This window comes from Meleagris gallopavo, chromosome 3 (assembly GCF_905368555.1).
Source record: "Meleagris gallopavo chromosome 3, MGAL_WU_HG_1.1, whole genome shotgun sequence".
Classification (NCBI taxonomy): domain Eukaryota; kingdom Metazoa; phylum Chordata; class Aves; order Galliformes; family Phasianidae; genus Meleagris; species Meleagris gallopavo.
The window spans coordinates 28,934,176-29,065,622 of NC_139406.1; the positions used below are offsets into that span (position 1 = coordinate 28,934,176).

The window sequence follows — 131,447 nt, forward strand, 5'->3', positions numbered from 1 at the left end:
CACTGACAGTCATGATGGATGTGACTGGTTGAGACAGTTGCATCCAGCTCAAAGTGGATTGGGGAAAAAATAACAAAACAGTTATCAAGGGGTAATTAAAGCAAAGCACCTACTTAACCACATTGCTGGTTCAATTCAATCCAAATTTGGAAGAAACCAACATCTGCGTTCAGTATGTAAATATGACTATGAACCAATCATCTAAACCTATAAATAGTGAAGAGCAAAAGAGGCCTTTGAGCTCTGCTGTACAATAGTGGGATACATGAAAGAATCATCAAAAGAAAAAAAAAAAATCATAGTAGAAAACACCAGCCCATAGTCAATAAAAACAGGAGAAGCTGAAAGTCAGAGGAAAAAGGGTGAACCTAGCTCAACATAGAAGAGAATGAAATATAATGGGAATTGGTTGAATTTAAAATAAAACCAAGTTGTCAGATGATACAAAGTTTCAAGTCTTCTAATCTGCTACCAGTATAAATAGTTGCAGTTTGTAGACTACATCAATTTTTTTTGTTGTTGTTTAACTTTTGTCTTCCTTCATACTTTTAGTTAAGTTAAAGGATTAAGTTAAAAATTCAGTTAAAAAAAGTGATTAAACACTCCCTAAGCAGAGGAGGTCTCCTTATTGTCATTATTTGTGGCTTCACAATCTCAGGTTCTCACCTAACTATAAAAGATATTGCTTATCCATTCATTCAGCTGAATATTCTTTCCATTTCATTTTACACCTTTGTATGATTTTTTTTTTTAATGTTATTTGTGGTTTGTTGCAAGGTTTGCTTGGAGATGTCAAACATAAATTATTAATAATAAAAAAAAAAGATATAAAATACGTCTGATTCACTTCTGGAATTGGATATATTGCTGAAATCTTGCGCATGGTAGAATTTTCAGGATCTCAAAGTCTCTAAAGACTCTGGTGTCTTAACTTTCCAGATTCTATACAAGTTCAAGAGACAGACAGGTGCTATTCAGCAAAGTTCAGAATCATAGAGACTTGAAAGAGAAGGTTGCACCTGACCAATCTAGTGGCTTTCTATGATGGAGTGACAGCATCAGTGGACAAAAGATGGGCAAATGATATCAATGTATGAGGAATTCTGCAAGGCCTTTGACATGGTCTCACACTACATCCTCATCTCTAAATTAACGAGATATAGATTTGAAGGGTAGACTATCAAGTTCATAAAGAACTGATTGGAAGTTCACAGCTGGAGGGTTGTGAGCAGTGAGTCTATGTCCAGTAGATGATGGGATCTAGTGCACCCTCAGCAAGTTTGCTGATGACACCAAGCTGAGTGGTGCAGCGGTACAGCAGAAGGAAGATAAGCCATCCAGAGGGACCTTGATAAAATCAAAAAGTGGGCCTGTGTGAACCTAATGAAGTTTAACAAAGCAAGGTGCAAGGTTTTGCACTTGGATTGGGATAATCCTAGTTAAGTTTATAGACGGAGAAGAAATCCTTAAGAGCAGCCCTGTTGGGAATGTCTTAAGGGTCGTGGTAGTTGGAAAACTTAACATGAGCCAGTAGTGTGCTCTTGCAGCCCAGAAGGTCAACGGTATCCTAGGTTCCATCAGAAAAGGGGTGGCCAAAGGGTGAGGGAAGTAACTGTCCCTTTCTACTCCGCCCTTGTGAGACCCCATCTGGAGTACTGCATTGAGATATGGGGCCCCCAGCACAGGAAAGATGTTGAGCTTTTGAAGAGGATCCAGAATAGAGCCATGAAGATGATCAGAGGGCTGGTTGCATCTCTCATGCGAAGACAGGCTGAAGAAGCAGTGCTCATTCAGTGTGAGAAAAAAGTCTCCAGGGAGAACTCATCACAGCCTCCCAGTATTTAAAAGGAGATTGTAAACAGGAGGGAAATCAACTTTTGATATGGTTAGATAGTGACAGGACAACACAGAATGGTTTTAAACTCAAGGAGGGAAGATGTAGATTAGAAGTGTAGGGGAAAGTTTTTCACTGAGTGAGTTGCTGGAAAAGGCTGCCCAGAGAGGTTGTGGATGCCCTATCCCTGGAAGTGTTCAAGGCCTGGTTAGATGGGGCCCTGGACAACCTGAACTAGTACTTGATCTAGTGGTTGGCCACCATGACTGCAGCAAGAAGACTGAACTTGATGAATTTTAAGGTCTCTTCCAACCCAAGACATTCTATGATTCTATGAGAGACAATCTGACAGAAATTTCAGAAATATTATTCTTATTTCACCAGCATATGTTTCTTCTCATTAGAAAACGTCTCATTTTCCACTTAAAACATCTTTGTGGTCAATTTATGCCCATTTGTCTGTCAAATTTCTCCTTTTGCTTAAGGTATTTTCTTCCTCAGTATTCGCTGCAGAAATCAGTTTAGAGAATGTGATATACATCTTCTCCATCTTTTACCTGACAAATGTGGGCCAGGCTTCTCTTTTCTCTTTCTGTGTAGCACAGCCTTTCAGTTTTTCTGCTCAGCTTAGCACCCATGCCAACTTAAACTCAGCATTCTCAAACATGGCTACTCAGATTTTTATACAATATTTTTATGCTTTTCTAGAAATACATCATCTGATATATTCTATGCTTAGACTCAAAAATGAAGTGGTTTTTTAGCAACTTAGAAATCTAACCAGGAAAAGCATTCAAGCAACCAAAGCTAGCTGACTTCAAAAATAAGCCTTGCAGTGAGATTTCTGAGTAAGAAAACATGTAATGTGTCAGTGTGCTACAATCTGACCTCCACAGAATCACTGTGGTGAAAATAGTCAAGTCACAGTCAAGTAAAAACTTAATATTTTTCTTGTGATAAATCATTTGTCACACGAATTCAGATATGAAAATAGGCACTAAACTAAGGAACACTCAAATACGTTTAAATTATTGTTATAAACTATATTAATTTCAAGTATAATACCTACTCATTTTTTCAGTGTCAAACATATTTAAATATTGCTTGTCTATGGCTGAAGAAAAAAATACCCAAAATCAGGTAGAGCTCTTAACTCAAAGGAAACACAAATATTATGCAAACATACTCAATTTGTTAAGGAAGATGGAGACATTTGAGAATAAATTTTTGAAAGAGAAACACACTTTGAAGTTAGGCTGAACGTATCAACATTTCAAATCACAATATATAATTAAAAGTTGATAAACATATCATCTAACATATACATAGGTGCATACTTTTCAAGTGAACTCCTTGACTATACAGAACTAACAGAAGAAGCCTTATACTGAGGAACCTGTATGGAAGACATAGACAAATGCACTCCTCCAACTTGGCTTAGTCCACACACAGTACATTTCATGATAATCTACTTCTGCTAAAAGATTAGATTTGGGGCTGACTGATGAACCACAGCTCATTACAGTAGGCTCATACAACCTGTAAATCACTCTCAGGGCACATTGGCTTGTTTTATTCTACACTACCTCAGCTGGACATTAAGAGCCAAATTGTTCTCTAAACAGTTGGCAGTTGTGTGGGGAAGTGGGAAGGTAGAGAAGGCAAGACAAAAAAGAATCACCTGTGGTTCTTTTGAGAGATTAAAATACAGTGTACAGCCATATGCTGGATTAACTAAAGTTCATTCAAAACTCTCCTATAACAGCCTTCATTAATTTGTATATTTACTCTCTTTGTAACAGCCATATTTACATACAAAATAATAACTTCAGGATAATGATGCAAGTAGCTGATTTGCAGGCAGGTCTATTTTCAACACAAAACCATTCCCTATTGAGCAGTTTGAGGGCAGAGGGAGAGAGGTAAATGTCCCTAATGAATATCATCATGAAAGTAAGTAGCCGTCTCACATATATAACATTGAGCTTGTAGGAACAGAGCTGCATTCTTTTCTGGTGATAGGAATCAACAGTTTTACTGATTTATCCCTTGATACAGAGAAGATAATACAGATCCCACGCATCTAATTTGCATATGCACGGACTCAAGAGCCAAATGTGCAGTTGTGGCCATCTGCACTACCAAGCAGCTGTTTACTTGTGTAAGAGGCAGGAACAGCCATAAATGGATTGCTAACTCTGATCAGATGTTTGCTACCTAACTTGTGTCTAAGCAGACAAATCTTTCACAATCTTGAACTGTCTGCATGTGCACATATCTATCCTCTTCTACTGTCAGTGATTTTCCAATAAGCAACTAAACAAAGCAGATATTGTGATGACGTGAAGTTCTTGTTGAATTTATTAATCTAGATAGACTGGCTGATAAAAAGGGATATTAGCACCATAATGAAAAAATCATACTGTGAACTGAATCCTTACTACATGACAGCAGAAAATTCACCAGAAAAAGATCCTCAATGTGCATGTGTAGATGGCAGATAATCTACCCGGTCAACTGAATATCATAGGAAATTTTGTTTGAATTACTTTGCCACTCACAAAAATACTTCAGATTTGGAGATGGATGAAGATAAAAGTATTAAGTTTTGGTGAGATGGACAGCTGAACTTAAGCTTATCACTGAAGAGTTGTATTATTTGTTCATTTCAGCTATTAACTTCAACATACACAGGATAATTTAGCAGCTGAATAGTACAAAATGTGAAAGACCTCTCAAGAGATCTTTCTTGATATCTGAATGAGAAGGCATAAGATACAGCTATTGAGCTTTTTTTAATAAGAGTATGCAGCTTCCCCATTCATCATACCACCATCTGATTAAAGCAGTTTTCCTGCTTTTTCAATTAATCTACATATTGTACATTCTATTGCAGAAACCTACCTTGTCAAAGCCGTATTAACAAAGAACACTCTTCACAAGTATTTTCCAGTGTGTTGTCCATGCACTGCTAAAAGGACAATAGTAATAGTCACATTCAGTTACAAATGGCAAAATGTAATTTGAAGGCCTTGTATAGAACTAGTCTCCCAATAGACTACATGCCTTACTCCCTCTAAACTTCTCAAAAAAAGAAACATCAACTAATTCAGCCCCTTTCTAAAATTCAACTTAAAAAAAAACCCACCTCTGGGCATACTAGCACTTCTGCCCACCTCCAGCTTTGCACTTTTTTCTGAGACTCACATCAGAGCTACTAATGCAATTGCATTTATACACACATGCAAGAAGCAGTGGAAATTCATTTGCATGTATCAGTGCAAAACTCCTCCAAAATCAAAGTGACTGTACATAAGTCCAGAGGAAAAAAAATAAGCAAAAGGAAATAAAAAATCAAAAACAGACCCATGTATCCTTAACACTGAAGGTACAATTATACAATAATAGAGACAATAGTCCTATAACTGTACACTTCAAAAGCCCACCATAAGAAATAGCATCTTCACCATTCTAATTAGTTAAATTCTATTGACTACACAAACATAGGAGAATATTGGTCAAAATCTCTCACATGAAGAACATCTTAGTGATGGGGATATCAAATTATCTTGGAATATTAGGAGTTCGATATGTTTCAGAATTTGATTTCAGCAAGGGAACAGCTTTGTCTTCCTTGGCAGATCTGTGAGAAAAGTCTCCTTTCTACATTTGATCCAAATTCAGGCAACTGCATGGAGAGATCTGTTGTATCCTATTTTTTTTTTTAACTGGAATTCAAAACCTTTGTGCTATGCTTTGACATTGTCACAGACTGACAGACAAAAAGCAGAACAAGTAGATACAAAGTTAAGTGATTCCCTTAATTCTACAGGCTGAGGACTTAAGAATTATCAGTAGGAGAAGCTTTGGAACCAGTTTCATCCAAATCCATGTGTCAGTTGAGGAACAATTCAATTTAAAAGGAATTAAAATATTTCAAATTCAGGGAACAGTTTCATGAAAATAAACCTTTCATATCACCCTCCCAAAGGAAGTTTAATTGGCTTTGATTACTTTTTCTTTTCCTGAGGTGAAAAAAAAGAATGAAAATAGAGAATTCTCTACTTCAGATATACTGTTCTTTGGTCCTTAAACACGTTTCTGCCACCTACTGAACGTTAGTAGCTGGAAGACATACACTGTGAGTCTGAGTGCTCCCATTATAACAGGATAAACCTATATTTTTGGGCTTTTTAGTACTCATAAGAGGATCATATTAGAAAGGAGCAAATAAATTTAGTACTTGTTTTCATTTTGCTTTCCCACTTTGCCTGTGTCTTTCCACCCCTATGAGTCACCTACTCAGTTGGCCTCCATGGCTCCCTAAAACACTTTACTAGCCAAATACAGTTCATAAAACAAGCCAAAAATGTGCAGTGTATGAACTACACTGCAAATTATGTGACCAGAAATATCAATAAATCATAACTACCTGCCTACAGCTCATTAGAGAAGAATGAAGTAGGCTCCAATGACAGGATGTCTCATGTAGAGATCTCTGATTGGAGACCAAGAAGGTTACAAGTTACCCGAACTGAGAGGGGTAGGAATGCTGAATGATCCATTATCTGCCTGTTCTGGTAAAACAGTAAGAAAGAGAGGGACTTTGACTCATGTTGAGATGCACATGAGGCCCTACTGCAGGAGGAAAAAAAAAGTGGAAATCGGAATGTTCTTACAGTGAGAAAGTTTTGGGACATTTATAACTTGCAAAACTAAGTTCACTCTGCATTTTGAGTCCAGACACTTTGGATATTACTCTTAAAGGACTTTTAAATAGTCTTTAAGACACGCAGTTACTCACAAACCTAAGCCACTGTCAGTGAAGTTTTTTCAGAGATCACATTTAAATGAGTCTTTGGCAAATTTTTCCTCCTTCATTTCTCAATGTTGCAATTTTAACTCAACAAATTGAGCTAATAATGCTATCCTACCCTTATAAAGCAATTTCCTTATCAAATTAAGGTTTCAAAGAACTACAAAATTAAAAAATAAAAAAATAAAAAAATCCTTGTATATGACTTACAGAAAGGCCAGAAGTGTTCCTTCTCAGCCCCAGATCTCCTTTGATCATCACTGTTAACCACTCTTCTACAACCTCAGCATCATTTTTTCCTACTATGAGAAATTATTTTGAGTAAAACTTGTCTGACAGATTGTGAAACTGTTACTCATTTAATTTACCATATTTCAAACTCAAGACTTCAAAGTCGCAAAGTATTTTCGGTTTCATTTTCTGTGGGGTAGCACACTTATTTTTGTGTACAGTATGACATAGTTCTTCAAAGTATTATATATTCAAAGCAGAATTTTAAGAAGCTTAACTTTTCATACCTCTCCCATTCAAAATATAAATTAAAAAATGAAGCCCTGGTAACCATTTCCAATTTAAACACTGCTTTCAGTTAGAACTGTCAAATATTTTTCTGTGACAGAAGTCATAACCATCAAAGATGCGACAAAATCAAAATTTCATGATAGCGTATTACTTAGCCCACACTTTTAGAAGGAACTTACATCTTTTCTATTTAAAGCCATCACTTATATATAATTGAAGGCTGCATACTGTAACGTCAAAATGTTGATGGTACTTTAGATTCATCAAAATTAAATTCCAAGTTGTCAACCCAATCTTATACAGCCACAAAACAAGCTTATGAACTCTTGAAAGTCTTAAGGGAACAGAAATTTCATTTTTTAGTCAGCTTAAACATCTGCAGAATTGGAATTCAAAACTGAAAGTGATAAAATGTTCCAGTTCCTGCTTTTAAAAGCAAATTTTAAATAGACAATAATCAATACTCATCTATGGTGGAAAGATAAGGGAGACCTTCATGTTCTGAGAAATATCAAAGGGAAACTATGAAAACTCTATAGACTAAAAAAAAAAAAAAAAAAAAAAAAAAAAGAGAGGGAGAGAGAGAGAGAGAAAAGCATTCATCATCACCTGCAAGACTGCAAAATTGTGCTTTGGGCATACTGGAATAGAACACCTTCACCAAGGCCTTAGAACACAAAAGTTTATTGGGAATTTGATAGGTAACAAAAACTAGTTTAATTTACAAACCAATTATAAAGAGTTCAAGGGCTGAAAAAGACCCTTATTTTAGATCTCATATAGCTCTAAATATTAGACATTACAATAATTCTTTTGCTAGCAGAAGATTATTGCATAGTGCTCTACAGCAAAGTTACTCTGATCAACTTCCAAGCATCCACTGCACGAAGAAACGATAACTAAAGACTGAAGGACCTGTTCTCTCTACTACTTACACCAGACTGGATGCTCAAAATCCTTAGATACTTTTGCAGGTATCTAAGGATTGCAAGTTTCTGTCTAAGAGAAAAAGGATATGATTTAAAAAGAATTTAGGGACACTCATCTTAGAAAATACAGTAATCCTATTAGGTTTGGAAATGTACTCCTACACTCTTCCGTCTAGGATGGTGTACAGGTATTTTTTCTACTTTTATCCTAAAATAGAGAAAATATATTTCATCAGTTTAACGTATTTAATTTGTATTCAATTTAAAACAATGAATTATCTGAAATTATAAAGTAATATTAAAATAATTTAAACAATTTTTTTTCCTGAACTCTCTCTCATAGAATTTTAGTATGTACGTACTGTGTAACCATTTATACACTTCTGCATGTAATGGTACTTGACTTTTAGACTTTATATATTGCATCATAATTCACATCCACTTATGTCCATAGCAGACTGAGAGAATCTGAATATAAATACATTAGAAGACTGAGAAAAACGAATTGTAAACTCACCAAAGACATAATAGGAAACATAATCTGGACTTTTTCTAAAATGTTCCTAAGACAACAAAGGCTAAATGGAGAGATGAGAAAATAGAAGTAGCTAGGCGAAACATGTAAAGAAATAAACTTCAAACACAGTTCTCAGAAGGATTTATTTATGAGAAGTACAATAACGCAGAAGTACAATAATGCAAACGCAATTCCACCCACTGTAAAACTAGAACACTTATTAAACTAAGATACAAGAGATTAGTATTTCCAGTTTCTGTTCTACACTTCTGTTATATAACCACAATACGTGATATGTTTCCTTCCCAGATACTATGGTCTCCCTACACTACTTTATTGATTGAGCATAGGTGTGTTCCTTTTGGATCCCTTCATCTCTTGGGGAAAAGAAAGAACATTTCTTTCTATAAGCAAAAAGTTGAGCAATAGTCTGAGCAGTGTAACTGACATCTCTAAACTCCCTGTTGATAATCAGTAGTGTTGCTCACAAACCTTATGTACACATATTAATCTATCCCAGTTACATTTGAATACGATGGCTGGCTATTGGCACTTACAAATTCAGTTGGCTGGCTCAACTCATTTGAGAATGCAAAAGAGTGCACGTGCCCATATAAATAAAGTTATAAGTGGAGCCAGCATTAAAAAGCAATATCATCAGAGTTTGAAGCAGAGGGCAAGAATAGAAGATGCTCTATCCACGAAAGCTGGTAATTCATACATCAGCTTCAGGATATCAATTTCTGAAAACTGTAGGATAGGTTAGGGAGGGGAATGTCAATTTTTCTTTGGATCAGTGCTTTCTGAAATGAAAGATACTAACACAGTTTTGAAAAACTAGGTATTTTTATAATCTTGTAATTTTTGAAATATTTGATAAGTATTAATGGACTCATATATGTACTCATTTTATCATACCTGAATTGGATGTCCCAAGGGAAGGGCTGGAGGGGGTAAGGGGAATAGTATCTGAGAAGTTTGAAAACTATTCAAGCTATGAATATATTTACATATTGTCACACAGCAATTTTTTATAGCGCACATATAAAAGATCTCCTCAACTACATTAGACTCTCTCTCTTGCTTTTCAGAAAATGTACAAAACTCATTTATTTATTTATTTATTTATTTATTTTTGTATGCATTTTTATTCGCAGTCATAAAGAATGCATGGTTTTAATTTAACTGCTCATTTTGAAGTCTTGCTCTCCTGGTGTTCTGCAGTGCTAAATATATGTCATCTTACATGCAGTCTTGTCAGATACAAGATACAAGTGTCAGATACAAGCAAGCCAAGATAACAATTCATTATTAATAGCATCAAGAGGCTTTACTTGGTGATGAAAAATAAGGAAACTGAATAGAAAATCTTCTGTAAGAGGTCCTAACATAAAATCCCATACAATACACTGTGCATACCTATCAACCCCTGCAAACACACTTTACTAACATCTTAGAGAGTGAGTCCTACATTGCTTTACATTTTCTTTCACTTTCTCAATGTAAAAATTAAATTGAAGCGCAATCTCCAGCACAAGGAGTTGGAAAAATCAGGAATAGGGATATCAAAAAGAATGCAGCAGTGACTACAAAGCTTTTCATTCAGTGAAAATTGTCATTTGTTTGTAAGCAGTGATTGCCATTCCAAATAGTATAAACAACAACAACAAATAACAACAAAAATAATAATTAAAAACAAATTCACAAACTTCAGTGCAACCTTGTGCCCTCAATTTTTCATACGTCTGAATTTCTTAATAGAAAGAAACTTAGGTTGGTATTGACTTCTAAAGTACAATTTTCTCTTGTTCCTGCATAGGTTTCACCTTTTAGGTCAGATACTCAATTTTCTTTAATTTATATTTTCAAAACCCAAAAGGACTGCACTCATTGATTTCCACTGAGAAGTTTCCCAATCTTTAAAATGTCATCTTTAGTAAACCACAGATTCACAGGCTTGACCCCTTCCACTGTAAAAGGATATCAAAATCTTGGGGAAAAGGGAAGAGTGCAGATGGGGATAAAATCCAGCCTCTACTTTTCTATGGTTTTGCACAAAAAAAAACTAGATATACCTCCATTATGTTTTTAAAGCTGGTCTATCAATTTTGAATTCTGCCTTGGTGGGTTTACTGTTGCTGGTTTTTTTTCTTTGAAAAAAAAAAATAAAATGCAGGCTCTAGTAGTTATCCAATTTTTCTAGTTCATTATAACGTGGAATGTTTTTGGTTTTGTTTTGTTTTCAGTTTGCTTGATCTACCCCCAACCTCATCCCTCCCCATTTTATTTCTCTACCATTTTTCCTCCTGGCCTCAATGCAGACAAGATTTTTCCTCCTACAGGGGATTTTGTTGTTCAGAGATAAGCATGTGTGTCTATAAGACAGGAAAAATAAATGCTTTAGTGGATGAATTCCATTATCTGCCAAATGGCCCTTGAAAGTTAATGAGGAATCTTCAGGCTAGTTCATTCCCCTTAAAAATAGAATTATCTATAGAATTTTTATACCTATTACAAAAAAAATTTGATTTTATGACCTGCATTCTTTTTAGCTCCTTGAATTAAGCTTACAGATAATTTCATTTCTTCTTTTTTGACTGCAGTAAATTGCCACTTTAGCCTTATAAAAATCAGTTTTTTATCTTTATTGAAGAAAGCTACTGTAACATATTTCTTTTACATTCTGATGTATCACAGTAATGAGGGAAAGCGTAAGCGCTCATGAATCTTCCTTTGAATCAAAGGACATGAGGACTGTGAGCACTCCAGATGTGACCTCACCAGTGCTGAGTAAAAAGGAAGAATCACTATCCTTGACTTACTGTCAATCCTTTGCCGAATGCAGCCCAAGATATAATTTGTCGCCTATGTGGCAAGGGCACACTGATGGCTCCTTTTTAGCTCAGTGTCCACCAGAACACCCAGATCCTTTCCCAAAAAACTGCTTTCGAATCAGTCAGTTCAAGCACATATTGGTTTTGGGTTGCTTGCTCCTCCCCAGGTAGACTTATTTACACAGAGCAGTGATCTCGGAGGACGTTACATAGTGATACAGTTTTTAAACAATTACAGTTTTCTATAAATAAAAACAAATTTGTCTACATACCAATATTTTGTATGTGTTTGCATATAGATGCATAATTATTATTAAAAATTATATTTAGCACATATTTATGTATATAAAATAGATATGTATACGTTATATAAGTGATATTAATTTAAAAATATACATGTATTATGTGTACCTATTTACATATTTTTTGCATAATTCAAAACTATGCTAAACTACTACAGGCAGAGAAAACAGAGACACAAGAATGATGAAGAGACATGTGAAAATCTATGGATGAACAGATGCATAAACCCTTAAAAAATTTAGTTTGTTACCTTCAATAATAGTCGATTCACTCTAACAGAAAACAGGATTGAAATCCAAAAACATTTTTAACTAAAGTCAGGAAAAATTCAATTTTACAAAGCTATGATTGCGAGTAAAAATAGAGGCAGCTGAACTCCACTAGACGCAGTGGTACCTTGCTTTCCCCTTGGTGACTGGCAGACCTTAACAATGGACTCTTAGAAGCCTTCCCACTAGCATATCACAATTTCATCAGGAATCTTTTTTTTTTTTTTTTTTTTTTACACAGCATGCAACAAAAACTTTTACCATACCAGTGACATAAGCATGCTGTAAATGCCTTGGATGAGATTGTTCTGTATTTTTCTTTTTCTTTTTGTGTTTATCATTCCTGGAGCTAGATATAATAATTTACCTGAGGCTAGGGGGGAGTTAGACTCTGACATTCCTCTTTCCTTGGCCAGGCTCCTAATCACTTCCTCAAGCAGCAAAAGTGAAAACAAACTATAATGATTCATTCTACTCATAAGGCTGTCTGATTTTTTATGCATTTGGGTTTCAATCTCATCACCACTCTTGCAAAATGTAAGAAGAATACAAGAATGCAATTCTCTGCTCATCACACAGAACTAGCTAGTATCATGCCTTATATTACAGCAATATCTAGGACCAAAAGTTGCAAGACAGTAGCTGAGAGACAAGTACATACCACATATTGTTATCTATTTCTGCAAATGTTATCTTGGATTCTGGCAACATAACTCCCTGAAGCCAGGGATGACATCTTGTGGATAAAGGTTTCTTTTTCTATTTGTTTATCTTTACTATTCTCCTTTTCTTTATTTTTCATACTCCATTACTTTCTCCTTGTTACATTCTTTCCTTCTTTTCTCCCACCATTATCATCTTCTTATCTCCTAGATCACCAAGCACAAAATATCAACAGCAGTTTAATCTCTGATCCATTATTAATTCCCTTTTTGCATGAAGCCCTTCTGCTACTTCACAAAGCCCATTGTGTCCCAGTGTTCTACAGTTAAGAGGAACAAGAGCATAAGTTTTTTGTTTATTTTGCTATTTACTTAAAGAGAATTGAATTTTAAGTAAAGACAGTTAAGACAGCCAATATTGGGATGGGATGAATGATCACTACTATTTTTTGGGAAATGTGAATGTGTGAAAGCTTTAGAAGATTTGTCTCTCTATTTCCTAGAAGTCTTGCTTTAGAAATAATTTCTTAAGTTTTCCTCATGCTCAGATTAAAGATGGTAAAGATAACAAAGAAAACCAAAATTTACCAGCATACAATATTTAAAACCCATTCTTTCATTGAAGAATGGTTGCAGTCTTAGCAAGTGCTATTCTCTTTTCATTATGCCTTTCCTTTATAAGTTAAAAGCTAAATTCTTTGCAGAACACTACCTACCTCATAATTGACCCTAGAGGCCGCAAAGCTTCTTTCATGCTCAAACATCCACAACTACTACTCTAAAATGTATGGCCATACTAACAACAAAGTAAATTTCAATAACAATGTAAAAGTACCAATTTCAAAAAAAGTATTTTATTCTGCCCCATTACACAGATGCATCATGTTATGCATGCAATGTCCAGCTAATTATCATATACTGCAAACAGGAAGAGACTACCATATGGTCACAGTCCATATAAAAGCACAAGACAAAGCCCCAGTATATAAACATATGGGTTTGTCCAATACAATCTATGAGTTTTTCTCTTACCTCATTCAAAGGAACATTAGTGTAGAACATGAGTCATTCTTGCATTAAACGAGATAGTAACAAGCTTGGAAGTGACTATTTTTCAACAGCTATAATTAGTTGCAACTTGTGTATGCATGACTTATTATTTTACCTCTAAATTATGACACCATTTGTATGTAAAGTACAACTATAATCATTAGACTGTAATAGTCTAATGTGGAAAAGCTTTTAGAAACAAGGTATTATTTAGATTGAGCCAGCAGTGTCATTTTTATGTTCAAAAACAAAACACAAAAGCACAAGCTTATTCCAGGACTACATCTTATGTGATGCTGCATGTTCTTTCTGTGCAGTTGAATAAATTATAGGACTTCATTAAGAAAAATATAATTCGTACCTGCCTTGTACCAGAAGACTCCTACTCCCATTATCCAAGTGAAGAACCTACATTTTGTTCCCCTTAAAATGAACACAAAACCAATGTAAATCATAGATTAAAATCTATTGTCTGGCTTAAATGAATCTGTAGACAGACTTAGATCTTAGTTTCTAACCAAGAAAAAAAGGATATAGCACAAACAGACTCAAGAGGAGAATGTGTTATACAGAGAAAGCTTGAAAATAAAATTTACCATCCGTATCTTCAGAGGAATCTCTCAATTCTCACTGACTTCATTGGGTGTTGAAAGTTTGTATTCATTTTGGCAGTGAAGTGGTTTTTGTGGAGAGTTTTGAAGTGTTTTGTATGATTTGTTATCTGACATGTTTAGTCCTCTGACAAATCTAGCCTGCATATTATTAAAAAATTAATATTATTTTTTATTATTATTATTATATTATTAAAAAAAAAAGTCTGAAGCAACCACTGAAAGTTAGAATTCATGTTTTTCTACCCAAACAATCTCAGTTGACATATAATAGATGATAATATACCGCCAAAGTTTTCAAGGAGTCATACAGAAGTCTTTTAAATTTAAGTCTCAAATGAGCTCTGAATCTCTCAAACTCAGCATGAAACACAACTCTAATGTGGGGGAGAAAAAAAAAAGAGGGAAATCCTTCTGAATATGGAATCCCTATCCAAACAGTTGACCTTACATTAATGACCTTGTCATTAAATGGTGGTTTTTCAAAGTTGAAAATACTTTATTCTGGTTTAATTCCCACCATGTCTATTTCCTCATTGATGGAATATCAACAATTTTTTTTTTTTTTCTCCTAATGGAGATGAAAATTTTTAGCTGTCTACTTCAATCATGCAACTTTATTCAATGACCCAGTGTCTTTGTGGAGGCACTGACGCCACTCACTTCAGAAAAGCAGTAATATTCAATCTAGGTGTAAACAAGCGTGAGTAGATTTATTCAACAGTGTCTGCGTTGCTGTTATCAGAGTTTTATCTCTGCTATGTAAAAGAGATGTAATTCACAAATACAAGCAGAAAGTGTCGCTGAATTTGCTCTTGACTATTTAGTCAGAGATTTCACCATGCTATTTTTCTTCTGTGTAGCCAAGCAAAATTATGGACTTCCTCACATTTATTACAAATATGTTCTATATCCAACATAATCTTTTCCCTTATTTCTATACACATGCCTATTAAACACAGACATTAATAATACTCTTAAATTGGACCATAATCTACACTATTGCTATAAAAATGGAAATTCTGTCTTCAAGAAACATCAAGATAAAGTTAAACCAAGATACATTAACGTTTTGGTTCAGACAGAATAACAGTGTAAAATTGAAACAAAACTCCTATTGTCTCCATTTATTGTGCATTGGTTTTTCACACTGGATGGACTGAGTGGGCACAAATTAGATTCCATCAGTAGAAAATCAAACTGAAAGCTCTGCTCCAGGTATAAAACAAACAAACAAACAAAAAAGCACAACCCAATACCAATTTCCCAATACCACTCTAAATATATTGCATAAATAATAGCAAAATTCAGACCAGAAGACAGAACTAAGACTAAAATCTAGTCCAAAGAAAAAGCCCTGAATGGCACATACCGTAGATAAAAGTTCTTCAGCTTCAGTCTGCTGACACTGTCCCACTGTGAAGAATTACATGCAGATGTAGCCAAGTTCAAAGTCTTGTCACCCTCTAGCCAGCATTTGGATGATTCCAAGATGAGCAGATAATGTATGGCTGTCAAAAAAAAAAAAAAAAAATCATACAAAACCCAGCCAAAGATCTTTCTAGCCTTACATTCTTCAGCAATGATCAGAGTTCAGACACAAAGAAATAGACTAGGTATTGCTATTTCCTATGATTAATTTTAAATTTGCAGCTCAGTAAAATCTTGAGCCAGAAATACTATATTAGTAAGAGCAAGAGGAATTCTTTTAGAGTCATGCTTCTAGAAAAATGTCTATTTGTTTTTCATAAATCATAAGTACTCACAACAAGCAAGAGGCTGTAAAAGTCACCTACAAACTACGTGTAAGTTTAAGAATCAACGTTTTTGGTTCTGAGTTATGAGTTAAGTTTTAAGTGTGAGTTATGAGACTTCCCTGAATTATCTGATCTTCTCCATGCTTTCTATGCAAATTGTGAATAAATATTTTTAACCTCTTTTTGACCTTTAGGTCTTCATTGGCCTCTGCTACATAGATTGTCCAATCTTCCTAGCTGGAATTTCTCAAAACACTAAGCAACACCACAATAAAGAAAATGGAATTGTGATACATCTGACCTGACAGATCATTTCAGTTCCCAGAGACTTCCTGGGTGCCAGAATATTTTTTCTGCCATCAGTAAAGGCTGTTATACCACCCTGTTTTTAATTACTAACACAGTTTTTATTTCTCAGCTTCCCAGTCATAAGAGATTACGATTTCCCCCGGCTTCAGGTTGAATCTGCCACGATTCACAGAAAGGTGTTAATCTTCTACATTGAGGTAAAACTTCAACCTCTGCCCGCTTTTTCAAATCTTTTTTTTCTTTCTGTCCTTCTATGACAAAATGTATTGACTTCATTAGGGCACTCAACCAGAAAGTTGTTTAGGATGTGCATTTTGCAATAGACAAAAGGACAAATACAGTAGGTATAAGGAAGTTAACATGATATGTTTGCAGTTCACACATGGATTCAGTTAATACTTCTAAAATCTGACCATTTTCCAACATCCTAGAAAATACTCCATGTTGTCAAGAAATGTTGCCACCTTTATTACCTGATTTACTTCCCAGATCATTAATCATAGGTCATCTGTTCTTACACTCATCTCAAAGGAACCCACATCATAAATTGTTTTTTTTTTTTGTTTCCATTTTGGTGAGAGATGTAAACAGCATCCTCAGTTTAGGGCCTTTTTTAGCCATTCACATAGGCACTATCACTAGCACTGACTGCTAAGCCACTCCTCAACCATTTCCCAAGGTCACACAGAGACTAAAAAGATGTGGGGTACTGTGTAACCTGTAGGCCTAAAATTGTATTTAGGATATCTGGGAGAATTTTTTTCTATGCTCAGTTTGCACAGAATGAAGTTCTCTCATCAATGAAAAGCTGTGTGTATACCGCAATGGAACGTGCCCGGCCATGGTATGTGTCTAAGTGCTCATTCTGTTCCCCTCCCACCCATCCTCCCCAACAGAAAAAAAAAATCTTTTAAAAATGTCTTTGGCTTTCAATTTGATAAAATTCAAGACAGTGAGATAGACAATTCTCCCCAACACATCTCAGGCTGGAAATAGGTATACTGTAAAAAATGAGCACAATCCGCTATGATTAGATCTTTATAAACGTGAAAGTCCTGAAGAGTTCTTAGAGAACTATGAGGTTTTTCTTAAGACCTGTTAATTGTCTTCCTATCAAAGAGAGTTGCCTCCATTGTCCTATGTCTCTACTGAAAGTCAAAATATTAAAGAAAAATTATATTGGTATCTTATAATATCAGGAAGATATTTCTGAAAATAAAAATGAGCAGATACAATATTTCTAAAGAAATAGGTTTCTTCACCAGTCTGAAGACTTAGTCATGTTTTAGTTCTGAAAAAAGGCCATGTTGAGATCTTTTTGATCCACTAACATTCTTCTGCTTTATTAATTTTACTTTAGTCTCTTAGACAGATCTTGTCAGAAAAGTTTTACCTCCTGACAGCTGTCTTCTATTTCTCCCATGAAGGCACTTCCAAGATTCAAATAAGCCATAGGAAGTCTTTATGAAGACATACGATTCATCTAACACTTACCTAGATAGCAGCATGCCTCTAATGCTCTAATACATTTCACTTTTAAAACCTCTAAGGCTAATAGCGAAGTGTTAACTCCACATGAGAGATTAACTGACAAACTACATGCAGTGAAGAAATAGGTGGGAAGATCCTAGATTTATACCTGGACCTACAGTTAAGCTACAAGAAAATACAAAGCAAAACATTTCTAAAAGCAGCTAAAGCAATGAAAAAGAACTGAGAGACAGTTCAATTCGAGTTTTAAAGTTATTTGTACTGATATTTATTCAAGCTATAAAGGAAATACATAACACTCTTATCTTCCTGATTGGTATAAATAAAAATTACAGTCTGATTCTTACTGTCACATATTTGTTTCACTGTTACTATTAATTAAGTAAATATATTGTCATCTTCTTCCTAGTTTTACCAAACATCACTGAAAATGTTAATTTTAATTCCATTTATAGCCAGAGATAGTCTATCTCTGTTGATCCGGGAACATTCAAAAGCTATTTGGCAATTCAATTTCAATCACATTTTGTTCAGAGCTTTAGTTCAGGTAGACAAAAAATAAAAACACTCCACTATACTGTTTGGTGGAGAAGTAATAATGGATTCACAAATGAAAATATAGATTTTCACATTTCAAATCCTAATGGTCTGCACTTTGTTCATTTTGAAATATATTGGTTCTTGAAAGGTACTATTTGAAGATATCTCTTCCTGCCAATATATTTTAAGATAAATAATAATCCTGCAAATAACTGTAAGGTTCTGTTACTACACAGTCTGTTAAGTCTACATTCTAAGATTACATGAAATAAAATTACCAAAACATTGCCTAACTACAACCTCTAACTTTCCATATCAAAGCTGAACAAGGTTAGTGAGATAACGGAATTAAAACTTGCTTCTCAAGAAGAGAACATTCCTTGGATATACACTAATATCAGCCCTTCAAGTAAAAATAAAAGCTTCTTGTCACATCAATTAGCATCATCATAATCATTCCACATTTTTGTAAATCAAGTAAAAATGCAGAGGTGAGCCTATCTAATCGTACATACATCACATTTCACTCAGGATAATTCCAATTCAGCACATGAAATGCTTGCTTTGGAAGACATTAACGATCACCCACCTCCAATCCCTCTGCCATGGGCAGGACTGCCACCTACCAGATCAGGCTGCCTAGGGCTTCATCCAGGCTGCTTAGGTCTTGAATGCCTCGCAAGGATGGGGCACCCACAGCTTCTACGGGCAACCTGTTCCAGTATCTTACTGCACTCTTAGTGGTGAGGCAGTTGTACCTCCTAACATCTAACTTAAATCTCTCTTCTTTTAGGTCAAAAATGTTCCCCTGGCCCTGTCACTTTTAGACTACGTAAAAAAAATAAATAAATACAATTTAAAAAATTGCCTCCATCTTGCTTATAAGCTCCCTTTAAATACTGAAAATATATCTATGAGAAAGATATATTTCTTACAAGTGATAATAGACTGGCTAGTCCATTTGAAAAACTTAGAAAAGCAAAATTCTATCACTTTTCAGCAGTTCTTAATGTGCATAAGGGCAGAACAGTCTGATCCTGATGTGTGCTGAGCACAGCTGTTAAGGTGCTGAAGGCAGTCAATTACAATCAGCCCACCTGCCAAAGCCATTCTTAGTTCTGGTGTAGAAAAGGTTGGCGCAGGTCATGTGAATGCCTTCTTCCAGCCCAGCTGGGGAGTACCTGAACTCATAATTACACCACAAATATGCCAAGATGTTTCAGCATAGTTACAATAACTACATAATGTAAAGCTCTGTGTGGTAGCTGTATTTGCCCAGAAGATTAGTGTTAATTCTTCACATCTTCATTTTACACTCTATTATCGCATCTTATTTGTAGGATTTAGTCTCTGGATTTATATGTTATCATGCTCTAAGCTTTGAAATAACAAGGATTTCATTGCCACCTAAATTGTACCATCAAATTCTTCTCCATACGTTAGTTGCTTTTACTGAGAATTGTGAAGTATGTTGTAACTATGTGATTTACAATAGGCTGGGATTGTTCTTTTTTTTTTTTTCCCCCTTTCTCAAAGTCAGTGTTACTTTGGAAAAGCACAACATAAAATGCAAACAAGCTTACTTACAGTTATAGAAGTACAGATCACAACCTGTTCTAACTGCTCAGATATGTGCATTTGTGTAATGTCTCTTCGGGCAGTACCAGGACTGGCAGATGGTAAGTTTTTCATACAGTGCTGTGAGTAAAATTGAGTTTTGCCAAAAATGGGAAGGAAGAGTCGATGAGGAGTGAACTAAAATTCAACTTGTAAGCTCTGGAAAGCAACTGTTATATTTTACCATCTCATATAATTGCTTCATTACTAGAAATCTCCGACGAATTGATTTAGCACTCTTACTCTAGGGTATCCATTCATATTTACATGGCTTGAAGCATATTATTAAGGTTACCGGTTTTTTTTTAATACCAGTGCTTTATTTTAACATAAACCATGAAAATTAGCTGTATTTGGAACAAAAATACTGTAACCTGACTTGTACAGAAATGTAATAGCCTATTTTTAATCAGATTCATTTCTCTCTGTACTTCAAGTCCACAGCAAAGCTCACAGAGTACACATTTTCAGCTATAGCCAACACAGGAGAACAACATTCCCTTCAAATGATTTCTTCTTCACCATGCCATCAAAACTGCATAATCCACAGCTGCAAAATGTTCTCAGATGTTATTTCACAATGAACCTCAGAGAGACTTTAATGAAGTCGATACTTACCTTCTCAGCAGATTAACTCCTTCAAAGACTTGCCATAATTTAATATATTTAAGTTGCTTGGTATCAAAGATAACAGTAAATTTAGCTTTCTCAAGAAAGAAAAGTAGCTCTTTTTGTGTGATGACACTTATCTCATGGCAGAGAGCGGGAATCAGTGCAAATAACGGCTGTTGTAAAGCCCTAAGAGTTTAAAAACTTTTTATTTATTTATTTATTTATTTAACATACAAATGCTTTATAAACCTGAGCTAATAAAGTCCCCTGAGGGACTTAGAGTAAAGGCAGCAACATTATAATTCTATATAAAAAGTCAAGAAGTATAAGCAAAATAGGTTAAATGATATCCCAGACACTAGGATAGGTCTATGATTCAATATAACTGACTTCCTGACCTTTGCTACACTACTTTTTTCCAGTTAGTGATTTGCAGACTCCAGGGGAGGAGTGGCCTATGAACAAATTCTAACTAACCTATGAAAGAAGACCAAGAAATGCACAATAACACTATTTGATAGAGCAAAATCTCAGCTTCCAAGCCCTATTTTTCAATATTGTCAACACTATTAGCTATACACTTTCACCAGGGATGAAGAAAAGTCTGCATGCCATACTCATAAAAATCTGCACTAGTGGAGGTGATTCGTTGTCAACACCAATGAAATTCTCTGGCCACCACTTCACTGTGCTCACATCCACTGTTTGGTCCCCATAAGCTGTCAGTAAGCATTGATAAGTAAGTAGTGGACATTTTTCTGCATGGAGGGATTTAGTGAAACTCATCCTCATTTACATGTCAGACTGCCCCTCTGCTGCCATCTGCCATACAGCAACAAAATGTAATGGAATACTGAAGGGAACATTCAACCTCTGCCTCTGAAAATGCCAAAATAATAAGACAGGAGGCATTACTTTTGGAGCAGCTCTTACATAACTCTCTGTTTAGCTTAACATACAGGAATCAGTTCCATTAACCACATCAGAACAGTAATTCTACTATTACTCACAACTGTTAAATAGTAATTGCAGTCAATGAGGGATACAGTTATTAAATTTAAGTATGTGATGCTTGCCTGTAGGTGACACTGTCACTTCTGGTGAAGATGCTACTCCAACACCATTACTAAACGTTATTCTTCCAGAAACATGCCTTTCTCAGAGAAAGTCGCCCATCTTTCATCACAGTTTAATTGCTGCCCACTGTATCAAGAACTAACAGCCCAAAGTAACAAGATTAACACCAGTGAGCCAAAGAAGTTATTTGAGACTGTGCTGCAGATTGTGAGAACATACAGGAAATAAGAAACTTGAGTCTTGTGGAGAGGAGGTCCTTCAGAACCAGAAATGATAGGGAAACAGAATGGCTGCTTACGTCACAGAAACAAACATCAAAGATTTCAGAAGGAAGCCTGTGACTGCTTATCGGTCACCAGCATTCAATGGAGAAAGGGGCAAAAGAGCTCCACCTCCTGCGTTACTTATAGGTAATCAAAGGACTGCACCCCTCAGATGAATTAAAGTTTTCAGAAAATCTGCTTTCCCTTTTCATGGTGAGAGCCACTGCATTAACATGATACATGCTCTCTCCGGTTCTGCTTTCTGTTGCAATGCTCTAGTTGGACAAACAAAATAAAAAATAGGAAGCCAGTTATTTGAATTTCTCCTCTTAGCAAACTAACTATAGTTAGTGCTCACAAACTAAAGAATAAAAGTAGAATATAAATTAACACACAATATTTCTACCAGATAGCACATATCATATTTCCTATAATTATCATTCATATGATCCAGCCAAGACCATTCATATTGCATAGATAGACTGTAATCTCTATATTGTAAATCTTCAGAGAAAATCTAACACACACATATAATAACATCCTTTTCTCCTATAGTAAATGACAAGTTTGTATTTTATTTGTAAGCCAGATAACTATTCGTGAGACATCTAATTCTTCTAAAAGTTGGCACAGTTACATGACTTCTCTGCGAACATTAAATATAATCTATTAATTACAACTACATAAAATAATATAGCCTGAAACAATACACATTATCAACTATACAGCATGACAATATGCGTTTATATTTCCTTATTTTTTGGGACTGAGTTTCTTCTCACACAGGTGTCTCCAGTTTAGCTTTTTTTCCAAAGCACAATTACTTTTCAGTTTTTCTTCAAGTGCTGCTGAAAGCAGTTCTATTTATTTAGGTCAGAGACACGGGTCCATTTCTAAGAACTAGACTTCAGGAATCTTCACCTATCTTGGACATTATTTCTCTGTTTCTGTTGAACCTTTTACAGTTTTTTCACTAGCTTATATATTTCAAATATTACTTGGAAAGTAGGGTGATTTCCTTACTAACATGGATCCTCACACACATGAGGAGCTGCATACTCCTCTGGTTTGCAGCGAAGAATGCAGCAAATATAGGTAGTAAGAACAGCATTTCTGACATGCCTAAAAAGCCCCTACTGCGAACAGCTGATTGTACATTATCTTTCATGCATATCCTGCAGATACTGTATCATATTTTGTTTTTGCATATAAGAAAATATTGCACATATATGTCATGTTGGAAATATGCTACGCTGGAATCCAAAATTACTAACTTTCTTTTATCCATTCTTTACCGCCAAAAGTTCAGGATCTCTTACCAAAATCAATCTAACAGAAACATGGAATTCACAAGGTGTCATTTTGACCACCTGTTTTCATTAGAGTTAAGGATTCTATTTTAAATACATGCGGTTGTTTTTTTTTGTTTGTTTGTTTTTTATGCCCCTTCCTCTCATGGTTAATTCCTCAGCATAGAAGAACGATTTAATACTGACCTAGAACAACATTTTTAACTTGAATTGTTTTAACTAACAAGAAATCTTCTCAGGGGTTTAAATAACTACTTGCTTTCTGATCTAATCATATGCTCACACCTATTTTAGATTAAAAAAGACATATTTAATACATCTTAGCCTCCTTATAAACCAATCCTCCAATTCTCCCTAATCATATTAGCCACTGATTACACTTATATCAAATTAATTAATCTTTAACAAATACGCATAATGAATTATGTTCTAAGAAAGAGGTGATAATATTAACTTGAATTGGATGGGTATGCTCACTCCATGTTGTAGATCTGTTTTTCTGTTTTCATTTTTAAGCAAGTTTTATATAAGCTATCTGGAGTCTGACAGCTCCCAGTATTCAATATGGGAAAGATTTATAGAACAACATCAGATTCAAATTCACTTCAGGTACTAAACTACAAATTTACATCTAATGTCAATTACACTGCTGTTTTTTGTATGCTGGCGAAGTTCTGGAAAGAGACTATCATTTAACTGAGCACAGAACTCCGTCATTCATATTAAAAAAAAAAAAAAAAAAAGTGCTAGGAGTGAGTTTTCCAAACTTTCTCTATCAAATATGTACTACTGAATGTTTTCATGTTTCCAAGAAACAAGACCACATAAAGCTAGTTAATTTAAAGCACAACTTTAATGGCTTTTAATGGCTTTATATAGCCATTAAAATGTTAAAATAATGTATATCCAGTGTACATTTTCAAAACTATATTTGATAAAATAGGCTTCCAGCCAGTTCTCCCTTTTTTTTTACTATTTTTTTTTTTCCTACTAAGAATTTTAATCTACAAGAACATTTGACATTCACACAAACCTACAGATATAGGTAGTATTCTGACTAATAACTTCCTGAGGAAGACTGATATTCAATTTTATTCTTTAACTTACGATTGGAAAAAATAATTCCAGATGAAATGCAATTAGACAACAACACACACAGCAGTATTTATGAATTTATGAGTTAAGTATCTGGAACTTTTAATCTGGAACACTTGTCTGGAAAGGGAATAAGTAACAGTTGTAATTCAGGATCATTTTCAGTCAATTTTAAAAAGATGTTTTAAGTCTTTCAAAAGACATAATAATCATTTTCCAGTTAATGAAGGATTAGTTTCTTAACCACAAATAATTCGCTAATTCACAATCAGTTCTACAGAATTTATGCTTCTTGTAAAGTTTCTTTCTCTCTCTGGTAAGATGTGTTACATTTGTGATACTACAGGGGATTCTCAGCATCAACATTTTTACCTCAAAATTTTTTTCCTTTGTTTACCTGTTAAACCGGACATCACCAACAGTAGTCACACTTGATCAAAGCTGAATCTCTAGCTATTTCATTCTATTCTCAATTTAAGGATCAGGGTTTTCCAAGATAATATTTTAGGGAGAAGCCAATAGGTAGGTTAATGGCTTAGCATACATAACACCTTCATAAGTAGGGCAAAATCAAAGTAATGAAAAGACTTCATGTTTCTGTTCTCTCTCCATTTTAAGGATGGCTTGAAGACAAAGAGACTGAAATTTCCACAGAGTGGCCTTTGTTATCCTAGTATAAGTGCCTGTACTGATGAGATGGAGCTGAAAGTGCCCAGACCATAGCAACACTCCAACATACAGTTCTAATAACAGATAAAAGAAAGACAATATAAAGCCACACATGCATGAAAAATAAGGAGCAAACATGGAATATAATCAAGTGATAGCAAGCTCATGGAATTTATGCTGGTCACTCTTCTGCTAGAAGATACTTCTTGCAGCCAAAGACAGACAGGAGCTCAAGATTACAATTACTTCATGATATTTATACATGGCCAAAACAAACAGAAGCAGTTGCTCTGACATCATAGAAGATGTTAACAAACATATTCAAAATACACAAACATGAATTTTGAAAGATGAAAAGCAGCAGAACAATGAACAGGCTGAGGTTTTATAGTGCTTTAGAGAAACTTTCCTGGAGATTAATTCTCAGATTTAACCTAGGTAAATTTAGTATGCAAGCTGAGCACCTGGGATGAACTGAGGCTTTGAACTGGCATCCAAAATTCCAGTGAATCTCGGAGAAGGATTTGGAAAATATTAAATACAAAAGTTATTAAAAAAATACTTTGCTAACTGGGTAATAAAACCAGTAATAGAGTTTCAATGAAACCAGAAAGGGGTATATTTGAAGTTTTCACCATCATAGAAAATTCAACTAATACAGACTAAATACAGTGTATGTTCAATTATGTTACAAGCTCAGGTCTAAAGGCCTGAAGTTTCAATCCTAAAGTTAGGCAGCAAATGATAAAGACAACTTGTAAAACATACTGATTTTAAGAATGTGCCATGAATATACTTCACCTAACTTTTATTATTGAATAAAAAAGCATTTTGACAATCACATCAAACCTATAAAAAGAAACAAAAATAGAAATAAATAAAAAGAATGTTCAAAAGAAAAAGAATCTAGTTCACTACCAAATATTTGATACTTGACAATCACTGCATAAGAAATAGCATTCCAAAAACAACTAATAACAGTTTGAATGTTGGCTAGGTTAGAAGTTATATCCTGAAGTTCTGAGAGGACTAAAGCATTCTCTTCAATTGCAGGAGAATATTTGAACACCAGACAAGCTGAGCAGTAACATATGCAGTTAAACCTGGTGGAATAATGAAGTGTATGAACTATAGCCACATGGAGACCAATAAGAAAAATTTGTTCTATTAAGCACTTAGGATGTTGAGCCACTAAATATGCTAATTACTCCCCAGTGTATGGTAGATTGAAGTGAATGGTTTAGCTAAAATTACCCAGCATCTGTTACGTGCCAATGACAGTTTTTATCATCTTTCTTAACTGAGAACAGCATCATCACATGTGCCAGACTGTATGAAGCAACTCAGAATTATTTCAGTCTTCCTTCTATGCATGGTTATATTTTCAGCTTCACAACATATTATAAAATGGCAATGTTCATGATTCTAACAGTATAGAAGATTTGAACCACGTAGCTCAATCTGCTTAAAGCACTTTATCAACATTAAACAGAAATGGGAAACAGTAGATAGGCAAAAAATGCATAATTATAACCTGCAAAAGAACTTGATAATTTTAAGCTCATCTTTTTGCTGCTTGTTTTTGAAGGAAGTATCAACACATTCTTTCAGAGAGTAGCTGAGCAACTGCTTATTATACAAGAAAGCCCATTTATGTCGGGTCCATACTTAGAGAAACTGGGAAATGGAGGGGTGTGGAGAAGGGAGGGATGATATATTTTATAACTCCAAGCTTCAGTGAGTGAAAAAGGATGGAAGAAGGAATCCATGTACTGTGACATCTTGAATGTTACAGGCTTCTAAAAAAAAGTTTATCTAAGTAAGATAATTCTAAATAACAATGGCCATAACATCAAATGATCATCCTATCTACCCCACTTGCTTCTCTTTTCTTCACAGTGATAAGAAGTTGAGGGAAAGTAAATTTGTGCAACTCTAAGAAATATGTGTTTTTCTCATTTCTTCATAGCTAACGTAGCTACAGGCCACCGAGGAAGGAGACAGAGTGACGTCAGTTTCTAGATACCCACCCTGTACTTCTCTAGCCTTAGAGAAATCCAGAGAAGAGACCAGCAGCCAGCCTTCAATAACCTTCTACAAGGATGGAGGCAAGGGAGAAATTCTGTTTCACATAACTTAGATGAGCTGTGTCAAATCACAAATCAAATCATATTGCCTGTAGGCAATGTATGTCTGATTCAAATCAAGAAATAATCATTCTTAGCTGCTACCTGTTATAAATGGAAAAATAAAAGCAATAGGAATAAAACATTATGTCTCAGTCCAATTAAATCAGATTTCACAGTCCATGTATTCAAAATTTTAAAAAGGTAAATTAGAAAAATTATAAAAATTGAAATTTAGAAATTGAAAAACTAAATATTTAATTCCTTTTTGGTGGATTTAAAAAAAAAAAAAACCATAGAAAAATAGCCTTTTTGTTTTTCTATTTCAACTGATCAGACGGAATATAAAATATGATAATTTTTTTCTAGTTTAACTCAGTATTCAGTAATTCTTTCACATATTTCTTTAGATGGGGAAATATTTATTCAAGTATTCAAATTGAATCGGTCCTTTTACTGTCTGAAAAGATTGTAGCAATAAACAACTGTAATCAACCAAACAAAAAACACCACAAGAATTTGCTAGCACACTATGTAATTTTTTTCCTATATCATCTCAATATTTAAGCATTTTAAAAAATATTTTCATGCATTTTTATCCTTAAATTTTTAGCTTTCTATTCAAAGAAGCTAAGAGAGTAAAGCCTTATGACTGTAGAGAAAAACAAAATCAGCACACTCCTTTTGGAACAGACTTCTACTAATAACCAAAACCATATTAAAAAGCAGCTAAGAATTTTAAAAGAAATTTAAAAAATACAACTGTATGATAAATTTGGAACTATATAACAATGCAACAAAAGTTTGTTGTACCAGCTACATCTTCTATCTATCAAAGTACTAGAAAGTACAGATTAGAAATAAAAATTACTAGAAAGACTGATTAGAATTGAAAAGTTGCATATTTACCATTAATGACAGAAATATAACAGAACAAACAAAGTGGTACAAACTAGAAAGTAGATTCTTCCATTTTGATTATAACCATGTGAGAATTTTCTTCAGGTACTTGTCTGATAAAAGTTCAGTATTTACATTAATGTGTTTCTAGGCAGATTTAATAGTCCTTATATAGCAACAACGGCTGAATCTTTTTGCTCATAAAATGTAAAGAAATGCTGAAGAATCAAACCCCTGATGTATATTAGATACTACAGCTATCATTTGTGGACTGATTTTCAGCTAAATGTTAGGCATCTTCACCACTGATGCAAAAACTACATTACCCCTACAGCCAACTATTATCTGCTTAAATATGCACCAAGATTCCTTCCGAATTTAGTTATTTTATGCATCAGAATCTCTCTTTTCTCTATAAGAGGAACCACATAGCAGAACTTCACGTTAATGGCCACAAATGGGCTGCAGATCAGCTGGCTGTGGAACATGTAATAAATGTCAAAGCTCATAGTATAAGATTTTTCATATTTTGCATTTACTGAAATACCTGTTAAAGTTCTACAAGATATACCTGCAAATAAATAAACGTATCAGAACAACTCTAGACCACTTCAAATTGCAGATAAGAAGGAAAAAAAGGAATATTTTATTTAAATTTATCAAAGTTAGTTCTCCAGCAGAAATATTTTTTACAATAAAGTAAACTGCAATTAAGAAATACATGATAGCTTACCTTGTACTGGTGATAGTTTATTTGAAAATTCTTCAAAAATTTCCAAGAAAGCTAAATACATATCCAAGCTGAACTAGAAGTTCAGATACAGTGGTTTTCTGTCATTTGTATGAGTGAACCTAAAGATCTCGTGGTCTTCAGCAAGTACAAAATATGGTTTCTCTGGATGTATCTTGAAAGGATAACCTTCTGGAATCAGCTTTACTTAATAGTAGTAATTGAATTGCAAACACCAAATTTCAAACCTGCTCAGAACAAACATTCAGAAAAAGTAATATATCCACAAACCTTATAACAATTGAGATCACACTGTAGCCTCGGTTTCATTCTCAACATTTTTCTTCTAACATTTCTGCTTCTGCTCCAGCTGTCCATCTGACAAGTCCATTTCCGTTTCCTGACTGTATGTTATGCAAAACAATGTTTTGGATCTTTCAAGTAAAATCTTAATTGAATCCCAGAGGTAACCCTCAAAGAATTTTAAATATCTAGTTCCCATCTAGAATTTTAATGTCCAGCTATTTCTATGGCATCAAGATTTAAACACTTTTAGGGATCTGGATTGCAGTCTTTCCATGTCCCCACTATTCGCCAGTTTAAAAATGCCTCCCACAATGACAGTGGAGACAAAAGAATAATCTGGCATGCACACAATACTTTCCTTGATGAAGCCATTTTTTATTCCAGACTGTCACAAGTAAGCAAGAAAAATTCCATGAGAAATCTGCCTGTCTACAACAGTCTCTAGGGAAAACAAAAGTCTCTGTTGATAGGTAACATTTGTACTTTTCTGCAGGAAGTACACCTCAGTAAGATTCTAATTACATCTTTGTCAGTATACTTACAGCTGTTGACAAATACATACATAATGAATGTATGGCTCATTGTCTTAGGAAACACACTGGAAACCGAGCCAACAATTTCTGGAACAAAAAATTATGATTAAAGCGTGATGAATTCTCAAGCACAAAATAACTTCTTTTTGCACTACAAGACAGTACAGATTAAGAGGTTTGTTCTGTATGTTTATTGTTGGTAAAAAAAAAAAAAACCATATTTGAAAGTTGCTTTCAAATATACAATATCTTAAACAATCAAAAAAAAAAAGCTAAAAGGAAGTACCAATTTGTCATAGTATTACTCATATCAACTCTAAGAATTAGGCCTATTAGTATTACTCATATCCACTCTAAGAATTAACCAAAGTTAGACACAGGTTAGCTTTTTAGAAAGGCTGAATTTTCATCTTCGCAACATATTCACAGTATTGGACAGAGCAAGCGTGAAATGAGTGTTTGTACAGTTCAGGACAGTAATAGTGAGGATCCCTTGGGATTCAGTTCTGAAGGGCCCAGGGGTCCAGGAAAGCTGAATGCTCCTCATGAAGGAAGTCTTAAAGGTGCAGGAAAAGGCTAACCCCCAGTGCTACAACATGAGCCAGTGGGGAAGAAGACTGGCATGGATGAACAGGGAGCTCTTCCTGAGGCTCCAGGAGAAATGGACCTGGGGGTGCTGATTAACACTCGGCTAAAGATGAATCAGCAGTGTGCCCAGACAACCAAGAAGGCCAATGGCATCCTGGCTTGTGTCAGAAATAGTGTTGCCAGCAAGAGCAGTGAAGTGACTGACTTTCAGATTGACCTTCTGTACTCAGCACTGGTAAGTACCTGGTGAAAGCACCTTAATTGAGTGTTGCATTCAGTTCTGGACCCTCACTACAAGAAAGACACTGAGGCCCTGGATGTGTCCAGAGAAGTACAAGAAAGCTGTGAGGGCTCTGGACCACAAGTCTTAGGAACAGCAGCATTGGGAACTGGGATTATTTAGTCTGGAGAAGATAAGGCTCAGGGGAGACCTTGTAGCTCTCTACAACTACTTGAAAGGAGGTTGTGGTAAAGTAGGGGTCAATCTTATCTCCCATATAATGAGTAATAGGACTAGAGGGAATGGACTCAAGTTGCACCAGGAACGATTCAGGTTGGATATTAGGAAAAATTTCTCCACTGAAAGAGTGGTCAAGTACTTGAATAGGCTGCTCAGGCAGGTGAGATGGCTGACTCACTGGATGTGTTCAAAAAATGCTTACATGTTGTACTGAGGGACACAGTTTAGTGGGAAAATATTGGTGGTAGTTTGACAGTTGGACTCGATGATCCTGGAGGTCTTTTCCTACCTCAGTGATTCTATGATTGAACAATAATTAAAAGTTTTAGAAGGATATTTGAATGTTCATATATGGTAACCAAAATATCACACTACATCATCTCAAAGACTGTTACATGACACATACAATTACAAATTCAGACATCAGTCACTTATTTTTCAGGATTATATCTTGAGTAATTTTCCTTAATCAGTGCTTTCACTAAGTTACGACACCAAAAAGTTTAATATCTTTAATTTTTTATTAAAATTTTTAGAACAGAACTGAATACACTGCAGACAATTCTCTGATCCTGTTGAACGTAGAACATACAGAGCAAATAAAGACAAATTCAAAGTGGGAAAAAAAAAACAGAAATCATAATCAAATACATTATTTTAACCACATGATAATATTTGATGAAATACTCATAATAAATACAGGTGTGATAATAGCACTCGATTAAAATATTACAATCTACTTCAAAGGGTTCCTTTTCCTCCTTTTCATATTTTCTTCTTATTATAAAGAAGTAACTATGCTTTACTATCTTACTTGGAATCAAGTAAACAGTACTTGATTCACAGATTCAAAACTGTTAACACTGGCATTAGAGTAGATTTTAATTATTTTAATTCAGACTAGTTCATTCAATATGAATCTACTTACTAAAGCATAAAGAGCTGATTTTGTTCTATTTGTTTATAAATGTAATATGAATCAAAAAAAAATGCTTGCATATTCAAAATGCACGGCAGACTAATCTGTGAACCATCATTATCACTGATTTTTTTCTGTGAAGCGCCTTTGATAGTTGCTTCTTGGATTTTATTCAGCTATAGAATTTGCATTTAGATTGCAAAGCTGAAGGTATAAAAAACAACCAAACAAAACAACAAAAAAGGATCCAACAGATTGAAATCCTGTGACTTCTTTTAAGCATAATGCAGCAACAATCACAATGATTGCATGTGACTGAAAACATTTTGACATACCAAGTTACATTTCACTATTCCCCATTTAACTAATCCAAAGTTTTTGCTGAGGAGTATCATTTTATCCCCACCTTATACACATTGCAAACAAGATAACAACGGTCAAGATCACATATTCTGCTATGAAAGATTAGAAAACATTTCCTTTTATGTTAAATACAGCTAGTAAAAATAAATAAATGTACAGATTCAAAGACAAAAGCAATATATGACACTTAATCTTGAGAATTTGAAGAATACAATTTAACATAATTACTGAAATGAAAAGAGTTGCTGGAGGAGGAACTACAAATATACCATTGTGGAATTTATAGTGGCAATAAAAAGCAGTTACCACGCTTTAGTTTAATTCTTCAAATTCAGAGATGTTCTCAGCAATAGTAAAAATGTGACTGTATGAGAAATACAAACACAGTACATAGTTTCATCTAGTCTTTGTAAACTCTCTATAACACTTAATCCCATTTTTAGCAATGGAGGAAATCTGATGATCATTAACTCAACACAAAAATTCCATTTATTAACTCTTCCCATTGCTTCTTGAAAAAAACAAACAAACCAAAAAACCAAACAAACAAGCTCCTGCTAAAGTGGTCTTCAGACATTATAAAAGTGACCAGTAGACTGTACCGTACTTTTCTATGAATTCGTGGAATATGAGAAAACTATGTACAAGAAAATATGCAACACCAAGTGGAAAAAAAAAAAGTCAAACAAAAATAAAATAATAAAATTACAGCCCTTAATTTGAAGACAGAAACAACAGTGGGATTGAGTGTATACTCAGCAAGTCTGGTTACAGCACCAAGCTGAGTGGTTTAGTTGACACAATAGAAAGAAGGGATGTCACCCAGAGGGAGCGAAACAGGATCAACAAGTGGGCATGTGAGAATCTAACGAGATTTAACTAGGTCAAGCGCAAAGTGTTGCACTTGAGTCAAGGCAATCCTACATATCAGAATAAAGACAGAGAGAAGTCATTGAGAGTAGCCCTGACAAGAAGGACTTTGGAGTCCTGATGGATGAAAAGTTGGACATGAGGCAGCACTGCGCCCCTGCAGCTCAGAACGCTAACAATATACTGGGCTGCATCAAAAGAGGGGTGGCCACCACGGAGATAGATGAAGCTAATTGTCCCCCTCTCTACTCTGCCCTTCTAAGTCCCCATCTGGAGTACTGCATCCAATGCTGGGGCCCCCAGTACAGGAAGGATGTGAAAGATACTGAAATAGGTTCAGAGAAGGGCCACTAAGATAGAGGGCTGGAGCACCTCTCCTATGAATATAGGTTGAGGGAGTTGAGCTTGTTTAGCTTAGAGAAGAGAAGGCTCCAAGGAGACCTCATTGCAGCCTTCTAGTACTAGAAGGGAGTTAAGCAGAATGGGGGAATGACTTTTTACATAGTCTGACAGTGATAGGACAGAGGGGAATGGCTTTAAAATAAAAGGAAATTTAGGTTAGATGTTAGGAAGAAATTTTATACCCCCAGGGTGTGAGGTGTAGGCTGCCCAGAGAAGCTGTGGATGCCCCCATCCCTGAAGGTGTTCAAGATCAGTTTGGATAGGGCCCTGGGCAGCTTGATTGGGTGGGTAGCAACTCTGTCCACGGCAGGGGAAGGTTGGAACTAGATGATCTTTTAGGTCCCCTCCAACCTAAGTCTTTCTAAGATTACGTGCAATTTCTTGGGGGAAGAGTTCTTCCCGTAAAGAAAGAAAAGGGATGGATAATCTAATAACAGACTGACCTATGATTTTATACAAATGTAAATAAACACAAATAAAATTCTGTGAAGCAATGGAATGAACTGTGAGTAACAAGCGAAAAGCAAAATATGACAATATGCACATCTGTGTAAGGAAAGAGAAAAGGCCTCCTTTATAAATGTTGGCCATTATAAGTAACAAAAAGATGAATGGTAAGAGGGAACAGGTATTCCTTAAAAGAACTAAGTGAGCAAGTACAGCCATGTGTATTGACTTAACAACTAATTCAAAATCCACTGAAGTCAACTCAAAACCTTGCTCTGAATTCCACGTGATCTGGATCATATCCAGAGTCTCCACCTAATCACTAGGGCCTTTAGTGCCTGAGGGCTCCATCTGCCCTGAAAAGTTTGTATTCCCGCTCCTCTGCAAGTACTTCCCCAGCTCCTGTCCTGAGGTTTGGCTGCTGAGTGAAAGGCCAGCTCTGATATGGAGCCATGGCACCCAGTAACACACTGATGAAGGAGATAAGCCAATTTGTCAGCCAATTTGGATAAGACATCAGGTTCCTCGACCACAGTGACACAATACTTACTGTGTAAGAGATGATCTAGTTGAGGACCATCTCTGAGAGCTAGGAGATGACCACTGAACTTTTGATGTGTCAAGTAGATATAAGGATTATAGACTGGTCAGGACACTTCAAGCCTGCTGGTGAACCCAGGGTGCAGATGACTATCAGTTGTCAATACTAAGAACAGCATGGCTTTCAGATATCGCTTGGGGTCACGTACCTCTATTATAAGCCTTTTCATTCAAAACAAAATGCTAAAACAACACATTTAGTAGATATTTAAAATTGTTTAACTTAATTCGCATAAGGTTGCTAACCAAATTAATATTCTGAACAGAATAAAAAAAACATTATTTCTAATTTGGTTAGTTCTAGAACAAAAGGCCAGCAATAACTAAGAACCTACCAGCCACTACATCATTGACTTCTAGTTAAAATATACTATTTGGTCACAGCTGTTCACTCTTCATTACTGTTTTTTCTCAATCACCAAAATCTCCTCGTATATACAAGTCATCACTGTATCCAGGACACCAAAATGAAGAGGAAAGGTCTGTTGTAATTAATGAGCTCATGCTCTTCATACATAATTACTAAAGGAATATTATAACAGAAGCTGGGTTAAATTTGATAAGTAAAACAGCTCTTTTAAGATTGAGATAAAACTGCTTTGAACAGATGCCATGCAATGCATTTGGCACAGAAGCATCCACAACACAACTTGCTAAAAGTACTTCTCACACTCTCAACAGGAGAACATTTATCAAAAGTAGCAGTCACAGATTCTGAAAGTTATAAAGCTGTCAAGAAAATGCTAATTTAATCAAGTGCAGGTTTCTATAGGGTAAAATTTCAACATGATCTCAGTGTGAGTGCTTCAACAGCATTCAGAACTAGATGTATATTATGCTGCACCCAAGATGATGCTTCACCAAAGATTCATCTTTCAAATAAAGTAACGCTTAAGTACAGAATAAACAGAGCTATAGAGATCAATAAAACATATATAATAGCCGATAGTGACAATGACAAGGCTGCCCAATATTCCAAAATCTGATCTGCGTTATATAGATTTAAAAAATGAACTTTAATAGGTGACAAGGGCTTGCCTTCCACAGACATATTCATAAGTAATTCTACACAATTCAAGTTTAATCAGTAGCTTTTAAGTTCCCTAGCTGCAGTTTAGCTATGTTAGATATTATATGTGCTTTGGATACAAAATTACTTCAAATAGTGTAAGATTGACTGATTCCTTACAGGAGTAAGGACTAGTACCAGTAAGGTCACTTTGTCTGCTCACACAGCCCCGATCAAGGAACTAGCACTTAGGACCTAAGGCATTCATTCCTCTAGACATCACTTGCATGTGCACGTGGCTACCTGAAAACATCTTGTTGAGAAATCTGAACAGAGGAAAGGAATCTTTATTACTGATCATATGGAGCCTGCCTTGGGATAAACCACAGTAAACATCACCTGTAGGAAGACTACACATAAGTGACGCACATATTCTAACACTGTACAAACTAATTGTGAAGGTAGAATCTGTCCAGGGACTCTTTTTAATGTAGTAACATGGCATGAAATTACAAGTCCATAACAGAAGATTGAAATGTTTCCTGGGAAATATCTTGAGTGAGATTATATTCCTCAATGAACTAGTAATAGCATTAGGAATTAGGTCAATACATATGAGCTGACAGCCTGCATTTTTAGCATTTCTTAATGCAAAGCACGACCTAGTGTTTAGCTTAATTAACATTCACTTCATTGTCACCAACAGATTTCCAATGAGAGTCAAAGCACTTTCATTTTCATTATTATTATTTAATAACATCAGTGTATGTATGCTTAAGCTCCAAACTAATACTGAAAAGGAAGAGATACTGAGAAATACTGAACTATTTTCCTCATTTAATGTTCTGTTTATCTGCAGTGTTTCACTGTACTATAATGACATTCTACATCCACTGTAAAAGCAAATGCCTTATGTTGCTCTGTATTTCACTGATCACATAGTTGAACGCTGTGCAACCTGATATACACACAGAGTGTTCTTAGCTGAATTGGAGCAGTTTAATGAAACAGCTGTTGGCAACCATTTACACTTCTATGGGTCTTGGATAACTTTATACATAACAGAAATAATACATTATGCTGACAGTAAACACACATTCATAACTTTTACTGGTCTATCTTTTATAACTTGCTTGCTAATTTTCTACTGCTTCTTCAGTTCAGAATATTACTAACAATGAAGAGTGCTGTTGTACAACAGCAAAAACTTGCAACCTCTGACAGAGGTTTCTTTTTATGACTTCTTATCTCTTATTCATTCCATCCCTTAATCAAGTCTATAACTGTCACCACCAATTTCTGATAAAATATTCCAATTAAACAAACTTTAAAAAATGCCCCCAAAGAGCATGTAATACGCCAGCTGCTGTTTTATTACTTTTCTCACTTGTCTCACTCTTAGCTACTAATAAAATTGTTCATCGTTTAATTAAGTGGATTGATGGCTGAAGTCCTTCTTGCTAAATAAGCAGTCAATGTTCTAGATGTGTGGACACTAGATCACTTTTCTAACATAAGTTTCAGCCAGTCCCCATGAAGATTCCCATGAATAAGGGCATTATCACAGTCTGTCTCAACACAGAATCTCAACACCCCAGCCAAAGCACTGCAGAAAGAAAAGACCACAACAAACATGTCTACAAACTCAGTTAGATAAACTAAACAAAGACAGACCTGTGGTGCCTCAAGGCTTTTTGCCAAAAGTACTCAATTTCTAATTATCCTGACAGTGAAATGGACCCAGATTTCCCTTTTGCAACACCTTTTGTACTTACTTTTTAAATAATTCCAAGTACTGCACAATTATTTCCTCTAGAGAGTGTTCTTGAGTCTGTCATTCTTCTACTTAATATTGAGATGAAAAAATATACTTTTAATAAAACCTTTTTCATGAATACAGAAGCATTGATTTGCATCTCTTTCATTTTCCTGATGCTGAAATAATCAGGAGTCTAGGAATACTGTTAAACTCAATGTTCTTCAAAGTCTACCTTCCTAATATATGTAGCAAGATAATGCTAAAAGCACAGATGTGATACAAACAAGAAATTGTACTCACTTCCAAAAACAGAGATTAATATTTTTATAATGGTTCGTGATTTTGCAAAGAACATCAACTCACATTTGATTTGGAAGAATCTTTAAATCAATCTTTTATAAGATTCACCATGGTTCAGCATCTTCTGAATTCTTGATTACTGTACCTCTCTAAACATATTTATGGACCTGTGAAATCCCAAATATTCATGATCTATTTTTAAAATTCTTACACTTGCTGACTCTGCATTAAATAGCAAATATTTAATCTCTGTGACTGTTTTTTTATACAACACTTATTCTGGTAGAATACGAACTGCTAAGTGTTTAATATGAAAATACTTTCAAGATTTTTTTTTTTTATGAACGTTTGCATTTAATTCGTAGTCCCTGTTCCCAAACATAGAATGGCCTCTCCTTTAGCATCTACAAAGTTATCAGTATAAGATTTCCAATCGACTTGAACTAAATTTAATTGTCATTTACTTTCTTATGAGATCATGCATTTTAACACAGAAGTTGCTCATAGGATAAAAATTCCCAGTAATACAGAATGTAGTAGATTTAGACAGGAGTACATAAGGAATCTGAGAACTGGAGGTAAGACTGCTAAGGTCTGAAAGAGACAACATTTTCTAAAAATGCCTCCTTTATAAAATGAAGCATGTCATCCTTGAGGGAAAACAGTAGTACCCTGTCACAGGCTGAGTACTGATTAAAAGGGAAAGGACTGGGACAGACTCTTCAAAAAACGTGAAAGTTCAATATAATAATTAGAACATCATTTTATTATGCATTAATATTTAGTTGTCCCAGTTGACAACTAAAAACGAAGACTCGAAGTTAAGACATCTCTCCCACCATGTTTTTCTTCACAAATGCCCAGGATAAAAAGTAAGAATAGCTCTGTTCTTACCTCTGCACACAAAGGCAGTCAAATATATAAGAAGCACTACAATAGGACATTTCCCTCCAGAATGTCAGCAAGAAAAACTTCCTTCCACCCCCTTTTTTTTTTTTTTTCAGAAGTTTCTCAGGGTGTTTTCTCATTAATACAATCATGCACATGGAACAGAAATTTGCTGCGGCACAGTCTAATTTTCTGTTATTCAGTATGATAACAACATTAAAAAAAAAAAAAAAAACTTAAATTATAGAAGAACAACTGTCATTTGAAGGGGGAAAAAAAAGCCTCTAAGATGAATGCAGTGTTTTAAGCTCCAGGACAGAGAGCTCTAGAGAATTAAGAAGGCCCAGAGGATGAAATTTTCTCTAAAAGACAAGTATAATAAACAACATTAGAGGAAAAGCAGATAGAAGAAAACTTGCTTCATTAACCATATTTGTACTTATCTAAGCTTTAGTTACAGTTCCGTTTTCATAATTCATGGGGAAAAAGTATACTGAATTGCATAAAAACTGAGAATTGTGTGTATTACTTGCAATTTCTATGGTTTCTAGGGATTTGCTTTGAGAGAGCATCTTAGAGTCAGGTGATTTGCATGAAATCAGTAAATAGTCCTTTCCATTGACAAAATCTCTCAGGAACACCAGTGAGATTTTAGCTACTTAAAAATACATAAAGAATAGTTATTGAATTCCAGCTAACTGAAGCAAGGATGTCTAATCCTTCCAGATGCCAATGAACCAGCAGCATACTGCTTCCACTGGTGCTTCTACTGCAGATGGTTCTGTCTTGGGGGTTATAGTTTAAACTTCACATTCTGCCAGAAGAACTGACACTTCTACGTGCAGGAAAATATGCGTTGAATACCGCCAAACTCAGTTTTTCTGCAAAGTCACTAATCTCACGAATAGTCTTATCTCTCCTTTTTTTTTTTTTTTTTTGGTGGGGGGGGGGGGGGAGGAGGGTGGGCACTCCTGTTCTCGTATCTTCTGCAGGATTAGAAATTCCTACTTCCAGCTGCCTACAAACTAAGTAGTTAATTTATGATCACCACTGAGGTTTCCTTCTTTGTGGAGAAAGAGGAACAAAGGACAAACGACTCCATTTTAAAAGAGGTGTTTAAAAAATACAGGATGAATTGCTCCAGAGAGCCACACTGCGTACTGAGGGATGCCAGAAAAACTAAATTAGATGTGCAAATTTTGACAGAAAGCAGTTCAAGATTAATCCCATTCTTACTAACTACTTGTTCTTTGTATGCTGTCTGCTTTAATCTCCTTTTCTTAGGACTCATTCAAAATACTGGTATTAGAAGTCATCTTTTAGGTGTATTCTTCACTGACTTGCTCATGAGAACGTACCATAGATCTTCTGGACTGTGCACTCCAGATTATCTTTCCATCTTCAGTTTCCAGAGGCATGATATATATATAATATATGATGACTCGATCTTTAGTTATCTCCTCTGCAAACTCATTCCTCCTTTAAGGTACTTAATGACTACTCTCTTGTTTTGTTCATGATGGTGCACCTTTCCATGGTAGCCACCAAGCCAAATGCTGTATTTCACTCCAGACACATAAGTGTCTATCACAAATACACCTAGTAAGTAATCTAAGATCAAAACACCTTAGATAAAAATTTGATAGCTTGTACAAGATCTTACTTATCTTTTAAGTTTGGCTAAAACAAGGATATCCCTGCTACAACAAAAACAAGATCTCATGAAAAATACAGTGCTGCTAGGATATTATTTTAGCCTAACTTTCCTTCCACTCACTGGTACAATTTTTATGGAGTTTAGTAAATCAAAATTCAACCATTGTTAACCATGTTCAAAAATCATGAATCTTGTATTATTTTGTAGCTTATATATTTTTTTTTAACTCTTGGCTTTTGTAGAAAGGATTGTCCTTGTTAGCTGTTCAGTGCCAAGTTTGCTCACACAAGTCAATTAACTATGATTTGTGCTTTCAAAACAAAGTTGTGAGGAAAAAATTAAATTAAATCCCAAATCTACTTTCAGCCTTTCTGAGCCTGAAAACATATCTAAATTATTCTGTGCACTTTTGCACAGAGGTGGTGAGGGGATTATGAAGGATTAAAACTGAAGGCAGGAGTCTCTCCTTAGGCAATGAAAAAATTAATCTTCTCCTGTACCAAAAGAATGGACCTACTCTCTTATCAAACGTAGCTGTATAGAAGAAGCTTGGATGACAGACAATGCAAGAAAAAAAAAAAAAAAAAAAGGAGGAGCAGCATGGGAAAACAGTTTTTCCAGTGAATTTCAGAAGTTGTATTGGAATTTTTGGAATTCATATCAACTTGAATTGAAAATATTCTCCATCTACTGTGTTCTTCTCACATTCTACTTTGTTTCATTTTTCAACTTACAGATTTTTAGTTTTTTTAATGAGAAAAACATGACTTGAGTTGTGCTAGAGCACTGAGGAAAATACCTTAGGAAGAAGAAACAAGATGCAAAAAAATAAGGTTTTACAAAAATTACGCTACCTAAGAGGGCTATTCTAAATCTTTTCCAGCAAATCAATTCATATAAGCCACCTGTCTTCTTGTAAGCTGAGTTCTGCATTTCATTCCTCCTTTTTGCTACTTTCTGACATTCCTGCACCTTTCAAACATTATAAGGTTTTGGAAAGAAAGGAAAAGTCCCTTACATATCTCATATCACAGAGAAAAACATAAATGAAGTTATTCAAAAACTTCAAATAAGTCATGTTCTAATCTATTTCTTGTATTGTGTGTAACATCTGTAGATTTGGGTTTTGTTTTAAATCCAGAAACTAGATATTTAAGAGGGAAAACAGAAACAACAAAGAGAACACACTAAGCATGTGGTGAATCTAATTTCAATATCATGCCTTTTTAAAATGATATGAAACAGGAAGAGCTGGACTATTATTCTTATGGGTCCCTTTCAATGTAGGACATTCTATGGTTCTATGATTCTGAGTGTCTAAATTTAAAAGAATGTGAGTATTTAAATGAAGTGAATAGAATTCTAAAAAAGAATATTGCTCAATATTTTGAATATTGATTACTGAATGAATAGGACTGTTCAATATTTATACAAAGAACAATCATCAACTAGTAAATATTAAAGCAGTTAGATGGAACTTGTATTTATTGCTTATACTCCATAGATATAGTTAGGAAACACAGAAGTTACACGCACTAATTTGCCACGTTTTAAAGATGGAGATGGTAGAAAATACTGCTAGTGTGATAAACCATTGTTTCATTAATGTTTCATTAAGCACTGAAGAGCTTTAACTTATTGAAATTCATAAGGGAAATAACTTTGTACATCATATCAAAAGCAAGTATTGAAAAACCTGAAGTTAATTATACGCTGAATTATTTTAATGCTATACTGAATTGATTATACTGCTTTCACAAAGACTGCACAAAATGCTTAAACTGTAACAGAAAACAAATTAATAAAAACTAAGCCAAGAAAATCAGAATAAGATGCATTAAGAAAAATAATTTAAAAAAAAAAAAAGCCAAAACAGCGACGCTGAAAAATAAAGTTAGTTTGAAATTTTTGTAGGCAGCTTGCATTATATCCACAACAAATTATCAAGCATTATTAAAATGATGGATAATTTGAATAAACTCATTATAGAAATATAAGAAACTCAAATCTGTTGTGAAAACAGACTTAAAGCTTACATACTATTTCTTACAGAAAAAATTGTTAGTTGAGGAGGGATGAGGGGAGCTTTTTTGTTTCAAATCCACTTGTGCAATTCCAAAGAACACATAAAGCATTATAAACTGGAGGTTACTCTGGTTTTCTAATATATCCTCTATTACAAGAATACATATATTTCAATCATGAAGCCCAAGAGAGCTAACATGACCCAGCCTATAGCTGAAGAAGCTGTTCTTTCACATCACTTCAACACTGCTGAAACACACCTCCTCACTGTGCTCACACCCACTGCTAGGTCTTCATAAACCTTCAGCAAGTGTTGATGAATGTAAGGGGGAGCCATTTTTTCCACAGAGGAATTCAGTGACTCACCTTTGCTTTATGTACTCTTCCATATCCATTTTGTCAGACCACTCCTCTGCTGCCCAGCCATGAAACATAACAGAACATTGGTGTTAATAACGTCCATTTCTCAGAGACCTTATGCTGCAGTTTTAATGTGGAAGAATACACTTCCCTGTAAGCATCCCTTGTAAGATGCTCTGTTCCCTCAGTCAAATTGACTTTCTGGCGCGACACTGCTCTCTCTTCCAATTTTTTAATATATTAACCACATTCAATTGAGTCTGACATGGGGGATTGCCTTAAATTAAATTCTACAAGTTACATTAATGCTTGGCTGAGTGGCTGAGTAGATCATTAAACAAAAACTTATAACTCAGACTCCTATGTGATCTAGTGGTAACACTCAGCCAATAAGTCAGCATACTATGGTTATTTTCTAACTATACATATGTGCTGCTGTTTTAACTCAGCAAAACATACAGGTAGCAGTGGAGAAAAGAAAGAAAACATACAGGATGGGAGACAAATCCATATGAAACCTGGAGATGTTAGTTCTGCCCCTCCTGAAGCAAGTTGGCTCCAGTCCTACCAGCCAGCTCTCAAGAAAAAAAAAAAAAAGAAAAAAAAAAGAATAGAAAAAAGTTAAACCTATCTTTCGGTGACAAGATGAGATTTTTCATCGTATGAGTTAGGGTTTGGACTCTACTTCCTATCTATGCCCAATGTATTTGTTACCCTGCACATGTGATCAGGTGTTCACAGAAATCCCTACTGATAGTTGCATCCAGTTTCTCAGATTGCATACACATTTGCGTGTACGTTTGTAGTTCTGCTGCAGTCAGAGAATGCTTTCTTGTTTTGTGGTGTACATTTACAATAGTTATTGCATGAGCCTTTGTCCACAATCAGGTCTTCTTGACAAAACAATTATAAAATCCCCTTTACATTGTTTATGGCAGTGAGACACATAATTTTATCATGACTTAATACACGTGGTTGCTCTCTTCTTAATTTTCTCAGCATCCAGATTTTCCAGTTTTAATTCCCACTCTTTGCCTTAGCTATGTGGATTTTTGTTTGTTTTCAGTGACAAGAAGTGCTTAGTATCTTCAATTTGGATGAGACACAGTAGTCAGGTACAGTAATTAATTCCTGTAACTTTGCTTCATTTGAACAAGGAGGAATTATGGGTTTTGTTTCCAAACATGCTGGCTACAAAGATTATCCAGAGCTCACTGAATGACTGTGGAAATACATGTTTATCAAGAGAGATGCTGATAAACTGGATGAAGCAGATACATGCAAGGACAATTATGTTGTTTGAAGGACAAGTGACTGAGAAACACTGATAAAAGCAAACAAAAGGATTATAATTAGCAACCTAACAACTGCAAAAATAAATAAGTAAAAATGCTGCATGTTATAAAAGGAAAAGCTATTACACATCCTAAAACCAACTGAGATGAAACACTGCAGAGTTTGTTCCTAGTTTCTTTTTCATAGGAAAAAGCTTGTGAATTAAAGTTGTGCTGTGCCACTGTAAAGCTAACAGTTTTTAGAACCAGTGACTATAGCAGCAATAAATCCCAGGTCTGTTAAGGTATTTCAGCCCTGCTATTCACAGTGATTTGATCTCTGCTGCTTTCTTCAGTGGTGTGCACACACATATTCCACACAGGTCCACCAGAGAGAATGGTGAAACCCCATCCTTGTAGCATTTCAACACTCACCATGGTTACATAGAAGCACAGCTGACCTGACCTTGAGCTGAAAATAGACTTACATTTATTTGTCAAATCACACAGCAAAGAACAATGCATATGCCATCAGCCCGAGTTCATTCTGGGTTAGCAGCAAAGGGAAAAAAAAACACAAAAGACCATTTCTGATAGACAAGTGAGCCATAACTCTTTAATTCTCAAAGAAATTTTCTCCAGACTAACATACACAAGACTGACACATTTCACTTGAGGCCTCTTTCTCCTTGCACTTTCTTAAAACAAAAACTACCACTCATCGCATTTAATACATAACTCATTACAACAAATACCCATGCACTGTATTTAATCAAATAATGAAACACTAAACTAAGTAGAGATCAAGGTAAGAGAGGGCAAACTTACTGCCAGTAGATCGGAAGATGGTCTACTGGCCCACACAGCAGTGGATGGAAAAAGACTATGTGAAGCAAATGGCTATCTGAAACTCTAGATTTTGAAGTGCCTCAGTCCAGTTCCGAAGCTAGCAGCCACGGAAGCCAGATGAGACAGAAGAAAAAAAAAGCCTTTGCAAAGAGTGAAAACCTTTGCAAAAACAACTAAGTCAGCTGAAGGAAAAGGTCCCTTTCTGCAGTTTATGAAGTAAACTAAAGGGATCTTAATGAAAGAAGAAAGAGTTCCCTTTTTTTATCTTAATTTCTAAGTTTGCATCAAGGATATGAGGAATGAGAGAATAACAGCAATGAGCTATGGAAAGAAAGAATAGGAGAGGACAAGTCTGCATGCAGTGGTAGGCAAGAAATGCAAACTTTAGAAATATACTTTCCAAGGAAAATACGCATATTTTCAGAGTCAAATGAATTTCTGCCACACTTATGCATACATAAAATATATGGACTCTGATCCCTCATTTTTGTCCTGTTTTAGCATTCTTAGGATTACATTATGGAATAGTATTGTATTATTGAATGTAATCCTTTAACAGCAAAATGCTACCCTTATAGGATTAATTAAATAGTTTTAATATTTGATTACTACTTTGTCCAATAGGGAAGGACTTGGAAAAGCTGCTCTGACTTTTGGTCGGAAAAATCAAGCATATGGCTTGTAAAGTTGCTTATAATATGCACTGCTTATTTATAATCATTTGCTCATTTCAAGCCTCCTTAAAAATCACAGAAATGCTGGAGAATTAATGCCTGTAATATTTTGGCTTGCTGAAACCATCTGTTTAATGCAAGTTATTTAATTTATTTCAAATTCTAAATCCACAGAATCCAGAGACACATTAGGGAAACAGCCAAGCCAAGTGCAGTAAGCTAAGCACAGCAATGATATCAAGGAAGAAAATATAATTCCAGCTCTCTGTTATTGGCATTCATGTGTAAGCATCATCAGAAAAAAACAGCCCAGACCTAGCCTTAGGAACAATTGATTACAGCTTCGCTCTAGCAAAACGCCTTTCTTACAAGTGACGGGAACCCTTGAGAGAGTAAAAAGGAGATATGATTCAGTCACCCTTAACTCTTGACATTAGGCTTTCGCTGGTTTAACATACAAGTGTTGATGCACGCAGACTTTCTCAAGCACTTACCACTTGTCCTTTCAAGCATCCTTCTTTGTAGCGCTGGTTTCAGCATAATCACTCTTTCTGATTTCTCTTCATCTCATCCTCCATCTCCACAGGGATCCATTTTGTGCATTCACAAAACACTTCTTGAATACTTTGCTGAAGTACCTCTTTCATTCTTCTGTACAGTCAAGATAACATTCATCCATTAGTCTAAAGGTTTGTTCAGTTATAACTATTGTCTGAAGCACAGCATACATTTACGTATTTATTTTTTTTCAAATATCATTTGTTCATGTGAATACTGATTCAAATAACCAAAGAAAAAGGACTCTTTTGCAGTTCACTGATTATTGTTTATATTTACTACTGTTTCTCTGGAGCTCAGTATCTGCACTGTCAGTGCAAATAAATACCATCTAGTATAATATACAGAGGCTTTCTGAGAGTGAAGTAAAGGATTTTCTCTTCTGGTCTTCCCTGCTGAGAGATTTATTTGTTATTTTGTTTGGGTGAATGTTTGTCCTTATTTCTAAAGGAAAAAAAAAAAAAGATTAAAAAATTAAGATAAAACACTTTTCTGATGTGCTGTTAATAACAATTCCCTATTCATGGTCATGTTGTCATTTGTCCAGTCTAACCACTTGCTTTTTCTACAACTAATTAAACTGCAGAGAAGACCTATAATAAGAGTTAGCTCCATTTTTTAAACACATCCTAAGTCTACTGAAGGTAAATGGAGATTTTGTCCATTTTGTTTGAACCTTTATAAAATGCATCCACCAGCTTCTGATGTTTCATACTGGGAATTGAGAAGTTTTGAAGGTATTGGGAAAAGCTTCCCCCTATCCTTGTTAGGAACTTTTCCTCCTGTTCTAAAAGCTGGCTTTCATGTCTGACCACTGTTTTTATACGGAAATTCAATTTCAAGTTCACAAGTCTGAAATTTCTGTCCTAGAGAGGAAAAACATCATTTACATTGAATAGGCTGAAGCTTGCTCTCTAAACTAGGAACGGGACACACTTATATTCACTCCCACAGAAATAGAATCACACGAGTGCAACAAAACATCACCCACAGTTTGTAGGTAGGATCCTAAACGGTACCTATTCCTGAGGATCAGCTAGTATCTCTAAATATCCTCGGGGTAAACTGGCAAATCAGCATTTGGTTTCCATCCCAAACTGCCGCCTTTTTACAGAAAAAAAACAGTTAGGGAAAACACTCAACAACCATCTCCATAAGAATGTCCAAAGACAATATATGACTATGGCTTTTGTCCCCGCCCCTTCCTGAATTCTTAAAATGGTAAAACAATTCACAGAACTTCAAAGAATATTAAGAACAGATATTTGATGACTGAAAAATATCTTCGTGAGGCAGAAAGTGTTTTGAAGCTGTATTTCAACCTTTGCTTTTAAACCTTCACACTGAATATGGCCATCTCAATCTCCCATGTCTACCTGCCACCTTCTCTTTCCTTTCTTTTCTCGTATTCTTCTAGTGTTTGTATGAAAATCAAGCACGACTCTGAAAGAGCCTGTCCACATGCTCACACTTCACTTCTTACACAATTCAGTTTACATTTCTAGATCTTTTTTCATCATCTGTTTACGTGCAATTACAGGAGCTTCTATTCAAAAGTAAAGCAGTGAAATGTTACTGGCAATACTCTGGCAGGTAACTTAATACAGCATGCAGACAAGGGCAAACCAATTCGTGTGCTGTTCACTTCTCAAGCTAGAGTGCTTTCCACGTCTTGCATGTTCTCCTTTGCTAACAGGCTGAGGTAGTAGATTCCTATCTCAAAACTGATGCCAGAACAAAGTAAACTTTTAAAGAGTAGTTACTAGCCGTAAGTAGTAACTGAAGAGTAAACATTAGGAAATACAGTTCTTTTCATGCCTGACACCAGTTTGGATACTTAAGATCAGTCTTAACTGTTTGAACAGAAGAATGTGGGGCAGTAACACCAAACACAGAAGCACAAAGAGTACTTAACTTCAAAAATAAAGTTTTTCAGGGCGTGATAGCAAACATCAAGTCATCAAGCAAGGCAACGAGCTTCCCAACCATTTTCTCGCTTGCTCAGAAACAGCTCACTTCACTCTGCTCTGCCTCCAAGACAGTTAGCTGTACTCAGGCAGGCAGATATAGAACCAGCACTAAAGCTGCAGATTCTGACAAACATGCTTGCACTTCATTTGATTTTGGTTTGTTTTTTAAAGAATTGGAGTACATTTTCCGTCTACGGAATGTTTTAAAAAGAAGTATCCTAGACACACAGATGTAATCTGAACATGTCTTTAATCTACCTTTCCCTTGTCTGATCTAAAATAAACACTCCATTCTCCAAAAGACTTGCCAAGAAGACCCTCTACTCTTTTTTAAAAACAGCTATAGTTAGAAGACAAGACATGCTTCACACAAACACCTGATGCCCCTCTGTTCATCATTTGCTTCCCATTAAAATAAGCATCGAGAACAAGCTTCTTTGCAGAAGATGAGTTGATTCTGCATGGTACAGAGACGAGGATTCAAGTGAAAGCAACTTCAGTTTGTCTAAATAAAATTTTTATAAGGCAACAAGTATAGATTTTGCATAAAAATAATCAAAATAATCTCAAAGTACTAAAATAATGTTGCCACCAGAGAGAAAACTGTTTGCTCCTTGGGATCTGAAATATTTTTAAAGAACCAATTCTGATCCAACTTCTGACACTGATTTAGACATGCCAGATGCAGATAGCATTAAACACAGTTGATAATGCCTAAGGGGGATGTCATAGAAAAGTCAGCTTCTAAACCAGAGCATTTACAATAGCAGCTTTCCCTGAGAAATAACTATTAAAAGTTCAGAATGTATTAAAAATCATAATAAATAACTTTTTATAATTATAGATATGTGGATTTTCTTCTGTGTTTCTCAGAATCACATACTGAGAATATATTTGTAGAAAATTTCAAAATACACAGCCATCGTCAAAATAATACTGCACTTTTACAAGTCATACTATATAAATAATAAACAAGAGAATAGTTTCTTTTTCTAGTACAAGTTACAGATGTTCTTCAATACTCAGATAGGCCTGTCCAGAATTAACACTTGGGAAAACTATGCCACCCTATCATGAGTACTCTTTCCCAACTCAGAACTAAGTCGAGCAGAGGAGCAGGCTTTGTTCTCCAATTTCTGTGATTATAAAGGGACCAGACAGGGTGCTTGATGCAGGAACTTGCAGTATGAGTTCAAAACTGTGAAAATATAAAATAAGGCAGTATATATATAAAAAGGCAAAGGCCTTTTTGATCAGGGCCAGATTCCTAAACAGACTTTGTTGCTTAGGACACAGATACGCAAGCTGTGTAAAGGCAACGCCAGGAGAAACTAAGTTGTAGCATTAACAAAGATCTGAGAACAAGAAAAAGAAAACTAAAAAGCTTGAAGATTTCATATCATTTCATTGATTCAAACTATGATACCTCAAAGGCATGTCTATTTTGTCTTTATCTAATCCCACTACTTTCTATTTTTCCTTTTTTGTTTTTTAAGCCAAAAGACCAAAACCTTTTTTTAGCTTTATTCCAGATTTCGCTCCTGTTCTGTTAAAGTCCTATCACAGATGGCTACTATACATTTCACTCATAAGAGAGAAGCAAGAATATATTTATTGATAGAATATAGTTATTTAACAAAGATTAACCATAAATAAGGCAGCAATTTAACACTGTTAGAGATGGCAAGGTACACTTAATTATTTACTGCACAGAGGGTAAAATTAACACACTCATCCAGGAGGCCCTCCCTTTGAGTCATGAGTTTCAGAGAGGTTCCCCTTGCTTTCTAAATTCCTTCTCACATGAGCCTAGAAACACAGCTTAGAAACAGAAATATTGAAAAAACTGTACAGAAAAATCTACATGGAAGAAGTCTGATAACAGCCAATCATGTATTATACACCACTGCAGTATCACCCTCATTTTATCTTGTTTGTATTGTCACAAAGGTAAAGCATTCTCCATTGCAGGTGTTGAAAACCTTTTGGTCAAACTCTCCCAGAAATAATTTACAGTAGGACAGATTTTCAAACCAAGAGTACAAAAGAGAAAATACTATAGAGAGAGGTGGAGGTAGGGAGCAGGAGGTAGGGAAAGAGGGACAGTTGAGATTTTAGCATTTCACTAATCATGAAACTATGCATAGATGCATTTTCCTTCCATTGCTGACTGAAAACTTCCGAAATCTTAAAAAAGCTTCTATTTTTCAGCCAGCTCTGACGTACAACTTTGCTGATCTGTACCAAACCGGTGTTAGGTTGACAATAAGATTCTTGTTATTCCTGCTAATATCTGTGCAACACAATGCATCTACAAACATGAAAAGGAGATGACAGAAATTTAATGAAAAAATTTTTTGAAGTGTGATTATTCTTTTTGGTCCATGCATGTTCACAGATGTAATTTCCTCAATATATTTAATGGGAGTTATCAGAAAACTTGAAATCATTAATGAACAAAGGTTGTGAAATAAATAGTATAGAAAACAGTTGATGCTGAATTGTCTACGTGCAAAATTTTCATGATATTTGTTATCACAGATATGTAGAAATGAGTGGGATTGGACACATCCAACTTCAACTGTCATGAAATATTTCAAAGTGAGACCTTCATGCACTTTGGCAAACAAATACGTAAGTGAATAAACAGAAGAACGAGTACAAAAGCTCTTCAATTTTGACTTCAAACATAACTGTTAAACCACAGTAAATCCAGCAGTATTTTCTTCCCCTCACATGTTTTATTATGGGAAAGCAGAATATAAACTCAACAGGTATGTTCAATTATTCATGATTATTAAAAAGTAAATGAACTAGTGTGTTCTCAACATGAACACAATTGTCAAAGTGAAAAAAGCAAGTAAAGCACAAAATGACAAAGTGCAATAAGGCACATGCTTCTGTCAAAAAGTTTATAAGCAGAACACGGACAGACAAGCCAAATGGGAAATAAACTGCTAAATCAGTCAAGGGGTTTAATAGACAGTATAACCTTAGAAAACTGCAAGCCAGTAAAAATACCCATGGAAGTGGGAGAAGGATGCCAGGAATTGTAACAAGATGATTTCTAAATAAAGTTTCACAACAGCACTTTTAAGTATACTTCTATTTCAAACAATATCCATGTGTGAATCTTAAGTACACCTAACTTGGTGTGGTTCATACACTTGAAGATCAGGAGTATGAACTACAGAGCACACAATCTACAGATGTTACATGTAAAAACTACATTATCACGCATTACTGAGACACTTTTCAATTAACAAATCCTTTCTCCGATCCTCAAAACTGGATTAAGATTTTAGTCAGCTGATCTTATTGTTGAAATTGCCAGACAAAAATATTTCGTACATTTTTACAGAATTACTAAATACAAAAAGGACAATGGTGTTTTGCTATTTTTTTGTTGTTGTTGTTCTGTTTTAGTGTTTGCACATTCCATAAAATGGTATGGAGAAACAGTAAAGGTGAAGGTGCTTTTCATTAATGCTTTTCTGTGACTACATTGCCACCAGAGAAAGAGCCCCATTGCACAAGATAAAAAAGAATGTGAATTTAACACACTGTTACATATCAAATATGCTTAACATATCTATGGTAAAGTTATTCTTGTAAAAAGTAGAAAACTGAAAACAGTAATGAACAGTAATGTAAGAAAATGAGTATTGAAATCAAATCGGAATGAATAAGCAACACTTAGCTTTGGGGTGAAATTAATGCTGTCACAGATCCTAACAAACCACATCAGAAAGAAATTCATGAAAATCAAATTAGGAGAATGCTAGTTACAATAGTGTATACCAGAACTATATCGATACACCATACTTGGCAGAATTATATGGAACTGCAGAGTACTATGTAAGTACTGCACTATACACTAATATATAGGAGAGCACTGAACTCCTGGCTGGAAAGCATTTTTATGGCAGAGTTTACATCTGTACAGTTGAATGACTAGGAGTCAGGTGATATAATATCACTGTGGAAAACAAGCACTAGACTGTCATAAACTTCAAATGGCAGTTGCTATTAGAGACTTTGAAATTGACTTGGACAAATTAAAGATTCAGGTAAAGGTGAAGTCCACAGAACTGCACGTAGTTAGACTGCAGAAGAGAAATATAAAAGGTCAAGAAGTAATGTACCTGATAGAAGGGTTTCCTGAAACATCCATGCTTTTGTGTAACACTTGCCTAAATTTAAAGACCATAAGCTATGTTATACATCAAGTAACCAAAATGAAGAAAAATAAAGTTATCTTAACTAATGCTTGCACCACTTTTTATAAACTCTAAGCAATCTTTTTACATACAGGAATTTACAAATATTAACAAGAAATAAAACAAGATTAAACAGATTTAGAGAGGTTATACATTGCTATTTTACATAAATGAAACACCAAATCACAGGCATGAAGGGAAATTGCAATTTCAGACACTATTTCTTTTTCTGACAGAAGATAGATAGGGGATCACTAATGGCAATAAAGAAGTTAATAGCAGATGTTGTCCTGATGGATGTTTTTGGTCAAACTGCTGGTCTTAACACAGAGATAACGGAAGTTGAGCAGCTTGCAATCTACAAGAGATTACAGTAACTGATTTTTCTTCCTCAAAATAAATTGAACACTTTTAATGTCTGCATTGCACTTACACCTTACTGAAGTTTCCTCTGCAAAGGTGTAGAATTTGACTGTGTCCAGACCACAGTATCTTCCAAAAGAAAATAAGTCAGTAACAAACTCCATAGGACTGCCTATGCAGTCCCCTGCCAGAGCAGGAAACATTCCTAAAGTGCAATACAGGAGCTTATTTTTCAAGTTCTTCAAAACATTTAAATATTGATGTCAACAGCAAGAGTCATTCAACAAATTAATTTCCTATTTCAGAATCAGTATGAGTAAATTAAATGGATTATATCATCACAGAAATTAAATTCTGAAACAGAGAAATACTTCTCTAATATTTTTGCAGCTATTTGATCAAAGAATGAGCTGTTTCTACCAGATATTTCTTTTCATGTCCTCAAGATGCATTACAGTAGACATAAACACATAACTAAAGCTTTTTAAATTTACAAGCGAGCACTCATGAAGAACCCAGGAAATTTTGATTTACCCCTTTTCTCTAGGATTTCAGCCCCTCCTCCTCAATGTACTCTAGTTAAAACATCATTTCAAAGGCCAGTAGCTGACATACACTATAGAACTGTACTGAGAACCCTTCTGAAGACTTCAAATAATAACCGACATTCAATAGCCCTTAGTATACTATACTCATCCTTACACATAAGGCTTGACAAACCTATACATTAGCACAAATAGCTGCTGTAAGAGAATCTGCCAGAATTCACTGTGCCAGCTTATGCCATGCACTGGTGGGTGTTAAGAGAGAACATTCCAATCTGTCAGTCAAAAAAATACATATTTCTGTTTGTTACACACAACGAAAGGCACAGCCATATGTGAGGGAGTAAGAACTTCTTAAACAGGGTCTGCTCAGCATGCTGTTGGAAAATTTATCCAGTGTCCATACGATGCTGAAGGGAACTGGGGCTCCCAGCAATTTTTACTGTATTCCTCTCTTTAATCCATCTTATTAAAATATATCATATCATTTGTTTTCAGGTTTTTCCTACTGAGATACAGAAAGAAAGTTGCACCATATCTCATCCTCAACACTACACCACTCAGTGCAAAATAAAGATGCAGGTGCTATTCATGTGTAGAAGTAGACAAAATCAAAGCGACTAAAACAGTAACAAACCTCTTGCATATCTATACACACACATGTTTAAACTGAACTCCACAAAGACACACATGTACATATATCTAACTCCAAGAGCTTAAGATATCGCATTATAACCCTCTGCCAGATACGACTGCTTTGTAACAGCAGTGATAGAAATGTTGACTACCTTAGCTATCATAACTTCTAGAAGAGGACTTAGGTATCATTTATAGTTGCAGTAACATCTCAACCACAGTAATATTTTTGTTTTAGAGAACAGTAGTCACAGCACTGAGAGATGGAGTTATTATGATATCTTTTATTTATTGTAATTGAAATAATGGAAAAGAAATGGAAATATACCGATGAGTTTTTTAAATTAACCATAAAGCTCTCTAAGTAATGCTACTGCTTTAGCTGCACAGAAACATGGAAAACACAAACCAGCAGAAGTAATTGTATCAGAGAGAAATATTATTGCATTTTTTAAACACAATGAATGCTAATCAATACTCCAACTTTCTTTACATTTTAAAGCTATAAGAAAGAAATGAGATCAATGGTCTGTCAGCTTCTGAGTCCTGTATCTGTACATGACTTTAGCATCAACCATACCAAAGTACTTTTTTCGTAACATTACTTGGAAGGAGCCACTGAAACATTTAACAGAACACACTACATATGTAAACAGTTATTGATTACAGTTCCCTATCAATTCTCTTCTTAATTTCAGAACAACAGGAATTCCCTCAAAACTTCTAAATCTGTGACTGTCCTCATAATTTCAGAAAGAATGACAGAGGTAGATTTAACAGATTGTGAGAACATATCATGCCCTAAAAATGATATAGGATATGTTTTCAAAATGTGGAACTCTATTTCTAATTGCTTCCTCTTCTAATAACAGCTGCAGATTGTGCCACCTAAGACACAAGGCAGAATATTTTGTTAAACCACTTTGCTCCCACCCCCCCATCCAAATTAGAGACATTTGCTAATTAGATATCTAAAAAGGAGAAAGATGAGTCTTAGAAATCAAAACTACAAAGCATGAAAGAATACAAATAATGAGTACAGACACACAAACATCATCATCTCAAACAGAAAAAAAATATATATATAGGCACTTCCTTACTATTTAGTGCAAGACATCAAGTGGGTTAGGATTGGGTGAAAGGATCTACCAATTCAGTCCAATTCTGCATGAGGACAAGTAGGAGTTACTTGTATTAATACAACTGGAAGATATTACTTGGTTGTCCTCAGACAGAAGCTGCTCACGAGCTACCACTGAGTAACTGCAATTTCCAGTGTTACACCTCAAAACTAAAACTACAGTTGCGATAGGGGCAGAGCAGAAAGCTATGGATGAATCCCATCTGCCATCCCAAACTAAGCCTTTTCTACATTTTAGCTGGAGCTAAAATTTTCACCTTTTGTCTTAATTCTTTATATTAGTATTCTGAAATTTGTTTAGAGAGGTTTACAGCAGTAAAAAATATAGGTCTATATTTTTAGAAAGTTTTTACAGCCTTCTATTGAGTATTTTTATGGGACTATTCAGAGAACTGTCAGTTTTCTATTTCCCCGCTGACACACTGGCTTGTGTGATTTGTCACAAGGGTTGTCTCTGTCATATTACGTGACATAATACAAAGAAGCTTGGAAAATACAATGTGACAAGCCAACTAATGCACCGAGACAACAGGGAAATTTAAAAGTGCATATCTTAGAACAGAGTTGACTTCTTCCTTCTAGATTTCCTATCTTTTTTTTCCCCAAGTCCACATGGCTTCTCCTGCCATGAATGGTAAGGATTAGCTCTTCATTACCTATAGTTAAGCAGAAATTTTTCCTTCTAGCACTGACTGTGATAAACAAGTATTTTCTAATAACCCAGAGTACAGGCAATTTATTTTTATTTAGGGCTGTCCAGAGTCTGAAAAGACATGCACAAAGCTTCTTCCAAGTGAGTAGAGAAACGAGATACAAAGAAAAAAAACATTGTTCAGAGATGATCTATGAATAAAATTGCAGTGCATAATAATAAACAACAAGGTGAGCTAGAGAAATCTGTAGCATCTGTGGGCAACATAAAAGTAAAGATGCACATTTTGTATAGGGTGTGTATTTCAGTAGCAGTAAATAATTTTATTAGAAGTTCTATTTACAACTGTAGTACTACAAAACAGTATCTGTGAATCTCAACCTTACCACTCAATTTCCTATTGGCTTTAGCACATAAAGGAAAATTCCACACTATACCTTGTGAGCATTCCTGGAACTATATAGAAGCCTATTCTTCTAACAGCTTAACTAAGAGGTTAGTTTGTAGTAACTGTATATTCAGAGAGTAAGTTCCTTTTGGACATAACATCTTTTATACAAAATATGACAATAGATATTCCAGATTTAGAAATATTATTAAATATTATTAAAAATTTTTCAATTAAATTTGAGGATTACACTCGAACATGGGCAAAACTTGAATTTAGGTTAGTATTTAATCAAGATTCATGAAGAAAATCTCAAAACGTTTGGACAATTTAGAGTTATTGTACCTTACAAACCAAGAAACAAGCAATATTCTTTTCAAAAAGGAAACAATATGAATTTTTAAATACTATACAGTATGCAGTAACATTTTTTATTAAATAGGTTTTATACTTATTGCTTCATAATAATGTCACCATTTTCCTATTTTACCAAGTGGTAAAACTATGTATATTTGGGACCATATGCAGAACATAATATTGTAGTTACTTTTACTCTGCAGATTTAATGTGTATAATCAAAAGATCGTAGTTAAACTCAAATCCCAAAGCAATGCCTTGACTGAAGCAATTTTAACCTACAGTGTAATTAAATCATTTTTAATATTTTATGTAAAAATTATTAGCAGTGCAAAATATCATTTGTTCTACAGTATATTTTAGGGCTTATTTAGTCTCATGCATCTCCTCTTTTTCTTACTGAAACCTTTATAAAGTTCTTGTATACTACTCATTAATATTTATATAAACACTTCCAGATTTTCTCACAAAAACTTCTTAAGACGTATAAAAAAACATTATTGTTAAGCTAATGTTAGTTCTTTCCAGATTTCAGTAATACCATAACAAACATATCTGAAATTTGGTACCAGCAAACCTGTTCCCTCAGGGCTGTTTAACCCTATAGTGTTGGACTCCAATATACATGCTATGTTCATTAACAGAGCACCAGTAGCTGAGGCTAAATAAATATGCAGAACCCAGAGACTAAAAAAAAAAAAAATATTAAAAATTAAAAAGAATGCTGGGACCCCTAAGTTGGAATAGGACAGGATTTCAGTTAACAAAGTAGCAAAAGCAATAGATATATATCCATATAGCCATTCACCCAACCTTGCAATAGGAGATAGAGGGAACCACTTCAAGAAAACAGTAAGAGTTAGCCCAAAGGACATAAAAAGTACTACTTTTGATAGTAAGCAGAGAATGTTGCTGCAACAGGAGGGTAGGAAGGGAATGTTAGTAGGTTCACTGAACAAAATTTCAGTCACTATACATAGTGGGTAATAAGGAAGTGGGAAAAGAATGCACTTACTAATATGTCTAATACTGCAGTAGACCCTAAAAGAGTATGAGGACAAAGGACCAGAGAATGTGTATAACCACATAATGCCTGATCAGTATCTGCCATTGTCACTCCTAGAGATGGACTTCCAGGATCAACAGCAACGGGTTGCAGGTAGGAGGGTATCAACTGTCATCAACCGAGATTTCTGTCAAGGAACAAACATTTTTCCTTTTCAATATCACTCCCTTAAATCACTGTACAGAAATGTTATTAATCTTCCTATCACAAAAAAAACAAACAAACAAACAAAAAAACCTAGTAATCGGCATTGTCCACGATGATTTCACTTAAAAACTCTAACACTGAATGTCTGCAATCAGTTGCTTTTTTCCTTACATTGCCTCAGACATCAAAGTTCTTTTTAATTCCAAAACATAGGAGAGGCAGAGAGGTTTGATGTTAAGTATATTGATTAGTACCACTATTTAAAAAAAAAAAAAAAAAAAAGGAAAAAAATCTTAAGCCTTTAGTCATCCTAGTCATCCATAGAGATGTAACATTTTCATCAGTAAGAAGGTAGCCTGTGTGATGGTCTCTTGACCTTGCAGCAATTAATTTTACACACTGCAGAACTGCACAAGCAATATGAAAACATTTTGCTTTCTATCTTATGTCAAGTATATCTAAGCTTGCCAGAAGAATCAAACCTATGTGCTGAAGACATAATTCAAGGTTACTGAAATTTGAATCTCCTCCACAAACTATGCATCACGTAAGTAATCCTGATTTCAGTTATACTTTTAAAACTGCACTGAGAAAGTGACTGAAATTATATCTTACATGAAGAGCAACCACAAACGATACTCAAAATGATACTCAAAAGACATGCCATGTCCATATTTGCAAGTAAAATTACTTCTACTATAGCAAAATAACCATCTTTCTTTCAAACTAATCAATGCAAGAAGCATGTCATGCTGAAATCCCTTCATTTTTATACCTTCACTGCCCTTAAAGCTAAATGTTTGGTATGAAGGGACAAGCACAATCATTTGACAAATTTTAATTTAAAAATTTATGGATTTTGCACCATAAATATAACATAGCTGAATTAAGTTTACCAAACATTTAAAAGTTCACAAGTATTTGCCTACATGTAGGCATACAGAACTAAGATTAAAATGTTTTTGTTTCTTTAAACACACTACTAAATGTTATTGCATGGGTCTCCCAAGTTAAGCAAGCAGTGAATTCTCTGTAAAAAGAAGTGCATTACTGAACCGAAGCTGTCTTCGGGATAAACAGAAGTTCACACTATCAAGCTTAGTACTCAGAGCAAACAAAAACTCATAACACTCTGCAGCATGTCCCTTGGCTAACAAATGCAGGGAAATAACTGGTGCACTGTAGAGATCCATCCACTCTGATTGACTACAATTTGCAAGCAATTGCAGATGATATATGAGCCAGAGAAGCATACATTCATTCAATGGCCCTGAGACATGGAAACAAAAGTGATAAGCAAGGCAGATAATATTTGAAATCTAACAGGTAATCATCACAGTAGAGACATCTTGGAAGGAGTCCTCAATCAGCGATCTCATAGGTAGGCAATCCAGATTAATGGAGGACAGCAGAATTCAAGTGAACAAACAATTGATCAAATGCAAAATCATTGCTGCTGTTGTTTTTGTTTTGTGTTGTTTTGTTTTTTTAAACTTGCCTACCAACAATTGTAAAAATATATATTTTTTTCTTTCAATAATGCACAAAAATTGCAATCTAAAGATCCATAAATTATCCTTTATTATCCAAATAGTTTAAATCCGTAATTTCACTGCGTTCCCATCTCTGAAAAACTGATAGAATGTCAGTGTATTATTAGCACTTATGCACTCATACATTTAACAGTAACATTTTAAAAACAGGAATTTCACCATGAAAAGACCAACTGTTTCATTCTCGACATTTTCTGTATAAAAAAATTCAACAGATATCTCCTCAGGTTCTCCCCCAAAGAATTTTACAAATCAGTCATTAAGGAAAAAGAAGATATAATTCAGTCCATCATCCTGTCTTCAAACCATACTCAGTGAACACTTACAGAGAGACTGGAACATGAGGATTTTCAATCAGAGGGTGGTCACACACTGGAACAGATTGCCCAAGGAGGTTGTGGATGTCCCATCCCTGGAGGCATTCAAGGCCAGGCTGGACGTGGCTCTGGGCAGCCTGGTCTAGTGGCTGATGACCCTGCACATAGCAGGGGGGTTGAAACTAGACGATCATTGTGGTCCTTTTCAACCCAGGCCATCCTATGATTACTCAGGACATAGCTCTCACATTATCACCTAAAATAAATAAAATAAAAATCGATCTATAGCCCTGTGCCTTGTAACGGAAGTTTGTGTCCACTCTTACAGTACCTCCTACATAAGCTATCACTTCTGTGATGTAAATGTTAAGAATCTCAGGAAGGAAGTATAGAAATCTCAAATTACTGGTTTGAGGAAGGAGAAAAAAATATATATTTTTCATATTATTTTGTCAATATACATGACCAAGAACAAAATAATAATTGGATTTTAGTTCATCTTCAAAATCAAAAAAGATTTTGTAAATTTTGCCTTTGTTTCTCAGAGAGCAATTTACATACATTTTGATTTTGAAAAGGGAAAAACAGCACATTGTCACAGTGATAAAAACTTTCATGTTCAAGTACTTTCAATAAAAGTCAAAAAAGTACAGAATACAGATTAAGAACAGCAGAGACAATAGTTCACTTTTTACCCTATAAAGCCTGTTGTTCTGTTCTGCACAATTTAAATACTACCAACAGTAAAATCTTGCCAATGGATATTAAAAGCAACCTATCCTAATACATGTGTTTGTCATATTCTAAAAAACAAAACCAAAAAAACCACCATAACACAAAATCTTCAACATGACTAACATCATACAGTATCAATCTAAAGGCATTGAACATCTGTTAGAAATTAAGCTTTATTAAAGTAGGGAACTATAGTACAGAACTACGCATGCAACGTGTTCTGTACCAACAGGAACACAATCATTTTCAGCCACTAATACTCTTAATGGAAAAATATACAACAAAATACAATTACTAATCACCTGCTAACTGACACGCAAGAAAGTGGATGTTGAGATGTGTGCAAACTGCATGAAAAAACAGCTTATATTACTGTCTTTGAATATGTTCTGCTTGGAACCAGAACACATTACATTCTTACCAAAAAAAGCCACTTGTGATTCAAGTGACAGGATTTAATGTGATGGAAATGAGATAGGCTAGATCTCATACTGAAGCAAAACACACAGGTTAAATGAAGCGAACATGGAAGAGACCATTCACCCACACCACCACATGATGAGGGGCAAAGTGTATAAAATGCAATATGAATAAATGTTCATGTACATGGCTTATTACGCATTTCTACTTACCTTCAGAAAAGCAGAGCAGTTCCAATACAACAGACATACTGATGCTTTTATAAAATCCAATGAAACACTGAGTTCTCTAATTTACAAACAGATACTTGAATAGAACAAAACCTTTAGAATTTAAAGAGCCTGAATGAACTTTCCCCCCAAAAAAGTCAAGAGCTCCTGTCATCAAAGCAATAAAGTCAAAACCTCTGAAGTTTAAGGGTCTGCCTACTACTTGAGTGATATGTGTTAACTGGCATGCCCTAGCTTTCACATTCATGCACTAAATTCTTCTTGATGGGCAGAGACTTTTTAAGACAGACTACAAGCTAAAGAACTTTAAATCTTGAGAATACTAGCTAAGGCATCTTTGGTATGCACACAGCATAGTAGATGGATCAAGGTAGACATTAATAATTCTCACACAGAATTGCATAAGGAGAGAAAATAAACACTGAGAAATGAGCCTAGGAGGATGTCCACTGAAAAGTTATTTCACCATCCACCACTGATGCCCAAAACCCCACTGTAAATAACAATGACACCATCACCAAGTAAACAAGCATAACAAAACAATGACATCGATGGTAGAAATCCTATAGAAGATACAGGAAACCAAACAGAACTATATGAAGGCTTAATTCCTTAGGAGATAGTCATCTCTATAGAAGATGCGTTGCTGATGAAATTGAGCAAAGCATAATCTTTGCAAGTACAATGTCTAAAATTCTTGAAGTCTTCTGATGCTTAAATGAAATCATCTCCAATGATGATTTTTGCCCCTCTACTCTGCTCCCATGAGACCCCATCTGGAGTACTGCATCCAAACTGATTTGTTGCATCACCTGTCAGAATTAACTATACCGAACTTGTCACTTAATACTGTGTACTGCCACACATATAATAATTACTGTATTATCATTTAAGCGATCTGTATTTTACTATTTTGTCTAATGTTCTGTTGATCTTATTTCTTTGGTATAGTTATCCTTCTCTGAGGGCAATTTCTCCACCTGAATTGATCGTGATCAAAAATCTTCTCCAGTCCACATATTATGATTCAAAGTGTTTAAATTCGACATCTGCAAGCAAGGCAAGTATGAAGCAGTAAGAAAATTTAAATAAATAAATAAATAAATAGATAAAAAGAATTTTGAAAATAAAATTCTCAGGAACAATGGGAACTGGTTTCTTTATCAAAATGATGTCTAAATATCTCTTTCTGTCAAAATGCTGTCTAAATATCTCTTGGAGCAAAGCCAGTAGAGAGCAGAGCTATTAGAAAAAAAAAAGTTTTCTTTCAAACTACTGCCATAAGACTTGTTCCACCTTATCAGAACATACAAAAACACAAAGTACAAAGGTTAGTACTTTTTTACACAAAGTAAAAAGGTTAGTTTCCTTCTAGGAGGAGAAGACAGACATTTCAGTTACTACTTTTTAAAAAGGAGGAAGGGGAAGTAATCCAGAAAAAAAGCCTAAGAATTATGGTGGCATTAAACAACTCTTAAGAGTTCTAGATCCCCTGTGAAGAAGAGTTTTCAAGATTCAACAGAAAAAGCATCAGAGCAACCGGAGATATTTGAAGCATACGGAATATCTAAATTATGCAATACTCCCTTAAATTCACTGAAAAGCAGAAATGCTAGAATTATAGGTTTAAATGGGAGTATGCAAATTTTACCCTGTTGTTTTAGAGCAGTAAAGACTTCTCAAGCTCCACAGGACAAATAAGAATTTTCCTTCAATTTCTTCATGAATTTTAATATAAAAAGACCAGTATCCAGTCTTATAAAACAACATGAAATAATATAAGGCAATTCAAAGTGTTCAATGCTTTATTATTTGACAAAGTACTTTAGCTTCTTTCAGCAAAACTAAAAAAGCTGTAACTTTAATAAGATACTTTGTCATAGGAAGAAACAACCATACACTTCACTCCTAAGAGAGAAACAGGAATATATTTACTGACATAACATAAATACAATGTAATGATTTAACAGTGACTTAAAAGATTCAAGAGGGCTAGATACACTTGATTATTTACTGCATGGAGGATAGAGATAAACACACATGTACAGGAGACTCTCAGTTATGAGGTTCAGAGTGACTCCCTTGCTTTCTAAACAATTTGAGCCACAGAGGTATGGAGCCTGGTTGTGGCTGAATACTCTCCTAGTCCCAGACTTACTTGGTCAATGGTTTACATCTAAAAGATCATATGTGCTCCAAGATACCATCTTTGCCAAGCTAGCAAAGTTCACAGTCAGTATAAGTTACAATCATAGCAAAGTTGAACTATTAGTTACTTATCAAGGATCTGTATATCGGTACGGCATCTTAACATCAATCAGTAAGGGATCTATGTGCAGAAATAACCTTCAGAGGCATCTCTACTTGAAAAGAAATCCTGACAAACTGTTTACTACTAAGACAGAAAAAGAACAGAGAAACAATGGCAATGATATGAATACATATATATGTTTACAAAAGGGGGTACAACTGTTTACAAAGGCAGATAGTGATAGGACAAGGGGGAATGGTTTTAAATTGAGACAGGGAAGGTTTAGGTTGGATATTAGGAGGAAGTTTTTCACACAGAGAGTGATGATGCACTGGAACAGGTTGCCCAAGGAGGTTGTGGATGCCCCATCCCTGGAGGCATTCAAGGCCAGGCTGGATGTGGCTCTGGGCAGCCTGGTCTAGTGGCTGGCGATCCTGCCCATGGCTGGGGGATTGAAACGCAAATGATCACTGTGGTCTCTTTCAACCCAGGCCATTCTATGAATCCATGATTCTACAAAAAGAAATGATGGACAAACACAATTGCTTGCCACACATCAGCTAATGCCCAGTACATCACTGAGCAGTGGCTGCCTCCCTGGGCAACTCCCTCAAGCTTTATAGTTTTTTCACATGCTGAAAACTGGTGTGGAATATCCCTTTGGCCTGTTTAGGTCAGTTGTCCTAGTTCTGTGCTGTCACAGCTCCTTGGCTGGCAGGACAGTATAAGAAGCTGAAAAAATGAAACATCCTTAGCTCTGTACTCTGCTACTCAGCAAAAATTAAACACTGCTGTGTTACTAGCATTCTTTTTCTCCTAAAGCCACAACATAGCAACTGAAACACAAAAACATCTGATGTGCCGTGACATAGTCAGCTATTCAATATTTGGCTCAAATGAAACCAATCTTATCTGAACATGCCTCAGTTAAATCCACATACTTCTTTGCAAACATCACTAAACCAATTAATAAGATGTATAATAAACTTCTTTATCTGCCTAGGGAGAGAGATGAAAACCACAGTAAAGCAGTGAAGAGAAAAACTGCAATGGAAAAAGGTCTTGGCTTGCTCAGGTGCTCGTTGGAAAGGAGCTCCAAGCTCAGGGAGCTACAGCTATGAGAGTGCAATTGCTGACTGCCCTCTTCTCTCCCTTGTAGTCTTCTCACATGTAAATGGCAAAGGACTCAGAGCCACTACCTTCCTTGATTGCATTCATCTCCCTTACCCCTTCACAAAAGCATTTCAAATGAAGGAGTAAATGACATGACTGACAACATGAATAGTAGTATTTTAATACCATTTGATCAACGAGGAACAAAAATGTGGCTCCCTCCTCTTTCCAGGAAGATCTCTTCCCTCCAGCAGGACTACTTAATGGTATATACTTCAAGCTCTGTGAATGCACCCATGACCTGTTAGAAAGTGAAGGAAGTAAGATCAGCACAAACATAGCTGATGACTTTCAAGATTTGCGATCTGATCTTTCTATATTTCTGAGACACTTCATATTGTTTTATTTCAGTGAACTAATGAGTTAATGCATGGGTATTTTGAGCCTCAATCCATATTTGCAGAATGCTTTATGCCAACCTGAAGAAGTTATTTTTGGTGTCATTGCATGAAAGGTGTGTCCATCTTTGCCCAAGAACTGTATGAAGCATTTGCACTTTAAAGAAACTACAGAAGTGCTAGCCAGACTTCTCTTTGTGTTGCAGATGATTCTCTACTCGTTCATTGCAACCAGATGGTGGTATGGAAATTAAGGGAGTTTTAGAGCTAAAGTACATCTACTTCAGCATGTAGGCTCTATGATCTAATGTGAATTTTATTAACTGAACATAGGAAAAAGATAAGAAAGTCCACATCTATGCATTCAAACCTCTTAATGTTTTCTCAAATGCTCATTAATTTTCCAGAATAGATGATGATGCAAGACAGGCTTGAACCATGTAATTCCTAGAAAGAACAATGCATGCCTATTTCAGAGGAAATTTTGTGAAGAATTATTATGAACCACAGTCTGCACCACAGCAAGGGGAAGGAGTAGCTGAATCTACTTAGAAATTCAAAATAACACCCAAGTCAGGGCATTAAGAATACATACACTGTTAAGAATTTCCCAGGACATCTGTCTCCAGCTTCTTAATAGATAAATACATAGAATGCGGTAAAGAATTTGCTTTGGACAGCAGATGCTGATATGGCTTGTTTTATACTGAATTGGCAGCTGTTCCTTACGTTCCAAAAATGATGTCAAACAAACAGCTGTTGAACTTATTACAGTTTGTTTTTAATTTACTGTTGTTTTTGTTTTTAAATGAAGTTGTGTTTCTAAGGGGACAGTTACTGCCGCTGAAGTTTTTTTCTTGTTGTTATAGACATTTGTTTTTATATCAGAGGTCACTGCTGTTATTATTACCTCTAGTGACAAGGTATCTTGAATAATAAACCATATAGCATTATATAAAGCAGAACTGTGGGTGAAGAGTACACTAAGAAGAAAAGAGAAGCAAATACTTCCATAACTGTAGCTACATTTTCACTTGTATTAGTTCTGTGAAAGGAAGAGCTGGTGACACCATTTTAGAGAAAAGCAGTGTAGTTTAGCAGAAGTGAAAGCTCTTTGCTGTGTACAGGAGTGCTCTCCCATTACAGTAGCAAGGAAGAACATGTTATGACCTTGCAAGTAAAACTGCTTCCCTTCTATCTGTCTACATCTTCTTAACCAGCTGATTAATTCTGTCTTTCATTTCCAACTTTTCTTCTCCATCTCCATTATAACTAACAAAAACATATTCTATCATGAGTTAGATAATCTAACAGCAGGAGCTTGGGGCCCTTTCACAATAAGTACAATCCAAAGTAATGAAATCCTTCCAAATCTAAAATCGCCACTCTGTCAAACCGCAAGTACTTTATTTACAATTACTTATAATCCTCCACTAAACCAAGTTTCTGGTTGCACCTTTTTTCCCCAAAATAAAGTATTCTGCTATTTTTAAGATAGATAGATTTTTGTTTCTCAAGCATGTTTCTAATGGACAAATTCATGACATTTCAGGAGCTTCCCAAGTGACTTGCTTTCTTATTTGCACAACAAAACACTGTTTTCTATACTGAGTCTAGATAGGACGTAACTAACTTTCTTTATAGCAGCCCATGCAAAGCTGCATTTTATATTTGTGACCGACAAAGGTGTTAATAGTACATTAATGATTTTGCAGCTGCTAAACAGCAGCACCGAGACCTTCTTGACCGTTATCTCTACTCACAGTGATCAGGCTAGTATTGGACAAGAGGCTGGGAGGAGACACAGCCAGGACAGTTGACTCATATCCCAAAGAGATATTTCGTGCCAAGTAACACCATGCTCAGTAAAACTGATGGGGACTATTTTCCAAGGCAGCTGTTACTCATAGACTAGCTGCGCATCAGTCTGCTGGTGGGAGATGGGGCCTTTGATTCATTTGGTTTGTTGTTACTGTTTTGCCTTTACTAATTAAGATGTCTTAATCCTGAACAACTTGCTTTTGCCCTTCTGTTTTTCTTCCCTGAGAAGCAATTGTGTAGGGGACTCATGGTGGTAAAGGACCAAATCCACCACATTTTCAAATTGAGATCACGCATTTTTCCCAGAGATCAAATGTGCAAGACTTCATGGAAACATCACTGATAAAAACTAATAATTCAGAAATCAGTATTTGTTAGTGTACATTTTTCTGTATCACCTTGGCACAGATTGAGGGTAAAAATGCAAATGTTTATTTTAACTAACATCTGATCCTGATCTGCACAGCTGTCTACTGAAAATGACTTGAACTACTGCTGTGAAAAAAAAGTGAGAAAATAGGCATCAAGCCCTGGAACAAGTGGGGCATAGCACTGTCTCTTCAGAAAACTATGGAGCTTCTCCTACATAAGCCTGTACTAAATTTAACCAGCTTCGTGAAAATATTTCCTGCAGTCATCACATGCAATTCTGTCACTGTAAAGACTCAAGTAGCTAAAGAGATCAGTACAAGATGACTTCTCTAAGGCTCTGTGATTAATAAACTACAGAAAATATAGAAAATATTTTAACATGTATTCACTTCAAATGTGAGCATTTGATAAACAATTGCTGTATTATTTTTAAAACCTCAAAAACATGCATGATAGTATTGATATAATCATCTGAATGTTTTCAACTTAGCATACATTATTCATATGGATTGTGTGTTAATAAAACTATGACTACTACATGCAGTGTTTATGTTACTTAAAGTGTTTCAAAAAAAAAAAAGGGGGTGGAAGGGGATCAAAACAGGATAGCAGTATATGTTCAGGAGAAAAAAAGACAAGTCTCATAATTATCAGATAATTCACCATCACCTCTTTCCATCTTTGTATTATCAATGTAAAACTTACCAGTTTTTCTTCAAAATCTGTATTCCTCTTGGCTGGCAAAGAGTTCAGGAGCTTTTCTTGTATTCAAATACACACTAACCTGAACAATCTTTTTTAACAATATTTTTAAAAAGCCTTAAAACAAATAAAAAGATATTCAATACATCATTTTACTTAGATTCTATTTACAACTCAGTGTTTGATGATGGGAAAGATTTCAAGAATAAGCTCACTTAACATCAACAAAACATCAACATTTTAGTCTGCTGAAAAATGAAAGAGTTTGACAGGAATTTATGGCTACTGAACAACATATCTATAGCATAGAGAAAGGAATTATTTGGCAGTTATAGGTATATTTCCCCTCAGAAAGCCAAATATATCTTGCCTATTAATCTATCACTACTTCTTCACTTATCCACAGCAGAAACTGGTCTTTCTATTGCTCCATCTCTACATCAATAAAAACATCCCTTCCTGTAAAATAACTCCAAAAATTCTGACTAGAAGTCAGATTTTAAGTGCTGGAACTTAAACTAGTTTCATCTAACCTTACACATACTCATTAGACAGATTATGCCACAACAAGCAGAGAATCTGAGAACACTAGACACAGAAGCAATACGACTGTAACTATGTGGGCAATTCTTGTTTCCAAAAACATCCATGTTTTTCCAGAGTCATTTACTGTTATTTCTGCATCATGCGGAGGTTTCCAATTAAAGTAATAGCCCCATTTAACACTCTTCCTCTTGGCACAAAGCATTTGTATTACTAGTTCATACAGAAAATTCTGGTTTCCATTTACATGTTTTTTTTTTTTTTGAAACTCACTTGCAAAACACAGACCACGTTCTGAATACCTCTTCTGAAAAGTAGTATCTCATGTTTGAGTGGGCTGAAGATTTCAGTTTGCATCTTCTCTGTTAATTAAGCACTAATGAAAGTGAGTAGCAAAAAGACAGATTTTGAGAGCTATTCAGGAGCAATCACACTTTGAACAGTTGATTAAGGAAGCATTAATAATCTCTTTTAGCATAAAGGAATAAGAAAAAACAGATACTGTTTTCTAAAATCTCAGCAGAGCCAGCAAGTACAACCACATTGTTATAAAAATATATTGAAATTAACAGTTTTGAGGATTTGGAATCCAAGAAAAACCTTGAAAAGACATCTAAAAATATTTAAATGTCATGCTGCAAGTAAAGGTGAATCTCCAGTGACTACCTGTATGGTAGACTAACAAAGGCACTGAAGTGTTAGATGCAGTACAACTGTGAAACGTGAAGTAAATCCAGAGGTTGTACACAGAGAAAGTCATCATGTAGTCTCCTTGTCCTGTTGTCCATTAAAAGATTATCTGCAAGTATTCATCTGCTGCTAAACCAGTTTCTCATCTCAAGATTGTCATGCTTCTCCTGATTTCATACCCTTTAATCTTGATTAATGCTACTAACCTACTTTTTTTCCTGTACATTAGCAGCTTATCTCAGAGGCTCACTGACAAATGTGTCCATCTTAATCATAGGAATTGAGTATGACTCCTTGCCAGAGGCACCATGGCTCAGCCATAAAGACCAAGCAGCAATACAGACCCTGGTAACTGCTATGTACAGCCAGTCCAGCAGTAGAAGTGGTATGTTGTACTCTAAGGACATCTAAGCAATGTTTTGCTGTCTGTAACCAAGTTATTAAAGAAAAGCTTTGTTTTTTCTGTTATCATTTCTCTCCTGTTACTCATGTGCCATATATTAGAAATGGAAGAGCAAGACACATTCTTGTTTGCATTGGATTGACTGAAGGACAGCTCTAAATTGCATTATTTGCTTTTTTTTTTTCTTTTGGGAGAGATCTTGCTATGCAAACACCTAACAGTCTCATAAACCTTTATGAAGAATTCTACTTGCTCAGTCCCTAATGCAAAACAGTACACTATCAGCTATTGCTCAGCCAAACGTGATTTTAGAAATGATTGATAGAAGCTCAATAAAGACATGCAAAATTAACTCTTGCAGAAGGCAAAACTAGTCAGAGAGGGAACAGTTATGCAAATCTACATCAAAGCCAAGAATAAAAGAAATCTAAGGTGAAAAAAAAATTGTCAAAAACACTGCTTTTTGTCAAACACAAAAAGCATACAGAGGGTGGATACAAGGACCAGTAACCTGAGAGGAATACAGAGAGATTGTCAGAGCATTCAGAGATAGAGTTAGAAAAGTTAAAATCCAAATGGAATTGAGTATAGCAAGGGACATCAAAGGTATCACGAAGGGCTTCCATCAGTGACAGAATGAAGACTAGGGAAATGCAGGCCCTCTGCTTAAAGAAATAGTAGACCTGGTTACCCACAACTCTGAAAAGGCTGAGATACTGAATGCCTTATTTAACTCAGTCTTTACTAGTAAGGCTAGCCAGGAATCTCAGTTCCCAGAGACCAGACAAAAAGGCCGGAGCAAGGAAAGTATACTCTTGGTGGAAAAGAATTAGAGCAGAGAATACTTGAGCAAACTGACATTCGCAAGTCCTCTGGGCATAATGCGATGCATACATAAACAAGTTCTGAGTGAACTGGAAGATGTCACTGTGAGGCCACTCTCAATCTTTGCTCAATCATGGAAACTGGGATAAGTGCCCAAAGACTGGAGAAAAGTAAATGTCACTCCTGGTAATCAGGAGATCATCAGGAGTACTCAGTATGCATTCACTAAGAACAAGTCATGCCTGACCAGCCTGAGAAGCTTCTATAATGAAATGATCAGCTTGATAAGCAGAGAGAACAGCCCTGCTGTCCTAAGTACAGAAGTGATATAATTGTTCTTTGTTTTCCAGTCAAACACAATATGCAAGCACAGTAAAAGAAATCTATAAAAACCCATATGGAGATAAGAAAATGATGACAAATCATTTAAAGTTACTGAGTTTTCCCCCAGTTCTGTTTCAAGAGTATTTTAATTGTTTGTTCTTCTATTTTTATTTATTATTTTTTCAGGATGGGAAGCACAATTCATGCCTTCAATACACAGTGAAGATTGCCTCTCTTGTTTTAAACGACAATCATTTTGTGTCAGAGTAGCCTTTTCCTGATGGACTGATACTACCGCATATAACAGTAGGGTTTTTCCCACTGATCCCAATAACAAAAGTACAGTCCATAAGTTATCTAATGATCCTGGAAACTATATTCTAAGGAATCTTGACTGTGGATTAGCCAATAAGACAGTGAAATCTAGTTTATGAGGTTAGAATAACAGAAATGGATGAATGAATCCTCAGCAAACATTTCCATCAGCGAATTTCATGTAAGAGTAAGCCCTCACCCCATCCCTCAGCTTCAGTTATTTCAAGATTCTACATAACTTTAACACTAGGAAAGTGAACAACTCAGAAACAATCTCTTAACTTGTATAGCTTTTGCTGGACAGAAGCATATTTTTTAATGCAGTCAGTCAAGCATGAGAGGTACTTTGCGACAACTGCAGAAGGACGAATCCAACAAAATTCCTGTTGCAGATTGGGTTTCTTCTTTAATTTCTCACTTTTATGGCTATTCTCACTCTATGCACAGCATACTAAGTGAAATCCTTTAAAACTTGTTTTAAGCACTTTAATCCTGAGACACTTTTCATTATTCTTATTCACATAACATTTAGTAGTCATGAACAGGATTGTCAAACTGGAATTTCTATGTTACAGCATGGTTTAATTCATATTTTGTCTTAAAATGAAATACTTTAGTGGATCACACTACTTCCATGGTAGATTAAGTATCATCACAAGTTTTTAGAGTAAGGGAAGTTAACAAATCTGGAAAAACATCTCCAGCCCAGCACAACACATCTGTATATTTCAATGCTTTCTCACAGAATAATTTAAGCTAAAAAAAAAAAAAAAAATCTCATTTTCTGGTGTACTTACTGAGTCATAAAACCTGTAAGCAAAACTCCAAACAAGGAAGTACTGAATAGGGCCGAAGGCTGGAATTATCAGCTATACAAGGTGCAGGAAAGAACATATAGGATTCAATTCCTTCATCGTTAGCTGAGATAACAGATTTGAGGACACATTTCCTATTTCATTAGAGAAGTATTGAGTTGATGATGTTTCTATGAATTATTAAACAATCTAAGTTTGCTTCACTTTTCCAAAAATTGCATGTTCTAGTACAGGCAGTTGTCAAGATCAATAACCATCAGTGCTAAAACACCATTTTACATTTTCAGAACTGTTTATAAATCAACATTTACAAATGTAAAACCTAGAACATTCTGAAAAGTTAAGGATAATTAAAAAAAACCAACAGCAATACATCAGTATTTCTACATATGAATAGTCTCAGATCACACAAGTCTTTTAAAAGCAGCAATAGATTTGCACTACAGACAACAATATGTTGTTTTTAAAGCGACATACTCTTGAGTTAATGTGAGAGAAAAACAGCAGTCTAGAATCCACAGGAGTTAAATGGTAGCATTCACTGTTGTAAGTAAAAGGAGTGTTAGACCATTGGTTTTCCACATTAGCATAAGCCAAGACAGATATTAATACTGGAAAAAATACATAATAAAGCAAATCACATCTGACTCCGTTTCCTAGCAAGCTTCTTCTATTTTTGTTCTTAGCTCCTAGGCCTTCAGTTGGGTTTTCATCAAGTTGGGGAATAAGTGTTCAGGAAGAGATAAAAAGAACTAAATACTTCAATACCTATTTCCTTAGTTATGGCACAGAGAATACAGACTGAACAAAAAAGTATTTGTCTCTTTCATCTTAAACTATTCCTTCAGTGTATCACACCCTCAGCAAAATATTCAGTAAGTATGAGTTTATAAGGAGCTAATAGATACTTTTCACACTACAATCAAAATGGTATTTAAAAATGGAAACTTAAGTATTAGATAAAAGAACTTGACCATAAATAGCAAGTGTTGACTATTTTATTTATAAAGCAAGTTCCTACAGCTAAACAAACAACAACAACAAAAAAAAAACGGACAAATTCAGTAACAAAGTTCCATCTAGTAAGCATCTGCTATGTAGGGAAACAAATAGAAAAATTTTCACTCCAAGCATGTTTAAAGTACAATTACAGACTACAGAAGAGTGGCCAAGAGCTGGAAGTGTGGAAACTGATCTCTGATCTGACAGAGTTTGTAGCATGAACTCAAGGGATTCAAGTCCGGCCTTTAAAGATCTTCACCATCAAGTAGACAGTCTCCCATTTTCTGCTGTTAATGACTTTGGACAGTTGGTACTAAAAAGCATTCCCTCCTCCTTAAGCATTCCTTCTACCTAGTGACAAAGTTATTATAGACATTAGAGCCATGCATTAATGAAGACGTTATTGCCTGATAACACACAACCATTAACATGTTTCAGTGCTAACTGCCTTTGTCATTAGTAAGCAATGGTCTGTGGCCCTGAGTTTTAACAAGAAAGAATCAGCAAAAATGACTATCATCTGTTGTGAAGCATAAAACAAATTGAAATGTTTTTCAGAATTTCATAGACATGGAATAGGAGTCCTATCCCTATAATGGAACTCCAAGAATCTATTTTACAACCTATTTTATAGGACGTAGAGATGAATAAATAGCCTATTTTCCTGTTACAGAATTTTAGAGATATATTTATAGACTTACCTAAAGGAACTGAATATACACCAAGTTTTACAGAATTTTATTCACAATCATTACTTAAGGCCAAGAAATATGGGACATTTTAGCCCGGAGAAGAAAAGGCTCAGAGGTTTCTTATCAGTGTATGCAACTGCCTGAATAAAGGATACAAAGAAAGTGAAGCCATGTTCTGATCTGTGGTGCCCAGTGCCACAACAAAAGACAATGGGAACAAAGTGGAACACAGGAGGTTCTGTGTAAACGTTAGGCTGCAATTTTTGTGTGGGTGACAGAGTACTAGCACAGAGAAGCTATGGAGTCTCCTCCTTGGAGGTCTTCAGAAGCTGCCTGGACATGGACCTGAACATGCTCTGATTGTCCCAGCTCAACAGAGGTTGGGCCAGATGGACTCAGATGGTCCTATCAATCTCAACAGTTCTGTGAATTTATGAACACACTCCTGTGTATTTCATGGAATAACACCAGTCCTATAAAGCAGATCTGACATAGCTTTGCAGCCTAAACTCTAGATGAAAGCTAAAATGGCGCAGAGATTATAAAAGGGAAGATAATCTTCCGAGAAGAAATACAAGGATGTTTGTGTAGCTACATATATTTTTTTAAATTTAAGTGGAGTACGAAAGGAAAAAAAAAAAAAACAAAAAGAATAAAACAGTTGAGATGAAATGCATTAATCCTAATCTCTCTGTCATTATCTGTTTTGGTCAAATTCTTCCTTAAAATTCAAACCTTGCACAGACAAATGTAGAAATTTTTGCTTATGTTAATTCCCAATACACTTTTGCATAGTTCATTTTATTAGGCAAATCTAAATATAATAAGGGCCCCAGGGCATTGTTGTTTTTCTTAAAAATATTAAAAAGTATGTAAATATTAATTATGCATACCTGTGTAAATAAGTATCACTCTGCATTTTAGCTTTGTGTTCAAGCTGTCACATGATAGTTGGAAAACAAAATTCCCCGTATCTTACTGTATTACAGAAACATCCATCTATAGAAAAATTACTAAGTTTTCCCTCCTGTTTTTTTTTTTTTTTTTTTTTTTTTTTCCCCCCCCCCCCCCCAAAACCAAGGTAACCACTAATTCCAAAAGTAGTCTACTGTTTTGCTGACTGCATTGTCAATTTATGTCATATGACTTTTAGGAAATCTTAGTATACTTCAAACACCAAGAGCTTCTCATGATCTTTCTAGCAGGGTTGCGAGTCAAGTCTTCAATCTTCTTTCCAGTCCCTCAACATTTCAAGCATCTAAATTTCCCTCATAAATTTTGCTAGTCATCTCTACAGTCTCCAGGCAGCTCTATAGTTTTTGCAGGCAATCTGGAGCTGTTTCTCTGAAATCCTTTCAGAGTTGCTGTAGTTTTAGGACTGAACTACTTTGGCACAGATACGGACATTTAAGTTGCTGGACATTTAAGAAAGTTTACCAAAGAGACCTAATCCACAAGGTAGGGGTCAAATTTATATCACAGTGTTTTGATCAAATCTTAAACCTTCAGAAGTCTTTAGCCCTATATAGAGGCAATAGACATGACAGAATAAAATTAGGTTTTTCAAGTTGTTTTACTTTTTCTTAGTTAGTAACAGCAGTTTAACTGGCATTGAACCTTATCATCTCAATAAACAGAAATGGCTCACAGGAAGGAGTTAACAGTAATCATCCCACTGCTTTCTACTTCAAATAGAAGAAAAATCTAGGATGATTATCAACAATATTGGCTGTCTTGGATTCTTATTTTTTATTACCCAAATGCCTAACAGTCATAGAACCTATACATCATGGAACAAACCTAATTTACTTGATAGACTATTTTTCTTCTGCAGTGACACAAACTTTTCATTCCAGATATCATGCATCTTCAAATCTCTTCCCAATTCTCCCTTCATTTAGAAGTGTTTTAGCCTATATGATAGCTCTCTCAATTATTTCTTTGACTACACTTTTTCTATTTTTAGCTCATTATATTCAAGCTAGCCTTTCCTTGCCATATTGCTAAGCCAAGTGGACCTCCTCCAAGTAACCTTTACACCTGACATACAAACAGTCCTCCAACCCAGAACACGTAGTACCGTATTTTGTGAGGATATTTCTTTAAATAATTAAACCAAATAAATCCTTAAAACTTTTTTTTTTTTTTTTTTGGTCAGCATAATTCACTCAGACAATATCACCGTAATATATAAAAACATTAAAAACCCCGACTGCATAAAAAACACACTTCAGGCTTGTTTTTAAAAACACACTTATCCCAGAAGAAACTGGTCATTATTGTATTAACATGAAAACAGATTAGAAAGCCATTAAAAGAGCCACTAATGCCTCTTCCTGCACATTATCTACACCGTTAAGTCTGTACCTGGGCTATTCTGTTGGTCTGTCTTTATGAATATCACTGAATTACCCTCACTCTTCCAAGCACACTAACAGCTACTTTTCAACATTTCTCAAGAAGAATGGATTAAGTCAGAAGGTAGAGGGATTACTTTCCACTGCAGCATTTTTCTCTTCATATTTGAAGGAGAAAATAGTGCTATTGGAAAATGTAGAAGGCATAACTGCAATTATTCTAGTGGCATCCACTAGGAAGAGATACTTCTTTTTATTTCCTCTAATTATAAACAGATGAGAGGCTACAGAAGCATACACTGGCAATCTAAAACACATATACATGAGGAACCTTTTGAAAATTTTATGTCCCAAATTAAAGCCTCTCAGGATAACAACATTTTAGCTCTCCCAGTCTCCTCAGAAAGCAATAATTAACCTAAACATAAGAATAGCTGATCCAGGCTCTGACATCTGCACCTAGGGCATTTCACAACACAAAATCAGATCAGTTTCATAGACAAAACAAGATCCTTTTATCAGGAAGAAAGTCTTTGATACACTAAACGTTGCTGACAAAGCAAGTGTTTTAAAAGGATATATATATATTTATTTATTTTTTATTACATTTTTCTAAGTAGGACTTAAAATTTTACAAGACCAAAAAACATTCCTGAGCAGGAAGAAATTGCTTCCACTGAGATGACTGAGCAACTAAAGGAAATAAATAACATGATTTTCTAGCCATAAAACTCCCATCGGTTCTCATTAATTTGCAAAATGAATGCAGTCTGTTGTAAAATTCGAAGCATCTCCTGTAAAATTTTACAATTTGGATAGTATTGAGAAGTGGTCTTCTAAGAAGATTTTCCTTTACAATTTACTTGTTTGTTAACAGTAGTCCAACCGTGATAGAAGAAGATGAGTATGGAGCTCCATCTACAGGTACAAAGATTTCCTTGAGAAACATGACTAATGCCAAGTAACACAACTTTACACTTGGAAAAGAAAAAAAAAAAAAAAAAGGGGAGAAAGGAGGCAAGATTATTGATTGCAATGAATACAAAGCAAAGGGAGAGAAAAAGACAATCCTATAGATCGAGCGGCAGCACCGCTCTGCCCCATACCACACTGCACCTGAGCTAAGTATACCTCCCCAGCCTTGTTATCTTGGGTTTGTTGTGACAGTTTTGTAGTGGGGTGTTCTGGTTTTATGTATTACGAGAATGCTCGATTAGATTGACTTGTCCTAAGTCTCTTCTGTACAGAATCCCACCACATCATCAGCAACACCCCCCAAAAAAGCAAACCAGATTTTTACATTGCTGGACATGATCAGTGCATGTTTCACAGTTTTGCTGCCTAAAAACCCATCTAACATCTTGTGTTATCCATTCCATGAACTACCTGATGGTATGTTCGTGGCAAGATAATTTTTCATGTTCAAGTCCTTGTGCAGCTGAGTAGATGTGAACAGCTCTTCCAACTTCAGTATTCTGTGACTCAATATTCAACACAAGACAGCTATTAGAAGAGGTATTAATTCTTCTCATAGGATTGATAATGAACTGTAATTAGTGAGAAGGAACATGGTGGATAGATGCTGTTATGTTTTATGACCCATAAAAATGGAATGACATTTTAGTCTTTTTTACTATGCTAGTGGTAGAAAAAATTTAAACTGGAAGTCCGCACGTACCTGAAAAATACCTCATGATCTTGCCACTTTTTCTCTAAACACATTTTGTACAGAATTCACAGGTATAAAGCTAGTAAGTTCTTTATTGCTCTTTCTTCTGTTACCTTACACTTTAGGACAAGGAGTTCCTAAACCTACAGATTTTTTCTCCTTTTAAAAGTGAGCTATTAGAAAAAACACAAAGGAAAGGATGTGGTTAAACATCCAAAAAAACAGTAACAAAACAGTAAAAGCAGGCTTCATGTGTCATCAGATCAAGACTGGCAGCTTAATTTTTAAAAGGTTAAATTTCAAATTACTAGGGCAGGAAATGAAAGAAGAAAACTTCCCCCTCACCATGCTGAAAATCATAATACCAAGAACCAGTACTGACTTCTTCAATTCTATACACAGCTACACAATCAGCAAAGTAAGGAGAAAATCTTAGATGCTTCTCACTATTCCCAAAGGAAACATATTTTTAACTAACAAACAGGACACAGGAAGTTGGTTCTCAGTTAAAACCAATTAATTAATGACGCATTCAAGGTTTCTTCTTGAGCTACAGCATCCCAGGAACACACCAGCGGACTTTCAACAAACAGTTGTAATACCTAAACAACATTATCAACTAAATAGAACAAAAGGAGAGAACAGTGGAAGGGAATGACAAGAACCATAAGACATGATGAAAACTGATAGAATCTATGCAAGAAGAGTAAAATTAGAGTTGGAGTAGCACTCTGAATGTCAAGGCTGAAAAAAAACCAGTATATTGAAAGGAAGAATAGCCTAGAGTGAGAAAAACACACAGCAACAGGGTTTACCAAAGGAAAAATAAAACATTACATTGAAAGGACTGAAAAAGAGCACAGGAGAATCAGATTTAAGCAGTGCACAATCAACAAATATACAGAGTGATATGGTTAGGCTGCTATTTTACAGATCATATAACTAGAAGGATAATCACGGTGGAAGGAGATAATTGAAGACAAATGAAAATGCTTACCTGGAGCGATTTCCAGAAAAAGATCCTGCCCCAGTGGCAGTCAGCCCTTAAATGGGGAGGCGCAGCCAGGCTCCACCCCTTCTGGTCACACAGCTGAATTGCCTTCACCTGTACTCCCATGGCTGACTCTGGGCTTGCCTCAGGTGATCAATCTGAGGTTCAGGCCATGATTCAACAGTTCCCATACAAGTGGCAAGAGGATGAGCAAAAGCAATGCAGAAAATACTGCCCCCAAAACATTTGTAAAAGGTCAGTAATCAGATTACACTAAGAATAAAGAGGGAGGAGGAACAGCCAATCAAGAGCAAACTGGGAGCATAGTTGGCATTTGATACAGGAAAAGCAAACATCTGGGGTAGGGTAACACAGTTGCATCAGAGAGACAGAAGTGGAAATAAGTTATTACATAAATAGGAATTAGAGCTGTAATTATATTTAATTTCTAAATAACAGGTCAAATGCATTCATTATTTGGACGCAAAACTTCTGTTAGTTGCAAAACAAAATCTCTGAAGAAACTATTTTTTTTTACCTACTAGTAAGTGATGGATATAAATCATAAAATTGGAAGCTGTTGGAAGCAGAAGAAACAAATGCTTCACACTGAGGAAAATCCTTGTTTCCAATCTTTGATTCTTTTTTCAGTATACTGTACAGGTCCTCCTAATTAATTACAAACTTCTTCCTAACTTACTGCTTGTATACATTACTATAAGGATATTTAAGTGATGTGCAAAAAAATAAAAAATAAAAAATAAAATTATACAACTTAGAATCATAGCTCTTTTTTTCCCTGTGCTGAAATGGGAACTATTTCTCATTTTCTGTTGACTGCAACAACAGACTCAGTGTTCTACAAACAGGTTGGAAGACTTGGGGCAAGCTTTGATATTTATATTTAGCCTTCTTGTCAGCAAATATCTGAAATCACAATCAAGCAAACAGCTTTCTGACTACAACTATGAAACCTCACTCAAGAGTCCTGAAGAGTCAACAAATACACCATAAAAATTTTGGAGTTAAATTGAGATACTGATGCATAAAGTTATTTGTTTTATTTCATCTTACAACCTTCTTTAAACATTATTAGTTAAACCTTGTAAGGAATTACATGTGTATGCCTTCCTGCTATGTATGGTACTCTACACATTTTCTTTTAATTGACAAGTGTATCTAATTCAACTTCTTTCAAAGCTGAATGACTTCCAAAATAGGCATTCAGCAGTTTTCTTTGTGAAGGTAATCACATTATCCAAGGTACCATTGCTTAAAATATGCTTTATTTTACAAACGTTTTCTTTTGAAATCTGTACAGATTCTTCCTACCTGCTATGCTTCAAAACAGAATCCAGGATTATAATGGAAACAAACAAAAGTCAAGTTGTCTTTTCATATGTGGAGAAGCTTTCATCAAAAAGTTTCAAAGATTTTTTAGGGAATATTGTTCACAATCCTTTTCTTCCCCAACTTGTAAATTTCTGATCAGTTTGTATATGGACCCTGAATCATCAGTGTAATACTGAAGGACTATGTAATATCTGAAATGTTTGAAAAGCAACATTACAATAAAAGTAACAAAAATGTAGCAAATCATTCCAGACTGTACTGAACAAACATAGGAGGCCAGGCCATAGTATAAAAGACTCCATCTGGACATAACATTACAATTTAGCTAGGTATACCAGTTGCTCGCTGCTGGATTCACTGAATTCACATTGTTCTTTCAGCGGTCAAAGCCAATCACTGCTCCTATCTTATCCCTCTTCCTTTCTCAAGCAGTATCACCTAGAATCTGCCATGCAAAGCAACTATGCTATTTAGATAGACTAGCAAGTACAAAACACAAATACTGGCAAAGGAACTCCACAGCCCATCTAAAGCCAGGCTTGTCTTTCCACATAACTCACACTACACATCTCTAACGCTATTCCTGGGCAACTTTCTGTATTGGACTATGTTTTTTCTACATAGTTTTCCCCCTGGTTGCAGTTCTCCAGGGTGAAGTGATACCAAAGTATGCTCCCCTCAAGCAAGACAAATGACATCACAACAGGTTTTGCATTCTGCTTCCTTTACACAGTCCTTCAGCATTTACCTTGTGCTCAATCAGAAAACTGAGCATCACTCCCTAGGATAGCAGTCTCTGCTAGGGTAGACTTAATCAGTTTTCACTGTTCAGAAAGCAGTCATTTAGCTTGAAGACTTTTGACAAATAGATGTACAAAATACCAAAGTAGTTTTGAACTACGCTTCCAAATACTGCACTGTTTTTTGTTTCATATTCTTCAAGTTGCCTCTCTCCCCCCCCACATCATATCTGTATGAACATTTTTCAGAGCCTTCTCTGAATCTTAATAAATTGGCTACAGCTTATGACTATGCAGCATTACCTAAAGCCTTGCATCATGAGCAGTACTTCCTTCAGCATTCTGAATATGATCAGCCTTTGATGTTTCACTAAAAAAGCAACTAAGTTTTTCTTGTTTGTTTTTGGGTGCACTCTCACACTTTCTGTTCTTGGAGCTCCAAAGCAGCATTAAGAGTGATTAACTTCATTCTTTTGCTTATGCAGTATTCCTTTTATCATTTTCAGCTGACAACATGGGTCCTCTTTCCACTTTTAAGAGACAGAAATGATTTGTATCTCCTAGTCTTGTTGGGTGTGTGGAGGCTTTTTTTGTTATTGTTTTGTTTTCACCACAGTACTCCAGGCCCTCCCAGTTTCTCTTACTCTTCACATATCATGCCTTTCAATTTACAGCTGTAAGAGTTGTTTTCTATTCAACAGAAAACAGCCCAGTCAAAAACCACGCTAGTACAGGTTTACATTTTTAACTGTCATGTATCATATTTAATACATAAACCCACTTCCATTAATGTCCCGTGTAAAATAAGCGAGCCTATTTTTCATTCACAGAAACCTAAAACGATTTCCATCACCTTCTCCAAAACTCACTCGGTAGCAGCAGGGAGGTAGCTGCCAGAATAAACAGTATTCCAGTTAAAACCACATTTTTACTTTATAAAGGAATGATATTTTCCTTTTTGGCTTATCCACTATGCTTATTTCCTCCATCATATTCTCTTTCCTCAGACATGTCAGGATTCCATTTGCTTATTTGACTTCATAGAAGCACCAAAAAATGCCCATATTGATGTTCACATCCTTCAGCTGACACTATTCATTTACTACAGTACAGGAGATTATATGGGTCATTCACTTTTTTTCCTCCTTGCTTTTCTTTCACTTTTCTTCCTCACCTTCCACAATATATTATTTTGCATTTATCAATATTTTGGGTTAAAACTTCTGTAGCACCTCCACTTCAACACCTTCCACATACATACAATGACAGGGTAGACAAAGTCGCTACATGACCACGGGGCAACGCAACATCTTGGTAAGTACGTATTTGCTTTATAATTATAAGCTAACTACATAGAGATGCTGAAGTATTTTACATGCTAATTGTACTAAATTATCATATGATTACACAGGTAAATTGACATCTGCAAAGTTCTTTGAATGCCAGGCAAGCCCGGCAGCAACATATTGTAAAAATTCGCATTTGAACAGCATGAAGCATACTCCCACAGGTCTGCCATTCAGTTACTGCTCTCAATAAAGCTTTCAGTAATATTTGGTTTGATTAAGGTGCTTATATCTGTCAACACAGCTATATTGTCTCATTCTGAAAATGAAAAAAATAGTATACCTCTAAACATGTAAAATAGGGTAATAATTTTAAGTAATTACACTCTAGTTATGCATCACCAATAAACTATTCAACTGAATTTCCAACCATACATTCACATCCTTTTTCACTTTGATTTGTCCCTTCTGTGTCCCACTGCTTATCACTTTCTCTTTGCAAATTACAGCCATTATGTCATTTTACATAGAATTTCTTCCATGTTATGAAAATTATGCATAACAATTTTTATTTGTGAGATATTTAATCACAACATTTTGTACTCTGCATAACATTTTTCACAACAGGGTCTCAGAACTTCAGGGGCATCACCAACAATTTCTAGACTTTTTCCCACCACACTTGGAAATGCAGGGGGAAAAAAAGTTAACTATTACCTCACCAGAAACTAATTTCACCAAAGGGAGCATCAGCTGAGATTCAGCTCTGATACCCATGCAACTCAAAAGGACCTTCTGTGGGATAAGACAGAATGCCAGGAAGTGCTGAAGAAGTAAATAGGCTCCCAGGGGGAATAAGAGAGACAATTAAATTTCTCCTTCACACATAGTCCCAGAACATCCTGAACTCTTCATTCTCAGTCTTGAAACAACTCTTGATACCTTTTCCTTTACACAGAGTGAAGCATCACTTGCAAGCTGAAGGTCATTGGGATCAGTTCTTCAGCTCACTGCTATGTAGTATTGGAGATGTTCAACCATATGCTTAATTCTAGGTAGCTTAGCACAGTAGCTTAGCCTTGGCTATCAGCCCAGCTTCCATCCAGCCACTCTCTTCACTATGTTCTCCCACAAAGGCCACCCCTGCAGCTCCCCATTCTGTCAGTACCAAAAAAATCTTTGACATCTATACACAAAACAGCAAGATACATTTCATTCCCAAACCAGAAGTTCTTATTTCTTTGTAATCCCTGCGGAGGACTTTCATTAAAATTCTTATGTAAGCATATTCAAGCACTGAACAGTTTTAAACCAGACCAAATAACATCTGTCTCAGGATGGATACTTTTTTCTCAAACCAGATCTAACTGTTGCTGAGAGATGAATCTCAACCAAGCTAACAATGAGCAAGGCAGGAAAATCAGGTTTCCTTCAGTCACTGAAATAAGCCACCACTGAGCAAAACTGCACTCAGGGGCTTTCCTCATGCTGTCCGTATAATAACCTTACTGTCAGAAGAGAAATTCAAATTGATGCTTATCTGCTTCCAGCACAACAACCTTTAATGACCAACTAGGTATTCCACTATGCTTCTCAATCCACTGACAATAAAGGACTATGAATAACTTAGTTTAAGATAAGTGTAAATTTGTTGTAACCTTAGCAGAGTTTCAGATGAAAGAGTAAAGTTATACCACACCTATATCAACTAGTTGTGAGGCATGGGGCTATGAAATTAGGACAGCAGGAAAAATTTGGTTTTAGTTACTTGCGGTCCCTCTCTGTATCTCCAAACTGAATTATAAACTGAAGGAGATTAAAATCTGTAAAACTAAAATTTATATACTACTAGATTGTGTGCTCAGGGCTGTTGGATACCAGAAATATCCCTCAGATACTAACTCTTTGGAAGTGGGCATTATTAAGAATGACATTTTCAGAACAGATATCTATCAGGAAGCAGCCCACTTCAGGAACACCTAGAACGCCAATGAGTTTCTACTCCCTGACTGTGCAACGAGTTGAATAGAAATACTACCCAGATGGACTAAATGACCTAAGATCTCCTTCTGTAGTTTTTGTTCTCTATATAGATACTGCAAATGAAAGAGATGAAGGATGAATTAAATGTATCTTTTCTCTGACGGTAATCTTAATAGAATTACCTATGCTCATGTCTGGAAAAAAACAGCCCTAGTTTTCAAGCCACTGAACACGTATTTGCTGGGATGCTTCTGTAAACAGTTTAAATGATATAGTTTTCTGTATCTCTTTTTCTGGTCAGTATTTGCAGTAAGAGAAGCAATGCATTCTATGGTATACTGAGTTTCCTATTTGCTTCATTCTTTACATGCTTCCATATTAATTTTTGTTCCTCACCTTCAGACTGAAAGCTGAAACATATTACTATTCAATTACTTTAGTGGGTATTTTGCATTTATTGTGTTTAGTACTACATATTATTTTAACATACGAGTCTGACAAATAATTCTAAAATATCACTAACCCTAATCATATAACTACGAATATATTCCTCTGGGAATTAGGTTTGAATTTCCACAAATTACAGAATGCTATTCTGCTACTTCTTCCCTTTGGTAAATGGAGATCATTTAATGTCATCAAGCAGTACAGAGAACTTGATAATGCTTTCCATAGCTTACATTGTACTGTGTTATCCTAGTTGAATTCAACTTGAGCATGAAAGAATGGTATATTTTTCTCTGTTTCAAATATTAAATTTATCACCATAAGTACATATATTTTACTTCTCAGATATCATTGAAAACAATTTTCACTCATTCCAAACAAATTACTTACAAATTCATTCATGAGAAAGGCACCACTCTAAGAAGGAGACAATTTCCATTGGGACATTGTAAAAGGACAACCCATTGGTTGAGAGACTAACTGTAGTAAAACTCTTTTGGGTCAAAGTAATTAAAGATTTACAGCCTCTTTTTTTGAATGAAAAATGAAAATGTTCTCAGTATAATTTAAACAAAATTAATATTCACCATCAAATATTAAAATGCCCTCTATGGATTGTTAATACCACTGATAAAGTTCTGTTCCTGTTCAAGTTCTTAACAGGACATGGTACTTAGCATTATCACTGAGCAGGGATCCATATGAACTAGCTTTTTCTTCTGTCTTCTACTTCCACTTCCTTTTTATTTTCTTTCATGTTTAAAGAAACAAAAATGCACCAGCAACTTGTTTTCATTTACAGACTTCAGTGTCGGTGAACAGGGCCACAGATAGCATCCAGAAAAAAAACATTTTCAGGAGACATTTCTGTCTCTACAATCTGCGCAGACAACAGTAAAACAGCAGAAGAAAATGATAGAACAGTTATTTTTTAATACTATATTTTAATCATCTAGGACCTATTGCATAGTTACTTTTGCAGTACCCCAGCAAAACTGCCCACAAATCATTCTCCTATGCACTACGCATAGCACATCCCTAACATATTCCTGCACAGTAGCCTTAACAATAGGAAGCTACAAAATTGTCCTCTATGCAGTTCTCTCTGACTACAGCAATGCTTCTTGATGTTATACATCATGAGGAAGACGACAGTTTGTAAATGGTACCCTGGACAAGTCAAAAAATCCTTGCTGTTTAGTTTGTTTACACACAAAACAGTAAAATCCCACAATGTTTTGATGTCACCGGCAAAATGCTCGAATTCCAGAGTCAAGCATTCACACAGCAGCAATAAAGTTGTAGTATCAAGCTGTTCAGCATGTACAATAGAAACAACTTATTTGGATGTTTCAAAGGGCTACTTCAATTTTTAAAGCCTTGTTCCTTTCATTTTAGAATTACATTCTTAAGAAAGCTCATTATTTTAGAAGAATTGAATTGTATGATTCAACAGTTTAAAAACCGTTAGTCTTAACTATTAAATGCTTGTTTCACATAGATGTGTTTCAGTCTTACCTCTTTCTAAAAACCAGTTTATTAGTGTTAGTTACAGGTATGCAAAGAGGGAAAATGCAATGCATGCACACACACAAAAAAATGACAAGGACAGAGATAAATGGCACTCGATGTCCTTATTAAAAATATTTGCAATTCAATGGCAAACAAATCTGCTTCATTTAGAAACAGAGCGTGTACTTATCCTCTGCTCTAAAAGAACAAAGAGACTAGCACTTCAGCTAAAATGCCGAACACAGCCTTCCACAGCAGTAAGACACAAGCAAGATGTTATTCTTACCTTCAGTAACCGAGAAGAATCTTACACTACCAAATTGCTGGTGTACAAGTGTCAACATTTTACGAGCTGACTGGCCTGGTTCCGTGACTAGTGGGGCAGAAGGACTCACAATCCACGCCCTGGAAAGAGATAAGGGAAAAGGATAGAGAGATGGGTGTAAAAAAGAGAGCTGCAGCAATCTGAGGAGAAACAAACTAATTTACTAAATAAGATATTAGAATGCAAGATAACACACTATAATACAATATCATACAATGTAATAGGAATTGGAGCTAATAAATACAATGAGAGTGTCCAAAAACTGAAGGCCTTACTCTAATGCTGAGGCAAGATATGTGGTCAGGGCAGATAGAAGGGAAGAGAGCCAGGCCCCAGGACTTTGCCAGGTGTTTTATTTCTTCTCTGAAGGCAAAGTCCTCTGAGGAATGTAGTTCTCTTCTACCCAGAACTTTAACTCCCAGTGCACCACATGATGTTATGATGTGGAATACTGGTAACCGAAGATCATAAAACCATGACAAGTAGACAACAAATCTTGAAGAAACAGGCAGGTATTAAATTCTGTTCCACTAATGAGAACAGAAGGCAGAATCATAGAATTCAAGTTTAACTTTGTGGAAAACCTGTAACTTAAAGGCTGAGGGAGAGCAAGGAGGGAGAGAAGATGCTTAGGGAGAATCAAAAGACGCATACAAGAGAGGAAAAAGAATGATCCAAGATTTTCAGTTAGCCATTATGAGGCAATTCACAGCATTTTGGAGTAGGCATGATTTACCATTCTAAGACGTAGGTAAGTCCATACACTCATTAAAACAAAAAGCAAACCATACACACAAGAGTAATTATTTTCACTACTCAAAGGGAATGACAAATCTAGTAAAAAAAAAAAAAAAACACCTCTGCTTTCTAGTTCGTATAATTACAGAATCAGTACAGGTATTATTCCCTAACATATTATAATACATTGACAAAGAATCCTGAAAAGTACTACAGTTTAGAGGTTGGGAAAAACTTACGGTTCAAATATTGTTACATTTAAAAGGAATGGAAGAAAAATTAGGGATAGAAACAGCTCAGATCTTACTGGAAAAGCTATTACCATGCATAGGGTCAAAATGATCCTTGACAGTGCTGTTTATCAGAATGTTGTCAGTAAGAACCTTTGTACAAGTCTTCATATGCGTATCCTTAGATATAGCAAATATATACTTTTATCTAAGTAGAGGAACTCTTAATCACAATGAGATGACTGAACTTGTCTTTGAAGACAAGGGTATCTTGTGAAAACATGCAGTTTGTTAGCAGGTCTAGCTAGCCAGCAGGTTGGGAGATTAGTCCAATCTTACAGGCTGTAGCAGGGTAACAGTCAGATTATAAAAATACGTAGTAATTTGGTTAATACAGCTGGGGAAGGGCCATAATAATAAACTTTACTCACTGTCCTGTTGATTAACTTGCATGATATAAAGATATCTACATTAAAGCCTTCAGCTAAAAATCACTTTCAAGAACTGTCCTATTCATTATAACTGCAAGTTATATTAGAACCTTGAATAAGTACCACACATCATTTTAGTCATTAATACAACTAATTAAAACACCAGTATTACCTGTTGTAGCAGCCATGAGGTATCCCATTCTTCATGTTCTTCTCACAGTGTATTTTTTAAAATAAGACTCCTCAGAGATGCTCTTCTGTTCAGCTACTTTTTATTGCCCAATTAATTGGTAATTGAGTCAAAATAATGCTGTTTATAACTTTCATATCTACAATAGAGTGATCTAATACTAAAATATAATTAGAAAAGGCTTTAACTGCAGCACGTCCATTTTAATTTCTGAAAGTTAAATCTTAGGAAATACAGTAGATCCAATGCATCATACTTCTTAAGATATACTCCGCTTTCTTCTCATTCTTTTGAAACAATACAGTATTTCTGTGATTTATATTTCCCCTTTAAAAACCAATTGCTCTCAACTCAGCATTAGAAACAGCTGCAGCCTTGAAAGCTAGCACCTGGCTTTTTTCATTCACAATGAATACTAACTTCTTGCTGCTACACAGAACCACTGACTGCAGAGTTGAAAAGGACTGCAAGAATATGAAAATCTAAGAGTTTCAGTACTCAAAAGTAAAATGGACGTCTTTGCCTAGAAAACAGATCTAGTGGCTGTGAACTACTGATGTTCTCTTTAAAGCCTAACACTTAGCTTTTAGTTGGTTGTCAGCTCCTTATGTATATATTACAGAGAATCTTCCAGTTCTGAATGCCATATGTAGCCAGATAATAACCACGCTATGGGAAACCCAGCAACTTACAGTGACATCTTGCCTTCAAGGAGCTAATGCTTTTATCTTATTTGTACTACTTATCATAAGGAATAGGGAAGTCAAAAGGTCACTGGTCCCAATAATTTAAGTGACATCTAAGTTTCGAGCTGGCTACAAAAAGGATGAAAAATTTACCCAGAATCTAGATTTCTGACTACAAACAAATGCTTCTATAAGAGTACTGCAAAATTTTCAGCAAGACAGGTTTTTCATTCCTCAAAAAGTCACAAAAATAACACCTTTTGGGCTCTACACTACTCAGTATGCTTCTTATTGCTCAGAATGAACATTAAAATCATAACATCAAAGCCTCCAGGCCCTATTAAAGCACTAAATAGATAAATAAAGCTACTAATAAGCAACGTTTCCAAATTCTGACTCTGTGGCTTAACTTGGCAGCAGCAGCTGAACACCACAAGGCCATTTGCTCACTTCCTCCAAGTGGGATGAGGGAGAGAATTAGAAACAAAACATAACATGTGGGTTGAAATAAAAACCATTTACTAAGAGAGAACAGAAAATGAAAACAAAAAAGACAACAAAAACAACATATATGCATACATAATGCATATCTGAAATGCAATTACTCAACTCCAGACAAACAGCAACCTTCTGTGTGGTGTAACATGGTATGGAATAACCCTTAGCCTAACTCAGGTCACCTACCCTGGTTGTACCTTATGCCCCACTTCATTATGGCAGTGGGGCCAGCCTCAGGCGTCTTCCCATCACTCAGAGACAACCAAACATTGGTGTGCTATTAATGCTGTTTTGGCCCAAACCAGGACAGACTCAGATGTATTATTCTAGCCCATACATTCATACTAAAAAAAAAAAAAAAAAAGTTGTTTTTTTTTTTTTTTTTAAGAATACGAGGTATCCTTATCAGAATTGTGCTTTTTTGTTTTTATGTAAGATAGCATTAGACCCATAGAAACATTCAAGGCACTGCTTTCCTCAGCAGTTATTTTGGGCGTAGGTATCCTGGCTACATTTTGACGTGTAAATAAGGTGATAAATTCAGAGATACCAAGCACCTTAATTTCTACAATTAGTTTACTTTAATAGATGAAAGTATTCTGGCTAAAGTCTAAGAAGGAAAGTATCGGAAATGATCAACATTTCTACGTTTCAGAACACACCATTTAGCTGTTTGTTTTTTGTTTTTTTTTAAGCACCGGAAAATAAAACAATATGCAATTCTCCTATGAATCAGTCTGCATGTTCCATGTGACTTCTGCTCAGTAAAATTTTCTTCATGAAGTAGAAAATACCATTGCCTCTCAATGTATGTTAATTGGCCAATAACTTAATATACTAAACTGAAACACTATAATTCTGATGGTTCTGATCAGTGGTTAGAAAAATCACAGCACTCCATGTGCAGCCCCACTCATGCCGGGCTGAAGGGAAGGATCACCACCCCACATCTGCTGTCAGCACTCTTTCTAATGCAACTCAGAACGCTATCGGTCTTTTTGATGTGAGGGTGCATGCCCAGCTTCTTGTCCAACAGGGCCCCAGGATCTTTTTCTGCAGTGCTATTTTCCAACCTGCTGGCTTCTCAACCCACGAGTCATCTCTGAATGCCTTTATACGAATATGCTTCATTCTACTCGTTCCAAAATTGTTTATTATTATTCCTTTCTTACATGAGATGTTCAATATACCTTATGAATCTTCTTTTGATCCAAAGCAACACTGCAGAAAGAAAGCAGAAATGGTGGAAGCAGAAGACACCAGTAACCAATGCTGCATCAGCTTTGCATGAGTACAGAGCATATCAAAGGCTACTCTTGCTAGGCAGATGGACAAGAAGAGTTTTGACATCACAGTGCTGGGAGAGGATAAGATTATTTTCTATCTCTTTCTCCCCCAGGAAAAGAGGAAGACTGACAGGTATCACATGAAAGAAACCCAACAAAAGGGATCTCTGATCCAAAGACACGTCTTACAGTTCAGCTTACAAGAATTTCCAAGATTATTCTTTCTCTACCCAAGCACAAATGGAAAACTTAGTTTATTTGTTAGTCCATGTGTCCACAAATATACATACCTTCATTCCAGAAACACCTGTAATGGATAAATCTCTCAAAAACGTGTGAAAAGCTTATCAAGCATGTATAAGATTTGGATCACACAGTGATGTAACTCAGACTTCCCCTAATGCAATGAGCATTCTTTTCTTGAATAATGAATATAAATATGTCTATGTATTATACATTCTTGACCAGCATGAAATAGTGTTTTCTCTCAGGGATGAGAAAGATTGAAATGTTCTTACTGAATGAAATAACAAGTTCATGCTGCAGTATTTCACTCATGTCCCATAGGGATCCAGCACTTTTCTGTGGTAGGTTGCCTTGATGGAGAGCAGAGGTTGCAGATTGCATCCTTGCCTCCAAGTATTCTTGGAATCATTTAAATGAATTATTGACCTCTCATAGCAGAACTTTTCTCAAGCCTATCAAAATTTAACCTTGTCCACGTTATCAAAGCTGACGTATTTCTCTAAAACGTTTTCTTTTTCAGCTACTCTCATGTAGCAAAACACACTGTTTAAAAGCTGCTAGGTAATCTGCATAACCAAGGTACTAACTAATCTGTACTTATAAAATCTGTAATTATTTTTGGCATTGCTCGTATCAGATTGTATTTTACTGCTTAGAAGAGGCAGGCAGCTAACACTGCAAGAAACTAGAGCCAAGCATTAATATGTATGTTTATTTAATATTTAATGATTAATTATCATTATTATCTTGGGAGTTATGAATATGTGATATATTTCAAAAAAGATCATACCGTTGAAGGAAAGCCTAACTTCAACTGTCATATTCAAACTGAAGTAATTAAAGGATTGAAAACTCAGATGTAAGAAATGTAGGGAAAGTGCAAACATTTAGGTTTTGTTGCCTCATAAAGAATAGGAAGAAAATAGATTTCCTGTAAGGAAGTATAAGATGGAAATTGTCCTATAAAATAATCTGTTTCTTTCTGCTAGAAACTGAGTCAAGTCTAACCTAAGATCACAGGCGATAACCATGTATTTGCTATACTGACAACCTTAGCCAAAGGTATCTCTAGCTAGATAACCATCTATATGTACAGAAAGAGTTTCTGTCATCTGGTACATAAAATGTACGTGAAGATGAAGTTGCTAAAAGTATCACAGTATGGTAGGTTTTACAAATAAACTGGAAAATTTCTAAACATCAAGAAAGCACAATTCTCTGTAATAATTATAGGAAGATACAGAATGCCAAGTAATATACAATGCCATACAAGACGAAGAGCATCCTCACATCTGTTGAAAAAAATTTGCTTTCTTACCAAATATTATGTAGATTTTACATATTTTTTGAATAAATACATAATTATGTACTATTTTCAAACAAAATCTTGATTTTTGACTATTTACTCCAATTGTTTTCTCTCATTCCCCCATCCTAAGCCTTTTCTCCACAACCAAAGAAGTATAAAGAATTCCTTGATTTGTTTTAATATTCATTTTCTTCCATTATGTTCCTGCCACTACAACTTTGTGATATAGGAAACTGAACAGTGTTAAAGCCTATGCAGTACTTGGTTGAGAAACCATCTGGATTTCTCAACATATTAATAGTTCTCTCTGAATTCCAAATCCCATAAACTAAACTGTTAATTTTGGACACTATAGTAAGAAACGTAATTAAGAAAATCCATTTCATTTCTGTTATTGTAGCTAAACTGACAGACAAAAAGGGAGGAGGGAACAGGAAGATCTCTGAAGCATTAAGACTAGCAGTTCATCAATAAAATAGTTACTACACTTGGTTACACTGCTCTGTTCAATCATTTGCAATTTGGCCTTCATTGCTTTTGTAATCATGACATTCCTTCACAGCCAGTTAAATGCTTCACTTAAGACTGACAGGCAGCTTGACACTGTGAATCCCATATGTGGACACAATAACTTTATAGGCCAATAACTGGAGAAACACAAGCAGTATTTTAGTGCGACATGACAAAAGTGCAGATCAGATGTGAGATGGTCCTCACTAGTACAACCACCTGGATTTAAGTAAAAAAAAATTTGTATCTTGCAAAACATGAGTAAAAACAGAAGGGAGCATTTGCAACTGATATGACTAGTCATTGTCTTAAATATTAGCTAGCAGTATATATCAAACTTGAGGTGACATAAAAAATAGCTAATTATATATAGATAACTGAGCAGCTCACAGCAAGGAATAGCTGGATTTCACAGATACTTAAGGAGCAATAGTTATGGAAGAATCAGCCAAAACTCAGTTGCTAATTGGAGGTAAGAGTAGGGGATCTTCTGAGATGCAAATCTTCCTATACTAGGAGTACCCAGGTAATCCCATTAGTAATTCTTGTGAATTGAGTGGAAGTATTTGTATATTCTACTAGCATACTTCAAACATAATTAGTTAGAGGCAAGGATCAAGCCAGGCTAGCAGTTTTGCTCACATTTTACATGCATGCTTGTAAAGGGGTTCTTCTGTTTGTTTTATTCTCTGTGCAGCCAGTTGTGTCTGTCTCAGACTCACAACTGCCTTTGTTTGGAAACATCTAGTAGACGAGGAGAAGAATACCTCTGGGTCTTAAAACCAACATATTTGGCCATCCTTGGATGTACATATGTAGTAAATTCCCCTTAGACAGCATAGATCATACTGACAAAAGCAAAAGGCAAAGGTCTATAAAATCTGTCAACAAAGCAAATAAACTTCCTTACAGATGATAAGAAAAGGTTATGAGTATTGAGCTTCCTAACTGCACGTTGCTAGAAACAAACATTCTGTTCTCAAAAAGTATATGAAGCGTATCAGTGAAACTCTCCAATATCCAGCTTCCTGTGTTCAAAATGTTCGACACCTTTTTCTTTCCAGAGGCATTCATTTCATAAATACTTAAGATTCTGAGCAATCACATATTTTGAAAACTAAAATGTTTTACCTCCAAAGTGTCTCAAGGGATAGTTAATCTTTGGCAGGAATTGGAGAATTAGTACAGAAAGACAAGGAAAGGAAACGTCAACCTACTTTGCATATCTTCTGTATCTGAAATCAACACAGGGAAATGAAGAATGAGTTCTTTTCTTTTGAATCTTCAATGAACCAACATACACAAGTAGCCAGACAAGATTTGATCAACATCTTACAGAGCAGCTATCTTTTTCAGTGCTCTTCCTCTGTGGCTCAGATCAAAAACAGTTTTCTTCTGGTCTTTAAGAAACACTGGACTTCAGTATATTTGTATGTTAAATATCTGTTCTCAAGTTCTGTACTCTTCCCTAGCCATAATTCCACCCAGAACAAATTGATTAAAACGGAGACCACATTTAAATACACGTGTTTGGAGAAGTGCTCTATTATTGCACAAAAGGAAAAAAAAATAAAATCCTCTTTTAAATGTGTTGATGGTTTACAGGCTGGTTCAATAACTTGTTCTATCGCTTAATACAGAAAACTCATCCATTCTTATTAAGACAGAAAAGTGACATTAGGTTTGTTCAAATATTTTTGGGGTAAAAGAAATGCAATCCTGAGCACTGATGCTGTACATTTAATAGGTTTGCACACAGTATCTGCTACACAGAAAACTATTGGTCGATCAGTTGCAGCCTACAACAGAACAACACAGAACTGGCCCTCCTTAAAACTACTTGGAAGAAAAGCTTCAACATTCCACAGAACAATTTCCCAGGGAAAAAAAGAAAAAAATACTGCCATATTTCACTAGTTACATCTCTTTACAAGGCTTCTTTAGATGCTATTTAAAGGGGTTGCTGTAGTCACTGTGGCACAGAAATTATACTTAAAAAAAAAAAAAGTTTTGTATGAGTGGTTAGAAAATGTTATTGATCTCATGATCACAGAGCTAGTAAGCTCAAAAGTGTATATATTAATTTTATGCAGGGAACAGTTCAGTCTAGTTCAGAATCAATAATTACCATTAAACAGATTTAGTTAAAGGAAGAAAAAAAATGCTATATTTTCTCTGAATTTTAGGAAGCAAGTAGATATTACTGCCAGTTTTGTAAAGTTTGAGAAAGCTGCGGTTTTCTAACCATCCATAGCACTTAAGCTTGTGTTACTTAAACCACTCCCCTAGAAAGCACTCTATTTGAACAGCTAAATTTAAAATGTTTTAAATTTCAGACAAATATGAAAAAGTCTTTTATGGTTTTATGAATTTTGTTATCAGTATTCCACATCATAATACCATGTACAACACTAGGAGTTAAAGAGTTAATGGCCCTCTTCCATGGACTGCCAATTATCCAAATATCTGGCTCTCAGAAGAGAACTACATACCCCAGAGGACTTCGCATTCAGAGGGGAAGATAAAGCTGGCAAGTCACGGGACTCTCCCTCTCGCAGCCTGGCAGTGAGTGGGTGTGCTCCCCAGCCATTTCACCTTCAATTCAGAGTAAGGTCTTTGGTTTCAGACGCACTCTCTCTCATTTTATTTATTAGCCTCAATTCCAATTATATATTGTATTATAGTGTGTTATCTTGCATTCTGATACCATATTTAGTAAATTAACTTTCCTCCTCAGATTGTTGCCCCTGTTCTGTTCCTAGACCCATCTCCCTACCCTTCCCCCTTGCCTTTCCCCCTTTCCCAGGGTGTGGATCCATGGGTCTCTTGCCGCATTAGCCACAGAATCAGGCCAAACCAGCCCAACCATTGACATACCCTCCCCTCTTTCCTCTCCTCCCCTTTTTGGGCTCATGGGCATGCAGGCCTGCTGTCCCCTTATCACAGACGCAGATAGATCTAGATAACCCCATGACAAATTCCCATTCTCATATCACATAGAAGGAACATTTCACCCAGAATTGCTTACTGTAGGATAGGGTGCATCTTTCCTAGGTAATAATGATCTACAGCCTAAAGCAAGAAGTTGTTTCTGGACTGAGCTCACTGTTACGCTTGCTGCAAGTAGTAGCAAAATGAAACAGAGCTGTCCTTGCTTTAGTCCTACCCCACATCCCATGCTGAGTGGAGACAGCCACAAGGCCTCAATTTGTCTGGAACAGCAAATAAAACCCTTAACTGCTGGGAGTTATTACTCTGAAAAGAACTTTCATCCAAAGCTGTGCTGCTACCAGCACTTCAGGGGGGCAGAGAATAGTATTTTCTCTAGACAGCCCTGTAACAAACTCTCTCCAGGGACATCTCTTCTGTCTCTCCACCATAATGCACATTCAAGGTAAGCATTATTATTCTTTGCATGAACTTATTAATGCTTATTAATGCTAACTTATTATTAGCATTTCTTACATGCCCTAGCTCTCAAAAGTAGTTTTGAGAAACTGCTCTACAGTCCCTACTTGTGAGTACAGTGACCAACCAGAGCAATTTCAAAAAATTTGGGAAGAAACCATTTTCAAGGCCTTTTCCCATCTAAATAATCCTCTGATACTATGAATGTTCAGGGTGCCCAGCTGTATGATATTAAAACAGGATTCAGAATCTTTTGCAAGGGTTGAAATATGTACAATAAAAGGATTCAAGAGGTTTTCTGAAAGCCTGTAAAGTTCAAATACAGATTATGTACTTCACAATTATTCAGTGATGCACTAGTAGGAAGATACAAAGATGTTCAAGGCATTGGTTAAAATATGCAACAGCATTTCTGAATCATCTTTCAGAAAAATTCTGTATTACACAAGTGTGTTCAAGTAAGGCTTTTGGCAGCACAAATGCAATACAAACAGCTGCCATTCTAAAAAAAAAAATAAATAATAATCCATGGATACAAAGGAATATAGAAGCACTGATGAACAGAAAAGTATAGCCTGGATACATTGCCAGAGATAGGACAAGTTTCGGAAGTAAACAGATACTTTTCCTTCAGGTGTTTCAATATCCTGTCATTGCAGAAGATAGCTATGTCACAACTTTCAGAAAGAGTCTAAAACAGCTGAAAAAGCTGATCTAGAAACAGCATTCAAGCCACAAAATGTTACCCAGCATATTTGTTCTGTGATTCATGGAGTTTTTTATTTGTTGTTATTCAGGAGTAGATGTAGTAACAAATATCCGTAAACAACATTTGCAAATCCCAGAAGTCTTCTGTATTTTTTAGAATGAATCCTTAATCACTCTTATTAGGTAGTGTAGCATTCTTTTCATTTTTTTTTTTTCCCCCTGCAAGAAATCAAAATACAAGAATATTCAAGAATAGCACAGAGAATCAAAAAATAAAAATAAGTCACAAACCAGAGACTCATGACTCATACAGATGATTTTGGAGATATCTACCAATAATTACATATACTTAAATCAAGACTGAATTGGAAGAATAATTATACAAATCTTGATATAAGATTACTCAGTGTGTGAAATGAATGAACTCATCTCAGTTTCCCTTCGCAAAACAGAAACAAGAGGCACATTCTGCGACCAGTTATAAAATATAACACAATCTAGTTCTTTACATGAAGTGTCTTCTCAGCTGAACTAAACAGAAAGTAAGATGCACGTGCTAATGTAAACTTGAATAGTGTTTTTCTGTACTTTGAAGTAACTTATCTGCATACAGCAGAGGAACTTAAAACTAATAAAAAAAATAATATATTTTTTAAAGTAACAAATTTTAATTTCAGACACCAATACCTCCTTCTAGCAAATAACAAAGTCGGGATTTGTTATTTGGAGATGGTATGGCAGAATATTAAGATACTGAAGTGCTACTTAGCTTTCAGACTACATTCAGAATACAAGAAACATGCCCAAGCTTCACAAAGCCATTTTAACTCCTAGAAAAGTTGAAGGAGTAATGACACATGAACATAATAGGAAAGGGGGAAAAAAGAGAAGGAAAAAAATTTTTTTTAGTTTCTGTCCCCTGTTTATCCTCAGATCTTTATTGTTAAGTCTTGCTCCTTCCCAAAGAGGTAGTAGGATCACTACTAGAACAGGTTAAAAATCACTATTGTGTCACCTTAACTCAAATGTAGAACACAATGAGATTATTTTTTTCTAAAGCCTTACTCAATAACATTCTGATTTTTATTTTTCAAGTTCATTTGCTTTTCCTTAAGAACTAGTCAGCCATACTTGACTCTTCTTCTTTTATAAGTCCATTGGGCATGTACTTAGAGGACTGTAAACCATTACAAAGAACTCTATGCTATAGATTTTACAAAATTCCTTCTTCCTCAACCACTTCCTAGTTTTCAATTATTGTGAGTGAATTTAAGGAGAAATACATTTACAGCCAAAACACTGCTTTCAGATCCATTAGCCTGCCGGTCATCATCTTTATATACAAGTCATCAAAATATGGTTTAGATAAGTGGGCAGTAAGGGAGACTGAAAACTGACTGAAGTGCTGGTCCTTGAGGATTGTTATGAGTGGCACAAAGTCCAGTTAGAGGCAAGCCACTATCAGTGAACCGCTGGGGTTGATATGGGGCCAAAACTGTTGAACACTTTCATTGAAGACCTAGAAGATGAGGCAGAGTAAACACTAAGCAAGATTGCAGATGTTGTAAAAACAGGAGTAGGAGGTGATACAGTAGGAGAATGGGCTGCTAATTTGGAGGAACCTGGACAGGCTGTAGAAATGGAGAGAAAAGGAAACTCAGAGTTCATCTAAGGGAGGTGCAATTTCCTGCACCTAGGGAAAAATTACCCCGGTACCAAATGGCACAGACCAACTGACCAGAAAGTTGCTCTGCAGAAAAAAATCTTGGGTTCCTAGTGGACAACAAGCTGACCATGAAAACGTAACACTCACACATCAAAAAAAGACCAACAGCATCCTAGGCTGCATTAGAGAAAGCATTAAAACTGAGTTAAAGGGGAGTGACAACACTTAGTGAGACACAACACTGAATCTGGGCTCCCTACTTGGGAGATGCATGGAGATGTAGACAGACTGAAGCAATTCTAGCACAGAACAACAGTGATAATGAAAGGATTGGAGATTCCGTTATACAATGCGAAGCAGAGAGAGATGAGACTTCTCAGTGTGGGAAGAGAAGGCTCAGGGGGGAATTTATCTGCATGTATAAATACTTAATAGGAAGGAGTGAAGATGAAGGTAAGAGACTCTTCCCTCTTCCTTTAAAAAAAGAACAGCAAACGGAGATGATCAAATAATACAACAGATATCCTCATAAGAGATCTCCATCCTCAAACATATTCAAAATGCAGCTGGACTTGGGTCACCTCCTGTAGCTGACCCTGCTTGAGCAGCTGTCTTGGGCGAGGTCATCTCAAGAGGACCCTTACTAACATCATGTGTCATTCTGTGAGTTTTTAAGACAGGAAAACAAAACTGTATTACAACCAATGCCACTAAAAAACAAACAAAAAACAAAACAGTACAAGGGGTGCTAAGTAAGGAGATTCTTTAATGAGAGGTATTGAAGCACCCATTTGGTGTCCAGACAATTTCTTGTTACTTGCTGGGGGCCCACATTAGCAATATCATGAAGAGGTTACTGTGCCTGGTAAAGCTGGATGGCTACCACTCATTCCTACTCTTTCACGTAGGATTGAATGAGGCTGCAGCAACAAGACTCCAGGATATCAGAAAGGGCTTTATGGCCTATTAACAACAGATGAGTCATGACTGCCTGAGTGGGACAAGAGTGTTCTGGGCAGCAAGATGGCTGGACTTATTTAAAGCTTGTTTAAAACTTAAAGTAGATTTAAACTAGATTCAATAGGGAACAGTTTTGTTCTTTTGAGTGACGAAGAAGAGACAAGGGACAGCAACACTTCAAGAAGTAACAAGGCAATACCTGTGAATTGTCCAAAAATAAGTAGGAAGGACATAGCAGGCTCTCATCCTAATAGTGGATGTCAACCACTTGGGTATCTTCAGAGATAATAGCATGACAGGCCGTAAGAAGCATAGCAGACTCCTGGAGTCCACTGAGAATAACCACCTGGTCCAGGTATTAAGGTTAAGCTCTTCTCTAATAGTTAATATATGACAGAATTCAATTCTAAGCATAATCAGTAAGACATTGGTGGATTTTTTGCATTTGACCATAATATGAAAGGTAACATCATACACATTCCACTTGTATCAGTTAGGAGCAGCTTTTTTAAGTATCTCCTCAGCATTTGGAAATGATTTCTTTCCTACCAAAATCTTCCCCGCCACCTCACATGTTTAACAAACCAATCATCGTTTCCACTCACATTTCATATTTGAAAAATTGATCTCTCAGCAAGCTTTAGGTGCCCTTAAAATCAAAAGAATAATGAGTTATTGATTCCATCCAAATCCACCAGTGATTTGAGCATCAACACAAATTTGAGAAGAACAATTCAAAGACTGAGAGAACACTGACTGAAACAGGTTGGGAGAAAAAAAAAATGTCCAGTTAAAGGGTATATGGATAACCTTTTATTTAAAATGAACAAATGAACAAAAAAAGAACAGGTAATCAAGTACTAATTTTCTTACATTTAACCCAAAATTATTGGACAGAAATAGAATGAAAAACTGAAACTGTTTCCCCCCCCTTCAGATAACAAAGAAGATACTATCATTTTCAATCTCCCACAGAAAAATCCCTCACTTTCAATCAGAAGTGATAACTACAAGTGTTCCTTGTGACCTACATAGATTTGAGGGCCAGCTAAACTACACCATTAGTATGTTTACTGTGAGCCAATTTACCCAAATCTCTTTCAAGAGCACAGTAGAATAACTGTTGCTGTTGATTCCAGTTACAGTATTAAAGAACTCCTGATAAGTACTAAATGAAATTGCTGCCACAATGGCATTGTATCCAAAATATTTAGAAGCACTAAGGAAGTGATAATGCTCTATCCAAAAACATAATAACAGAATTAGACAACAGAATGAAGCTAAGCATAGTACAGCATCTTCTTCACGCTTTGCCCTGTAGGAGGGTGGCCAAGACTGCACTTGAGAGAAAAGTGCTTTTTCCTTTAAAATTCACCAATAATACATAGACTAGTGGCAAAGAAAACATAAGGTTTCATGACACAGATAGTAAATGAGCAATTAATAACTAGTTAATTCTTAAAGTTCTCTAAGAAACCACTTGGCTATTTTGCTTCTTGCCTTTGAAAAGAAGAAAAATCTACACTAGCACATGTAATCTTTCAAAGAGTGCACTTACAGATTAGTTCAATTCTTTTGAAGAATCTGCCATGCTCCATACATATACATAAGGGAGTGTTTTTAGCTGGGATTTAATATTGACAAGGGCATCTCTGACATTCAGTTCAAATATAGAAACATTTCCAGCAATTCAGGTTGCTGACTCAGAAATTCATTTCTTTATATCACACCTAATTCATAAACATTCCTCACTTCATTTACTTGCACTATTTCTTTTCTTTACCTGGAAAAAAGTGCTGAATTTTTAAGTAAAGGTGCTTTTCCATGCCTCAGCAATTACCTCTGTCTCCAAGCATAAATCCTACTACACACCAGATTTAAATATTCCAAAAACAAGGTTTCTCAAGCAGAAAAGTGACATTTTCAGGCAAAGCCTTTAAAAGTTTTATTACTCAAGTTATAAAGTTACAGAAGTAGGATTTCAGCCTTCAGAGTGCCTAGAAAAAACTTACTGCATAAGCAAAAGGAGACAGCTAGAGTAGGTAAGTATTAGGCAAACTAGTATTGGAAGAATGTCCCTTTGTTCTGCACTCAGCAGCTCACTGGACTCTCAAGAGGCAGCCAAATAGCTTCAGATGCTATGGAGACAAGGAATGTCACCACTATACCCACACATATTGGGAAATGGAGCATAGCTGTCCCTAACCAGACCTGTCTCTTCTGCCAACCAACTTCTAAGAGATATCACTACAATCCTTCATCTCTCAAACATGACTAGATTTACGGTTTTCCAGATGGCAGTAATAAATTTCAGGTACATGCACATGTGTTTATACCATACTCATGCATCTCATTTCCTCCTACCCACAGATAATGAGACATGTTATCTCACTCTAACCCACAAGTGCTACCAAAAACATGAAAATCTACTTCTACATTTTACAATGATCTAAACCAAAAAAGTGTTTGCAAATCTCCTTAAAACTGATTATAGTACCAAAGAAGTAATCTCAGGCTTTCAGACTGTAAAAGGTAATAAAAGATGCAATAAGAACAATACTCAGCTAGTATTAATGTAATACCTGCAGAACAGATTTACTGCAGTTATTCTGAAAACATAAACATTTACAGACCAAACATTAAGTGATTTCCAAGTAATAAATTCAGAACTGATTACAGAATATCTTCCAGAAGCAGCAACAGCCATAGATGGAACAGCTTTGGCAGCTATTTGTGCCTGGGTTTACAAGACAACTATCACCAAGCAGGCTAGACAATACTTTTTAAATGCAGATTCACTTGATTCCTTTTTTAAATCGTTAAGAATTAATAGTTTTTACACAAGATCTCAAGAAAGTAAGGTTAAGTACTAAGGTCCTTTGGCATAATTATGATTTTGGTCTGAAAATAGTCTTTGTTAAACATTTGGTGAAGACCTGAGACAAGACTGCATGATAAAAAGAAGTCCAGTACTTTCCTGATACCTACACCCTAGTCATTTTTTAAATATAAAACGATCATTACCTTATTGCCTCTGGAGTCACTAAGGAATGTGTTCAGACTTCAAAGGAAGCTATCTTTATATAAGTAATAGTACTCCTTCAAAAAATATTAGAAGATAATTCCTAACACTTTCCACTGTCATCCAATATAACTCTGCAAAAAATGTAAGAAAAAAAAATCATAAAATACTTCGAGATGAAATGGACTCACACAGCCCATCAAATCCAGCTCCTGGCTCCAACATTCAAACTCTATATCTGAGAGCACTAAACACTCCTTGAACTCCAGCATCTTAGGACCTCTTCCATGCCCACCAGCTTCTTGGTGGTGAAGAACCATTCCCTGACGCCCAGCTGCCCCTCCCTGACACAGCTCCATGCCGTTCCCTCGGGCCCTGTCGCTGTCACAGAGATCAGAGCTCAGCACTGCCCCTCTGCGAGGAGTTACAGCCCCATGAAGCCTCCCCTCAATTCTGCTCTGGGCTGAACCAATCCAGGAACTTCCACTGCTCCTCATCTGTCTTCTCTTCACCGTTTTTATCCTCCTTTGGATGCTGTCTAACAGTTTTATGTTCTTCTTATACTATAGTGCCCAAGACTGCACACAGACAAAAAAAAAAAAAAAAAAAAAAAAAGGAACATTATTGCATGTGCACTCAAGCATAAATATTCTTTAGTCCACATTCAAAAGCACTGCTCCATTTTCATAATAGCTACATTGCCTGAATAGGGGTACTGCAGCCACTTCATTAGAATAAATATTGAATTAAAAACAATAGTAGACATGCCACACTATTGCCGCTTGAAAGAAATTTACACACAAGAGGATGAGAGAAGTTCTCAGCAATGCAGTGGCTCATGTTGGTGTTCTGGTCTGCTTTGCTTGGGGTCCAAGGAAAATAGCATTTAAAGCACTGCCAGTGCAAATTGGTCAAATCATTTTAAAAATTTTCCATATTTCTTAAATATGCTGGGACACTCAACTATCAAAAAGTTAGACAACGAGAGTAAACTTTCATATAAGAGTGAAAGATAGGTCATGCTTGGTCAAGTCAGATCTTCCTATCAGTACCTCCCGAGAGGTGGCAAAGATACCACTCAGTTCAGCAGAGGTCACCAGTTCTTTCAGAGATGAGAGCAACACAAAGAAAACTACTATTCTTGAGAAAAACACATCTGAAATTGAGATTCAGCTGCCTCTGAATGCATCTTGGAAGTCACTTTCATTTTGGTTTGGTCTTGGTTTTAATCTAGTACAACTCAAATATACCTCTCTAGTTGCACATTTGTCAGCACACAGCTAAGAACACTAATTGCAGTTAATTCGTACAATTAGTCAACACACACTCCCCAGGTTCTATGTAGAACTTTTGATAGAGGAAAATTTTTACAGGGATACTACAGGTCCCTATCACTTTCACAGCATTCATCAAAGAGATGGTATGAAAAAAACATGAACAGAGCCAAATACTTTGACTTCGTAAGGTACAAAATCAGTTTATTTCAATTAACTAAACTATCAAATCAGATTCCTTACCTGAAAGACCTCAAACCTTTTCAGTTGTTTCAGTCCTACTTAGTCTTGTCAAGATTAGCAGATACAACTCGATTAAATGCCTCTATTCTTCTTAAATAAAAGTAAATTCAAATCAAAGGCTGCTGTTACCTTGTTTTGAAAGAAGGGAAAAGTTGTAACTATTGGAGTTCCTAAAACTAGAAGCAACAACTAAAAATTTCAGGTTCAGTTTCAGCTCTAAAGTAAATGGAATGGTCCTTGAAAGCATACACAGCAAGCTAAGGAAGATAGCATAGTAATAGCAAAAAAGATAGTAACCTTTACAACTAAGTATTCAAAATTCAAAGCACATTTTAATGAGTGAGCAAAAGGTGCCAAAATCCTATATACAATGACAAGTATATATTTTTTTTTCCAGAAAGAAATAATATTTTCATAAATGGAATCTGATGCTAAATACTAAGAAATAAGTATCAGAAAGTAATAACTGATAAATTACCTGTATTTCAAAATATCTTGTCCACATTAGGCTACAACGTTGTTGTGCTGAAGCTCATTTTTATCACAAAAAATTCAAGATGAAGAAAGAAGACCAGAATAAAGGTGTGTAAGTGACAGAGGATGAAAAATAAAATGACCTGTTCTCTGGCATTCTGAATTAGTGAATGGAGCAGAGGGAGAAGGGAGAGGGAAGGCAGAGGGAGAAAACTTAATAAGAAATAGTCTCGTGATAGGAATCAGTTAATGAATTTTGCTTCCAGTTCAAGTGGTTCACCTGCACTTCCTGCTAGAGAGCAGCCATGCTGGATGAATTGTTACTGCACACTTCACATTCTAGGAAGGAAGAGTTGGCATAAATATGTGGAAAGTGTTACTAATATATCAAATAAATCCTAGGAGCATCTGGTGAGAGATGGAGTAAAGAAAGCTATCAGGTACAGAAAGAATGTGTTTCTATCTACCAGAGAAAAAAAGCAAAGACTGCAGAGACTAGATGGAAACGGGAAAGTGGCAAATGATTGGACTACTTAAAATTCTTCCTCATTTAAATCTGTACGCAAAGCCTTACTATGCCAGTAGCAAAGATGCAAAGGTCAAGGAATCAAACATTAATATTAGGTTTGTAAAGACAGATACAAGGTTTATTTTTTGCAGTTGATATATTTAGATGAATCACTACAAACAAGTTTGAATTATACAAAATATAAATGAAGATTTACTACTCATGAAATTTTTTAAAAGTAATTTCAGATGTGAAAATTCAGACTCCAGTAACAACAGCAGAATGGCAATATTTTAGTCATGTTGCATAAAAACAGAATTTGTATACAATGAATCAAAATAATGAACAAATGAGAAAACAACAACAACAAACTTAGAAGTGTTTTGTTTTAATCAATGTATTTCTCCAGAGTTACTCAGCAGTACTGTAGCAAAAAAAAACAAACAAACAAACAAAAAAAAAAAAACCACAATTGTTTAGTGCTTCTCACAGAAAGGAGGTAGGGGAAGGGAAACAACTAAGACTTCATTCCAGCCACATAATTTACCAACATCCCCTATGCACAGGTGATTGCTCTTAACCTAGTGATGATAGCAAACGTCAGTGAAGAAATAGAGCGGTATAAAAAAGTAGCCAAATGGGTGGATTCAGCTACCCAGAGTTATCATCTTTCATCTGTGAGCTAAAGGTTAAAAAGTAGGATCTTTGCAATCTATAACAAAGATTCACTCATTTTTCTTCTACTCACCTTCATGATACTTTGCACATACTGGGACTATGAATATAATCAGTCTTCCAAATCACAGACTCCATCACCATGATACATTTTCTCCTATCCAGCCAGAAAGATGCACACATACCCAGCACAACTGTGGTAAAGGGTTCAGTTGATTTATTTCATTCTAATCTATACCTTTTGTGGGTTTAAAAAAAAAAAAAATAGTAAACCAGAATGACAGGAAACTTTTTTTTAAACTCTCCAAACTTTTCTAAGGGTTTATGATTTAATTGTTTGACTTTTGCTTGAATTTGTTCAGTTTCATTTATAGTCATTGATTCTTGTTATATTTCCAAGAGTTTACTGAAATACTCTTGTTACTATTTTCCCCCTGCATGACTATCTTCAGAATGATCTTAAACCTTCTACTTTCTACAGCAAAAAGTGCAGATAATAATAAAATGCTGCAGGCAATATAGCCACAGGCATCCAAACATAAAACATTAAATATTTGCTATGTAAGCAGATCACAAGGGTGTTTAACTGTCAAAATATTCAGTTTTGAATTAGGATGAAAATAAAGTTTGACAGAACTTCTAAAATCCTTTCCTCATGAAAGTACATATAGTTCTGCTGGGGGAATTTTGTTCACTTTCAAGTATGAAAGAATATAACATCATTTTGATAAACGGATGTTTTCAGAGTGACAACTGATACTATGTTGAATGTTTTAATTTTTATTTTTCTAAATAAATTTCTTCCACTTGTTCACTTGTCTCTAGTGTAGCAGGGCCATCTCCTTGCTTGTGATATATCACATGTAGTCATATGCAATGCTAAAAAACGTAGTCGTTGATTTTGCTGTCTCTATCTAATTTGAATTTGAGCTTAAGCATCTTGATCTTGTTCCCTCTCAGCCCCCTCAAATATCCTACTAACTTTATTAATTCTCTGCAGACCTTCACAATCATCACGTATTCCTTAAGCTGCAGTTTGGTAAGTATTAAAAAGTGTTATACTACATACCTTCAAACTATGTTATTATTTCAGTGTATGTAAAACAAGTGCAAGGGTTCTATGTAAGCTCCTTATATCCACTTTGGAATTAGGAAAAGTCCTTGAGTTGAAAACAAGAGGTGCAGTGTTGGTCAGCATCTTGCTCTTATCCCTTTTCTACTATTACATCCAAACACATTAACTTCACTCTTTGAACATCAGATTACGACTGTTGAGGATTTCTACATCTTTCTGAAAAAAAAAAAAAAAAAAAAAAAATGGCTTAAGGTAACACTCTTCTCCAAGACCTGGAAAAACCCCAGAGGATACAGAAAAACATCCCCCTCCCTGCAGCAGCCCTGCTCCCACTCAGCATTACCCTTGGTTAGGTCAATAATGTCTTTGAACTACTATAGTTACTTGTGACCAAAGTTGTTTAAAGTTCCTGTTCGCAGAGTTCTGAAATATTTAAAATAAATTTACACCGATCTTACATGTTAATTGTTCACAAACACAGCATTAAGAAAAATCACAGCTGAAAGTCATTTATTTCACCAGTTACCACCTCAAACAAAGTGAGAAATGCTTTTCTGGGGATTTCAGTTTCTCCTGGGATCTTAGGGATTTCTGCAGTCTTTGTGAACTGTCTCCAAGACAAAGAGATAGGAGTTCATATTGGAAAAATAGCAGCAACAGATCTGACAGAAAGCAGTATTGATTTTCTAAGTCAACACTAGAAATACAATAAATGCTTTTCACAGTTTAAGAATACAACAAACTCTCAGTTCTCACATAAGTAGAATAAACAATCTAGTGTGCCTGTAGCAATGAACTCAGAGAGACAGACTGCAGCTTATCTTAACGTGAAGCAGTACTGCTTACTTACTATAACCAAGCGCAGTGTCTACTCAGTTCACTAAGGAGTATCAAATGACAGTGTTTTTGCATTAGCAGAGTTTTGGCTTAGAAATTTGAACTAAGCATCCATGATGACCAGAGGTAAAATTCTCAGGAATAGGCACTGAGTGTTTTATTTTAAGAGAAACTCTGTACTACTCCAGCATCACAGAACAGATGTAGGAAGTGGAGCTCTTTAGATGACTACAGATCACAAATCCATCAATCACCTGCACGTCTTGTTTTTCCACAATTTTTATAGTAGCAAGAAAAAAAAATTCTGGAAAGAGAAACCTAAAAGCCTCTGAGAAGCCAATATAAACTAATAAAAAGAGATCTGAAGATAAAAACTTTCAGTTTTTACTGCACCCAATATACCAAATATTGTAACCTAGGAACATAGGGAAAACACAGGATTTCAAACAATTATTTTAGAGTGAGAGAAAGGAACATTTCCAAAATTATAACCATGCAGTAAACATATACAACTGAAGCATTGTAGTTATTCTGCATTGAAGTGTCTCTCTGTAATAGAAATTTATGAGCTGTGCAGGGAGGACCCATGTCTGAATGTAATCATCAGAATAGTGGATACATTGAGGTATAATCAATTCATGAAAATTAATCAGTCCAAAAATATGGTTCAGTTAACATATTAAGTGATAGTTGCAAAACAGTTTGTTTGACCAGAACATCTGAAGTGTACAAGTAGTTGTTGAAAGGTTAAGAAAAGTAAACTGAAATATTAAAAACTAAAAGCCATGATTTGAAGTACTGAAATTTTGTTATGGGTTTAAAAGTTGTCTATAGAAACTGAGTACAAGTATTCAGATGGGTATATCTTCAATACTCACCAGGGCAACATCACAGGAGATATGTTTTGACAAAATATAGAGAAAAGCTTCTTGACCATAATCATAGGAAGTATATAGAGCTACTAGTCACCTTAAAATGTGCTAGTGACTATCAGAAATCTCTTCAGATATACTGCATTGAAGATTTGGAAACACCAAAGATACCTTAAAAGTGCCCAGAAGTCAAAGCACGTTACTGATGCTGAGGACTTGACTACTGAGAGGTTCTGACGCTGACTTCTTGAGAGACTGGCTCCAGAAGAATGAAAACTCACTTAAAAGATGCACATTCATAGGCTTAACTGCTTCCTTCTCTTTTCTGAGAGAAGCTCAGGGCAATGAAAAATTCTCTCCAAGCTATTAAAATCTAGTTACTTATATGACAGGATCAGCAGTTCAGAATTTGCTAGGCTAAAAAAGTCTAGTCTGTAGAGTTTGGAACATTGCATAACTTCAGGTATTAGCATACTACTTACTGCACTGCAGTTTCTTCCAGTGTTAGCATTTTTACCAAAAAGTACTTTCACACCAAGGAAAGAGATGGCTACTCCTCACAAAAACATCTTTTGAGACAAAAAAATAAAAAAATAAAAAAAAAAATAAAAAAATCAGATAAAAGTTATTAGCAAGAGATCAGACAGCTAGTTGTAAAGGAATACATCAGGATCAGGAGAAGGTTTTGATTTGATTTTTTTTTTCCTCGCCATACAAGAATCCAAAGAAATCAAAAGGTCAGCTGTGTCTCCAAAGGAACAGGTTTTGATCATTTCTTCTCAAACACAGAGTAAATATATATTAACAGTCAAAATTATAATACTGTATAACTCTGGAATAACTCTATTAAGTGTTAAAGAAGCTAAAAATTGAGAATTGCTACCAGAAGTACAACATTGGCTTCCAAGGCCCGCAAGTATTGATTTAGACTCTTACAGGCAGTGTCTATCCTCCAGCTGACTTGTTCTGTTGGTCTGAAAATATAAATGTAACAAGTATTGGAGGAAACCATCTTCTTCTGATTTCTGTTAAGAGGTGAGAGCAAAGTTCTCCTTAGTCCATTACATCACAAAAAGGCAGACAAAGAACAGAACCTCTACGAGTGTCATCATAAAAGCTTTATATTGCCACCTCAGCTGTGGAAAGATAAACGAAGTTGCTAAAGTTTGCTAAAGGACACCATCTTAGTTCAAATTCCAAGTCTGCTTGGTCTTTTCCTCCATTTTGTTTCCTGAGGCTTCTCATTCTTTATAGGGAGATAAGAACAGGGAACAAAGAGACACTAAAAGAAAAACAAGGAAGTGAACAAAAAAGAAATAGTTAGAAAAAGTTGTTTCCAACCGAGTGATACATCTTTCTATATAAGTTTCCTACCTACAGCTTTGCTAGAGAAACAAGCACTTCTCTGAACAACTCAGTTTGCTGATATGAAAATAAATAAAAGTTTTATAGAAAAAAGAAACACCATTCTCTGGGAAGAAATAACTTCTTGCTACAGTACAGCCTAGGAAAAGGAAGTTTTATTAAACATGAGAAAAAAAAATATCTATTTACTCTGAATGTGATCAAAGAATGATGAAAGATGTTGTGGGATCTCTTTCCCTGGAGACTTTCAAAACCTAACTGTCTCAAGTGTCTGCTCTTTGCTTATCAGATTCTAAAAAAATAGTAGTTGAACGACGTAGTTGGAGGATGATCTACAAGATATTTCACACAGCTTCAACAATTCTATGACTGGAAGGTAGGCTGACTGAGGTAGAACGCTGCACAACTACCGACAGTAAGGCACAGAAATCTTCCATCGTCTTTTTGCTTTAATCACTGTTTTTGCTGAATTGATACATACAGACAGAGAAAAAAGTCTGTTCATTTTAAGACCTACATTAAAAATCTCTATGGTGATGAAATGCCAGACTGTAAGACCCAGACCTGTGTGCTTCATTGTTATAATATACTGCACCCTCATTCCCTACTGGATGCATTTCATTATTGTGTGATGAATTAATGTACTTTTCAACTAAGTGGTGATAATTTTTAAAGCTCATACACAACAAAAGATGCTCGCACGCAGCAATAAAAAAAATAAGAAAATGATTAAAAAAAATTATGAACCTGAAAATATTAAAAACAGAATATTAATTTTGCTCTGCTCCAATACCATGAATATTTTTACCTGGAACTAATTCCACTGAGTTTGTATTTGAGTATGTTAAAGTACTGGATCCCTGGGAAGCAACACTGTATGTACTGGGAAGTAAAGCTTTTCTTCTACTCATTCAATGAAGATCTGTGATGCTATACCTCCCCAGACAATGGAGTGAACAGAATAAAACAAAGCAATTAATATCTACTTAGTGCGAAACCACTCTTCAGAAAACTCTCCTAGTTCAAACAAAACGTTAATTTCTGGTCTGGTCCACTCTCTGTACTTTTAAAGCACACAAGCTCGCTTCCTTCTGTCTAACAGTACACTCAAAGCTGGAGTTAAATGACTAATGGAAACTGATTACAGCCAGCCTGAAGTAGCAGGGTTGCTCCGAAAGCAATGCCTCCTACTTTAATATGTTGGTTCACAACATCAGAGGTGGATGTTGGTGGTATGGTAGTAGAGGTTGAACCTCGCCATCAACATTCCATTACATCCTTTTGCCATGCAATAGATGGCAGCAGAGGGGCAGTTGTGACACAGAAGTGCATATGAAGCATAGGTGTGTCATTTAATTCCTCCATGTGGAAAAAAATTACACCCACTGATATCCATTGATGCTTGCTGAACATTTATGGAGACCAAATAGTAGATGTGAGCACAGTGATGCAGTGGGTGGTGTATTTCAGCAGTGGTAACAACAGTGTTAAAGACAACATACATTCCCGATGGCCAAGCACAGATGTGACACCACAAGCAAACTTGAAGAATAAACTCAACTATGGGATAAATGACACAAACCTGCAATTCTCATTCAGGAAAGCAATGGTAACAACTTCCTGCCTCTAATGTATCACAACATTTATACTGTACTTTAGTTACCCAACAAAGAGCGAAGGTAAAATGCAGATGAAGGTTGTACTAATTTTGCATTATTTCCAACATTAGCACAGACGCAAAGACAGCTCTGAGGTTTCTGAAGGTTCACTACATTAGGTTATCTTGGATTACGCTAGGGCTGAATTGCAAAAATTAACATGATTATGCTTCCTTCACTCTTCATGAAAATGAAGAAGCCTTATGATAAATCAGAACTCCTAATGAATTAGCCAAAAGACACCACACGCACACACAACAGATGAACTGGAAGGGAGCTGCTGTCACTAGGCTTTTTCTAGTCCAGTGAAAAACACGAAGTAGAGCTGAAATTTCATTCCTATCGTAATCTTAAGTATATGGTTTCATTACACATTTCACCATGTTTTCCCTGAAATAATTCCCTCATGCAAGCATTCTTGTTGAATGACAGAACTGTTTCTAGTGGCTTTTTTATTATTGTAAGTATTGTACCTAGCACTTCATCCCCATTTGAAATAATGGCCTGTTTTTGCCACACAGAAAAGCTTCAGACATATTTACATCTCTGTACATTTTCAGATATAATCATGATTCATTATTTATGAGGAAAAATAACCACCACCCTAGGACATTTCAAGTTTAAATTCTGATTTTATGGCTACAGTAAAATACCATCTGTCTCATCAAACTAGAGAGACTACTAAAGAATCAAGGTGAACACTTGTGCAGTAACAGAGTAAAACAAAAAAACATGTTTCCTAGTGGGTTTAGATTTGGGCTCAGTCCCTCAAACATTACTCCATGCACTATCAGTAACCATGCAGTGTCAGCTATGATTTCAACACTACAATATGTGCCATTGCCTTTGCAGAAAGTAAAGAAATCCAAACAAGAGGAATCATCATCATTGTTTATTTGAGAACAGGCATATTCTTCCTCATTTGAAATTAAGGGGTGAGAGTGAGAATGAGAAAACCTTAAAGATACTAGCCAGTAAAATTTGCCATTAAAAAAATAAAAATGAAATATAAAAATGAAAACTAGTGACATCACAAGCCATAAGATGACTAAAAAGCATTGTTCTCTATTTTTTTTTATGCGTAATTTATTTTCTCAGTCCAACAAACAGGTGCCTCAGAAAGGTTTGCCCCAAAAAAGGCATACTAAAAACTTCTGCCCACTTCAACTCAAATCAGTGGAATTTAACAAACATGTCACTTCTACAAACATATGCTTGTCAGTTCCTGTATTTTCTTTAGCCCAAATGATGATTGAAACAGATAACTTGGTCAGCTGCGGTCCTTGATACTGTTTTGGTCATATCTGACTAAATCCATTGGTAAGACATAACCCCCAGCTGTCATTGTTTCCTAATGACAGTACCTCTACATATCCGACATGATGGTTCTCTGATTCCTTCTGGGAGCACAGTCCTTTTTCAGAGGCTTTATGCCTCTGCAATACCACAGCCACAACCAGCATGCTTACAGTGGTTTTGGAACCATGAAGACCTTTAACAGCTTACCTATAACAACTGTGTTTATCAGTTGTAGCTATGCAGTGAAGCTCAGCAGCTGACAATACCTAACATATCTGGCTCTCTGACACATTTCTGGTAAACCTGAAAGCATTGTCCTGTCATACATCATCCTTGTCACTGCAGTGTGATTCAAAACCATCCTTGAATTTAGATGTTTGAAGCAATACATAAAAACAGACAAAACACTTTTCTACAGTAACTCAGAACAGTGAAGATGCATTCAACATACAGCAATATAATAGCTGAAATTAAAACCCACAAAGAAAATTATGTGTATACACACACACACACACACACACACTCATTCTTTCTTCATTTTCCCCTTATCTTAAAGAAGGTTAAAAGCACTGGTTCATTTGCATATCTGCTTAAACACAAAGAGAATGTCAGTTCATCCAAAAGCACATTTCTCTGCATCTATTCAGATATCTGTACAGTGCTCACCATAAGAAGAATCTGACTACTTTTAAGCCGTCCTTGTCATCATTCAATTTACTGATGAATGAGTCTTCAAAATTAATTCCCAACAACTTTACAGTTACAATCTTGTTATGTGTAGAAACCCCAGCAACCTGGGAGTCTTGCAGATTGTTCTTTCTCTCAAATTTTACTGTCAAAAAAAAGGGGTAAGATGCTCAGAAGTGCACATCTGCACACATGTCCAAAACATAGCATTTAGTAGCAGTTATGCACTTGTAGTTTGACATACACCTTCCTTGACCTCACTGGACTGAACAGGACCCTTGTAATAGATCTCATCTGGATCAGAATTTCAACATTCGCTTCAGGATAAGTGTAAGGTGAGCTGTCAAGTACTTTCAACACCTCGGTCGCCTTTGCTGCTGCAAACCCACATAAACAGATATCATTACGGAAGAAACACAATAAGCAGTCACATGCACAGAATCCCATGGGACAACACATTTTTTTTTTCATCAAACAAACAACAGTAAGAAAAGCATGGTTTAAAATAAGTGAAGGTCTTCAATTTTGTGAGTTATAGGCAATGTTACCATGACTTTTCTTTTGTAGATTTCCACACACACCCTTTCCCCAGCTTTCACAGGCATGGAATCTAAATGTAAGTCGTCATTATACCAGACTTCCCTTCCTTCTGATACCACACTAACAAAGCAGCAGACAAAGCACAGATGCCAGAAAGAAAGTCAAGAAAGGTAAGTAGATTTGAAGGCATAGAAAATTGTAATGAAAAAGTACTTTTGGAATTGCACTTAAGATTAAAGGTTATAGAGGGATAACTCATTGCCTTTTGGCAAGAGAAAGGTGCTCCCTCCGCCTCCCAAATTTATATAAAGGTTTGATACAACCCCTCCCTATCTGGAGATTGATGTTATGAAATTACTGAAGCCATTTTTCTCAAAATTAATTGTGTTTTGTGAAAATATGCACATATTTGATAGTTTCACTATTGGTAGAACAGAAAAGCCTCTTTTCATTTTCTTAACATTTTCAGTAGCACTCTACAGTTTTTCTCTTTAATGGCAGAACATCAGTATATACTTTTAACTTTTATTTCTTGCCTGTAGGTTTCCCTAGTGTTTCTGAAGGAGGGCAGTCATTTTACTCCTGCAATAACCTTTAAAGATGATTCATATTGGCTGCTGTGTGATTACATCTGGACAAAGTACTCAGAGAGCAAAGAATAGTCTTTTTTCTTTCATATTAAAAGTGACATGATTGTTACCAATTTAGCCTTAAAAAAAAAACAAACACCTAGTTAATAGAATATTAACTGTAACCTTCTTGTAAGTCATTAGCTCTGCCTCTTTTCCATACAAAAACTCTAAAATGAACTGTCCATATAATTTAGTGGCACAAGAGAAAAATATTATCCTCTGTCTATTATACATCATAAAGAGTGATGTATTTATTCATTCATTTTAAAGTTTGACGACAGATACTAAAGACTTTCGTGGCATTATGCCTGCAAAATGCATGCTGAATGAGAGAGAAAGGGAAGGGAAAGGAGAAGGAAAAACTTCAAAAGACGATTCTGAGGCACTTAGGAATTCTGACAGACAGTCTTTGTTTAATAAGACAGCATTTTTGCTTATTGCCCAAGCCCATCATTTCTTAAAAAACAAATGTCAGTAGGAGGTGCTGCATTCATGCAATTAAGTGCAGTTACTTTACACATGTGTAGTTGTTCTACATAGCAGAGACACTTCCAGGTTTCCACTACTTATTTGATGAAGATCTGCAACTATGCAGAGTCTATGCCCCATTAAACTGACTCTTCTCAAGCACTAAGTAATTTAGGAGTATAACCTTATTTTCTAAAACATCTAAAACTTTTGGAAGGCTTATTTCTCATTGGGAAAAAAGAAAAAGGGTTTAGAATTCATTCAATGATGAAGGCACTTTAGATAATACTTGCTTTTAATGACAAAATCTTTTTTGCATCTTTCTAAACAGATTAGACTCTCAGTCTCAAAATTCTAATTTCCCCCCCCCCCCCCCATATTCTTGGTACAGGTCTATTTTCAATGCATATCAACTTCAGTAAAAACAAAGCTTAGAACAAAAAGTTGTCACAGATGGAAAATGAGAACAAATGCACTGTGAACAAGCCATTATTCAGCTTTTTAATGTAGTCACTATTGCTGCTCACACTCAATTTATCCTGACAGCCTTTTTTAAAATAAACAGGTCGAGATTTCAAATGAATCTGTTTTGGTGTGAAGAAATGTGCACAACTGTGCTGGTCAGAGCTGTGATGTTAGTAAAGCTACAGTATCATGATCCAATCTGGGATAAATTCCCTAGGGAGGCATGAAGGACAAGTTGGAGCATTTGGTCTGACTTGTTATTAAAAGCTAATTTGTGCTATAGGAGAGATGCTTTTTACAATGACACTTACACCCAAAAACCTGTCTTTGAAGTTTCCTCAGCTAAACTGAAAGTAAACAGTGTTTTATTTCCCTTTTTTTTTCCCCCTCTTTCATGCAGCAAACAGTATTTCCTGGATGTTTGAATAAAACAGACTTAGGAGGAAGTCTAGGTTTGTGGTTCCACTCCAAGGAGTATTTTGATGCACCATTTCTTCACCTACAAAGCGCTGAAGCTAGAAGAACCAATATATTGCCTATCCTCTATTCCTCAGAAAGCTCAGGAAATTTTTCTAGCCACAACAGGAAATGCAAAGTATGAGACATCTGCATGCTGTGGAACTCATCAGTTGCATGACATTTATGAACCATGACAGTTCAGAAATACTCTCTCACCACTCTGCAAGACCATTTTCATCTAAGTTGACCTGGACTATTCATGGTTTACATTTAGATATATTAAAACTTTAAAACTCCATGAAATGTGAAACTTTTTTGTTTGTTTTGAGATTTTTTGGGGGAGGAGTTTTTTTTGTTTGTTTCTTTGTTTTAATGTATCTGTAGTACAATATGGTGATTTTCCACACACCAAGGATAAAAAGTCAAGGAAAACACTTTGTTTATAGACACGCAGCTGCCACAAGGCTCAATGTGTGTCATCTGCACATGAGGAAGATTTTGTAGGTAAAAATCTCTCATCTACATGACAGAAGATTATTTATATTGTAACTAATCAACTCAATAGCTGGATACATTAAGTTGTCCATAGCTACCCAAACTCTAAGCCTTTTTTTCCTCAATTCAAGCATTTTTCAGTTAGATTTAATATTCTGTTCATCAGTAAAAGTATAATCAAAAAGATTATGCACAAGAAGTAGCTTTGAATCTTGACTGTTGAAGACAGTTTGAGAGAACAGAAATCAAGATATTGGAGCATTCATTCTTGAGGCAGATCCTTATCTTTGTTGGCTCACAAAACCGAAAGACAAAGGAATGAGGGACTTCTTAGAAACAGATCAATGGAATTTATCAAAGTGATTATCTGACCAATTTTTGTGTTGCTCTGCTAATAATATCAATAAGGTTTTGTTTAGCTAATTCAAAAGATATAGAAAAACAGACTTAATTGTCTTCAAGAAATAAAACTTCTTCTCTCATTCTGGTTTTGTTACTCTTTTGGTCTGAGAATCATGCTAGCAAAGTGGAGCTTAAAACAAAGCACTCCATTTGCTGCTTCACCTTAAGCAATTCAAAAAATATACACCTAGTTACTGTAAAACAGGATAAGGAGGGATAAGGTAGAGGAGGAAAATAAGGTCAATGGAAAAAAATAATAGTGAAGGACTTGGTATTATAGGCCAGTGGCAGTGTATTCTGAATAAAAATTAGAGCTTAAAAGATTAGGATGAAATATAAGAAGGGTCTTAGTCTTGATTTGCTATCAGACTAGAGCTATGTATCTGTACTTTTAAAAATTTGATTTTAAATGAGAAGTGGAATTGAACACTGTTCAGTCCCTTAAAAGCAGACTGCTATATGTTAATTAAATAATAAATGTATTTTACAATTTATTTTCATACTTCTGCACTCTCAACATAGCTGCAGAAATCCTGAGAAACAGAAAAATTTTCCTTCCTCAGCATGCAACATTTTAGCATTTACCTGTAAGTTAAAATCCATTTATAACAAATGCACAGTCATTTCATACTAGTCACTGACAAAGTACAGGATCATACACGGATGAAATGGAATCTATCAAGATGTCACTCTTTCAAATTAAATATCTGACTCGTTCATTGCATCTCCATGGTACCATCTCGTAACAATAACTGATTCAGCTTTGCCTGTTACTTCCATTGTTTCCCTTATTAGATATAAATTATTAATGCAATAAAACTAGGAGAAACTCCTCTCAGAACTACAATTAAATCTGAAGTAGATGAGGTTTCAGGAAATGAAGCAAAACAGTAGAAACTACATAAATGTATAAAGTTGTTAGAAAGTTGCTTCACAGTGACTCAAAGAGGAGAGCCAAACTTTCTTAATAAGACTCATCCATTTTGAGTTGAGTTCTCAAAGAATTGGTACAATTTCTTGTAAAACAGCAATTACATAAACGAACAAGCAAAGAAACAAACCAGAGCAGTGGGGGCGTGGGGGAAGTGTGAAAACAGCAGTTTTGTGACGAGATAGAAACACTTTTCTGTAGTTTTATATAATTACTGACATAAATCCCTCCTCGGTAGATCTTTACGTTAAGGATTATTTTTTTAGCAAAAGATTTTTTCAAAATCAAAATCTGAAGTGCCACACCACTTCTTTCAAAAAATTTTGCATAATCTACAATAACAATTTTGTTATGGTCTCCTGTCACTTTCAGAAACAAACAACTTCTCTTTAAAATAATTTAAGCAAGTCTATCAATGCAGTTTCTTCTTTTCTCCCCTAAGCCTCTGGAGAATAATACTACTCAAGTCACTTGCACAGAAGAAATGAATGCAGCCCACCCCAGAATTTTTGTGCCCGGCACGTTTTTAATCAAGTGTATGGAGTGGTGAATCAGCATCAAAGAAAGGCAGTCAGGGAAACTTGGCTCATGTGATTTCCACAGTTGCTTTGGAAAAAAATATTTGCTTAAGTATAGAACAATGGTGTACAGGTATAGATAAAGGTGGTATAAAGGTATTCCAGCTGTGACATGAAATTTTCCAGATCTGTCTGTGTCTATGACAAAGGAACAGCAGATCCACAGGCCCAACAGCCCAAAAAGGGGAGGGGACAGAGAGAAGTGTCCAAAACCAAAGGCCTTACTCTGGACTGAAGGCAAAACAGCAGGGGGGCACACCCATACTCTGCCAGGCTGCAAAAGAGTCCTGTGACTTGCCAGCTTTATCTTCCCCTCTGAACGTAAAGTCTTCTGGAGTATGCAATTCTCTTCCGAGAGCCAGATACTTGAAAAATCGGCCATCCACGGAAGTGGGCCGTTAACTCTTTAACTCCCATTGCTGTACATGATGTTATGATGTGGAATGCCGATAACAAAAAACGATAAAACCATGACAAGCTTATATAACAATTCAAGTGCAGTCACTACTCTGCAGAAGGGAGTTTTCTTTAAAGCGAGCCATAAGAAAAGCACACTGGAAGACCACACAAAAAAAGGATGAAACTTCAAACAAGGCAAGTAACTCAAGAAGTTACACAAAGTCTGTTGTCTACAGAGGGAAAAAAAAAAAAAAAAAAGATGACAAGCTTGATGCATAGAACAGTTTTTGCATAACTCTTTCTCATAAGAGAGATACATCTTTATTACCTCTATTTCAGCTTACACTAATTAGAGCAAAGTCCTTTTGAAGTACTGGTTATCTATGGATATAAATATGAGTTATGTCCACGTTCTCATTTCCTCTGAATAGAGCACACCAAGCATGATGGAAACTATTAGGGAAAAAAACGTTTAATAATCAATCTAACAAACAATGAAACAGGAAGAGTATTTCATGTTCTGATGACTATTTTTCATGGTAAAGGAATTTTGTTGCCCAGAAATGATAATCACTTCAACAAAGTCTTATCTCAGGCCCTAACTTGCCCAACTACAGTTCAAATTCTAGAGTTTGTCTGGATACAAATCTCTGCCCTTAATAAATCTGGTTTTAAATTTATTTCACAGATACACAGAAATATCATTAAACTTCTTCAGAGGAAAAAATACAGAAATAGCACTATAAAATCAGTTTAGCTGAAATGAACATCAAATGTCAGTGACTGCATTTTTTGTGCAATATTTTCAAAAAAATATAAAGTGCCAACCCATCATCACAGAGCAATGTTTGATATTCACATTTAGAATATCATTATACATTCACTCATGTAGAATCAACATAAATAGCACCATGCCATGCACTCAAAGTTGGCAGTTTTGAGTCTCCACATGCCATTCCTCAGGTCATTAGTCTTTCAGCATTGGTTCAAAAATTGCTATATAATCAGAAATACATGAGCACATATATAGCTTTCTGAAAGCAATATATTTTCATTATACACCAAATATTAATAAATATCATTGAGGGGAAAAAAAGCTGCTTAGTAGAAGGACGTTGCAGACTAATCAAGGTGTCCTTGGCTGACTTGCAGTGCTATTTTGTATAATGAGGACCATGACAAAGTTTGTGTTCCAAAACATTTTATGTCATTTTAACCTTGCCACAGGCAGCAAGGTTAGTGTTAATCACTCCAGTCAAAACCATTAACTTTGAAAAGCTAAGAGCTAAAAAATTATATTACTGAACTCAACAAAAATACCAGATGTTAATACCTAGGCTCTTTAACAGAACTCATTACTCAGACTGAATACCATAGACTTCAGAGTAGCAGCAGCTCTTCAGGACATTGCTCTCTGTATATTACAGATCTGATTCAAGAATTTTTTGTCAATTTACTCCTGAAAGATACATGATTTCTAAACCATCTCAAAATAACAGCTGCTTGCTCAACTATTCATATCTTGTCTTTGAGGCATGTAACTACTCTCAATATGAAACATCTTGAAAGAACACAGCAGAATTTTTGTCAGAGGTAGACTACAAAAAGCCAGAAGATAACCTCATCTCAAGCAAATGAAATGGTAACTAGAGGCATAACCAAATGTAGTTTTTAAAGCCCGCATTACAATAAATGTATGCTTAAGAAATCTTACTGTATAGAAAATAATGGTGTGCTACACCACACAGGCCAGCAGTTCCACAGAATAACGAAAATATCTTCAAAACATCAAAGTACATGCTATCAGAAGCAAAAATATTCAGTTCTTCATACAGCCACCAGGTTCAGTAAGTGAGGATTGTGCTTGCTAGCTCACTAAATAAAACTTCATCTAGATGGGATCCAAAGCTCTCTCATGACTGACTATGACTTCATAAATTTGACAATCAAGCCTTTGAATTTCATTAACTGGAAAAAAAGTATTAAGGATTTTGACAGTGGCATTCATGCTATACAGACACCATGTTATCAAGATCACTTATAAAATTGATGTTCAGTATTTTGCTCATTAGTATCTCAAGCCCTTCTTAGGTGCTTTTTTAAGCAACACCACATAGTTCCTTGTCCCTTGTACAGCTAAGCTCTTAAACTTTGTTCTTTATAGACAATCTCCAAGAAAATATGCCGCTGCAGTGCATGAATAAGTGGCACAATTTTCCTAAATTGTTTTAAATTATCCTATATGCTCAATTCATCTTACCTGTGCATAGCAATAAAGTAAATCTATTGATGATCTAGTATTTGTGTATGTCATCACTCGTAATTTTTTTTTTTCTTCCAACTTATGCATAACAGAAAGTTTCAATTTGCTAGAAGAGTCCTACTCATCTCTTGGATAGCTAGTCTCTTTTGCAAGAGGACTATTTCAGGTACAAATGTATACCAGCCACAATACTAATATATATATATAGCTTTGTAGTTCTTGAGTATGAGAAAAGAGTAGGTTTAATTTGTTTAAAATGCCATCTACACAATTTGTATACCATCACTCTTTCAACAGTAAGTAATATAAAATGCTAGTAATAGCAAACATCTCAGTTTGCTAGGTTCAGCTAATTAAGATGTATGTACCACAGAAACAGAGAAACAAAACTCCATTTTTACAGTTTCTCTTAAAGAAAAGCAGGAGAGAGAACTTCCAGAAAGGAGACAGCTTTTTAGAAAGTAATTAGCTATCACTTTGCAAATGCCATCCACTGAATTAGTCCAAATTGAGGGAACAGGGACATGATCACTGCAGCCAAAAGACTCCGAGGATATTTTCATAGTTACCACATCAAAATAAAAGTAACTTTCAACTTGGAAGACAGTCCCTCTCCTGATATTTATTTCCATCAATCTCTGTAACATACATTACCTGAGAAGTCACTCTACCAATCACTGTTCACAATCAAAAAAGTACTGTGAGAGAGGTACCCAGCGCATGGCCGTTATATGCCCTAGTAAACGCACTCCCTCACTTCAGCAACCTTCCATGCATGAGCTCATTTAAGCACCTTGTCTTTTTAGTGGCCAACAGCTGCACAGCCACAACTTCAGTACCACTTTTTTTCACATAAAAGCCTGTTCAAAAAGGTCTTTGTGCTTCTGTTTTCTACTTTCATCTAATAACTAATCATCGTTACAAAGTAGCAATTAACCTAATGACCATGAATGATTCAGGATGAAAAATATATATATATATATATCAATGAATGATACGCATGCTTCAGTCTTGACTACTTCAAGAAGTAACTTGATTACAGTCTTGCAGCATGTAAATTTATGTTTTTATTATTATTTAGTAATGCATGTGATTCTTTTTAAATTAACTTCTAAATTCAACATACTTACCATTCTTTGTCATTCATCTATGCTGAACTCAACTGTTCAGGAGTATACACATGCAGTAGGAATCTAAATTCACTAGCATCGGATTTATTCACTCTTCAAGACAAATTTCCATTTTAGTTACAATCTTTGCCTTAATTTTCAGATCATTCCTCTTGGTCTTCCCAGAGGCTCTGTTTTCTTCCTGAAATATCTGGAAACCTTGAAACAGAGCACCAAGGATGAGTATGACTCTCAGGGAAGACTGAGCTCCTCCTTTATGCAGCAGAAGCTGTGAATCATACAGCTACTCTGGCAACAGACTCAGAATTGCTCTGTATCAGCTGTTGCCTAAGCACTCCTCTGCTGTTTCAGTGCAAAACAAAACAAGTGAGCCTCAGTATAGAGTGGGAAAAGATGGCTATATATAGTGACTCACTCAAAATACACAGAAAATTTCTAGAACAAATGAGAAGCTAGTTTACAGACATCTAACTCAATAAAAGAAAGTCTGAAGTTTTGCCACAGAAAATCTGTTTTCCTTTACACATTCCAAGTAATTAGAAAGTAGTATCTATTCTCTTATAGAATTGGAAATACTTAGTATGATTCATGATTATAAGATAAAGAGTCAGTCAGCCCTACAGATTCTGGCCTATGTTATTTAAACAAAGCAATCTCTCAAACATTAAACACTCATTTTTCTTCTTCCAGTGATGCTGCAACTGTTAGTCTACCAGATGAGCCTTACCATCAATGTCTTGAGAAGTTGTGCTCCCCAAGCTCGTATGGTCCTTCTTTCACCTTTTCAACTAGCTAGTGTACTCTACAGAGCAGGTAGAATACTTTTCAGTCCAAACATACAGGGATTATGACATAATATTCTTCCACCCCTCACCTACATGCTTTCATCTAGATACAGTAGTTTGGAAACTGTAAGAGCAAGAGATTATCTGTTCCGAAACTTTTTTGTTGCTGTTGTTTTTATTTTGTTATCATTTATTAACCTTCTTCTCATGAAAATGCGTTAAAAACATCAGCCTTCTTCCTTCTCCAAGTTAAACTCCCAGACAGCTGACCAGACTTTGGAGTAAATTCACTTGAATCTCCACCCACAGTCACCTTTAATTTTAACTAGTTAAGCACAAAACACCACATTACTGTGGCCCTTCTGCAGCCACAGTAACACTGTGTTACACAGTCTTGCTCTTAACTAATCCGACTCTACATGAACAAACACCAAAACTCAGATTTCCTGCTCTTAAGTAGTTGGGATCTCACGAAGCACAAGCAGATAGCATACACATACCTGCAACTGCAAACACAGGGTAGCTACAGCTGCTTGTACATTTAGCTACAGCTTGTCCTTTTACAAACCTATCTTTCAGTCTCTGTGCAGGAGAATTATGCTGCGTAGAGACTGCATCTTCTGTGTATACCCATTTTTCAAAGGACATTCAGCATCATCTTTGATGAATTAGCTCACTGAAGTTCTTCCTACTCCTGCACACACCTCAAAGCCAATATAACTACAGGTGAGAACAGTATAGCTTGTTTATTAAAAAAAAAAAAATTCTAACACATCACTGCACTGCTTCAGTTTCAGCTGATGAGCTAAATTACTTTCTCCATAAAGTCTAGTCCTACTGAAGACAATTAAGTGCATCTGTGCAGCTTCATAGTTAAAAAAAAGGTTATTCCACTCTATTAGGCTTTCCCACATGCTATCCCCTGTATCTCTTACAGACATAAAAAAATTAGAGTTTTTTTTAAATTTGACCCTATGCTCTATTACAAACAAATTATACTAAAAATTATTCTGTCCCTTTTGTGTTGACATGAAACGCAACACAGGTCATAGGAGCTTTAACCATCCTCCTTGGTGCAAAGCTAAAACCATAAACCATTATCATTTTTTAAACAAGCGCCCAAATAGTATTCCTTCCAGCAGGAATTTTCACCTGCTCAGTACCCATAACAGCTACTCAAAGCATCACAAATCCCATTTCAAGAGCACAGTGTGCCCCTGATTTTATCTGTCTATCCAATCAAGGGCTATAGGCAGCTGATTTCTAGAAACAAAAAAGAATATAGTATGCAGAATAAACAAACATGGATGACACTACATATACTGCAGATGAGGCTCTCATTTGTATAATTAGGGCTGTATAGGTGGAAGACTTGGGATAATTAAATAATTTTGCCAGTGGAAATTTCTGATGTTGGCAATATTACATAAATTAGTGCTTGAGTTTGACCCCTGGGTTCCAAATGGAGTTCTCTGTATGACCAATTTACACATTCCTTTTTACTTTTAAACTGAGTACATTGTCTAAAATCACACACAATAAGTAAAGAACCCTGAATTATTACTACTATTTACATTGTAAAATTTCAAGGTAAACCCCTCTGCATAAACTACAGCAGTGCAGACTTCCTGAATTTCAGGCTAGCACTCCATCCATTAGTTAATAATTTCACTAAAAATTATTGCTACAACAGCTTGTATTTACTCAAAACTACTCCCCTAAACACAGAAGACAGATACAAAGATGTACACAAACTATTTATAGTAAAAGGTGCAGTGAAGGGAGGGAGGAAAAGAAGGCCATAAAGTATGTGCATTTTCAGAGGCTTCCTAACAAGACTTGTTGATATTAATATCACTTGAAAAGGTTAAAGAAGTGTTATAAAATTATAAAACTTCTGCTGGAAGTGAAGAAAACAACATGATGACTTTGAAAGAAAGCCCACGTTTTCATGAATTTATGTTAACAAAATAGCGAGTGGAAAAAAACGCATTGTGTTGCTTTATTAATAGCTCAAATTACACAGTAATGACTAGACTTAGTAATTAGATAGCTGTACTGTGAAGGGTGCAATAAATTGTTTAAAAAGGAGATGAAAATGAAGGGATTATGAAGGATACAAGATACCTTAATGTGTCTGAGGGGAATGCTTCCTGACAGATATATGGCTACCATTATTGGCTTAATTACCCCTGGTAGTAGTTGGGTGAAAGAATAAACTTCCTGAGGAAAGAGTGGTTTACAACTCTCTAGAATGCTCCCCAGGAGCTGAACTAAAATCTCCCCGTGATAATGGTCTTGTCCATACATAGCATGTTATTAAGAACTATGCCTATTTTTTGCTCATTGTTCTCCAACCAGATGTCTTCTCTCAAAGAGAGCATCCCAAGAAAAAGCTGGTGAAACAAAGATATCAATCTAGCCATTGTCAGCCCGCTGTAGACCAGTACAGACTGAGGTTACCAGCAATGTTGTCAACCTACATCCGTACCTGTGATGTATTTCCCAGTGCTTCTCTCCCTCCCATTGCTCTCCATACTCTCTACCTCCAAGTAAATTTAATTTCAAGCATCTGCATCAAAGAACGCTATGTCATAAGACTAGAGATAAGCAGGTTACTCAAGCTATTTACTGATTGATTAGAGCAATTCTGTAGGCTGTGTTAAAACTGGAAATGTCTTGGGAGGGAAACCTCTAGCAACCCAGAGTAGGTGGAACAGTCTTCAGCTGTACTTCATATGGCCTACAAATAAGGGGTCAAGGTTTTGAGGAAACCTTTGCTCCAGAATCTCCACTCACCTGAAAGACATTTTTAGAAAGTTAAACAAGTGGTATGCTATTAGCATATCACTTAACTGCTTTGACTTTTTTTTTCCTATTATGCTACTGGAAATCATCACTGAAGTTACACTTGCTATAAAGACTGGAGCTATAATTGCCAGCATGAAAAATGACAATATGTTATTTTGCTCTGCTGTATTTAGTTTGCCAGGAAAGTTAAAGAAAAGAAAAAAAGGGTATCCTAAGTGCTGTGCCAAGTCTCTCCTTGGTTAGACAAACTGCTCTTCTCTTCTGCCTTAGTTCATTTCCCAGTACAGGGAAAATGAGGACTTCGCCTCTCTGCATTCCAGCTGGCAGGGCTACCCAGCTGCACTATCTCAAAGTTCAAAAATTGTGACCAATCCTGCTTAGAGAGCCTGGCTAGCCATAAGTATTCACAGAAGCCTCATTTCTCATAAACTGGATTATTTTGTACATCTAAGAATCCCCAGAATTTTTCAAGAAAGCCGATTGGTTCTAAGCCCTCGCTCCCTCCTACAATATAAAATCATATAATCTCTTGAGTTGGAAGGGACCTTTAAAGGTCATCTAGTCCAACTCCCCTGCAGTGAACAGGGCCATCTACAGCTAGATCATGTAGCTCAGAGCCTGGCCAAGCATGAGCTTGAATGTCTCCAGGGATGGCGTATTTACCATATCTCTGGGAAACCTGTTCCCACTTGAGTTTTATAAAAAAATACTTCTTCCTTATGTCCAATATAAATCTCTCCTCTTTTAGTACAAAATCATTTCCCCTTGTCCTATCACAGCAGACCCACTAAAGAGTCTTCCTTTTTACAGCCCCCCTTTAGATAGTGAAAGGCCACAGTCAGTTCTCCCCAGAGCCTTTTATTCTCCAGGATAAACAGCCCCAGCCTTGACCCAGGTGCAAGATCATAGAATCATAGAATGACCTGGGCTGAAAAGGACCTCAAAGATCATGTAGTTTCAACCTCCCTGCCTTGGGCAGGGCCACCAACCACTAGACCAGGCTTGACCAGAGCCACAACCAGTTTTGTCTTGAATGCCTCCAGGGATGGGGCATCCACAACCTCTCTGACAACTTTTTCCAGGTGCATCACCACCCTCTGTCTGAAAAAGATCTTGCATTTGGATTTGTTGAACCTCAGGAGCCCACTGCTCAAGACTGTCTAGGTCTCTCTGGATGGCATCCCATCCCTCTGGTGTATCACCCATACCCCACAGCTTGGTGTCGTCAGTAAACTTGCTGAAGGTGCACTCAACCCGTGTCAATGTCACTGATGAAGATATGAAAGAATACTGGCCCCAGCACTGACCCCTCAGATAGACCTCTTGTCATACCTCCATCTGGACATTGAGATATTGTATCCAGAGAGTAGTGTCAATCTTATAACCAGTTCCTCATGTGTCAAACAGTCCACTTGTCAAATCCATGTATTTCCAATCTGAGGGGAGAGATGTTATGGGGGACTACATCAAAGGCTTTAGTTAAGTCCAGATAAATGACATCAGTGATTCTTCCCTTATCCACTGGTGCCATTATGCTACCATAAAAAGCAACAAGATTGGTCATGCAGAACCTGACCTTAGTAAAGCCTCCCTCTCTTCCACATACCTTAGCATAGCTTATAGGAGAATATGCTCCATGATTTTCCCTGGCACTGAGATGAGGCTGATGGGACATAGTTCCCTGGGTCACACTTTCTACCATTCTTCAAAATGGCAGATGTATTGCCTTTTCCCCCCCCCCCCCCCCCCCCTCCAGTCACCAGGGGCTTCATCTGACTGCCCTGAGTCTTTTGATGTCATTGGAAGTGTCTTGGTAACTATGCCAGCCAATTCTTTCAGGACTATGAGATGCAGCTCGCTGGGACCCACAGATTTATGGATGTTCAGGTTCCTTAGGTAATCACAAACTTGATCTTCGCTTACAACAGGAGTGTCACTGTTTCCCCAGTTCCCACTTTTTGAACCATCCACTTGAGGGCTGTGTGTAAAGCAGTTGCTAGCAAAGACTAGGGAAAAAATTTGCTAAATATCTCAGCCTTCTGCTTGTCCATTGATAAGATTTTTCTCCCACCTTGTATTTGATCCAAAAATTCATGATACTGGATCTTTCTTTAGGCTTTATGAAATGAAGTAGAGACTGCCATTCCTGAGAGAAGAAGCTCTCTAAGTTACAGTACACATAAGTACACACAGTGAAAAAGAAAGTAGTAAGGTTAAATTCTGTCTAAAAGAACTTGCATTAAAAGATCAGAGGCCAAATGCATCATTTTTGTCATCACTTCCCTAAATAACTCTATCAATTGTTGGAATCTCCATGGTATAACTTTAAAATAGCTCTCTACTACTTTTCCTCACGCCATTCCCTTAAATATGTCCTTTTGTGAACACGCATCTGTACGTGAGGGAAGAAACTATTACATTACACTTTAAGGTCCTCACCGTACTGACAGTTTAGGAGCAAGCCAACATCTAACTACTTTGACATGTTAAACTATGAAAATCATGCCTGCAGACAGTTTTTTTCCCCATATTTCCCTTTTGAATGAATATTCAAACAGGCTTACTGTGAAAGTGGCATAAATTCCAACTGCCACTAATGGAAGTGACAGTTTCAGTGATCAGACAAATTCACAGGTTCTAAATACATAATTAAGAATAGGTGCAAAGGCAAAAATGACTTAAAAAGGGGTAGATTGATCACCATTATCTACTTGACTGCAAGTGAAATAAGAACAGCATTGGATTGTATCCAGCAATTCTTCCTCTGTAAAATGATAGCTTTTATTGCCTTGTCTAGCACTTTTCTGCACTAGGCTGACAAGAAGTCTTTTTCTCTGTAGCTCAGGTTGAAAACCCCATTATTTCTCATCTTCATACCAAAACAATGCTGCAGTATCTCAGACAATACTGCATGCAAGCTGCTATCTATTGGGTCAGAAATTTTCTGTGATTTTTTTTTTTTTTTTTTTTTTTTTTTTAAATCTCATGATACAGCAGGAAGTTATTTCAGCTGGGATCTATAACTCTCAAGAAATGGAGTCTTCCATAAGAAAATCATCTGTAGCATCTGAGATAAGGCACATAGAAACTATTTTAATGCCTAGGACTAGATTCTCATTGAGAATAATGATACACCATGACTTTGGAAAGAGTGAGATAAAAAAAAATATATCTTTAATAACACCAAAATAAAATGAAATTGCATTTTCTTGTTTTTCCTGTAACCTCTTGATCTGATTGGCAGTGCCTGATGCTTTAATCTTTCAGAGCACTACCATACCCCATCACCTCTCGCTCCTTCCTTTTCCCTAATGCTTTCTCTGTCCTGACTTCCCTTTCTGGCCTAGACTCTGATGTCTTAAACCTTCTGTATAGTCATACAGAGATTATGCAAAATTTAATTTTAATGGATAGCCTTTGATAAATTGACTGTCATCTTAGAGTTTGCAAGTTTTATTCAGTGAAAGAGGTGAATATCTTCTTTATTTTTCCTCCTTATTCCTCTTTTGCTGCTCATCCTCTGAAGATCACCTTTAATGTGAACTAATGACTTCACAAATGCTCTTAAAATTCCCCACACTTAGGAATTTCACCACTCTTATAGAAAGGGACAATTTTCTGACAGAAAAACTTCAGTATATGTATCTATAGAGAAATCATATACATATAGATAGAAATAAGATTTTAAGGTGAGAGAAATAGAACACTGCTGTTTTAATTTTTCTAATCGGTAGTCTTTATTATTAAAGATCCATCTGCGAGGGTCTATAGAATGACCACTGCAGCTCAGCAGAAAACAGAGCTCAAAAGAACATTTGTTATGTCAGCTATCCACTTACGCACTCAGCTGTGAAACCACTGCAGTAGCAGGCTAGCTTCTGTGAATTGCATTCCCAGTGATTCCTTCTTTTTAATCGTGTAGCTTTAATCACTTCAGCTCAGCCCCGGTAGTTAATCAGAAGAATCCTATACCAAATGAAAACCTCTTAAGTACAGCTCATGAGGCAATGACTCAGCACCATCTGTGGCAGAAACCTGTCAGTGAGAGCACACCCCGGCAAAAACTACTGACAGGAGGGGTGTTCAGGAAGATGTAAGGGGAGGCTAACAGCAGAAAGGCCACTATGGTGCAGATGCAGGGCACTGCTGTGGCTATTTTTTACTGTATATGTGTGGAATGGTATCTTCGATACTGGAAACGTCATCTATAACACAGTTTAAAGTCTCTTTGACACACTTCATAGGCTTCATTCTGCAATCCATATAAGAAGTTGCGTTATTTTCTAAAGAACTATGCAAATGAAGTGAGCTATTAATAGTGAGAAGTTAATTAATCCAAATGCTGCCTATATTGTGCAGTCCTTCCATTCAGTGCTCAAGATTTAAACTCCTAAATGCACAAGGATAAGGAATGTACAAGAACAGTTTAAATTCACATTTTCAGTCCTTGCCTTCAATCAGCTACATGTGTCAACATTTCCTCCTGTGCTCAAAGACCTGGTCCTCAATTTTAATATGCCTTGATTCCTCGAAAAAAAACAAACAAACTGAAATTCTTCCTAAAAGCGATGCCAGGATTAAAGTAAACAATTCCAACTGCAGCAAAAATTTGATCTAGCCCTAAAATTCATTCCTTCTCCATTTCCTAGAGACTCTGTGGGACAGCATAGATTTGCCATTTTGCAAAGCAGACTTGGACCAAGATTCAGACCCCAGCAAGTTCAGTTCTAAGCAACCTACTCACCTGAAAACAGAATGGGGGAGATGCTAGCACATATCACTTGTAAATTCACTTGGAGACTTACTCAGTGTAAATAGGCAAGGTTAAAAATATGCTATATTTGATGCCCGTGAATCACTGAACTATGTCCAATTTAATAAAACTTCCTCTCAAAAGGAACTCAGTGAACTGTATAGCTTGTATGTTGGCATAAATATTCATGAATTGTTAAGAAAGCTAACAGGATCAATAAGAGCACAACCTAAAAGGTTACATCACTCTTAGTAAGGGTCCAATTCTGTTGCAAGTCATGTCAAAAAAGAGTATGTTATTGCCTTTCAAAGAATCAAGACAGGACAAGATTACACAGAACCAGCCTGCAATCTGTAGTGTAGTCTGAAAGCAGCACTCATGCCTTAAGAATGGCTTACAATGCATCAGATTTAGTGAGAGAAAATATGTAGACTGCTCCTAAAGTAATGCCTCCTATTTATTTCCATGGAAACTACAACAGATAAAAACAGTAACACTATGTAAAAGAGTGAATTCTCAGCTACAAAACACTATGTTTCAACATAGTCACTGCTCTTAGCATTTTCACCAACAATGAACAAGAGCCTGCATGCCACACTCGCGAAATACTGCACCAGTGGAAGTGACCCACTGTCACTGCTGCTGGAACACACCATCCACTGCCTCATTGTGTTCATATCCACTCTTTGGTCGCCATAAACATTCAGCAAGCATCAGTGAGTGTCAACACTTCCAATTTTTTCCCCACAGGGAAGAATTTAATGACACATCTTTGCTCCATGCACATTTTCCCATCAGACCATCCCTCTGCTACCATCTGTCATGTGGCAACAAAATGTAATGGAACGTTGGTGGGAAAGTTCAACCTCTACTGCCATACCACCAATATCCACCTCTGACATTGTGGGCCAACATAAAATAGGAGGCATTTCTTTCAGAGCAGCCCTTGTATCTTGCAGTCTCAAAACTGTAATAAAGATAATTTTACAGAACTGCAAGGAGAAAACAGAAGTATAGATTGCTCCTAAATGTTTCTTTTAATCTGGAAAAAAACTGTAACGTTGCTGTTGGGTAACTGCCCCCTTTCATTTAATTGGGCCCTTTAGGTTAAGTCATTGTAGACAGAGTTCTCTATCTGATGCTCACTTTCTGCGAGGATATTCTGAACCTTATTCTGAAGCACTGCTAACAGAGGGCTCCTACACCTTTCTTTTATCTAGTCCTCTTTTCTTCCAGATTACAGTAGTTTTCTCTGGACCCTTGAGGAGGCTCCTTCTGCTGTAGCACCTGAAGAGGTCCCACCATCCCTTTATCACTGAGTAAGTCAACATTTGCTGCAGGCAACAGTGTCTGCATCCGAGATCTCCTAGATAACTTCCCATAGCCGGACCATTGAATCCCCAAGAGTTCAGTATCAAATCTCTTAAGTTTCAGTGGTCATATCACACTGACCTGCAGGGCATCCACAGGAGATGCAAAGCAGGGTAGGAACATCAAAACATAACAGCTGAGCCAGAAGCAGGTTGTGGCAGAAGGAAGCTGTTTGCATCAACACCTGTTGTCTCAGCAAAGGGATTGAGTGGGCACTGTGAGATCTGGAGGCCAGGACAAAGAAGAGCAGTGTTATGCTGAAGTTAGGCCTGAGTGACAAGAAGAGCTCTTTTCAGATAGCAGTGGGCAACTGGCTACTAACAGAAGGGCTGGCAATTGATTAGTCTTAAAGCAAAACCCCAGAATGGAGGTGATCAGCTAATGGTGTTCTCCTCACCCTGCTGCTGCTGCAGTCAGACCAGGAGTGGAGAGGTGACTTGCACAGGGGAGTGCATGAGAACAGCAGCTGGAGAAACAGAGATTGGAAGCAGCATACTTTAAAAAAAAGAAAGATATATCAAGTAAGCTACCTCCTACCATGCTTGACCTATTGAAAACTGCTCCCCAGAGTGCGATCCTGGGTCCTTTGCTAAAGTGAGACTACAGAAATGCTGGGCAGCTACTGCTGTTGTACAGAAATGTTGGTGCAGCGATAATAATGGGAAACCAATACTGCTGGGATACAGGTGATGACATTAAGAGGGCATAGATCTGTACGGTATAGGGGGTATGCACCTTGAAAACACTGCATGACAAA

General features: G+C 35.9%; 1 protein-coding gene across 3 annotated transcripts; it reads right to left on the bottom strand.

Annotated features, from left to right (window-relative positions):
• Window positions 1-15,633: 15,633 nt before the first annotated feature.
• LOC146544646 (uncharacterized) lies at window positions 15,634-121,193 on the bottom strand. 3 transcript variants are annotated; one of them, XR_014882178.1, is made up of 4 exons: window positions 120,971-121,193; window positions 85,315-85,433; window positions 45,621-45,777; window positions 15,634-15,858 (listed from the first exon to the last, which is right to left on the bottom strand). XR_014882178.1 is itself a non-coding variant. In XM_085219926.1 (3 exons), exons 1-3 carry the CDS (start codon window positions 120,985-120,987, stop codon window positions 15,686-15,688), a joined length of 309 nt encoding a protein of 102 aa, XP_085076052.1. In that variant the 5' UTR covers window positions 120,988-121,193; the 3' UTR covers window positions 15,634-15,685. The 3 variants fall into 3 exon arrangements, 1 of the variants encoding a protein (XP_085076052.1); XM_085219926.1 differs by lacking the exon at window positions 45,621-45,777; XR_014882179.1 differs by lacking the exons at window positions 15,634-15,858; window positions 45,621-45,777 and adding an exon at window positions 58,983-59,295.
• Between the last annotated feature and the right edge of the window lie 10,254 nt (window positions 121,194-131,447).

Excerpts from the sequence above, each read along its gene's own strand:
- LOC146544646 (XM_085219926.1), bottom strand. Across the intron at positions 15,859-85,314 it reads ATTCTTCTCGGTTACTGAAG|CCATACATTATCTGCTCATC; the intron begins GTAAGAATAACA and ends TTTTTTTGACAG.